This window comes from Prionailurus viverrinus, chromosome C2, assembly GCF_022837055.1.
Source record: "Prionailurus viverrinus isolate Anna chromosome C2, UM_Priviv_1.0, whole genome shotgun sequence".
Lineage (NCBI taxonomy): Eukaryota > Metazoa > Chordata > Mammalia > Carnivora > Felidae > Prionailurus > Prionailurus viverrinus.
This window is the reverse complement of record NC_062569.1, coordinates 50,007,470-50,114,747: the sequence shown is the minus strand read 5'-3', so window position 1 is coordinate 50,114,747 and position 107,278 is coordinate 50,007,470. Positions and strand designations below refer to the sequence as shown.

The following is a 107,278-nucleotide window of genomic DNA, read 5'->3' as shown; positions in this document are numbered from 1 at the left end:
AGATAAAGTAGGTTTTTCTGATTTGGGATTGGTAGACATTTTCTCAAAAATGAACAGTGAGCCTGTCACTTCAAGACAAACAACTGGCAATATGTGTTGCTAATAATAAAATTCAAGTTTCAAAGATGAAATTTGGACTTTTGAAAACTTGTGATCACTACCATGAACTTGACAGTTTCTTAATCCCAAAGACTTTTCTGATGAGATCAGTGGTGATATTAACAAATGTGACTTTCTTTTATGATATAATGAAATATGCCACTTTGGAAGATCTACATAAGGACAATCCAATAGTTTCCAAATGACCCATGTAGGAGCTTATAAAATTATGCATGGAGAAAAGCTCAATTAAAATTGCAAAACATATGAATTAACTGTTTAAACAGATTAGTAAAATTAATAATCTTGAGAATATTATCAAATTAACTCTTACGAAATCAGATTATTTTAATAACTTTAACAAAAAGTTATTTCTCCCTCTTAACTGCAAGAGAGAAAAACATTTGCTGCTTCTCTTTTTTTTAACTGAAAAAGTTATTTGATTAACAATAAAGGCTATTTTTTTGTTTTCTGTTTTTTTAGGATCTTAGCACTTATAAACTAAAACAAGGCCTGTATAAAACTATAATGACAAAAAGCAGATCAGTGGTTGCCTGGCCCTGGGGTTGGAGGATAGGGATCGATTGTGAAGGGTCAGGAGGAAACTTCTTAGATTAAGGATCTGTTCTATATCTAGATTGTGCTGATGGTTACATGATTTCATAAAATTACTAAAATTCATCAAAATAATACCTTAAACAATAAGAGGGGGGAACCTGGCCTATAGATTTCAGTTTTACTGGCAGAAATGGAGAAAGTGATAAACAGATTTCACTTAATAAAAACTAAATGAGCAGCAGGGAGCATTTTTCTTTCCTGGGCCCAGTGGTCCATCCTGGAAGTACTATACACATAATGGCTATAAGTTCAGATGCTGGAGATGCAGTCCTAAGCCTGAAACCTGGCATTGCCACACACCATCTGTGTGACCTTGGGCAGGTCACTTATTCTTAGCTTCACTTTCTTCATCTGTGAAATGAGGATCAACATAGCACCTATCGCATTATTTTAAGAAGGTAACATGCATAATGTGCCCAGCCCATACGAATGCTCAATAACATTAGTAATTACTTTATTGAACCATTTAGACACCTGATTGCTTCACACATATTCCCTTAGATACTGTTTTGGGTTGAAATATGTCCCTCTCAAAAAGATGTTGAAGTCCTAACTCTCAGAATGTGACCTAATTTGGAAAAAGAGTCTTTACAGAGGTAATCAAGTTAATAGGAGGTCATCCTAGAGGTAGGCATTATGACTGATATCTTTATAAAAAGGGTAAATTTAGACACAGATATGGACACAGACACAAGGAGAATGCCATGTGAACAGAAAGGCAGAGATCAGGATGATGTATCTACAAGTTAAGGAACACAAAGATGGCCAGCAAAACACCAGAAGCTGGGGGAGAGGCCTAGAACAGCTTCTTCCTCACAGCCTCAAAAGGAACCCACCCTGTCGACACCTTGATCTTAGACTTCAAGGCTCCATAACGGTGAGACCACAAATATCTCTCATTTAAGCCACTCAGTTTGTGGCACTTTGTTACAGGAGCCCTAACAAAGTAATAAAGATGCTAACTGTGTAAAGATCAACCTTTATCAACTCAGGTCACCAAATAACTGAAAGAAACTATTCAACATGAACAAAAATGAGTCACTGCAAGCAAAGAAGGAACAAAAGGAGAGGCACAGAGAGGAGGAAGAGGAAAGGAAAGGGTAAGGGTAAAGAAAACAGAAACAATGGTTGGGACTCCAAAGGTGAAAGAGAAATGCTGAGAAGAACGGTTTGCATTAACAAGAGGAAAAAGCACAGGGGCCTCTGGCTGGCTCAGCAGTAGAGCTTCTGACTCTTGATCTTGGGGTCCTGAGTTCAAGCCCCACACTGGGCATAGACCTCACTAAAAAACAAGCAAACAGGGACACCTGCGTGGCTCAGTCGGTTAAGCGCCCAACTTCAGCTCAGATCATGATCTCATGGTTTTTGAGTTGGAGCTCTGCGTCGGGCTCTGTGCTGACAACACAAAGCCTGCTTGGGATTCTCTTTCTCTCTCTCCCTCCCTCTAAATAAACAAACAAACAAACAAACAAACAAATTTATTGAAAAAAGTAGCAAATGAACAAAATTTTAAAAAGAGAAAAAAGCACAGAATCCTGCAAGCATGTCTCTCAATACTCAGATGCCCATCCACCATTTATCACTACATAATAATTTCAAATCTGCACAACACATAGCCTGCATAATAATGACTGTCATCTAAAGATTTCTTATAAGAAATATTTCTTATTTATTTTTGCTTTAAATTGCCCAGCACCTTGAATTCAAAGTCGGTTGAGCATCCGACTTTGGCTCTGGTTCATCATCTCATGGTTTGTTAGTTTGAGTCCCACATCAGGCTCTCTGCTGTCAGTGTGGAACCTGCTTTGGAACCTGTTGTCCCCCTCTCTGTGCCCCTCCCCCGGCTTGCATGCACAAACTCTCTCTCTCAAAAATAAATAAACATTTAAAAAATGAGTAGTCTGGGAGTGCCTGGGTGGCTCAGTCAGTTAAACATCCAACTTCGGCTCAGGTCATGATCTCGTGGTTCGTGGGTTTGACCCCCCATGTCGGGCTCTGTGCTGACAGCTCAGAGCCTGCAGCCTGCTTCGGATTCTGTGTCTCCCTCTCTCTCTGCCCCTCCCCTGCTTGCACTCTCTCTCTCAAAAAATAACCATTAAAAATTTTTTTAATTAAAAAAATAAATAAGTATGTGGAGTGTGAGAAACTTAACAGAAGACCATGGAGGAAGGGAAGGGGAAAAATAGTTTCAAACACAGAGGGAGGCAAACCATAAGGGATTTGTAAATACAGAAAACAAACTGGGGGTTGATGGGGGTGAGGAGGGGAAAATGGGTCATGGGCATTGAGGAGGGCACTTGTTGGCATGAGCCCTGAGTTATATGTAAGTGATGAATCATGGGAATCTACTCCTGAAGCCAAGAGCACACTGCATACACTGTATGTTAGCTAACTTGACAATAAATTATATTTTTAAAAAATGAGTAATTTGAGGGAACCAGAGTATCTACTTACATGATTTTCTTTAAAAATGTCCAGGGGAAAGGGTTTTTTAAGATAATCTGAGTTAATTCAACCACCAAATATTTAAATTCTGGTCAAGAACACAAAGAATAATCGAACCAGGACTCACGTATTAAATTCTTGACTTGTAGTACAGTGCTTTTTCCTGTATATCATTCACTCCCTGTAACTTTATAACAAAAATAGTTTCACAATTAAGTAAGGCCAATCTGGATGCTGAGTTTGCCCTTCTAAACAGAGTGTAGACTCCTTCCTTTTACAAGAACAGCTAGTTCTAAGTATACCTTAGCCTGTGGTATGGAAAGTAGGAAGCAAATGCTTGACAGATGTGTATACAGATGTTGGCAGCTATCTGTTCCTTTCTGTTGTAAGAACTCTGAAGGCCAAGTCCCTGTGTCTCAGGGTGCCAGTGCAATTACAGGATGCACACACCAGTGACAGGGCTCAAAAACACCTGTGCCATGCACTGTCCTCAGGGTTGAGTAAAGAAGTAGGTCAAGGTGGAACCAGACGAAGAAATATATACACACACACGCACGCGCATACACACACACACACACACACACACACACCCCATATATATTTGTACAACACAATCACAAACCCACCTAACACACGATGCGGATCAGTTTCATATTCCCTTCCAGATTTGGTCTATAAGCACCCACATTTTTATCAAAGCATGATGATAGGGAAAATATAATTTTGAAATGTGCTGTTCTCATTTAATGCTAAATTTTGTGATTTTCCCAATTACAGAATTATATAGCATCATGAAGAACAGCTTTGAATAACAAAGGGTGTCCTTTCAAAGCATCCACTCACTTTGGGTGGCTATCAATGGGATTCCACACCTAGTATGAAAAAACTGAGGCAGAAAGTAATAGGTCTACTGGGCTGGGCTAAGTAGGGCTGATTATTGGATGAATGATCTCCTCCACATTTCCACACCTCAGAGATCACTGTAGATCCTAAGATTCCATAATTATTTCCTTGAGCTCTACCCTATGGACCCTGGAACACCTCAGTGGGAATCTAAGTGCTCCCTAGAGGCAAAGATAATCTGAGAATCTTTTCTTCTGTCTCAGAAAACAGCATACACACACACACACACACACAACTAAACACACAAAAATAAAACAAAACAACAAAAACTTAAAGGGAAACCTAAAAGAGTATTTCTTAACAGCAACCAGGAAGAGACTGAATATACTCTCTAAAGGAGCTTGGACTAGGACCTCTGGCAGGGAACTCATTTAGGATCTGCTTCAGCCATGTGAAGGTCAAAATGGAATAGAGAACTGTGGGGTCTGCTGGACCCCAGTAGCCAGAGAAACATTGCTCCCTGGGAACTAAAGATAGGCCTGTGTTTTAGAAATAAACTTCTCAAGAGAAAGTCCTCTTAGAGGGGACTATGAGGTGTTTCGGAACTGATACCATGTCTCATAATCATCTTCCAGAACTGAGCTTGTTAAGGTCCTGTTAAATGTTTGCTGAATGAATGCAACTGACCCAGCTGGCTGAGGAAAGCACCACTAAGGGCAGGCCCCAAATTAGCTTCCCTGAAGAAGGAGCTGCTGCTCTCCAGCACCACCTGTGGAAACCCTTGGGAACTCTGACAGAAAGCCCTTGGTCCCCTGCCTGGAAGCTCTGACAGGAAGTCTTGCAACCCCTGCCTGGAAACTCTGGAAACCCCTCCAGTCAGCTCTTAGACTCTGCTCAGAAGCCAGGAGGAACAGAGCAGGGGCTACTGCTATAATTGGTAAGGAGCAGAGCAGTGGTCACTCGTGAGAGTCAGGCGAGGGGATATTTGATATTTTTGCACCATGTTCTTGTCTGTGCTCAGACATGATTACACAGTGGTCTTGTAATCATGACAAATTACTCACAGGAGGGACACTAAAGGCTTTGGGACCGAAGCAGGGCATGACTTGATATCTCTGGTGAGGTGCCTAGTCATATTTCCCACTGGGAAAAGGTAGAGATTGATTTCTTTTTAACCAATAGATAATGGTAGGGAGGAGGTAGGCAGCATATCCAACTAAGAAGCTTTAAGGAGTTTGGGCTGATAAAGGTGACTGGAACTAGATGTAGCATGGGGCCAACCCAGACCACAGAGTACCAGGAAGACTGTTTTAGGAGAAAGGAGATTCATGGAAAGTATTGAATTAATTGTGACATATTCTAATATGTTTGGCTTCATATTCTGAATGTCTACATACTAGCCACTTTGGTTCTGGCTCTTGTGAAAGATATCTACCTTTGTTTGACATCTGAAATTTCTAGGTGCCTCTACTCTGTGGAGGAAAGAAAAATCCTGAGGGCTGAGCTGGGTCTTGAGACACAAAGGGACATTGCACAGGGAAAAGTTAAAGAATTTCTCTCTCCCTAGAAGGGAAAGTATTGCCAGTCATAGGACAGAGCAAAGGGGATTGATGATCCAGAATCTTAGGGTATCTTTTTTTTTAATGTTTTATTTTAGAGTTCACATATCTTAAGGCAGAGCTTCTCAAGTGTCTGAGGCAGCTACATGGAATGGAAGGGCCATAGGATCATTGCAAATTCAGCCAAGTAGGCTGGGCTGAGAGGGAAGATAAAGTGTTGCTTTTTTATTTGCTCATGATAAAAACAAGGTAAAGGGGACAGGGGAGACACATGGCCATCAAAACCATAAGAAACAGTGGAAGCATGAAGCAGTCTAAGACTAACTATTGGAAACATGGCCACTTCCTAGTCTAAAGCTGGGACCAGAACATGAGGAACTGGTTGGCTGAATTTGAGGAGAATGGCACTTGTTTTACTCCAACAGGAGAGAGTCTATGGTGTCACTTCTAAAATCATGTAGACAAAGGAGGGACAGAGATGAGAACAGTAGAAAGCAATAAAATGAGATATGAGGGCACAAGGAAAGGGAGAAGCTGCCAGTCAATGGAGATTTAACCAGGGTCCTAGTGTTACCCCTTACTGAGTATCACCTATGAGGCTACTGGGAGGATGTCCAGACATACGGAATCCAAACTAAATCTGGGAACACCAGACTGACAAGTGTCAATACTGGTGGGAGTAGAAGGACAGAAGCAGAGGTGTTAGGGAGTCTTCTCCAGGATGTAGAGAACGAACATCTTAATTAGGAAGGAACTGGGTCCCAAAGTGGCTTCTTTATTAGTGTGCTTGAATCCTGAAAGCCAGGTGAGGCCCACATTAGTGAGCACTGAACTCCAGAAAATGTTGGCTCCCCTGCTAATGATAACTACAGAAGTGAAGGAGAGACTACAGAGGGATATAGAGTGAAATTGTGGTAGGACAAAGCACGTGTGACCAATCTTAGTTAACAGAGACAACCCTGGCAGCGTTCACACTAGGTCAGGAACTGGTGCTGGAAAACGTTAGCTCTTTCGTTGATGGTAATTAGTGCTTTACAGTCACCATATAGGAGCCTATAGTCAAACAGATAAAACTCAGCCAATTTTTTTATTCATAGAGACAATCCTGGTTGTATCTACATTGAAGGAGGAACAAGGTACTGGAAAATGTTGGTTCCTTTGTTGATGGTAATTAGTAGAGCTTCAGGGTGACTAATGAGATTGGAGTCAAATGGTAAGGCAAAACTTGGATGGCCAGTTATTCATAGGGACCAGCTAATCAGTGCCTGTGATTGGTGAGGCTCTGGGCCCCTGAAAACGTTAGTTCCTTTGTTGACAGTAATTGGGAGGGCTTTAGGATGAATAAACAGGAGCCCAAGAGAAACTGGTTTAGGATAATACCTAGAAGGCTAACTTGGAACCAGGACAAGATTGGGAAAGATCTACATACTTAAAACTATTGACTGGGTCAGTGGCCCTGCCCTGCAGGTGGTCAAATGAGAAGGCTTCCCATGAGGTCTTATTCGTTTAAAAAAAAAAAAAAATTTAAGACAATAGGGTGAGACAAACCAAAAGTCTGTCACACAAAAAAGAGGGAGCTTCAAACAAATAGAGTTGAAGTTGACATTGAGAATAAAAAGAAATGTAGATACAGGGAAAGAGAAGGGGAAAATGCATGCTAGAAGAAAGATCAATGGTACTGAAAAAGAAATGAGAAAGGGCAAGGAGGCAAGAGAAAAGCAGTGTCACACACGGAGGAGAGGCAAAGAAATCAAATTCTTCTTTCCTTCTCTCTCATTTACTCCTGCCTTTGTTTTCCTCTTTTCACAATTAAGGAATGCCTACTATATGTCAGGCTAAGTACTAGAGACAAAATAGTAAGAAGACTCCACCTCTGCTCTTTAGGTCATTGCTTGGGAGAACAATACTTGGGAGATTATAACAATAAAGTGCTAGTCAAGTGGACTCCAGCTTTTAAGAGAAATTAAGGACTGACACAGAATGAGGACAGATTGTATATCCAAGAATTTGGCTACCAGGGATCCCATCCTGATGAAGATGGAAAAGTGAGCCTGCTGTGGAGAACAGCCAAGGTTAAAAGGATAGGTAGGTAGCTGTGAAAAGCCACTTCCCAGGGCCCAGAGGCTCTGAGGGGCCACAGACTCGCCCCCCCCGGCCCCCCCCACCCCCCCTTCCGCCCCATCTCATATTCCAAGATCAATTTGCCAGTGGCTGCCATTCTTGGAGTAAAAGAGTTGGATGGCCCATGCTCAGACACCTCACCACCAACCTTCCATCATCACAGGAGCAACTCACATCATCCTGCATCTAGTGTCTTGACTACCTCTGGAAGATGCTGCCATCCAAATGCCTTTAGTCAAGGGGATCACTCAACACTGCAGGTGTGAGGGCAAAAAAAAGGAGATTCTATATCTGTATTTGTGTTTGGAGTTTGGATTGGACCAACTAGAGTATCACCAAGCAAAGTAGATTGAGTAGATTGTGAAAAATTCATATTTTTAAGCATTACCAGCTGATGCATGGTTACTCTTCAACGTATTGTTGAATAATGCTTTTCTTCCAAAGGATTTTGAGGTGGTTTGTTGTTGTTGGTACTACATTCCCATTTTCACTTAATAGGAAGGAAAGGTCCCCAAGAAAGAGAAATTTTAATGGGAACAAATGCAGCAACCCTGAGTATTAACATCACAATGGAAACTCTTCAGAAGCTGCTGGCTACTGGAGAAGTTTAGCCTATGTGCTAAGAATGGGAAAAGGATTTCAAGAGGAAGAAAACTTCTCTTCAGATATCTACAGTATTCTACCCACATACACAAAAGGTAAAAATCATTGTATCCCTAATGTGGACTTAAATAATAATAATACAGAAATAGAAACAATACATTAATTTATTCTCTTTAAAGATTCTAGCATACAGAATACAGAGTAAATGTTGAAACCCCAATTTCCCCCCTCACTGACCTATCCCAAAGGTAACTAATTTAGACAATTTACAGTTCTTTTTTATGAATTTACATAATTGTATTTTTTCAATATAAGCATCATTAAGCTATGTGTTTTTCATATAAGCACATTGAACTTTTTATTCTTTTAACAGCTACATGAATACTAGATTATGCATGAATCCTATTTTGTTTGACATTTTCTGGATGGACAATGAGTTTTTTTCCTATTGTATTATTAAGTACATTTCTACCAAGATAATCCTTATAGAAGGATCTATGTGCCATGAATTATTACATAAACTGAAGTATAATTAAAGTCAACTTAAATAGTTTTCCTTTATAAGAACTGCGAAATGTTCCAATAGAATTAAAACAAAAAAAAATTAAGACCAAAAAGCACAATTTTTATTAAATATATGTAATTTTAAAAATAAGTGTCATTTCTTTAGCATGCATAGGGGAAGGGAGAAACAGGGAAGAGTTGTGAAGGAGAAAGGAAGACAAAGGTAAAATCTTTACTCTTTCTGAAGCTCAACGGGCAAGGTATTAATAACACACTTAACACATTTTCTAAAACAAAGTTTCTCTGCTTTTCAAAGCTCAAAGATATGGATAAATTTGCCAAGTTTAAGAATTCCTACATAAAATATAAAAGAGAAAACTTTCCTCAGATCCTCTGTTTTCTTAGTTTTCAATGAAAACAAAAACAAAAACAAAAACAAAAACACACCACTGTGGACCAAAGAAAATGGCTTTACAGATTTGAGGAACCAGAAGTTGAATTTCGTAGAATAACACCCTTGTCCCACAAGCCCCTAAGTTCTAGAATATTTTTACAAAATACCTTGGAAAGTGCATTTTTGTCTGTATACATGGACCAGCTCATATTAAGCAAAGGTAGAGATCAGATGGGGAACAGTTTATCCTCTTCTCTGTTGCAGTTCTAGTCACCAAGCTTGGATTCTTTTAAGACTCTATTTACTGGGATATCTGGGGGCCTCAGCTGGTTAAGGGTCTGACTTCGGCTCACGTCATGACCTAATGGTTTGTGAGTTTGAGCCCCACGTTGAGCTCTGCAGCGATAGTGCAGAGCCTGCCTAGGATTCTCTCTCCCTCCCTCTCTGCCCCTCCCTCACTCTCTTAAAACAAATAAACTTTAAAAAAAACATATTAAGAATGTGTAGTACCCAGTGATCAAGACGCAACTGAAGATCTGACTTTAATTATTAGTCCGGAAAATAACTTGACACTAATCATCTTTCATTTCTCAGAGGCTGAAAGATCCAAAAACAGACAAGGTCACAGACAGGGCACGGTCTTTTAGTCTCCTTTTATGTATGTATTTATTTAACCAACTCATACAGAACTTTCTACAGTCCAGGCTCTAAGTTCTTTGCACTCTGCCTGTTCCTCATCTATAAACTAGGGGTAATAATAATAATACCTACTTCATGGAGTGGTCAGGAGGTTATATGAGGTTAAGTAACTTGCCTGCGGCCACGTATCTAACACCATGCTTCATCTCCTTTACAACTGGTTTAACATCTGCTTCCCTTCACTACTGGTGCATTCTCCCAATTTACTGCAAAGAATGACAGAGGTACGATTCATCTAAAAGATCTATTCGATACCTTTCACTCATCTGCAAGTTTTTTAGTACTTGTTTTTAATGGGTGCTCAGTTGAAATTTACAATATAGGAAAACATTGTTAAATATTCATTTAAATCTTGGTTTAAAATCTCATCATATGCGGAGAAAGAGGATCTCTTTTGCATTGTTGGTGGCAATGAAAGAGTGCAGCCACTCTGGAAAACAGTATGGAGGTTCATCAAAAAACTAAAAATAGAGCTACCCTACAACCCAGCAACTGCACTACTAGGCATTTATCCAAGGGATACAGGTGTGCTGTTTAAAAGGGACACATGCACCCCATGTTTATAGCAGCACTATCAACAATAGCCAAAGTATGGAAAGAGCCCAAATGTCCATCGATGGATGGATGAATGGATAAAGAAGATGTGGTATATATACACAATGGAGTATTACTCGGCAATCAAAAAGAATGAAATCTTGCCATTTGCAACTACATGGATGGAACTGGAAGGTATTATGCTAAGTGAAATTAGTCAGAGAAAGACAAAAATCATATGACTTCACTCATATGAGGACTTTAAGAGACAAAACAGATGAACCTAAGAGAAGAGAAAAAAATAATATAAAAACAGGGAGGGGGACAAAATAGAAGAGACTCATAAATATGGAGAACAAACTGAGGGTTACTGGAGGGGCTGTGGGAGGGGGGATGGGCTAAATGGGTAAGGGGCACTAAGGAATCTACTCCTGAAATCATTGTTGCACTATATGTCAACTAATTTGGATGTAAATTTTAAAAAATAAAAAATTAAATTAAAAAAAATAATAAATTAAAAAAAATAAAATCTCATATATAGAAAATATAAATGAATAAAACTAAAATTTTTTAATAGTTTTGAGAAATTATGAAATCTTCTCCTTTTAACTACTACCTGACAACAAAATTTGATCTTTGGAGTAGAAAAGGAATTTGTTCAGGCTTCGGTTGATCTGGTTGAACGGTAAGCCAGTTTGTGCTTTTCTAAATAAACTTCCCTAGTCTGGGCAATTACTAACCACATGTTAATTAGTGATAGTGATCCAACATTAACATGCAAGAAACAAAGTGACCAAAGGCAAAAAATTGCATTTCCAAGTATGCCATTAGTATATGCCATTGGTATAAGCCTCCCATATTCATTCCTCTTTATGTGCAACTTCCCGGAGACAGTGTTTTTACCTTCTATGAAATGGCCTGAGCAGCATCTCCCATGCGTGGGTGATTCAGGGCTCTCCCCTCTCTAATCCAGGCCCCCAGTTGTGTGGCTTCTAGCTGTGGATTTACATTTAAACAAGTTAATTAACATGGCGCTCATTTCACCTTATAGGATGCCCAGGTTCTGTAGGCATCCTTCGTTTCAAAGACCCAGTTCAACAAGGGCATCAGGCTAAACCACAGGCTGGAGGTTTCCTGTTAGGCAATTGCTTTTCTGTCATGTCCATCCCCCACCCCACCCCACCACAAGTTTTTCTTGGACTTTCAGAGAATTCTTATTCCCTTGCGAAGTATCAGAAAGTTTTGCTTCTATCATGACTTGTCCTTCCTCATATTTCCCTAGACTGTGAAAATTACTTTTAATCCATTAATCTCATTTAAAAGTCCTATTCCTCGTTTCTTTAGTTAATGGTTAAGCAAAATCATGGTCTAATTAAAGTACTATTAGGCCTTCGTCTAATAAGAGTATCTACTTTTCGGGAGAATTTTTTTCTTACACGCAAGAAGCATGTAAGCATGTGTTAGCATGTGTTAAGTAGCATGTGGGGAATTTTGAAAATTCAAACGAAAAGTAGGGAACCAAATCCCCTCTAATCTCACTATCCTGAGTTAACACACTAATAACATTTTAGTGAATATCCTTATACTTTTCCACATGCATATTTTTTGAATAGTTCCTTTAGTAATGTTTTATATACAAAAGTATTTTTTTAATTTCTTGCTGCAATTTTATGTAACGTCAATTTTAGTATTCACATGGATATGCTTTAATTCATTTAACCAGTGCTATTGTCCTCAGGTTACTAGTCCCTGAGGACTGGTACCTAGAAGAGAATGAACAACCAGAGACCCTGAGAACAGGAGCCATATGGTATGATGGGAGTCGTCGTCTGATGGGTAGGAAAAGACTGCATTTGTGGTTAAATGTGGAGCAGTAATTATGTTAGATAGAGGATTCTTTACCACTGTTTCCACTGACGGAACAAATGGTTCTATCCTACACGAAGAAACTATAATGTTTAAACATTAAACCTCTCTTGAGGGGTTTACCCATCTCTCAGTACATTTCTTTAAAAATGATCTTCAAAGTCACGTTCAGCATTAGACACAGAGACCAAAATAATTACAGAAACATGTATATATGTGGGCTAAGCTACACATACTTATTTCCTAGTTTTGTCCACTGAGAAAACCCAGAAACAGCGATACACACCCCAATAGCAACAAGCACACTCAGCACCCAGATCTTGGGTTTCTAATACCATTCTCCAATAAAAGAAACCAGGCTCCTTGAAGACATGGCTGATTCTAGGGCTGATTCTTGAGGGTGATGAAAATGTTCTAAAACAGACTGTGAAAATGACTGTACAACTTAGTGGATATACTTAAAACCATTAAATTGTACACTTCACATGGTTGGATTTTATGATATGTGAATTCTATCACAATAAAGCCAGTATTTTTTAAAATGGAGGCATGTTCAACAAAATACCTGACCAGCATGCCTCAAAGTCATCAAGGTAATCAAAAACAAAGTCTTACATACTGTCACACATAAGAGGCAGTGGAGGAAACATGAAACTAAATGTACAGTGGTATCTTGGATAGGATCTTAGAACAGAAAAAGGATATTAGGACAAACCAGTGAAATATGAATAAAAAATGTTCATAGCAATATACCAATGTTTGCTCCTTAGTTATGATAAATGTAGCACACAGTAATGCACTCAGGTTTGACTCCACAGTCTGGTGTTTTTAACCACTGAACACCCTGTCTCTCTTGTAGCCCTTACTAATGGGAGCTGAGCCTTGTTCCTGCCTGAGTGCTGCTTCAGTCTGCGACCACCTCCCTTTCTGAGGTTGGGATTCATAGACATGTGGGGATTGGGAATAACCCTGAACCATGTTAGGTATACTCATCCAAGCCCTCACAGTGGAAGCTTATCTATCTCATCCAAGCCTACCTCTGAGATCCCAGGAGACACCATGAAAAAAAAGTTGCACAGGTTTAAAACAGAATTATCACTTTCTTCATAGCTCTATCTAGAGATTAAAATATAAAGCAGAATCAATATATCTGAGAACCATGTTAATGACTCTCTTCTGTTCAAGTCATGAGATGATTCACCATGGAGTGGGCATTCAAATGTTGAATAAATAATTAAATGAATTAGCTTTCAAAGGCATTAAGTATCTTTTCTTCAAACATTTAAAAAGTTAAATTCTGCTTTCCCAAAGACCTCTGAAGACTGAAAAATCACCGTCTATAATCTGATACAAATTAGCTTGAAAGAGGAAAAGATCTTGCAGATGGTGTTTCTCTCTCTGCTAGAACTCCGGTCCTGCTTCCAAGAGGCATGGTGCATTTCTAGTTTCAAACTAAACTTGACAGGGATGCCCCAAACATTACTTTTGTGACCCAAGACATGGACAAGACTAATAGGAAGAGGCACTGGCTGTCAAGTGTGGAGGTTCAGGGGTTGAGGGAGGGGGAGGGGGCATGGTCTCCCTGACCATTAGTATCTGCAGGGCTGAAAGGCAGCCTGTAGCTATAAAGAAACCCCCCAAATCGGAGTTCTCCACCTTTAACCAGGTATGCAAACTTCCCACTGTTGGAGCCTGAGTTGCACTTCGGGATTAAATACAACCGTTTTCCCAGATCTTTACCAATTCTCATCTTCTACAGACTGGAATGAACCACAGATTAAGTCTCAAATAACCTTGAGGCCAACAGTATTTCCTCCCCCACTAAACGTCTTTACAGGCTCAAGTTATGAAGAAATAAAATTAGCTAGTTTGCGTTTCTATGCCTGTCCCTCTTCTTTCCTTCCCAATGATCAAGATGATAACAAGCAGTTCAGTAGCTATAAAGTCAGGTGGTAAGAAGACAGGAAGCAGAAAGCATAAATAATTGGGCTTGCATTAGCACGGATAGGTATCAATAAGCATTTTCAGCTTAAATTATAATTGTACCAAGTGATGCTACACAAGCTCCAACAGCCTGCACCCACCAATTTATATACCCTATTTTTATTCTTCCTAGAGACCAAAAAGCTCCAGAAGTGTAATAACTGATAATTGCTTACAACAAATTAAAACTGACTTCACATCATTTTTTCCCCTAGACATCTGGTTGCAAATGTATTTGAGACAGGATGATTTTTGGTGCTAAAGGATGAAAAGAGAAAGGAACCAATTAAAACAGGAACTCCTTTCCAGGCTGAATCAGAAACTTAGCTGGTAAGAGCTGTGCCTCAACTTGGGTGTTGGGGGCAGGGAGAGGGGAGATGGGATATTCTGGACATGATTAACCTTTACTGTGCAAAGAGGACCCTTAGTAAATCTTATTTCCTGAACTATTAGAACAGAATGGATGGATTGTATTGGCCCATAATTTCATTGCCTAAACTGCAAAACTGAACTAAGATTTTTTTTCCCCTTTGTTGTTCAAATTTTCAACACAGGTAGCATTTAACTTCAGTTGTAAATGGCATAGTCTGTGGACTCCTGCTCTCTGGTTCAGTTCTTTTGGTTCCTAATGCCAAGCTCCTATCCATCACATGAGTCATGAGTGTGACCTACCAGCCCAGTGCTCTGTACCCTTGGGCCACAAGAGACATTTGAGCCTCCCGGGGAGAACAGACTACTTCTGTCAAGCCTCTCCAGTGCAGAAAGGACCTAGGGATCAGATTGCAGACAATTCCTCAGTAACTCCCTGTCTGGAGAAGCACACCAGGCACCAACTCTGCAGATACTGTGTGAACCTGCCTGACCAGCTAGACAGTCACAGCCCTAGGAGGACAGGACATAAGAGCAATAAAGCCACACACTACTCGATTCCACCTCTTGACTTCGGTGGCAACACGCAGAGGGCCACTCATACTTTCCAGAAAGCTGTTAAGAGCTACTCAGAACTGGGTCTGCCATCTCTTTCCCACCCTCCCTCCCCGATTGCTGCCCCAGTACAGTATCCCTGCTTTCTGTCCATCCACCTTCTCCTGGTTGCTCACAACTGCACCTTGCACAGGGCCAACACAGCCTCTCAAAACCCAACTTTAATTTACCTTAAGTTCCCACATCCCTATGTAACTCGTTCTGTTAGAATCACCTAGCTTAACTTCCTGCGGCAGGAAATAATGATCAACTATCTAGGAGAAGCCCTCATGCCTGGCCGTGTCTCAGGTCACTGGCCAGTCTTTGAACAGGCTGCCCAGCTCTGTTCCTGTCAGTTGTAGCTTGGAATGTTTAAGGTCACACGAGACAAAACCAGTGTACTGAAGCAGCGGAGGCTGTGGGCGGAACAGGCAATGTGTACATATGACCATTTGCTGGAAAACTGTTATGTGTCAGCATTGCACCGGTGCTACATTTCAAATACCTTATTTCGTCTTTACAACAATCCTAGTAGGTAAGTAATATTTTCATCTCATTACAAGTGAGGAAAAAGGTTCAGAAAGATTAAGTAAACTGCCCAAGATTATACAGCTGATCACAAATGCTGGAGAAACAGCCTCAAGAAATCTCCCTATCCCATGTTACTTCTCTGCTGCTGACCTGCTTGTCACGTACCAGCCGCCTTTGACCTGCTTTACCCAGCCTTTTAAGTTTGGATGATGAGAGTCCAATTTCTCTTTCAAGCACAGATAATGGTACTTTATGAAAACTAAGCCAAACAGCAAGCAATTAAAAACAAATACAAAGCATAGAACATAACCTTGACCAAGCATTTGCTGAGCACCTGTTGCAGGCCAAGCATCATTATGGGCGTTGATGGGACACAAAAATCAAGACGCACTCTCTCCCCTCACAAAGTTTACAACTGAGTATGGGGAATAAGCAAACAACTGCAAAGTAAATGGAATAAATGCCATAGAACAGATGTATACCATGTGTTACAGGAATGTAGAGGAGAGAGCTAATGCTCTGACTTAAACCAAGGAAGGCTTCTCGGAGGTGACTGGAGCTGGGCCCTAAAGCGGGAGCTAGTTTCATGTCATTTGGTGGTCACACCAGCCTGGGTAGAGCATGGCCTGGACCCCCACAGAGAAGAAAGATGCCTCAAGTGTGGGGAATGGCTAGAAAATAGTTTTAGAAGATCAATCTGGAAAAATAATTATGTGGTAGGTAAAGTGGCCAGGATGCTATTCTGTGGACAGAGGAGGTTATTGATGTGTTCTGGGCAAGTAAGGTGACCAGAAGGTTCTGAGTCCATCACCTGTGTTTTGAAATGGAGGTACTAGCTTGGAGAGGGAAGAAACAAGGGATGGAGAATACTACTGTCACTGCAAAAACATAGTTCAGAGACAACTGAGGGCCTGGACTGTGGTGGAAGCTGGGAATGGAAAGGAGCCGACTGAAGGGCCATCTGGGAAGGAGGAAGCAAACTGGATATAGGTGTGGAGGGCTGGCTATGGTGAAGAGCCAGAGGAATGGAGCATGACAGGACCTCCTCCGGGTCTGGAGACTTGTTCTCTGGAGTCCAGCTGGGGCTCCAGTGCTGGGCACAGAGCAGGTGCTCAGTGGTTACTGCCCCGAATGAACTCAGGTCTGCTTGGAGGGTAAGAAGTGTCAAGTTACATACACCTTCTTCTTACTAAATAAAGCAAAATGTTTAGAGGAATTGTGATGATGGGTTAATAAATCTCTCTCTTCTATCATTGAACTACAAAATAAATGCAGCCCATGGCTGCCTCATGTTTGCCAGTCCACTCAGCAGCACCGATAAACCTTGGAAGATGAATCCCATTATTCTTTATTTTTGTTGGATAATGAACTAGTGTTCCCTGCTATAGCAAAAAGGTGAAAACACTGAAATCCTAAGACCCGTCTAACCTTCTTTTCTTCCAACTCTGCTTATATCTTCATCAAGAAGAGTACTTACAAGATGTCTAAACAAGAGATAAGAGGCTGGGTCGCCTGGGTGGCTCAGTCGGTTGAGCGACCGACTTCGGCTCAGGTCACGATCTCACGGTTTGTGAGTTTGAGCCCCACATCCGGCTCTGTGCTGACAGCTCAGAGCCTGGAGCCTGCTTCAGATTCTGTGTCTCCCTCTCTCTCTGCCCCCACCCCCCCACCCCCACTCTCTCTCTCTCTCCTTCAAAAATAAACATTTAAAAGAATCTTTTTTTTAAAAGAAGAGATAAGGGGAGGACAGTTTCTGAAAGAAACCTCAATTGCCAGTTGGCCAGTCTAACCATAAGCACCATGGGAACTGCTAAGGCCACCTGACATCAGGACTACCACCCCACTTCTTTAATTCTTTGGTTTTCTGCTTGCCACACAGCCAGGCCCTTAACCAGCCAATCTCACTTAATACAGAAGATCGAACAAATCCCTAATAATTGCATGGTATTCTCCAAGCACTCATATTTTAATTTACAATTCTAACAATTTGCCAAAGAACCAGACTGTCTGCCGAAAGTTAAAACAGTAATTTTTAGAAGCACAGCAACTGCACTTAGGGTTGTAACACAAAAAGCTGAAGCTACACATAGGTTAGAATATAAGCGGTTTCCTATTTGGTGATTTCAAGTTATGCAGGCTAGGTCACCTGGGTGAGCTCAGTTTCTTCGCTTAGGTGTCTGATGCTTGGAATTCTACTATTAGACATGTATTCCTTTGAAGTATGCCTTGTCCTCCTGCAGGTCTTTCAAAAGCATTCCATTTTTACATTTTATGAACCAGGCTCTAGAAGTTCAAAGATGAGGAAATCACTGGTCCTATAAATCAAGAAGTTTATAGTCTGAAGAAGTGTTACTCGTAAAACAGAAATAAATGAAATCAACAGTCATGGAATTCACCAGCAGTAGTGGGAGCTGAGGAGTGCTCCATTCTACAGACATGATGAACTAACAAGTTTTCATAGAGGAAACCCTCACAAATATTCAAAGCTGACTGAATGTGTGCACCGTGGGGCATGAGGACCCTGGGTCTGGCGCTCCAGGCCGCAAGAGCAGTAGGGGCCAAGGTGAGAAGTGGAGCAGCAAGGGAGGTGAGGGACCCGTAGGGGATCAGTCTGCCAGCAGAAGGCAGTTAGGCCAGATTGGTGAGCAAGAGTGAGGCTGTGTATAGCCTCAAACATACAGCAGGTCACTTGAACCATACAAACAGCATGGGAAAAGCCTATGTGACTGACTAGCTGACTACAGCTTATCAGAGACGTCACATACAGCAAAAGAAAAGGGCTGGTATGACTCTCAAAGGTAGCCGGGCCACCACAGACAGGAGCTTTTCGAGTGCTCCTGGCTTATCCAGCACATACTCCTAACTGGACACAATTCCAGCCTTTGGTTGAATCACAGTCCTCCACAATTTGGCACCAACTCTCCAGTTTTACCTTCCCAAACCACCCAAGCTGGTCAAAGTTGATTCGCTTGGGGCTCCTCCTGGCCTCCACTCACCTGGAATATGTTCTACCTCTCTGGAGCCTATCACCAAGACTCCGCTCCAATCCAGGGGGTGACCTAAAGCACTTGAACATCACATGAGCTTGAGGTGTTTCCCCTCACCTCTCCACATTTTATGGAAAGTGCTGCCTGAATATTTAATTCTGCAATTACTCACATGCTGACTTATCACTTCCATTTTGTTCCAAACTTCTTCACCCAACTATGAGATTGAGAGGACAAATGTCTCATTATTGCATACACCACTAGAATCAGAACAGAAAGAAAACCACACGAAATTTGTGTAGTTTTCAGTGCAAGATTGGAGGAGACAAGAGACAGTTCTGTTCCCTCTTAGTTAATATCAAGTGGCGTAAGTTTCATAAAGATGCATGCATACATAGCCCTTGCATAGTTGAAAACAGATGATCCCATCCCACCCCATCCTCAAAATCTGAGATCTGACATGGTATAATTTTATTTGAATTATCCCAGCTAAATGAGCACAATGGGATTATTAATCTCGTATCTTTTGTTACATCTGTACTGCCATCTGTTTTAAATACCTGACTATGCTTACACCAGCATTTTACAGAGAAGGCATATTCTCATAATGTATTCACTTTTCCTACATTTTGTCACTTGACCAACCAGGTAATATTATTCCTACATCACATCCGAGTTAACCACTGCCCAGGAGATTGCTGCCTTGCCAAAGGCAGCACAGCTACATGGAGTCAGAAATACATCAAGTTAATTAGATTTCAGGCTAATGTTTTATAAGCAGAATTAGGAAGAAATATTTCTAAAATAGATTCCCAAAATAACACCTAGCAAATGAACTAGGAATCTTACTCTAGGTCATTAATATTCTAAGATTTCATGACAGATACCTATTCCCAATTCTCAATGTTTTCTACAATGGTTCCCTTCTGAGATCCAGAGAAGTCACACAAAGGTGAAACTGTATATAAGAGAGCTATGCTTTCAGTAAGCTTTAAATTCAATTTATTCCCAAACTGTGATGAATGTTAATTCCCTCTTTGTGTCTTGATGAACTCTAAAAACATTCAAGGGATGGCCATCACTGTGTATTTAACAAAAAGATTTTTTTTTAGTGTGTTATGTGACTGTTTCCAGTTGTTTTACAAAGAGAAATCAATATAGTATTTAATGTGTAGAAAGCATATTTGGCATGTGTAAACCCAGTAAATATTCACTTTTATACAGTATAGAAGGTGTATAGTCTACATCCTAAAAAGCACAGGATAGTTTTAAGCCTCCGTAGTAACAACTGTAACTAACAAAGCAAAGCTCCAAAGTGAGAAGTACACATCCAACTTCGATGTAGGCAGACTCTATACATGTTTACTTTATGTAGCATGGTATACCTGTCTCTCCCCTAAAATGTGTTGAGATTTTTAAACATCTCTATCTTTGCAAAATATTCCAACTCTTAACATCAAAACCAAGAAAGACAACTCTTTCAATTATTAAGGATACAAGTATATTTTATATGTATCCTTTGATGTGCAGAAAGGAAAAAAAATCAAAATACTCAAGACACCACGGTTCTCAAACTATTCAGAGGTACTCCAAGACACTGCAGCAAACTCAGATACACGCAAGGTGAACTACTAGCTTGTGGTAGGTCCATTTCAACACAGCAGCATGCTGCACTCCTTTCAATGTCTTATCTTTGCAAAGCTAAGTATTCAGTGGCTGCTGTGATAAAAAAAATACTGTGCAAAACTCAGCATGGACTAGAAAACGGAGATAGCAGTGTTCATCTATACCAGAGTTTATCAAGTTGCACAGTCCCCAATAGAGCATACATTTAGTAATTAACTCGTTATTCAAAAATGAGATACATTGTTTCTTTCAATGGATGTGTAATATTTTTTCAAGTGGCTACTATGTTGTTAGGACAAATATTTTTCAAGTTGTTTCAACATTACTATCACTTAAAAAATGGAACTATTACTTATTTTGGTCTAGGGTTGCTATTAAAAAATCACTAACAGGGGCGCCTGGGTGGCGCAGTCGGTTAAACGTCCGACTTCAGCCAGGTCACGATCTCGCGGTCCGTGAGTTCGAGCCCCGCGTCGGGCCCTGGGCTGATGGCTCAGAGCCTGGAGCCTGTTTCCAATTCTGTGTCTCTCTCTCTCTGCCCCTCCCCCGTTCATGCTCTGTCTCTCTCTGTCCCAAAAATAAATAAATGTTGAAAAAAAAAAAATTAAAAAAAAAAAAAAAATCACTAACAGAACTGTGAAAGGAAAGCGTGAAAACCCCTACTAAATTCACATCAGTTGCTTTAAGAACCTGACCAGGAAAAGAAAAGAAAAAAAAAGTAAAAAAGATCTTCCAAAATGTTTCCTATTCAATGGCAAATTATTAAATTTCTCTTTAAGCAAAAATCTGAAAACAGGCTAGAATGGCAACATAAATACTGAAATATTCCAAGATACTGCATTTACTTAAAAACCTCTGGGAACTTTTATCAACTTTGGGGAAATTTCAACTATGTGCTCTATGGTTTATTCAGTAATTAAGGAAAGGCACTATTTTAATTTTTGAATCAGAGTAGTTAAGAGTATGTAGAGAGTGCTAGCTGCACTAGTTCACTTTTTGTAGGCTTGAAAATGTTTAAGGAGATTCCTGAACACAAAGGGGTCATGATATATATCATTCTTGGTGCTTTTTTTCCCCCAAAACAATAAGCACTATGAACAAGTCCAATTCATTACATCCTCACCACCCACACTATAAGAGAAGTTGCTTTTGAAAAGAGTCAGAAGATGGAATTTTCTTGCACCTAGCTGAATATTTTTTGTCTGTTGAAACTTCTTAATTTTTTAAGTGATCTCTGCACCTAACATGGGTCTCAAACTCACAACCCTGAGAGATCAAGAGTCACACTCTCTACCAACTGAGCCCGCCAGGTGCCCCAGAAGCTTTTTCTTCTTAAGAACAGGTCAATCACACCACAGCAATGTAGCTACCTGAAAGTAATTACTTAATTCAGTTTCTGAACATGGTTATTTCCCTTTATCATATTAGTGACTTAATACATTTACTTTCATGGGTTTGATCAATGCTCACAGTTCTCAACAAATAGGATCCAACTTTTGTATCAAATTAATAAAGGTAATAGATGTTTGAAATAATTGAGGACAGAGTTGATCAAATATAAATAAGTATGCATGAAGTCAAATAAGTTGTGTGTGTGTGTGTGTGTGTGTGTGTGTGTGTGTAGGACTTTAATTTTCAAAACACATACACACAGCTAACTATTCACTTAAAAAGCTATCTAATATTTTGTGTCTATCATGTCCACTGTTATACTCTGGGCAAAATCCTGACACCCTCCTACAGAGACAGATTCAACTTATTATCCAGAAACCCAACAGTATATGCAGTTTCTTACTTCCCATACCCTGATAACGTCTGTCCTCTTTGTTCCTCCTTCACCTTCTCATAAACACTGATGTTTAACGACAAATTATGAAAGTCATCACTGCCTCCCTTACGAAGTGTATTGAAAACAAAAGGCATTAAAGTCATTTCATATTAATTTAGCAAAGCTATTTTATGCCAACATCACCACAACATACAAGGTATTTCAATATACCATGAACAATTCACAACTATACTACTTACTCCAATTAACAAAATACTTTTTTATAAAAAAATCTGTTCAAAAGGTTACATTCACTTCTTCATTTAATACCATAAGGTTTTAACAACGCCACATTAGGTTCAAAGACAGAAAATTACTTACCTTAAATATTTGTATTCTCCAAAGGCAATACTCCACTTGGATTACGTAAGGTTCAGGCTTCCTGAACAACTCGAAAGATTTTGGAGCTACTGAACCTAGTATACCCAAGAAATAACGAAACTCTCCCCAAAGTCTCATAATTCTGCTAATCAAAGAGCCCTTAACAAGGTCAAAAGATGCCACGGGATCCACCAGTAAACAAAGACACTAATGGATACGTAACTTGAAATGGAGCTGTTCAAAAAGTCCTCCCTCAGGGAACTTAGGTTACAGGCAGGTAATCTCCAGCTCTCTAATGAATTATATCCAAATGACACAGCTCCAGAAGGATTTCAGTGGGTGCAATAATAGCTCAGTCTGTTTCATGATCTAGCTGGAGTCAGATTCAGAGAGGTGGCTATAACATAGGGGTGGATTGCTCCTCTTTGACAAAAAGCAAAAGAAGTTGTCGAGAGCCGCTAGTTCTGAAGTAATTTAGCTATGAGATGTTCAACAAGACGTTATCTGTCGCCTTCTCTTAGCATTTCTCTTATAGATTTGACTACGATTTTAAGCCATAACTAGACAGACCAGGTATATCTTTCAGCAATAGTTTTTTCCAGCTGAGATTTAAAACTATCAATAATGGGGCCCTACCAAGATTCTATTTTAATTGATTTGATTGTGGGGTCTAGACATTATACAGATTTAATTCCTAAGGTTGAGACTTAATTCCTCTCCAGGGTTGAGAACCACAGACAAAGGGTCAGAGCTGGGTGGAATACCTGGGCCTCTTTAATATGGCATTTTGCTGGCATTTTGGTACTCTTTGCAGGATTCCAAATCTCTTCACTTGTCATTAAATGGTCAGGGAATAAAAAAGCCAAGGATGCCACCATTATCGCTGTTATAACCCTACAGTGGTTAAAAAAAAAAAAGATACCCTGGTGGCTAAACTACCACAGTGAGAACAAAGAGGGTGCTTTCTAAGGGTAGAGACGTCCAGCTTATATTCAGTTCCCTATTACTTTCTGAATTGGGTCAATGACAGGAGTACCCATTAGCTGAGGTGTGTCCTTACCACATTCCAGTGAGAATTCAGGAAACAGTGGGAGAAAGGAGAAGGGTATGGAGTGGTGGAAAGGAATAAAATAGAATAAAAAAGAAACAGAGGTATAACACTGGGCATGACAGAATCTAACCATTCTATTACTGCAAATAAGGAGAGAATTTACACTTTGTAAATACATTTATCCTTGATGGTCAACTATCCGCTGAGAACCTCCTGTTAAGCCTTGCCTTGAAGGGCCTTCGAACATAACCTCTTCAATACAGAGAAGACAAAGCCTGGATTCTAGCTCCAGCTCTGCCAACAATTTGCTGTATATAACAGATAATGGGACACTTTTCATTAGTCTCAAAGCCAAAGCACATTCTTGGTCAATTGTTCCAAAAACACACAGTAAAGAGACTGCTATCAGGCACATATATTAATGGGTAGTTTCCAAGTGTTGTGGTCACAACAGAAGATTAAGTGGTCCAATTTCGCTGATCTATACTACAGCTACAAAAAACAAGGTAATTAATATTTGATTTCACAATGTATTGTGATGTTTACCTATGACTGGGCAAAGGTCGCATCTACTATTAAAAGAACTTAAAAGCCAGGCTGTTATTTCCTGTACAGCTGAGGAGTATAAATGGCACCATTAAGGTGAAACTGGGTACTTGAAAATTCTTTTGTGCCTGCCATTGTGGGGAATAAATGATGTTTCCACTGATCTGCCTACCCAGCCCTCATGAGTACAAATAAACAAAATAATTAAATAGGTATCCCAGGCACGTGGTAAGTGATGGGAATGCAGTCATAATCTACCAAGGATCATATTTAATTCTGAACTTCACTAGGTAACCATCCCTAAGCTGAGCTTGTTTCCCTAATGTAAAATGGACCATAAATCTTAACTTTTCCCAGCTGCTTGGATGACAAGACTGTGAAGATACAGACTAATACTGTACAGCACAAAGCAAAAAGCACTTTGCAAAGGAAAAGAGGATACAAAAAAACATCAGGGAAGATTTCTCAATTCCAGAAAAAAAAAATTTTTTTTTTTTTTTTTTTTTACTTTATGATGTCAGGATATGTTTTGGAGAGACCATTTTTTCCAGTATTAAGAATTATAAAAAGGGTTTCGCAGACAGTATCAGGAAAACATTAAGTTAAAAAGTTTTAACAATTGCTTTTAACATCAAAATCTCTCAGAGCTTTGAATATAATGTATACCATGACTTTCCAAGACAGGACAAGTGAACAGCACTTTCCCAATTTATATGACCACCTAACCCTTTTGACAAGGTTCATCTTGGTGGAGCAGTTTTCCACAGAAGATACATTAAAAAGAAAACACTTATTATATATTCTTCCTAGTTTCCTATTTGCTTGAATACAAAACTGTAAGACACTTCTGCTACAAGAGGAATTTTTTCACACAATGTAAATATTTGTAAGCCTTTTAGAGGTTGTCTATTCCAGGTCTAAGATAACATGAGTCCAAATCTGTTAAGGCCAGATCACTTACATTTCCTCTTTCCAAAAGGCAGTATGAATACCTCATCTTCAGGACAGAAAATAAACCCTTCAAGTTCTGTAGAAGTCAAATACCCCTTTGTTTTGGGGACGGGTCTCTGTTACAATAGACAGAAGTTCTTCCCTTGCAGGTCTGGCAATACAGTTTTCTTGTCCTCTGGACCAGCCAGAATAAAAAGTAGACTTCTACATCGCATAATTTTATGATTTACCTAACACTGAATCCCCAAGAAAATTTTGTACCTGATTGATACAAAGGATCTTGAAGAGGCAGCAACCTGAAATGGGTTTAGTATGCCAACAGAAACTAATCTAGTACATGTCAGTTAACCTCAATTTAAAAAAAAAACAACAAAAAACAAAAACTCACTAATGTTCTTAAATAGTAAGATCAGCTAAAATATGGAGAAATGGTTGTAGAATTTAAGTCTAGTACTATTTTTATACTGCATACATGGATGTTATAAAGGATCTGGTAGAAACCAGTGGCAATGGCAATGAGTCCTACACAAGTTCTTGAATCTTTTCTTATGAATGATAGAAAGATTATAAGGTTTGGCAATATCTTGCATGGACCAAGAACTGGTCACAAGTCTTCTGAGCAGTGGGTAATAATAAATCCACCTACAGATTACATCTAAGAGTTCATTTTACACTCTTTACTAGATGATATAAACTGTGGGCATGCGTGATGGTTTCTGTAGGCTCAGAGCTGGCCCTCTGACCAAATGAGATTAAAATGCTCAGACTTTATTGATGCTACACCAGAGATAGCCTCTTGTGGGAAAAAGAACAGAAACTTCCTCGGCAAGGCTATGGGAGCTGGCAACACTGGGGTGGCGGCGGGGGAGGGGCGGTGATAAAGCTCCTTATTAATGAACAGGTTGACGGTGAACACCAAGGCATCTATGTGGAACAGGATTTGAAAACATTTTAAATTGAGGCCATTCATAGCTTCCTTCTCCCATGGCCTCCCATGACTGTGATATGGCAGCTTACATTTGATAGCCCCAGTTTCTGCAAAAGTGACTGAAACAACCCACCTACACCTTTATCTGATTATGTTCATCCCTCATCCCCACCTTTGGAGGAGTAAGGTTACTTACAGGAAAATTCAGATTCTCTGGAAGATATACATACTAAGTCACACTGGTAAATAATGGGTGTTTTCTAACAGCTCTTAGAAACTGGAAAGGGGACAGAGGCCCATTACTAATCCCAAACTCAGCCACCTTCATACATCTTCATTGACAGAGACATTAATAGCAACAGTGAGTTTATACATAAAGAACAAGTGAGGCAAAGGCAAAAGCAGTGTCAATCTGTCTGAGTGTAGGCAATGGTGCTTTGATTATACCCGTACAAACTCTTCAGTCCCTTTTAGTTATCCCCAACTCAGCTCTTAAGCCGTAGATTTTTGCTGTAGAGAACTCAGATGTGATGCAGCCGCTCCAGTAACTCTTTTCACAGTACCGCATGTCAATACTGGGAATGGTTTCTAATCAATTTAAACTGAACACAATACTTTAATAGAACAAGAAGTTTATTACTCCCACTCGGTAGTTCCTGGGGGCTTTGATGTTAAGTCATACATAATTCGAGAAATACCAGGAATCTTCTTAATCTCAGTGACCATCTTTAACACCACCTGTTATAAAACAAAGATCATAAATAGAAGAACCAGGATCCAGTGCACGTCCAACAGACTTAGTAGGCTTGCATTTACAATTAAAATGTGATCTATCTGTATTATTGTCTTTCATGTGTATGGCATGGTCTCTGATTAGTGTTATGAGGTGAACCTAATTTCCCTCTATAGATTGAAGTGACTTAACTCAGTACTACTCAAAGTGCAGTCTGCAGTTGCCAGTCTGCAAGTTACGTTTGTTGCTCGTGCATAAGTGTTTAGAAACACTGACAGCAATGTGACATCCAAGCACGTGATTTTATATGTTAAAGCCAATGTGTCACAAATTCTGTGTGGCTGAAACATACAACTTGGAGGCCAGCAAGGTGGCACATAATGCACTGTAACAATAACCACTACCAAGTGTACATGAGGAGGAGGAGCCCTGGTCACTTGAAAGAACAGAGATTTGGCAAATTTGAGCCTAAGGGAAAACAGCCACACTCCCCAGCCTAGCTATCCAGCTATAAGCAGAGCCTTGCATTAGAGTATGGGAGCTGCGGGCCACCTAATAAAGTTTCACTTTGGTTTTCATTTGCTATTATGCAAATAGCTGCTTTGGAATACTCCAGTGGAGAGAGAGATAACAAGAGAGGAAGATGGTGATCAAAAACAGTAAGTAGAGCATTAAGCAATTCATGGGTGCCTAGCCATCATTGCATCAAATCTCATCCTATTTTCTAATAAACTCTTCTTCGTTCCCAGGGCTTTCACCCTTTCTTAGAAAACAATATTTAAAAATATTATTATTGGCAAGATTAGACAGAATTACAGATTAGAGGTGGATACTCTCCATATAGTAATCAGACATCTGGAGGGTATAATAAATTTAAGGTCTTTTCTACTACGGTACATTAAATTATTATGTGGAGATTGAAAAAAAAAAGCCTATCTTATAAACAGAAAACCAACCCGAGAAATACGAATTTTATCATAGCCTATTCCATTCACCAAATTACAAACTATAAGAGATATTAAAAACGTGTATGAGAAAAAAATATATAAATTACCTCTACAGGGATTTCATTGCCAGGCGTTGCAGGTATACCAGTCATAAAATCACTAGTAATAAAGGTTCGAATAACCACAGATCTCTGACATGAAGGCTGCTTCTGAAGCGGGTCTCGATCAAAATGTAATGGTGTCAAAATCACTGGCATCTGGCTAATTTTCCCAGCATACCCTAGAGAAAGGAAGTTAACACGCAGAACCAATCATGTACCATGGAAAAAGCCCTCTAACCTAGTTCCATTAAATCTTCCCAGACAATATCTAAAATCACATACATAAGCATAACAGTTAAGACCATCATCATGCAGCATTGTTTTCAGCATCGTTGTAAGTAAACTCAATCACAAATACAAACAATAGAATTTGATGACTGTATTAATGTTACAGTGATATGATTTTATTCTTGTTACCCAAGGTAGTTATAGTCTATTCTGCAAACAGTGAATTAGTAAACAGTAAACCACTGTCCCTAGAGGAAAAACAGAGTTAGGTTCCTGTAAGCCTCTGGTCACAACATTTTCATCAACCAATCAATACATAACCTGGTTTTACATGTGTTTCTGTTTAAAGACACCTCATTTAATATTTATTCTGGATTCATTAACACTGAATTCATAGCCAACAGCACTGTAATTCATACATGAACAAAGCTTATCTAACCCACGTATTTTCTCCATAAGGCACATGACAGCCATTCTGTGCTTAGAAACCCAGACAGCACCTCAGCACTATGCTTGGGGGACATTTCAAATAGTAAAAGCAGAAACAAAAAGCACAGAAATGCAAAACATATGGTACCAAGTAGACTGCAAAAAGGACACTTGTTTACAGTAATAGAGTGAAACAAAAAAATCACCTTATATAACCTAAACTGGGAACATGGGAGTCAGGCAACTCAAATTTTTTGCCCCTATGGACATGTCCACAAATAACCATAAAGGTGAATAATTTTGTATAGCAGGCAATATCACAGAACAATCCACAGAAATGAATAATAAAAATAAAAGCATCTCGAAATTCAAACTTGCATCCTCCTACTAGAAACTGTAATGCCACACTTCCAAATTCTAGTTACAGCATGTAGTGATAAAATGAGCAACTTACCAGACTCCCTGAGAATGTTATGCGCCTCAAAGTCAGCTTGGCGTAAAGTACTGAGCACCCCTGTTGTCAAGAAAGTGGGAGTAACATCTGTAGGAGGTTCTTTAACTGGTGGGCCAAATATATAGACAACTCTGGAAGGGAAGTAAAAATTATAGAGAAATTACACTTTAGTAGAAGCAAGGCAAATAGAGTATCATTCTTTCCCTTTATCCTGAGGCCCCTCTCCTACTTCCAATCACCACATGGGTAAGACAGGATGTAAGATTATAGAAGGGTCTATGTTCCATGTACCTTCCTGCAAGTGTATTCTTTGGAATAATAGTCTCTCAGAATGTACAAATATATATGGAATTATCACGATTCCCTTTTCATATAATGTACTGGATAAATGGGTATCCCCCAAACTTCATGTCCACCTGGAATCTGTAAGTGAAAATAGGGTCCCTGCAGAAGTAATCAAGTTAAGGGAAGGTTGTAAGGACCAGAGTAGGCATTAATCTATGAAGGCGTCCTTCTGAGAAGATGGAAATTTGCAAACAGACACACATAGAAAAAAGAGGGCCATGTGAAAATGGCAACAAAGATTGGAGTTATACTGCACAAGCCAAGGACTGCCAGTAAATACCAGAAACTAAGAGGCAAGGAAGGATCCTCTCCCAGAGCCTTATATCATAGGGAGCATAGCCCTGCTAACCCCGAGTTCAGACTTCCAGCCTCTAGAACTGTGAAAGAACAAACGTCTGTTTTAAGTCTCTGAGTGTGTGATAATTTGTTATAGTACCCCTAAGAAATCAATCCACAAAAGTCTGGGGAAACACTGAATTGAACAAATAAATAGGTTGCTTTATGACAAAACTTCAGAAACTGTACTATGCTAATATGCACTAGAAACCTCCAAGATAAGTTTGGGAAATGCACTATAGGCTTATCTGACTACTCAATTTTGTTTTCACTTTGGGAAACACTGATCCCAAAGAAAGATTCTCATTTCCCCATTCTAAAAGGTGTGACCTGGGAATGCAAGCTGGTGCAGCCACTCTGGAAAACAGTATGGAGGTTCATCAAAAAACTAAAAATACAACTATCCTACGACCCAGCAATTACACTACTAGGCATTTATCCAAGGGATACAGGTGTGCTGTTTCAAAGGGACACATGCACCCCCAAGTTTACAGCAGCACTCTCAACAATAGCCAAAGTATGGAAAGAGCCCAAATGTCCATCGAGGGATGAATGGATAAAGAAGTTGTGGTATATATACACAATGGAGTATTACTTGGCAATCAGAAAGAATGAAATCTTGCCATTTGCAACTACGTGGATGGAACAGGAGGGTATTCTGCTAAGTGAAATCAGAGAAAGACAAAAATCATATGACTTCACTCATATGAGGACTTGAAGAGACAAAACAGATGAACCTAAGGGAAGGGAAAAAAAAAGTAATATAAAAACAGGAAGGGGGACAAAACATAGGAGGCTCTTAAATATGGAGAACAGGGTTACTGGAGGAGGTGTGGAAGGGGTGATGGGCTAAATGGGTAAGGGGCATTAAGGAATCTACTCCTGAAATCACTGTTGCACTATACACTAATTTGGGTGTAAATTTACAAAATAAAATAAAAATTAAAAAAAAAAAAGTGTGACCAAAATAGAATCTGGCATCCTACTATTCCCTGCCAAAGGAATAAATCACTACTACTTTAAGTATATGTTTAAAGGAAAGATATACGCTTCCTATCTTAATAACGGTGTTAATAAAATTAGCTTATTATAAAAGAACAAGGCTTGAGGAAATTGGGATCAGGTAAGTACAACAACTTGAGGAGTCTTACCACTGGTTGGGAGGATCTGTTCCACAACCTTCACCCAGGAAACAAGGGGCAGTCAGGACACGGGTATGAACATATCCTAGCTCTCCCCACTCTTGACTCCAGCCAGCACACAACCGTCCCTCTTCTCTAGCCCTATCTATCTTTACCAAAGACAATAAATATCTCTTGGCAACTTCCATGATAAAGTTTAATGAATTTTTTTTTCTTAGTAAGTACTTGGAATAAAAACACATAGAAGAAAACTGCATCACATCAAAACTGCCACTACCACCAACTAATTGACTGCCTCCTCCTAAACCTATGATAGCAAGCAGGTTTTTATCCCATGCATAAAAAGCTACACTTCGACTCAGCAATACAGTCCCTAGAGTTCATAAATGATTCCCTGAGAGGAAAAAGAATGCCATGAACTTGCTCTGTCTTATTTTTTACAAACAAGAGTGTTCACAGAATGTACAGGAATAGCTAGTCTTTTACACCGTACAGAACAGTGAAACTGGAGCAGTCCCTCCCTATACAAAGATTCCATAATGTGAATTAGGAAAATATTTGGCAAAAATAGAAAAAAAAAAATGTCTTTAATTATTTAAATTCCAATTCCCAAAAAGGACCCTGGCAAAGACATCTAAAATTCACCAAGACTCTTTTAAGGGTTTGTGATTCATGTTTTAAAAGCTATTTTTTGGGGCGCCTGGGTGGCGCAGTCGGTTAAGCATCCGACTTCAGCCAGGTCACGATCTCGCGGTCTGTGAGTTCGAGCCCCGCATCAGGCTCTGGGCTGATGGCTCAGAGCCTGGAGCCTGTTTCCGATTCTGTGTCTCCCTCTCTCTCTGATCCTCCCCCGTTCATGCTCTGTCTCTGTCTCAAAAATAAATAAATGTTAAAAAAAAAAAAAAAAAAAAAAAAAAAAGCTATTTTTTGGGGCACCTGGGTGGGCTCAATCAGTTAAGTGTCCGACTCTTGATTTCAGCTCAGGTCACGATCTCACGGTTCCTGAGTTCGAGGCCGGCATCGGGCTCTGTGCTGACAGTGCACAGCCTCCTTGGGAGTCTCTCTCTCCTTCTGTCTCTTCCCCTACCCTCACCTCTCTCTCTCAAAATAAACTTTAAAAATTAATAAAATAAGATCTATTGTTTTGTTTGTTGTTTGTTAGACTTTATTTTTTGGGCTGTAGGGGAAATGTTTGGGAAAGGAGGGAGGAACACACAAGGGAAGAAGAAGACAGGCAGAGAAACCAGCATACAAAAGTCCAGAGATAAAGTTTAAAAAGGGTGAGTGTCCTTTAGCAAAAGAAAAACTGAGCGAGAGCTCAAACTGTTAAGAATGCTGTGAAATGAAAACCAAAAACAGTTGAGTCAAATTCAGGGAAAAGGAATTTTCTATATGACCTAAAAAGTTTATTTAGGCATTACGTATTCTCTAGAAGATGGATTATAAACCATTATTGTAACCAAGATAATTATCTCCATTCAAAATAAGCAATTACAAATTTACTGTTATTTATTAGTACTTCTTTTCAGTGTCATAAAGGTGCTTTCTGTATTTGCAGGCCTTAGATTCATCACGATAATAAGCCTTTTTAGTAAAACACTGGCTTCCCTGCAACTCCCTGTCTGAGAGCACAACCCAGCAGGCAGTTCTAGAACTATACACATCCTGCCAGGTGGACACCAATGGGTAGGTTCTTAATTACTGCAGCAAACTTGAGTAAACTGAAACCTCAAGAATTTTTTTTGGAAGGGATTATGCTGAGTGAGGTAAGTCAGAGAAGGACAGATATCATAGGTTTTCACTCATGTGGATCTTGAGAAACTTAACAGAAGACCATGGGGGAAGAGAAGGGGGAAAAAAAATAGTTTTTACAGAGAGGGAGGGAGGCAAACCATAAGAGACTCTTAAATACAGAGAACAAACTGAGGGTAGATGGGGGGTGGGAGAGAGAGAAAAAGGATGATGGGCACTGAGGAGGGTACTGGTTGGGATGAGCACTGGATATTGTATATATAAGCCAATTTGACAATGAAGTATATTAAAAAAAATATTTTTGGTTGTGAATTGCTTCATACTCATGCAGAAAACAAAAAAGTACCCAATGGTGAAACTGGAACATCTAATTAGCAATCTGGTACTAAACAAGTGATACTTCTTGAACTATAGATGGGACAATGCAATTGAGTATTACAAACAGATTATAAATCAGCTGCTGATACTCCCAACATAAGAAGTTAATGTGCAAATGAAAGGAAAACTAGACCTGAGAAAACCAAAATCAACATAAATTCTGCATGTATTTTAATGATATCTGGCATATGCCCATTTCTTCCCTTTGATTTCCCTTGGGATTGTTATTAAATTAACAAAGTCTCTATTGAAAATTCTATAACCAGGGCGCCTGGGTGGCACAGTCGGTTAAGCATCCGACTTCAGCCAGGTCACGATCTCGCGGTCCGTGAGTTCGAAACCCCGCGTCGGGCTCTGGGCTGATGGCTCAGAGCCTGGAGCCTGTTTCCGATTCTGTGTCTCCCTCTCTCTCTGCCCCTCCCCCGTTCATGCTCTCTCTCTGTCCCAAAAAAAATAAATAAACATTGAAAAAAAAAAAATTAAAAAAAAAAAAAAGAAAATTCTATAACCTGTATGTATTCCTTCTAGTAGAAGAAACCCGGGGAGAAATCCTGGAAGAAAACATATTATCATAAACCAAGAACTAATAAGATGATAATATGAAAGATACGTTTTCTTTTCAAGTTTATTTATTTTGAGAGAGAGCATTGAGTGCAAGTGGGGGGAGGGGGAGGGTAGAGAGAGAGAGAGAGAGAGAGACAGAGAGAGAGACAGACAGAGACAGAGAGAGAGAGAGAGAGAGAGAGAGAGAGAGAGAGAGAGAGAATATCCCAAACAAGCTCCACACTGTCAGCACAGAGCCCGGTGCAGGCCTCAAACCCATGAACCATGAGCTCACGACCTAAACTGAAATCAAGAATCAGACAATTGACTGAACCACCCAGGTGCCCCTGGAACACAAGTTTTAAAAGTGCCTTTAATATTTTATACTAAATAAAAAATCCTTCCTAGTTTTCCTTTAAACAACAATAGAAAGCTTTTTAATAAGCCAGTGACTACGCTGTGATGAAGGAAGAAAACACAAGCTATTATTAAGTATCTGTTCAATTGTTATCTATGTATATGTTGAGTCTTTTGGTCTCTCAACAGTGAGAAGATCTTAAAAAAAACACATCTTCCCATTTCACCTCACCCCCTGTCCCCTGCAGAACATACCTGTTAATGTTGTGACACATGCGAGGTATAAGTCTAGCCAGGAAAATAAGAGATTCCCAGTCAGGCTCATCTTTACTGGAGATTCCACACACGTAACTGTAGGAACGAGTGTCACCCTGAAAATAAAAATTTTCGATATCAATAATTTTTAATGGTTTTATAGAAATCAAAACACGGATTGGAAAATATTTCATTCATGATAACACCATCAACAATCATTTTCTTTTTTTAAACAAAAACATGCTTGAATAAATGCATATTTAAGTATTTCTCTAATGATATAAATAAATCCTAAATTAAAATCCCATATTTAATTCTACCTAAATGAGCTCAGACAAAAAGTATCTTGGTAATTTTAGGGGCGCCTGGGTGGCTCAGTCAGTTGAGCCTAATCTTAGGGTCAGGTTATGAACTCAAAGCTCATGAGTTCGAGCCCATGTCGGTCTCTGTGATGACAGCTCAGAGCCTGAAGCCTGCTTTGGATTCTGTGTCTCCTTCTCTCTCTCTCTCTCTCTCTCTGCCCCTCCCCCACTCATTCTCAGTCTCGCTCGCTCTCTCTCTCTCTCTCTCTAAAATAAACATTAAAAAAAATTTTTTTTAAAAAGAAAAGAAAGTATCTTGGTAATTTTAAAAATTCATTCAATGCATGGGAGCCTGGGTGGCTCAGTTGGTTGAGCATCTGACTCTTGATTTTGGCTCAGGTCACGATCTCAAGGTTCATGAGATAGAGTCCCATATCCTACTTCAGATTCTCTCTCCCTCTCTGCCCTGGTCTGCTTGCGCCCTCTCTCTCTCAAAATAAATATTTAAAAAAATAATTATTCAACACATGCCAGAAGCTCACTGGGATTTCATTCTAAATATCTGCCAAACTGTATACAGCCGGCATACTTAATTTGGCAGACAGGATCTACCAATGTTTTACCTCAACATAACAAAGGCCACATATGAAAAACCCACAGCTAACATCATCCTCAATGGTGAAAAACTAACAGCTTGTCCCATAAAAGCAGGAATAAGACACATATGTCCACTCTCGCCACTTTCATTCAACATAGTACTAGAAGTCCTAGCCATACCAATCAGAGAAGGGGGGAAAAAAAAGTTATCAATATTGGTAAAGAAGTTAAGCTGTCACTAGCTGACGACATGATGCCATACATAGAAAATCCTAAGGACTCCATCAAAAAACTACTAAAAGTAATAAATGAATTCAGTAAAGTTGCAGGATACAAAATTAATGCCCAGAAATCAGTAGCATTTCTATACACCATACATAAAGAGAAATTAAGAAAATAATACCACTTACAACTACACTAAAGAGAATTAAATTCCTAGGGATAAAGTTAAAGAGGTGAAAGACCTAGCTCTGAAAACTATGAAATACTGATGAAAGAAACTGAAGATGACACAAACAGAAAGACAGGATTCCATGCTCATGGACTATTATTAGAATGTCTCTACTACACAGAACAATCTACATATTCAATGTAATTCTTATCAAAGTACCAACAGCATTTTTCACATAACTAGAACAAGTAATACTAGAATTTGTATGGAACCACAAAAGACCCTGGGTAACTAAAACAATCTTGAGAAAGAAGAACAAGGTCTTACAATTCCAGACTGGAAGATATACTATAAAGCTACAGTAATCAAAACAGTATGATACTGGCACAAAAACAGACACATAGATCAGAGGAAAAGAATAGAGAGGCCAGAAATAAACCCACATTTATATGATGAATTACTCTATGACAAAGGAAGTAAGAAGGAAAAGACAGTCTTTTCAATAAATGGCACCAGGAAAACTGGACATCTACATGTAAAAGAATAAAACTGAACCACTAACACCATGTGCAAAAATGAATTCAAAAAGGATTAAAGACCTAAATGTGAGACCTGAAAACCCTAGAAGAGAACACAGGCAGTAAAATCTCTGGTATTGGCCACAGCAACATTTTTCTAGATATATCCCCTAAGGCAAGGAAAACAAAAAGCAAAAATAAGCTACTGGGACTACACTGAAATAAAAAGCTTTTGCAAATGAAGGAATCTGACAAACACAAAAGGCAACCCAGTGAATGGAAGAAAATATCTGAAAAATGATACATCCAATAAGGAGTGAACATCTAAAATATATAAAGAACTCCTACAACTCAAAACTAAAAACACCAAACAATCCAATTAAAACATGGGCAGAGGACCTCAACAGGTATTTTTTCAAATACCTACAGATGGCAATAGACACATGAAAAGATGCATCACTAATCAGGAGGGAAATGCACATCAAAAGCACAGTAAGATATCCCCTTATACCTGTCAGAATGGCTAGTATCAAAAAGAGTTAAGTGTTGGCAAAGATGTGGAGAAAAAGGAACCCTCATGCACTGTTGGTGGGAATGTAAATTGATAGAGTTATTGTGGAAAACAGATCCTCAAAAAATTAAAAATACAAATGCCATATGATGCAATAATTCTACTAATGGGTATTTACCCAACAAAAATGCAAACATCAATTTGAAAAAATACACACCTCTATGTTTACTGCAGCATTATTTACAATAAACAAGGAAAAACCTTAAGTGTCCATCAATAGACAAATGGATAAGGAAAATGTGGTGTCTACACATACGTGTATACACACACACACACATACACACAGAATATTACGCAGTCATAAAAAAAGTGAAATTTTGCCATTTGCAAAACTTGGATAGACCTAGAAGATATTTGAGGGGGTGGGGGAGGAGAATAGACCTAGAGGTTATTATGCTAATTCAGTCTGACTGAGAAAGACAAATACTGTATGATTTCCCTCCTATGTGGAATCTGAAAACCAAAGAGACGGCAGAATCAGACCCATGAATACAGGAACAAACTGATGATTGCCAGAGGGAAGGGTAGTGGGAGGATGGGCAAAATGGGTGAAGGGGGAGTGAGACACAAGATTCCCAGTTAGAAAATGAGCAAGTAACAGGAATAAAAGGCCCAACATAAGGAATATAGTCAATGACATTATAATAGGGATATATGGTGACTTGTGGTGAGCATTAGCATAGCATATGGAGAAGTTGAATCACTATGCTGTACACCTGAAAATAACGTAACATTGTGTGTAAACTATATTAAAAAAAAAACTATGAAAAAATCTGCCCGTTTATTAGGTGGATAAAGCATTTCTAAGTCAGATAAAAATAATTTCTTAAACATTTATTATCAATTTCTTCAAAAATGAACTAAGAAAATCAATTTAAAAATAACGAATAAAACAGGGGCGCCTGGGTGGCTCAGTTGGTTGAGTGTCCGACTTCAGCTGGGGTCATGATCTTGTGGCTCGAGAGTTCGACCCTCACGTCAGGCTCTGTGCTAACAGCTCGGAGCCTGGAGCCTGCTTCAGATTCTGTGTCTCCCTCTCTCTCTGCCTCTAACCAACTTGCATTGTCTCTGTCTCTCTCAAAAATAAATAAACATTAAAAAAAAATTTTTTAATAATTAAAAAATAATGAATAAAACATAATATTGATTCCCTTTTCCTTTGTCCTTTTTAATGCAAGTGATTTGCTTTTTATTTAAAATATTTTTTTAATTTTTATTTTAGAGAGAGGGAGAGAGCAAGCATGTGCGCAGGAGCAGGGGAGAAGAGTAGAGAGGGTTGTGGGGGAAAGGGAGGAGGGGGAGAGAGAAAGAATCTTAAGCAGGTTCCACACTCCACAGAGCCCAATGCAGGGCTCAATCTTATGGCCCTGGGATCATGACACGAGCCAAAATCAAGAGTTGGACACTCAACTAACTGACTGAGCCACTCGGTTGAGCATCTGGCTCTTGGTTTGAGCTCAGATAATGATCTCACGGTTCATGGGTTTGAGCCCCACATCAGGCTCCATGTTGTCAGTGCAGAGGAGCCTGCTTGGGATTCTCTCTCTTCCTCTGCCCCTCCCCTACTTGCTTGTTCACACTCTCTCTTTCAAAATAAATAAACTTAAAAAAAATTTTTTTTTTTTTTAAATTAAGGGGTGCCTGGCTGGCTCAGTCAGAAGAGTGTGCAACTTTTGATCTCAGAGTTGTGAGTTTGAGCCCCATGTTGGGTGTAGATATTACTAAAAAAAAAATAAAAAATAAAAACAAAAAATTTTAAACTAAAATAAACAATTTAAAAAGATTCATTAGCTAACTACCTACTAGCCAGTATACTGAGATATGAGAATTGACTACATGAACGCTAATTTGATAGTATCTACCAAAGTTCAAAATGTACATGCTCTTTAATACAAGACATGATATTATAGAAGCACAAATAACTGCTTAAAAATTATGATTAATATTTGCTGAAATACCTATAGTAATGAAAAAGTGAAACAGTTTAAATGTCCACTGTAAGGGAATGATTAAATTATGGTTATGACCATACGTGGAATACAAGGTAACAGTTAAGAATAATAATCTACTTGGGGCACCTGGATGGTTCAGTCAGTTGAGTGTCCAACTTTGGCTCAGGTCATGATCTCACAGTTCATGAGTTTGAGCCCCACATTGGACTCTCTACTGTCAGTGCAGAGACCGCTTTGGATCCTCTGTCCCCCCCAGCCCCCTCTTTGCACCTTCCCTGCTCCCACTCTCTCATAAATAAACATTTCTAAAATTTTTAGAAAAAATAATAATCTACTTGTAATGCCATGTAATAAGAAGCCCATGATGTCAAGTTAAAGGGAGAAAGGTGACAAACAATGTGCACCTATAATTCCCTTTTACTTTCTTTTTAAAGTAAAAGTAAAAGGGGAACTCTCTGAGGGGAGAAAAGATGAAAATATATATATATAAATAAATAAATACCAAAAGCAACAAAAGATTAGAAAGGAGGCACCACCACCAGAAACTCCAACTCTACCAGCATCATAATGGCAATAAATTCATATCTTTCAGTACTCTCTCTAAATGTCAATGGACTCAATGCTCCAATCAAAAGACATAGGGTAACAGAATGGATAAGAAAACAAGACCCATCTATATGCTGTTTACAAGAGACCCACTTTACACCTAAAGACACCTACAGATTGAAAACAAGGGGATGGAGAACCATCTATCATGCTAATGGTCAACAAAAGAAAGCCGGAGCAGCCATACTTATATCAGACAATCTAGACTTGAAAATAAAGATTGTATCAAGAGATGCAGAAGGGCATTATATCATAATCAAGGGGTCTATCCACCAAGAAGACCTAACAACTGTAAACACTAATGCGCCAAATGTGGGACACGCAAATGTACAAATCAATTAATCACAAACATAAAGAAACTCATCAATAGTAATACCCTAATACTAGGAGACTTCAACACCCCACTCACAGCAATGGACAGAACATCTAATCAAAATATCAACAAGGAAACAGTGGCTATGAATGACACACTGGACCAGATGGACTTAACAGATCTATTCAGAACATTTCAACCTAAAGCAGCAGAATATACATTCTTCTCCAGTGCACGTGGAACATTCTCCAGAATAGACCATATACTGAGACACAAATCAGCCCTAAGTAAGTACAAAAAGATCAGGATCATACCGTGCATATTTTCAGACCACAATGCTATGAAACTCAAAATCAACCACAAGAAAAAATTTGCAAAGGTAACAAATACTTGGAGACTGAAGAAAATAGAATGAATGGGCTAACCAAGCAGTTAAAGAAGAAATTAAAAAGTATATGGAAGTCAATGAAAATGATAGCACCACAACCCAAAACCTCTGGGATGCAGCAAAGGCTTCCTAAAGAAGGAAGAAAGATCTCAAATACACAATCTAACCTGACGCCTTAAGGAGCTGGAAAAAGAACAGCAAATAAAACCCCAAACCAGAAGAAGACAGGAAATAATAAAGATTAGAGCAGACATTAATGCTATCGAAACCAAAAAAACAGTAGAACAGATCAATAAAACCAGAAGCTGGTTCTCTGAAAGAATTAACAAAATTGATAAACAACTAGTCAGTTTGATCAAGAAGAAAAAAGAAAGGACCCAAAGAAGTAAAATCAAGAATGAAAGAGGAGAGATCACAACCAACACAACAGAAATAAAAATAATAAGAAATTATTATGAGCAATTATATGCCAATAAAATGGGTAATCTGGAAGAAATGGACAAATTCCTAGAAATATATACACTACCAAAACTGAAACAGGAAGAAATAGAAAATTTGAACAGACCCATAACCATAAGGAAATCGAATTAGTAAAAAAAAATCTGCCAAAAAACAAGAGTCCAGGGCCTGATGGCTTTCCAGGGGAATTCTACCCAACATTTAAGGAAGAGTTAACACCTATTCTCTTGAAGCTGTTCCAAAAAATAGAAATGGAAGGAAAACTTCCAAACTCTTTCTATGAAGCCAGCATTACCCTGATTCCAAAACCAGACAGAGACCCGAGTAAAAAGGAGAACTATAGACCAATTTCCCTGATGAACATGGATGCAAAAATTCTCAACAAGGTATTAGCCAACTGGATCCAACAAAACACTAAAAAAATTATTCACCACGACCGAGTGGAATTTATACCTGGGAGGCAGGGCTGGTCCAATATACACAAAACAATTAACGTGGTTCATCACATCACTAAAAGAAAGGACAAGAACCGTATGATCCTCTCAATAGATGCAGAGAAAGCATTTGACAAAATACAGCATCCTTTCTTGATAAAAACCCTCAAGAAAGTAGGGCTAGAAGGAGCATACCTTGAGATCATAAAAGCCATATATGAGCAACCCAACGCTAATATCATCCTCAATGGGGAAAAACTGAGAGCTTTCCCCCTAAGGTCAGGAACAAGACAGGGATGTCCACTCTCGCCACTGTTAGTAAACATAGGATTGGAAGTCTTAGCCTCTGCAATCAGACAACACAAAGAAATAAAAGGCATGCAAATTGGCCAGGAGGAGGTCAAACTTTCACTCTTCACAGATGACAGGAAGCTCTATATGGAAAACCCGAAAGATGCCAACAAAAAACTGCTAGAACTGATTCATGAATTCAGCAAAGTTGCTGGATACAAAATCAACGCACAGAAATCGGTTGCATTCCTATACACCAACAATGAAGTGACAGAAAGAGAAATCGTGGAATCCATCCCATTTACAATTGCACCAAAAACTATAAAATACCTAAGGATAAATCTAACCAAAGAGGTAAAAAATCTATACACTGAAAACTATAGAAAGCTTATGAAAGAAATTGAAGAAGACACAAAGAAATGGAGAAAGATTCCATGCTCCTGGATAGGAAGAACAAATATTGTTAAAATGTCGATACTACCCAAAGCAATCTACATATTCAATGCAATCCCTATCAAAGTAACACCAGCATTCTTCACAGAGCTAGAACAAATAATCCTGAAATTTGTATGGAACCAGAAAAGACCCCGAATAGCCAAAGCAATCTTGAAAAAGAAAACCAAAGCAGGAGGCATCACAATCCCGGACTTCAAGCTATACTACAAAGCTGTAATCATCAAGACAGTATGGTACTGGCACAAGAACAGACACTCAGATCAATGGAACAGAATAGAGAACCCAGAAATAGACCCACAAACGTATGGGCAACTAATCTTTGACAAAGCAGGAAAGAATATCCAATGGTATAAAGACAGTCTCTTCAGCAAGTGGTGCTAGGAAAACTGGACAGCGACATGCAGAAGAATGAACCTGGACCACTTTCTTACACCAGACACAAAAAGAAACTCAAAATGGATGAAAGACCTCAATGTAAGACAGGAAGCCATCAAAATCCTCAAGGAGAAAGCAGGCAAAAGCCTCTTTGATCTTGCCTACAGCAATTTCTTACTCAACACGTCTCTGGAGGCAAGGGAAACAAAAGCAAAAATGAACTACTGGGACCTCATCAAAATAAAAAGCTTCTGCACAACGAAGGAAACAATCAGAAAAACTGAAAGGCAACCAACCGACAGAATGGGAGAAGATAGTTGCAAACGACATATCAGATAAAGGGTTAGTATCCAAAATCTACAAAGAACTTATCAAACTCAACACTCAAAAAACAATCCAGTGAAGACATGGGCAAAAGACATGAATAGACACTTCTCCAAAGAAGACATCCAGATAGCCAACCAACACATGAAAAAACGCTCAACATCACTCATCATCAGGAAAATACAAATCAAAACCACAATGAGATACCACCTTACACCTGTCAGAATGGCTAACATTAACAAGTCAGGCAACAACAGATGTTGGCGAGGATGCGGAGGAGGAGGATCTCTTTTGCACTGCTGGTGGGAATGCAAGCTGGTGCAGCCACTCTGGAAAACAGTATGGAAGTTTCTCAAAAACCTAAAAAGAGAACTATCCTACGACCCAGCAATTGCACTACTAGGTATTTATCCAAGGGATACAGGTGTGCTGTTTCAGAGGGACACATGCACCCCCATGTTTATAGCAGCACTATGAACAACAGCCAAAGTATGGAAAGAGCCCAAATGTCCCTCGATGGATGAATGGAAAAAGAAGATGTGGTATATATATACACAATGCAGTGTTACTCGGCAATCAAAAAGAATGAAATCTTGCCATTTGCAACTACGTGGATGCAACTGGAGGGTATTATGCTAAGTGAAGTTAGAGAAAAGACAAAAATCATATGACTTCACTCATATGAGAACTGTAAGAGACAAAACAGATGAACATAAGGGAAGGGAAACAAAAATAATATAAAAACAGAGAGGTGGACAAAACAAAAGAGACTCATAAATATGGAGAACAAACTGAGGGTTGCTGGAGGGGTTGTGGGAGGGGGAATGAGCTACATGGGTAAGGGGCACTAAGGAATCTACTCCTGAAATCACTGCTTCACTATATACTAATTTGGGTGTAAATTTTAAAAAATAAAAAATAAAGTTAAATTATAAAAAATACATACATAAATACATAAATAAATGTTTCTGTAAGGATGCATACAAGGAGATGCAACTAGAGAACAGGAGGAGGGAAAATTACTAATGTACTGCATTTTGACCTTTTTTGTTTTTTTACAAGTATGGTTCATTTTGGTATTTAGAAAATAAACTTCATTGCTGTACTAACCACGAATTATGATTTTTATCTAGTTTTCCAAGGGTCTCACCTTCAAAAGCATAAAAGACTAAAATAAAGTAACATATCAAACAACAAAAGAAACCTTTATTTTGATGAAAAAAGTAGTGGAACTGGAATAAGCTTCATTTTTAAAAAAGAACTCATCTGGGGCGCCTGGGTGGCTCAGTCGGTTAAGCGGCCGACTTCGGCTCAGGTCATGATCTCGTGGTCCGTGAGTTCGAGACCCGCATCAGGCTCTGTGCTGACAGCTCAGAGCCTGGAGCCTGTTTCAGATTCTGTGTCTCCCTCTCTCTGACCCTCACCTGGTCATGCTCTGTCTCTCCCTGTCTCAAAAAATAAATAAAACGTTAAAAAAAAAAAAAAAAAGAATTCATCCAACAAATTGCCTCAAACATCTATTCATCTAACATCATCTATAATACTTATCTAAAAACAGGAGTAGGGAACTAATTCAATTCACCTTCCTGCCTAGCAGGAGTTAGTATACAGAGATGAAAATGCTCTGTAAGAGATCTACTTGGACTGGAAAAACTTTTACAAATCAAATAACTTGTCTGTTTTTCTGGTTTTTTTAATAGTAGGGCAATAGCTGCCTGAATTATCAAAACAAATTTCAAAATGAATCTGTAGGGGCACCTGGTTAAACGTCCGACTTCAGCTCAGATCATGATCTCGCAGTTTGTGAATTCAGGACCCACATCGGGCTCTGTGCTGACAGCTGACAGCTGGCCAGAGTCAGGCTCTGTGCCAACAGTGTGGATGGAGACTGCTTGGAATTCTTGCTCTCTCCCTCTCTCTCTGCCTCTCCCCTGGCTTGCTCGCTCTCACGTACGTACGTACGTACATACATACATACATACATCATTAAAAAAAAAGTGAAAACTGTATTATCCTTCTACGCTTTTACAATTAGAAAGACAGAACAATAAATATAAAAATGTTAGCTGTACATGATCAAAGCTAAGAGAGAACGTGTTAAAGAGGTGGAGAGCATTCGTTTAAGGAATACACAAGCTGAGAGCTAGACCTAAATAGTGTAAATGCTCATCTGGGAGCCTTCTTGCACTTAAAAGACTTCTAAAGCCAAAGTACATTTCCACACCAAGAGGGATACAAGACAACATGACTTCCTGGTACCTGCCCTTCAAGGCAGAAGCAAGCAAGCCAACTCTATAGCAAATCACTGTTTGAATTTTAACTTTTGGTTAGAGATGGCAGATGTTCCAAAATGCAAAATCTCAGCCTGAATTTTTAGTTCCTATAACCTCATTTACTCTACAAACATTTTATAAAATACCACCTTTTTACATTTCTAAATCTGATATATATACTTTCATATTTCATTTTCCTAAGTCATTCCTATTTCAGTATCAATGGAAAGAACAAACTGCAGAAAGTTCTGTCACAGATCAGTGAATCCACACAACTCACCTGCACACCTACAGTTTTAATTGGCAGCAGGAAGGCATTCAATGAATGCAAACTTGTAATTTGCATCAGCTTCTCCTGATCCTCTTCTGATGTACAAGCTTTGACTCTTTGTAATAGTGTATGTGGCTGAGAAAATCAAACAGATATTTCTTCAGGTTTCAAGAAATGAGGTACTCTTTTGGTATCTATTACTCTCTTATGTATCTACACTTACTGGTTTACAGCAATAGATCCTATTTGATATTTCTCTTTGACTTGTGTGTGCTACACAGTGTATCGGAATTTCACTCCTAAGGGCCAGGGCTGTAAAATCTTAAGCATCAGGGTAAGAAATACAGCTTATATATTTTGAAGATTTAATCTTCATCATCAGCGAGGGCCACACCTCACGTGACTCAAACCTTTTCCTTATATTAAAACTCTTTACCATAGTTACTTTTGTCTAAAATTAATGTATCTCCACCCACTTCCTTTTTTTGGTGTATTTGCCTGGTATATATGCTCCTTCATTTTTTTACTTTCACTCCTTCTATCTCTAAGTAAACAGACTATAATTAGGTTTTACTTCTCAATCTAGTTTGACAATCTATATCATAACTAGAGATATTAGTCCTTTTAATTAATTGTGAGTTAAAAACATGGTTGGATTTCATTCTACCATTTTATTTAGCAGTTTCTTTTTGTCCCAGTTTCTGGGTTTCTTTCTCCTTTCTTACATTTTTCTAAACTATTTCTCCCACCTCATTTAATCCCTTCTACTGGTCTTTTTTTTTCCCCCCCTTCTACTGGTTTTGAAGTTAACTCCCATATTTTTATTCTTTTAGCAGTTCCCCTTAAGTGTTAGCATGGATACTTAACAGAAGAGAATCAATCTCTCTGTCCTCCTAGCAAACAATACAAGCATCTTTGAATGCTTTAATTCCAATCCCTGTGGCTTATATGCTATTTTACATGTATACTGTTATAATGTTTTTAAACAAATAACAAAAATCAGAGATTATTTTTATTATACAGCCCGTGTTTATTTCGGGTTGAGCAGCACTGCCTTTAGTTCCTTAAGTAATGATTGTTAATAGTAAATTCTGTTTATCTCAAAATGTCTTTATTTTGCCCTAGTTCTTACAAGACCGCTCATCTGTTCACTATTCACAATTATTCTCTCTTGGCACTTTGAAATCTTCTTGCTGTTACCATTACTTTCAGCGTAAGTCTTTCCTTTGAAGGGCAATCAATCTTTTCTCTGCAGCTGCTTTGTCTTTGGCAGACTGCTGTTTTGCTAGATATGCCTACTTGGTATCAATTTTTCTTCCCATTATTCTAATTGAGATGTGTTACGTTTCCTGAATCTGAGGCATGGTGTCTTCCACCAGCGTAGAAGAATTCAAATACTTTTGTCTATTATCTCCTCTTGGACATATGTTAAAGTTGACCTTCTCATTCTATTTTAACCTCTTCTGTCCGTATTTTCTCTTTGATACTCTAATTTCTGGACAATCTCTTAGCATCTACCTTGGAGTTCATTACTTCTTTCTTTAGCTGTTTTAGTTGTTTAGTTTTAGTTGTTTTCATTCCTAGAACTTACTTTTTTTCAAAGCTGCCCAGTCATTTATCATATACCTTATTATTCTTTGCTTCCTTTAATTCTACATATTTTACACTATCTACGAACACCAGTATCTGAATAGTGTTTCAGAGTCTTGTTCTGACAGTTTTTTCCACTAGCTCTCATTCATGCTGCCTCACTTCTATACATATTTTGCAATTTTTTAAATTTTAAGTTCATATATATTGGAACTCTATATGCAGGAATCTTTTAAGGGCTGGTTGAAGACACTGCAAAGAGAATTTACACTGCTAAGCCTGACACCTGGATGCATGAGCAATCAAGCTTCACTTTAAACTGAAATTCTTGGCCTGCAGTTTTTCAGACCACACAGATTATGAATTCAGGCATCGAATCTACAGAAGGACTGGGAGACTTATCTTCACTTTCGAGTTAAAACGTTTTTCCTTATTTTCTTATACTAAATATACAATACTTTTAAACACCCTTTCATATCTAGCATTTTTAAGGATTCAAGCTATCTAATCTGTTGTATGGCTGAAAAGTCTGCATTTGAAAGTCTCTAGAGAATATTTTCTTTAGAGTCACTTAACATGTTAAATTACTGTGAATTTCCAAAAAATGAAACTACTACTGCAAGAATCCATCCAATTCCTTATACTGATTAGCTGTGTCTACTTAAAACACCTACAATATATAAACTCAATGCAAATTATTACCTTCTTAACACTTGCAGAAAAATCAGCTACTATTTTCAAAATATTGTTGGTTTCAGGAAAGTCCTTACAAATGTAAGGTTCTTCAGCACATATTACTCTGATTGCCAAGCCAGGACCTAAAGAGAATAGTAACAATGGTATTTAATATAAATTTTATATTTATATTAAAATGTAATACAAAAGTATCAGTTTCTAATATAAAAATCCTTCCAAAAATTAAAATCCATTGACCATTGTTTCCAACTTTACTGAATTATAATTGACATAACTATAGTAAGTTTTTTGAAGTGTTTAATTTCAAATGTGACTATTAATTTCCCATCCAACTCATCATTTTTTAGAACGCTTTAGTTCTCTTTACATCTCCTTTACATCAAGGATTTTTATCTATTTTTGATAGTCCATGTATTGCCACAGTATTCTCCAATGAAAACTGTTTAAATCACAAGATATGTGCCAATCTTTTTTAAACTTATTAAAAGAATTTTTAAACATACAAAAGTAAAGAGTACCGTATAATGAACCACCTTATTATTCACCACCCAGATTCAACTACTAATCTAATTTTAGGAAAAAGAGTATGCTGTTTTGGGGCGCCTGGGTGGCGCAGTCGGTTAAGTGTCCGACTTCAGCCAGGTCACGATCCCGCGGTCCGTGAGTTCGAGCCCCGCGTCGGGCTCTGGGCTGATGGCTCAGAGCCTGGAGCCTGTTTCCGATTCTGTGTCTCCCTCTCTCTCTGCCCCTCCCCCGTTCATGCTCTGTCTCTCTCTGTCCCAAAAATAAAATAAACGTTGAAAAAAAAATTAAAAAAAAAAAAAAAAAAAAAAAAAAAGAAGAGTATGCTGTTTAAAAAAAAAAAAAAGTACAACAGACTGTTTAACTCCAAAAATGTGAACTGGCATTTCTCTTTCATCAAATACTTACAAAGGATAAAAACATAAGGTATGCATAGATCTAAGAAAAATGGATTCTGCTTCTATATTGTAAGAACAGAAAAGGCATCCCTTGAGATGCCTGATTATAGACAAAACCTTAGCCATGTTCCATTAATTCCTGTTTCATTCTTCATCTGTAGAATCAACAGCTTATTTAAGGTAAGTAGTATGCCTAATTTTTTTTTTAAGCAGCACAATATTTTCTACTAAAGAAATCTAACATAATAAAAAAAAATCCAATATATAAAATGGATTTTTAAAAGTCAAGTGAATCTATATGGTGTCTGGGTGGCTCAGTTAGTTAAGCACCCAACTCTTCATGATCTCACAGTTCATGGGTTCGAATTCCGCATCAGGCTCTGTGCTATCAGCAAGGAGCCTGTTAGGGATTCTCTCTCTCCCTCTCTTTCTGCCACTTGCTTGTGTGTTTTCAAAAATAAACAAAATAAATTTTAAAAAGTCAAGTGAATCTAATGCAATGATGCCCAAGGACACAGGACCACTTGGCCTCCATTACATTCATACACAATCCTTTGCCAACACACAGGTTAGGAATTAAACATCCTGAATTCCTAGATTTGAACTTTACAGACACAAACAACACTAATTACCAAATGAGTTATAACTCTGTAACACTGTTTATGGAACCAATATGGTATTTAAGAGTACAAACTGTGAGGTGAAGCCATCGGGGCTAGAATCCCAGCTCCATACCTAATCTGTGTTAACTTTTGGCAAACTGGGCTCTGCCCCTAAAATTTCCTCATCTATAAAAGAGAATAATGGTAGTTTCTATTGTGAGGATCAAATGAGACAGTATGTGTAAATTATTTAGCAGAATGCCTGGCACATACTAGTATTTCAGAAATGTTAACCTTTACTGTGTTTTTTTAATTTAATTAGGCCATTCTTGCAAATCATCACCTAATAACTATTACAAAGAGCCAGAAACTGAGGTACAAGACTTACCCAAGCTCAAGAACTTATAACAAAAACAGTTTAAGAGTCTCAGTCCTAAATTTAAACCAATACCACCTCTAATTAGTTATTTTTCTATATGACAGCAGCACATGATTAAACAAAGTACTTTTTTTGTTGTTGTTCATGAATTAGTTACATACAGCACTATGCAAAGAAGTAATTCATCCACTCAGACAATTTAACCATAGGATTTAGGATTTCAGAGAACCACATTTTAACCTGGTCTTCCATGGGATACATCATGGTATAGCAGAAATAACATATAAATCCCAGCTCTTGTGTGGCAATGTTATTAAAATATCTCTATGCCTTGTTTTTCTCATCTGATGGCAACATCATAGGCCAGACTCACTGGGCTGGTATAATATATACACAAATACAATGGAAAATGATTATGTAAGAAAATGAAGTATATATAATAGATACTAAGAAGAATTTTATCCCCTACCCACCCTTTCCTTTCTCTAAAGTTACATATTCCGTGAGATAAAAAATTATTTCAAAATTGTCTGAACTGATTTTTCTTCAACATGAAGGTACAACGGCAAATCAAGCAATGCTTTTTTTTTTTTCCTTACCTGGAAATGGATGCCTGGAAACTAACTCTTCTGGAAGTCCAAGTTCTCTGCCTAAAATTCTTACTTCATCTTTATGAAAATCTTTCAGAGGTTCTATTACTTTTCCCTACAGAGGCAGAAAGCCAATTAATACAAATTAGTAACAAAATGACATGGAAAATAAAGAGTGACAAATTACTGGCCTCTCCTATTGTCTTCTACCTTAGATTAAAATACCATTCTTTAAAATTTCATATTTTAAAGTATATCTCCTCCCATATGTTTATAAGAAATTAGACACATATTTTACTGATCCTCATATTTCTCTTTGAAACACATTTTAAACATAAACCTTTCAAATATAAATAAATCAGAGCAGTCCTAACCACCATCTCTGATCTGGTTCTCATTAGAATACAAGACAATTAGAAAATACCATACTAGGGGCTTCTGGGTGGCTCAGTCGGTTAAGCATCCGACTTCGGCTCAGGTCACGATCCCATAGTTTTTGAGTTCGAGCCCCGCATCAGGCACTGTGCTGACAGCTCAGGGCCTGGGGCCTGCTTCATATTCTATGTCTCCCTCTCTTTCTGCCCCTCCCCTGCTCACGCTCTGTCTCTCTCTCAAAAATAAACAAACATTAAAAAAAAAATTGATGGGCGTCTGGGTGGCTCAGTTGGTTAGGCATCCGACTTCAGCTCAGGTCATGATCTCACGGTTTGTGAGATCGAACCCCACATCAAGCTCTGTGCTACTGACAGCCTGGAGCCTGGAACCTGCTTCAGATTCTGTGTCTCCCTCTCTCTCTCTGCCTCTCCCCTGCTCACACTGTCTTTATCTTTCAAGAATAAACATTAAAAAAACAATTTTAATTAAAAACAAAAATACCATACTAGTGTTTCAAAATTAAAGCTCTCCAAATGATACTATCAAGTAAGTGAAAAGACAACCTAATCATACTTGATAAAGGATCTACAATTAGAATAAAGAACACTTACAATTCAATAATAAAAAGACAAACCAATTAAAAATGTGCAAAAGATCTGGGGGCACCTGTTAAGCATCTGACTCTTGATTTAAGCTCAGGTCATGATCTCACGGTTTGTGAGATGGAGCCCTACTTGGGATTCTCTCTCTGCCCCTCCCTTACTCACGTTCATGTGTGCACTCTCTTTCTCTCTGTCTCAAAAATAAATAAACTTTTGGGGTGGCTGTGTGACTCAATTAGTTAAACAACTAATTAATTTCAACTCTTAGTTAAACAACTAATTAATTTCAACTCTTAATTTCAGCTCAGGTCATGATCTCACAGTTCATAAGTCAAGCCCCACACTGGGCTCTGTGCTGTCAGCTTGGGATTCTCTCTCTGCCCCTTCCCTGGTCACTCTCAGAATGAATAAATAAACTTTTAAAAAGTTTTAAAAATAAAAATAAATCAATAAACTTGTTTATAAATGTGCAGAAGATCTGGATATTTCTAAGAAGATACACAAATGGCTAATAAGCATGTAAAAGCATGATCAACATCATTAGTTATTAAGGAAATGCAAGTCAAAATCAAAGATACCACGTCACATCCACTAAGATGCATAAAATAAAGACAGATAATAGCCATCCTAATGAGTGTGAATTACCAAAAAAAAAAAAAAAAATGTGGGGGGAGTAATAATTGTTGGTAAAGTGTGGACAAACAGCAACACTTGTGCATTGCTGGTGGACTAGAATATGGTTGAATTGCCATGGAAATATTAAGAAGTTCCTTTTAAAAATTAAAAAAAGAACTATAATGGGGCACCTAGCTGGCTCACTTAGTAGAGCATGCAACTCAATCTTAGGGTTAGAAGTTTAAGCCCCATGTTGGGCATGGAGATTACTTAAAAATAACACCTTGAAAAAAAATAGAGCTACTACCATGATCCAGCCTTTCTTGTATATAGCCAAAAATACTGACATCAGGGTCTCTAAGCGGTATTTGCTAATTCATGTTCATAACAACACAATTCACAATAGACAAAAGTGGAAGCAACCCAAATGTCCACTGACAGATAAATGAACAAAATGTGTACACATACAAAAAAATATTATTTAGCCTTTAAAAAGGAAGGCAATCCTGTCACATGCTACAACATGGATGAACCCTGAGGACCTAAGCTAAAAGAAATAAGCCAGTCACAAAGACAAATACTATATGATTTCACTTATATGGAGTACCTAAAGTAGTAGAATGGTGATTACCAGGTGTTGGGAAGAAGAAAAGGAGGGTAGCTGTTGTTCAGTGGGTATATGAAGTTTCAGTTTTACAAGATGAAAACGTTATGGAGCTCTGTCTCATAACAATGCAAATATACTTAACATTACTGAACTGTACAATTAAAAATGATTCAGGGAGGGATGAGCGAGAGGGAGAAAGGCTTTATGTTAAAGTTCTCACAAGCTTTTACCTCTTCTCTCAACTTTCTGATAAGCTCTGTGTCATTGTGATGGGTTTTGATGAGTTCAGCTTTGCCACTTGCAACAAGGGAAGCACTTTCAATTAAATCAGGCCGTAAAGTGCCTTGGGCAAGGAAAACCTCCTCTGGTTTCAGGTTCATTTCTCCAATCACTTCATTGGCAATCTATAACCAAGAGGAGTAAAACAGCCTTTTAGGAGACAAATCTTTTAAAAAGATAGCAGTCTTTTTTATACCGTCAGCAAAATTTCTCAGAGTCCTTTTACAATCCTGACCAAGAGATAAAATCTGCACCAACTCCCAGAAGTAAATTAAGAACATATGCTTTAGAGATTCAAAACGGTATGGAAACATTCGAAGCTGAAAAGTAGCCATTGAAATATCCAAAGAACTGAAGTCTAACATCAATTGATAATATCTATTCTTAAATAGTTAAAACAATAGACTGGCAACATAAGTAAACATGGTTTTTGAAACATAAAATAGTTTCTACCAATCAGTATAATAGCAACATACACTAAAATTCTTAACCAAAAAAAGAATTAAAATTAGGTAGTAAACTTGGTTATTTGATATAACAAGGAAACAAATAGTAAAATTCACATCAAAAATAGCATACAATGTGGATATCAAAAAGGTACCTTAACAAAAGTATCTCCAATAATTTTTCTTTTCTCTTCAGGACTTGTAGTCATATTTAACGTTTTGCTAATTCTTTTTCGTGGAGTTCTATCTTCATCTGATATTGGTAGAGTTGTTGTTCCATTGTAGAAGGAATGAGCAGCATTTATCACTGAAGGAGAGGGAGAAGCACATTTTAAAATAGAACATTTTTAAAAACTATAAATAACAGGTCAAACCACGGAAAGAAAACCTAGATGGATCTTTTGATCACAACTTACCTTGCCTACATATTACAGAACTACCAACAAACCACGATTAACAGTGTCCAGACATAGGCACTCATTAAAGTTTGTTCTTTTGAGAATCCTGTGCCATTTAATAATCCAAGGGAATGACATTATAAATTATGGTGGCTGCTTTCCCTGTATTCAATGCCTCACCAGAGCAATAAGGAAAAGCTAAAGGAAGAAGCATAGCCCCAAGGGAATTGAAAGCAGTGGTTCATATAGAAGGGTCAAAGTCCTCAGAAGTGCACACTGAATTAACTAGTCTCTTGAAAAACTGATGTTTATCAACATATATGTAGCAATCTCTGGCTGTCCTTTTATTTTTATTTTATTTATTTTTATTTTTTCATTAATTTTTTTTAATGTTTATTTATTTTTGAGACAGAGAGAGACAGAGCATGAACAGGGGAGGGGCAGAGAGAGAGGGAGACACAGAATCTGAAACAGGCTCCAGGCTCTGAGCTGTCAACACAGAGCCCAACGCGGAGCTCGAACTCACGGACCGTGAGATCATGACCTGAGCTGAAGTCGGACGCTTAACCGACCAAGCCACCCAGGCGCCCCTGTCCTTTTACTTTTAAACAGCAAGATACTTAAAAATTGACTAAGATCTCTACTTGGTAGAAAGGCTGAACAACTGGTGAGTTTCACCGACATACAGCTGGTCATTTCACTGGGATACAGCCGTGAATCTGTAGCTCTTTCTCTTAAACTGGTCAATTACCCCAGAATAGACACCCTAAATCTCCTGCCTATCAGCATTCTGATAATGGAACACAGAAAGTGGCAAGGAGAGGGAGTAGCCATTCAGTACACAGATTTTTGCTTAATCTTACTGTTTCTACTGTAGAATCTTATTTCTACCCTCAACTATGCCTGGTATTGATATGCCCAAATCCAGAGTGTCTTTTATTTAGCCTCTGTAGAGAGTAAATCTAGTCTTACGATGTGGAGGGATAGAGCAGTTTATTCCTGTGTTAAGGAAAAGGATCTCCTTCTCAGGTATTCAACCAATCGGTTTTAGGATCACCCAGAGAACCACACCACACTGGGAAGTCAACCCTGAGCCTCCCCACAAGTCTCAACTTTGTTACCTTCCTCCCCTTAACACCCCTCCCACCAAAGTTTGAGAGTCCTCCATTCTACTATATCAGTTACCAGGGACAGATGCAAGTTTTTGTGAGGATAAAACTTTTACAACTTGGAGGCTCCCTTCAAGAAAAAGAATGAGGAGCACCTGGGTGGTTCAGTCAGTTCAATGTATGACTTCAGCTCAGGTCATGATCTCACAGTTCATGGGTTCGAGCCCCGCTTCAGGGTCTGTGCTGACAGCTCAGAGCCTGCTTCAGATTCTGTGTCTCCCTCTCTGTCTGCCCCTCCCCAGCTCATGCTCTATCTCTCTCTCAAAAACAAGTAAATGTTAAAAAAAAAAAATTTTAAGAAAAAGAATGAATAACCACAAGGTTTTTGTTTGTTTTTTTTTAAATCACAAGTTAATATTAGGATGGTTAACACAAACTACACATAGAAATGATTACAAATCACATATATGCCACTAAACCCAAACTAAATGTGTCCCCAACTCAGCTTTTTCTTAGCCTAATCCCAAAATGCCTGCAGTCACTTCAACACCACGAAACAAAGCTCAAGTTATGGTGGAAAGACAAAATGAATTAACTACAATTTATTAAAATATCTTACTTGCATCTTTCACAACAAGATAGAAATAAATACGTAAAGACACTTCTAGGGTCCATTCCAGGATTTTGGAAAAAGCTTGGCTAGTTAGGCATCCTGGTCAAGAGCCATTAGCTTATCAGAGAAAATCCACATTATCCATCTGCTTTCCACCTTCCAACATTTTGTTACACCATTAGACTGCTATCACCTCCCCTATTCCTTGTCCTGTGGCATTATATTTGTTTTATGCCTGTAATGTTATTTTAGTGAAGCTTCAAAAGAGAAAGAAATAGACTCATCTTCACTTCGTGTTTAACGACAAGTCTTCATTTTACAGTCAACCTTCTGGCATCAATTCCAACTAATTCAATAATATGCATGGTTTGTATCATTAAAGTATGGACTTGATTTCAATGTAACTACTGATTACACCCTGTTTTTAAAAAGTATTACAGATATGGGCGCCTGGGTGGCTCAGCTGTTAAGCCTCTGACTTCAGCTCAGGTCATGATCTCACAGTTCATGGATTTGAGCCCCACATTGGGCTCTGTGCTGACAGCGTGGAGCCTGGGGCTTGCTTCAGGCCCTCTCCCTCTCTCTGTCCTTCCTCTGCTCATGTTCGCTCACTCTCTCTTGAAAATAATCATTAAAAACAAAAAAAAGTATTAAAGATAGCTACAAACATAAATGCAATTAAAACCTAAGAAGTTTAGGGGTGTCTGGTGGCTCAGTTAAGCATCTGACTTCGGTTGAGGTCATGATGGCTCAGTTAAGCATCTAACTTCGGTTGAGGTCATGATCTCACGGTTCATGAGTTCCAGCCCCATGTCGGGCTCTGTGCTGACAGCTCTGTGCTTTGGCTCTCCCTCTTCTCACCTCAACCCGCCCCCGCCCCCCCCCCGGCTCATGCTTTGTCTCTCTCTCTCTCAAAAATAAATACACATTAAAAAAAAAAAACTAAAAATTTACTAGTGGACTTAAAAAAAAGTGACCAGGTTCCTCAAAAAGTTAAAAATAGAACTACCCAAAGACCCAGCAACTGCACTATTAGGTATTTATCCAAGGGATATAGGCATGCTGTTTTGAAGGGGCACGTGCACCCCAATGTTTACAGCAGCGCTATTGACAACAGCCAAAGTATGGAAAGCCCAAATGTCCATCAACAGATGAATGGATAAAGAAGATGTGATATATATAGATATACAATGGAGTATTACTCAGCAATGAAATCTTGCCATTTGCAACAATGTGGATGGAACTAGGGGGTATTATGCTAAGCCAAGTCAGAGAAAGACAAATATCATATGACTTCACCCATATGTGGAATTTAAGATACATAACAGATGAACATAAGGGAAGGGAAGCAAAAAGAATATAAAAACAGGGAGGGGGACAAAACATAAGAGATTCTTAAATACAGAGAACTGAGGGTTACTGGAGGGATAATGGGTGGGAGATGGGCTAAATGGGTAAGGGTCATTAAGAACAACACTTGTGGGATGAGCAATGGGTGTTACACATAGGGAATGAATCACTGGAATCTACTCCTGAAATCATTATTGTACTATATGCTAACTAACTTGGATATAAAATTAAAAAATTAAAAAAATTAAATTTAAAAAAAGTGACTATTAACAAATTAGGCACAGGAGTTAACATATCTCACCATAATAAAGGCCACATACAACAAGCCCAGTTACATCATACTAGATGGTGTAAAGTTAAGCTTTCCCTCTAAGACCAGAAACAAGACAAGGGTGCCCACCCTTATCAATCCTATTCAACATAAGTACTACAAGTCCTAGCTAGAAAAATCAGGCAAGAAAAAGAAATAAAAGATATCAGAATTGGAAAGGAAAAAAAATCAAACTGTCTGGATTTACAGGTAACATGACTTTATATTGAGAAAACCCTAAAGACTGAACCAAAAAACTTAGATCTGATCAATGAATTCAGTAAAGTTACAAGATACAGAACATACAAAAATCAGTAGTGTCTCTATATGTTAACAACAAATTTTCTTTTTTTTTTTTGTTTTTTTTAACGTTTATTTATTTTTGAGACAGAGAGAGACAGAGCATGAATGGGGGAGGGCCAGAGAGAGGGAGACACAGAATCCGAAACAGGCTCCAGGGTCTGAGCTGTCAGCACAGAGCCCGACGCGGGGCTCGAACTCACGGACCGCGAGATCATGACCTGAACCAAAGTCGGCTGCTTAACTGACTGAGCCACCCAGGCGCCCCAACAACAAATTTTCAAAAAAAAAAAAATAGAGAAATCAATCCCATTTACAACAGTATCAAAAACAGTAATACTTAACTAAGAAGGTGAAAGATCTCTACTATGAAAACTACAAGATGTTGATTTAAGAAATCAAAGACACAAATGGAAAATTAATGAATAAATGGATTAGAAAAATACTGTTAAAATGTCAATACTACCAAAAGCCATCTACAGATTTAATGCAACCCCTACCAAGAACCCAACGGGTTTTTTTAAACAGAAGTAGAAAAAACACCCCTAAAATATGTGTTAACTACAAAAGACCCCAAATAGCTAAAGAAATCCTAAGAAGAACAAAGCAGAAGTATCACACTTCCTGATTTCTAGCTATCCTATAAAACTGTATTCATCCAAACAGTATGGTATCAGCATAAAAAGACAAAAAAAAAAAAAAAAACAGAATCAAGAGCCCAGAAATAAACCCAAGCATACACAATCAACTAATATTTGATAAGAGAGCCAGGAATACTCAATAGAGAAAAGACAGTCTGTTCAATAAATGGTGATGGAATATATAAATGTAAAAGAATGAAACTGGACCCCTGCCTTTTACTACTCAGAAAAGTTAACTCAACATAGATTAAAAACCTAAATATATAAGACCTGAAACCATGAAAGAAAACACAGAAATAAAGTTCCTTGACACGGGTCTTGGTAATGAATTTTTGCACAGGACCCTTAAAGCACAAGAACAGATCAAAAATGAACAAGTGGGACTATATCCAACTGAAGAACTTCTGCACAACAAAAGAAACCCATCAATAAAGTAAAAAGACAACCCACAGGGGTGTCTGGAAGGCTCAGTCAAACTTCTGACTCTTGATTTCAGCTAAGGTCATGATCTCACAGTCTTGAAATGGAGCCCCGCAGCTTGTCTCCGTGCTGAGCAGATTCTCTGCTGCTTGGGATTCCCTCTCTCCCCCTCTCTCTCTCTGCCCCCCCCTCCTCCCACTCACTCTCTCTCTCTCTCTCTCAAAATAAACAAACATTAAAAAAAACAAAAAAGAAGGCAACTTACAGAATGAGAAAAAATGTTTGCAAACCATGTATCTGATAAGAGGGGTTAATATCCAAAATATGTAAAGAACTTCTACAACTCAATAGCAAAAACACAAATAACCCAATGAAAAAACAGAGGATCTGAACAGATATTTCTCCAAAGAAGATATACAAAAGGTCAACAGGTACCCAGAAAGAAGCTCAATATCACTAGCTATTAGATAAATGCTAATTAGAACTACAATGAGGTATTACCTCATTCCTGTCAGAATGGCCATTATCAAAAAGACGAGATTAACAAATGCAAGGATGTGGAGAAAAGGGATCCTTGTGCAATGTTGTTAGGATTGTAAATTGGTACAATCACTATAGAGGGGAGTTTGGAGGGGGGGCGTCTAGGTGGCTCAGTCAGTTGAGCATCCGACTTCAGTTCAGGTAATGATCTCACAGCTCATGAGTTCAAGCCCCAAGTCAGGATCTGTGCTGACAGCTCGGAGCCTGGAGCCTGCTTCAGATTCTGTGTCTCTCTCTCACTCTCTCTGCCCCTAACCCACTCGCATTCTGTCTCTGTCTCTCTCAAAAATAAACAAACATTTTTTAAAAAAAAATTTAAAGAAAAGAGTTTGGAGGATCCTCAAAAAATTAAAAATAAAACTACCATGCGATCCAGCAATTCTAATTCTGGGATATATCCAAAGGAAATGAAAGCACTCAAAAATATATCTGCATTCCCATGTTCATAGCAGCATAACTTCCAATAGCTAAGATATGGAGACAACCTAAGTAAGCATCCATCAATGGGTAAATAAAGATGTGGTACATATATACAATGGAAAATTATTCATCCATTAAAAAAACAAGAAAATCCTACCCATTTGTGACAGCATGCAAGGACCTTATATGTATTAAGAGAAATAAGTCACACAGAGAAAGACAAATACTGTATGATCTCACTTATATGTTGACTCCAAAAAAACCAAACTCATAGAAAAAGAGATCAGACTTACTATCAGAGGTGGAGGGTGGAAAGAAGGGGAATTGGGAAGAAGTTTAGGTTAAAAGATACAAACTTCCAATTATAAGATGAGTAAGCACTAAGGCTATATTGTACAACATGACAATTATAGCTAATACTGCTGAATAATACACAGAAAAGTTAAGAGTAAATCCTAAGGGTTCATGTCATAAAAATTTTTTCCTTTTTAATTTTACTGTCCCTATATGAGAAGATGGATGTAAACTGGAACTACTGTGATAATCCTTTCAAAATACATGTAAAATCGAATCATCATGCTATTGTCTTAAGCTTATACAGTGATGTGTTATCAATGATTTCTCAAAAAAACTAGGAAAAAAGATGACCATATGGGTGGCTGGGTGGCTCAGTCGGTTGAGCGACCGACTTCGGCTCAGGTCATGATCTCACGGTTTGTGAGTTCGAGCCCTGCATTGGGCTCTGTGCTGACAGCTCAGAGCCTGGAGCCTGCTTTGGATTCTGTGTCTCCCCCTCTCTCTGCCCCTCCCCCACTCATGCTCTGTCTCAGAAATAAACATTAAAAAAACAAAAAGATGACCATAGACTCTTCACTCCTCTGTATAAGCCTTTCAGTTTGTAAAATAATCTGTACATCCATACTTGTAGGAAAACTTGGGAAATTCTCATCCATAAATAATATTACAGATGGGAAAAGATAACCCAAAAAGAGAAATGAACAGAAGAGAACAAAATGGTAGCTGAAATTTTAGTTATCTGTATATAACATTAGGAATAATCAACAGTTTTAAAATTTATACTGGGACACCTCTTGAACTGGATACTCATAAATTTTTTTTAAGGCTTTATTTATTTCTGAGAGATAGAAACAAGCATGAGCAGGAGAGGCGCAGAAAGAGGGAGACACAGAACCAGAAGCAGGCTCCAGGCTCTGAGCTGTCAGCACAGAGCCTGACGAAATGCTAGAACCCACAAACCGCAAGATCATGACCTGAGCCGAAGTCAGATGCTTAACTAACTGAGCCACCCAGGCGCCCCGTGAACCAGACACTTATAATGTAAAAAACATAACTATAAGCTTATTGAGAAACCTGTACTTGGTTAAGGCAATGAGTTCATTCAAACCATAAGGCTAGATTTGATTTGTTAAATAAATCCTCATATATATATTTACTCTTCTGGGGTTCATCAATACCTTTGACCTGAATTCCAAGCTTTTTGAGGGCCTCTTCTACAGACTGGCTTTCTCGTTTTCTCATAAAGCCATTATCAATGTGCACGGCAATGACTTGATCTTGGTTCAAAGCACGATTCAGCAAAGCTGTACAAACTGTTGAGTCAACTCCACCACTGAGTAAAACCTAAAAGGTGAAATTAAAAGAAAAATCAAATTGAGTAAACAAACAAAACTATCAGCTTTAAAAACGCTGCTTTTAGCACAAGTATGTATGGTAATTGGAAAAGCACTCTGAACCATGCAACTCACAAAGCATCCCATCACCCAGTCAACATTTAAGGGCTATGGTGATGAAGCCAGTTTTGAGTTCTATTACTGAAATAAATTTGTAGACTTCCAGATGTAAATTCCTTACCAAAACTTTTGATGTGCCTACTCTCTCTTTGATCTCTCGAATGCACTCAAGTTCTCTGTTCTGCACAGTGAAGGTCCCACTGCACCCAGCTATATCATAGAGGAAATTCTTCAGTATTACTTTCCCATTTTCTGTAAGGCCAACTTCAGGGTGGAACTGTGCTCCGTATAATTTTTTAGATTCATTTGCTATACCTTTATAGAGAAAATAATCACAAATTAAAAATTTTTTCATGTTGAAGACTCAACTAAGTATCCATAGAAGAAATCCTCACAATTTCTTCCTCTATAAATGTGAAAACTGATATAAATCAGTGTATTTTTAGCTACAGGAAAAAAAAGACAACACATAAAACAAAAACTACATTGCCACAATTTTTCTTCAAAGGTCTTTATGTATGACAGTGAAATAAGTCCTACAGAGATTATTTCACAGTACTTTCAACTTCTCCACCCAGATTACTTTGTCTACATAATACAATGATAACTCAATTTTTAAAAATCTTTTAATGTTTATTTTTGAGAGAGAAAGAGAGACAGAGCATGAGTGGGGGAGAGGCAGAGAGAGACAGACAGAATCTGAAGCAGGCTCCAAGCTCTGAGCTGTTAGCACAGAGCCCAATGCAGGGCTCGAACTCGTGAACTGTGAGATCATGACGTCAGCCGAAGTCAGACACTTAACAAACTGAGCCACCCAGGCACCCCAATGATAACTCAATTTTGGCTCTCGGTCCCACGTAGCTTTCATATGCAATGTGCAGCTACCAACTTTACGTATTAGGCCTGTCAGAATATTCTAAGTACTCCTTTCTTAGATACTATTAACTGCAGATAGACCTTCATGGACTTGGCTAATGTGTTTCTGAAATTACTGATTACCTATTAAGCAACAGGTGTTAGGCTAAATGTTTTACATGTGCATGCATTACCCCTGTTTATGGCTCTGAGATATCAAGAAATGTACAGCTAGGTAAGTAGTTAAATCAGGTCTAGCAGGCTCCCAAACTCATACTCATTCTACTATACCAACGAACTTCACATTTTGTTTACTTGGGTTCTATTCTAGGACACCATTCTCTCTTGGTTCATTGCTGATTTCACTGTTCCTTCTTAATCTTTGTTGGTTCCTCCTCATCTTATCCATCTCTACAAATGAAAGTTGCCCAGTACTGAGCACTTAAATCTCTTCTCTATACATGGAGTGATCTATCACTCTCACGGCTCTAAATTCTACCCATATGATGGTATACTACCAAATTTATGCCTCAAGCCGAATTTTCTACTCTACAGTCTAGACCTACATATACAAATGTCTACTCATACCTTTATTTCTATCATTAATAAGGCGTCTTGAATTTAATACACAAATCCACATGACTGCATTCTTACCCATCAGGTAAACAAAAACTTCACCTTTCTGGATACTCAGGTCATAAAACTTGGGAGTTAAAGCCCAATTATACCCTTTTTTCCCCACTCCACATGTAATCCAACAGCAATTCCTTTGTCTCTCCTTTCAAAACCTATCAGAACCCAGTCTTACTTCCAGTATCCAGTCCAGCATGTAAGAACCTGAAGGACACTGCTGTGTCCTAACAATAAACAGAAAGTTAACCACCGCCCTTGGAAAGACTGCAGATGAACACAGAGAATCATAACTTACCAGAGCAGAAACCCATGAGTGCAAACATCCACAGGAACCACTGCTGAGGTAGGGAAACTTAAACTATAATCAGTGAATTGCTAGAGATTCAGTGTGAAAATCTGAGAGACAAAAATTCCAAGAGTACCCACTCATCACGGGCCCTGACACTTTTGTGAATCTTACCTCCAGGAGATTGACTAAGCTCTCAAAGTAAATGTCAGGGAGAGGGAAAAAGAAACCATTTTAAAATATACCAGGACATTCTGTTCTTCTTAACTAGGTCTATCTACTCTCAGGAGAAACTATTTAATCCACTTAAAGAGTTAGCTTTCTATCAGAGACCACTGACCTGCTAGAAGGGAAATCTCCAAATCCAGCCCACTCTAGTCATCACATTCCATCTAACAGTGAGAAAAAACTGAATACTTGTGAAGTCCACAGCCCAAGGACCCAGGCTTACTAAAAAACTGAGAGCTACTCTTCCTATCCCCACACCTTACCATCACATACTAAAAGCCTATTTACAACAATTCCTTTTAACTAGTACATCATGCATGACAACCAAAACAAACAAAAAATTACAAGGCATCCTAAAGGCAAAGAACACAGTTCAAAGAGATACCATAAGCATCAGAAACAGATACCCAGACTAAGATATCGCAGGGATGTTGGAATGATCAGATCAGGCTTTAAAACAATTAGGATTGGGACGCCTGGGTAGTTCAGTCAGTTAAGTGTCTGACTTCGGCTCAAGTTAAGAACTCATGGTTTGTGAGTTCTAGCCCAACATCGGGCTCTGTCTCCCTCTCTCTGCTCCTCCCTCCATCACTCTTTCTCTCAAAAATAAATAAACATTTAAAAAAAACTGTGATTAAGCAGCTAAGACTAATGGATAAAGCAGACAGCATGCAAAAACAAATGGGTAATGTAAGCAAAGGGATGGAAAGTCTAAGAAGGGATCAAAAAGAAAGCTAGGATAAAAAGCACTGTTAACAAAAATGAAGAATGCCTTTGATGGGTTTATTAGTTGACCGGACAGAGCTGAGGAAAGAAGCTCTCAGCTACAGGATATCTCAATAGAAATAACCAAAACTGAACAACAATGAGAAAAAACACTGAAAAAAACAGAATGAAAATAAAAGGCATGCAGGTTGAGAAAGAAGAAATAAAACTGTCTTTGTTCACAGATGACATGATCATCTATAAAGAAAATCCTAAAAAATTCACAGAAAAACACTAAGAAGTAATAAGCGATCATAGCAGGGTTGCAGGATCTAAGGTTGATACACAAAAGTTCACTGCCTTCCTACACATCAACAATGAACAAGTGGAACTTGAAATCGAAAACACAATTAGCACCCAAATAAATGAAATACTTTGGTATAAATCTAACAAAGTACATACAAGATCTATGCGAGAAACCAGTAACTGTTGACCAGTTGTACCTCTCCCACACTGTACCTTACACTCCCCTCTGCTAATTGCTACAATAGACTCCTAAGTGATCTCCCTACTCCTACATTTGACCCATTCCTCTTTGCTCTTCATTGTAGCCAAGGTAAGCCTAAAATTAGATTCAGTTTCTCCTTTGTTCAAAACTCTACCTCGCTATGAGTAAAGCCAAAAAGTTCATAGTGGTTTCAAAGGGTCTGTGTTCTGGTCCCCCAAACACCTCCCTCACCTCACCTCTACCACTCTCCCCCAGGCTTCTTCTGCTCCAACCACGTAGTCTCCTTGCTGTTCCTCAAACACGGTCCCATCCCAGGAGTTTTGTACTACTATCTCCTCTTCCCCCAACTATCTAGAAGGGTCACACTTCCTTCATGCCCAGTATCATTTTATAGGAATACCCTCCCTGAATATCCTGTAGAAAACAGGAACAACCCTAATCACACATATTCTGCAACACTCCTCTCTTCCCTGTATTTTTTCAATGCACTTAAACACCGTCTGACACTTGACATATTCTGTATTTGTGTATTGTCTGTCCCATACCTCCTCCCAACTAGAATGTTAAACAGAGACTTTTGTCCAGTTTGTTCATTACTCTATCCTTGGCACCTAGAACCGTGACTGGCACAAAGTAGGTATACAAGTATTTGTTGAACGAAAAAAAATACATAAGCCATCTAACACTGTTGACCTTTTATATTAAATAAAAACATTTCAAGACGAAAACCATGATCAATCATTTCTATGTTAATGTACTAGTCTAATTAACTAATTGCAGGCAGAATACTCAATTCAGTTTATCCATGACAAATCTTTTCTTCAACTTATTGGTTAAGCGTGGCATTTCAAACAATAACTTTATTGATAAACCCATTTTCTACTGACTTCTAGGATTGATAATTATTTACATAACAACTAACCAAGTAAGCATGTCAAAAATCACAAACTGCCAGAAAATCAATTCCTCTTCCTCAGAAAAGTCAAGAATAAAAATGGGTTTAAAGCACAGATTGGTAAAATTTCTACAAAGGGCTAAATAGTAAAAATTTTAGGCCCTTAGGGACACATGCATGCATGGGACACAATCCCTGCCTTTTATTGTAACTCTTTAATAACAATAAACATCATTTTTAGGTCCTGAACATACAGAAACAGACTACAGAACACAGTTTACCAATCCTGGCTCAGAGAAATGTCCTGAGTGCTTAGTCTGATGTTTTGCAAATGTCCATGTACACCTAAGGAAGGCATTTAAAAACCCAATTATGAATAAGGCACAACAGAAAAACAGACCATTCTCCAATTTTTCCTGAGCTCTAAAGGCAGTATCTTGCATCTGGAGAACTTTTATTAGAATGAACGTTTTTTATTAACACCCAAAAAACAAATAATCCAGTGAAGAAATGGGCAAAAGACATGAATAGGCACTTCTCCAAAGAAGACATCCAGATGGCTAACCGACACATGAAAAAATGCTCAACATCTCATCATCAGGGAAATACAAATCAAAACCACAATGAGATACCACCTCACACTGGTTAAAATTGGCTAACATTAACAACTCAGGCAACAACAGATGTTGGTAAGGATGCGGAGAGAGAAGATCTCTCGCGCTGCTGGTGGGAACGCAAACTGGTGTAGCCACTCTGGAAAAGAGCATGGAGGTTCCTCAAAAAATTAAAAATAGAACTACCCTATGACCCAGCAATTGCACTACTAGGTATTTATCCAAGGGATACAGGTGTGCTGTTTCAAAGGGGCACATGCACCCCAATGTTTATAGCAGCACTATCAACAATAGCCAAAGTACAGAAAGAGTCCAAATGTTCATCAACAGATGAATGGATAAAGAAGATGTGGTACACACACACACACACACACGGAGTATTACACGGCAATCAAAAAAATGAAATCTTGCTATTTGCAACTACGTGGATGGAACTGGAGGGTATTATGTTAAGCAAAATTAGAGAAAGACAAATATCATATGACTTCACTCATATGAGGAATTTAAGATACTAAACAGATGAACATAAGGGAAGGGAAGCAAAAATAATATAAAAACAGGGAGGGGGACAAAACAGAAGAGACTCTTAAATATAGAGAACAGAGGGTTACTGGAGGGGTTGTGGGAGGGGAGATGGGCTAAATGAATGGGTAAGCGGCATTAAGGAATCTACTCCTGAAATCATTGTTGCACTATATGTTAACTTGGATGTAAACAATAAGTAAATTCTATAAATTAATTAATTTTAAAAAATGAATGAATTAACGAACATTTTTTTAAGTATTTCAGAGCAAACCAGTAAGTAACTTCTAAATAATCTAATATTGAATTCCCTTCATAAATTAATGGTCAATTTTATAACATTTACAATAACTCTTAAAAAAAATCTTTTTGAGTACCTCATACAGAACATATTTTTAGACTTTTCAGATAAGGTTTTTTGAAATGAGATCTGCAAAGGTTTAAAAATTTTCACCTGCCACAATGTTCCCAGAACGTGCCACAACCTTGAATCCATCAGCTACTTTGTCTACACTATCTCCGTGGGTAAGCAAAACAATTTCTTCCTTCTGAAGGCCCCTAAACATACAAAAAATAAAACACAACATACAAATATCTTAGAGACATGATCAATGAGACCTTATGCTTTATTTTCCAGCTTTATTGAAATGTAATGGACATATGACATTGTGTAAGTTAAAGATATACAACCTGATGATCTGATATACACATGTATTATGAAATAATTACCACAATAAGGTTAGTTAACACATATCTTTTAGCATAGGTACCATTTTTTTCATCTATTTAAGATCTACTCTCTTAGCAACTTTCAAGTATACAATACTGTGTTAACTGTAGTCATCATCCCTGAACATTAGATCCCGAGAACTTACTCATCACTAAAGTTTGTTTTTTCTCTTTAGAAATACTAGCTCACCGTACATGTAAATCAAAAAATTTAGAAACATGTAACAGTGGAACTCTGCTGGAATTTAAATTTATTCTATGCATCATTAAAAAAAAAAAGTCAATGAGAGCATTAAATACCAAAAAAGGCAATCTGTTGGGGCGCCTGGGTGGTTCAGTGGGTTAAGTGTCTTACTTCAGCTCAGGTCATGATCTCACGGTTCAAGGGTTCGAGCCCCGCATCCAGCTCTGTGCTGACAGCTCAGAGCCTGGAACTTGCTTCGGATTCTGCATCTCCCTCTCTCTCTGCCCCTCACTTGCTTGTTTTCTATCTCTCGAAAAAATAAACGTAAAAAAAGTCAATCTGTAAAATTTAAAAACTGAAAAAATAAAGTTGGTGGTATAACCACACACATAAAAAATAATTTCAAGAAGCTACAAAATACTAATTTCAAAATTTTACCTATTAGGAAATATCTTAAGAACAAAAGGCATTTCAGAGAACTAAATATTCAGTAGTTTTCTACCAAAAAGTGATAGTACTAATACTGGTAGTGTTATTTTGCAGCTAGAGTACAAATACATACATATCACAGGGTAATATAAATATTAAATAATTAATATAATTAGGAATTGAGATTTTTAGCCTCACAGTAAGGAGATGCAAAATCAAAGGAGTTAGATAAAAACCCTATAAACATTCATTTTAATTGGAAATAAGAATGTACACTGATTTTGTTATTTCTAAAAGAATACATTTTGACTAACTTTGTTCACTGAAAAGGCCTAGAAACAAAGACAACCTGGTAGCAATGTGTATCTCTACTTCTCATGCCAAACAATGGCATGGATTAAAGGAAATGTCAGTAACATTTATCAAATGCAACGCATGGACTTTCTCTGACCCTGATTCAGACAAATCAACTATAAAAAGACATTTTTTATATTATGAGAAAATCTGAAAGAGGTCTGAATATTAAGAAGTTAAAAAAAATTAATTAAAAATAAAGCAAGAAGATAAAAGTATATTAAAGCCAAAACGATGTTTTGGGTTTACTAACTGCTGTCATCATTGTTGTTTAGGATTAATGAAGGGGAGTCCCAGAATTGTAGAATTAGAAGACAGAAAAACTTTAAATTTTAACCAGATCTTTAGATTTAAAAAATCCTCTTGCAGTATCATATACCACCATGACTCCTAAAATGGTTCTCAAGACTAGTCACTTGGGATACAGATGAATGTAAACAACAACCTCTCCATTATGAAATGGATAAGCACTGGATTTCAAATGTATTTTGGTAATGAATAGCTTCAGTTCATATAATTATTTTGAGCCATTTGGCTGTTTTGAAAAATGATAATCTTTGAACAGATACACTTATTTTTGCTCTTCCTCAAAATTAAAGAGGAGACCAGCCACGGCCTGTTTTGTGTATCAACTGGGGTTATGTCTCTATTTCAGATAAAAATAAATTGGATTTTAAAATTTCTGATCTGTCCAATTTGGAGAAAACTATTCATTAAGAATTAATTTAGGCACAAGTCAATGGAGCCTTTAAGAACCTTACACACAGTATGATCAAAAAGAATGAAATCCTGCCATTTGCAACAACATGGATGGAACTAGAGTGTATTATGCTAAGTGAAACAAGTCAGAGAAAAATAAATATTGTATGATTTCACTCATATGTGGAATTTAAGAAACAAAACATGACCATAGGGGAAGAGAAGTAAAAATAAAACCAGATAAAAACAGAGAGGGAGGCAAACCCAAGAGACTCTTAAATACAGAGAACAAATTGAGGGTCACTGGAGGGGAGGTGAGTAGTAGGGTGGGCTAAATGGATGATGGGAAGTAAGGAGGGTACTTGTGACAAGCAACGGGTGTTATATGTAAGTGATGAATCACTGGGTTCTATTCCTGAAACCATTACTACACTAAATGTTAACTAATTCAAATTCAAAAAAAAAAAAAAAAAAAAAAAGAACCTTATAACAAACCCATAACTAAAAATAATTAGCAGTTAAAAGAAATGATAACAAGGGGAACATGATCTCATGGCTTGTGAGTTTGAGTTTGAGCCTGGAGCCTGCTTTGGATTCTAAGTCTCCCTCTCTCTCTGCCCCTCCCCTACTCATGCTCTGACTCTCAAAAATAAATTAAAAAAAAAAAAAAAAAAAAAGTAACCACATCATGGATAGACTTGTCTAATCACTATATTGTACCTTGAAACTAATGTGACATCGTGTCAACTATACTCAAATTATAAATAAACAGACTTCTTGGATTCACCAAAAAAAAAGAAAAACAGGTTAACTCTGTATCAATCGATATCAGCCTGCACTTTACAGATTTACTGCAGTAAGGGGGAAATGTAGTTTTAAAGTAAAAAAGAAATTTAAGGGGCACCTGACTAGCTCAGTCAGTAGAGCATGTAACTCTTGATCTGAGAGTTAAGTTTGAGCTTCATGCTGAGTGTACAGATTACTTAAAATATATATAATAAAAAAAAAAAAAAAGAAAAGAAAAAGAAATAAAAATGAAACTTAAGTCAAAATGAATTAAGTGAGGGGGCCCTTGGCTGGCTCAGTCTTTGGAGCATGCAATTCTTGATTTTGGGGTCATGAGTTTGAAGCCCACATTGGGTGTAGAGATTACTTAAAAAAAAAAAAAAATCAAGAAAGTAAGTAACACTATTAATAATCCACCAAAATGAGCTTTACCCAAAACATGGAAAAACCCAAAAAAGGAAAGTTTATGGTTCTTTAGAAAACTGAATGAGGGGCGCCTGGGTGGCGCAGTCGGTTAGGCGTCCGACTTCAGCCAGGTCACAATCTCGCGGTCCGTGAGTTCGAGCCCCGCGTCGGGCTCTGGGCTGATGGCTCGGAGCCTGGAGCCTGTTTCCGATTCTGTGTCTCCCTCTCTCTCTGCCCCTCCCCCGTTCATGCTCTGTCTCTCTCTGTCCCAAAAAAAATAAATTAAAAAAAAAAAACAAAAAAAAAAAAAACGTTGAAAAAAAAGAAAACTGAATGAAAACAGCATTTTTTTTTTAAGTCAAGCAGAAGATAAATGATTCTAGGAAGCTATGAATAGCTCATTCACCTATCTTCAAATAGATTAGAGCTATAGCACCTTATCTATTATCACCTAGCAACAAAATCAATTAATACATTCACTATATTAAAAGATAGTACACTAGGTAAAGTTACGCTCAACACAGAGAAAGTGAAGAGGGAAACATAACACATATTTACTAATGAGTCCAACAATTTGGCTGTTTGCTAAGTACCCAGCAAAAAACATGAAGGAAGAGATATACAAACACACGTGGCAGATGCAAGATAGTTTAAAACATTATCAATTTGCCACACCTGGCACACGAATGTTTAAAATCGTACGCCAAAGAGTAAAAAAGAAAAGCCATAAATGTTAGCATCCCAGTCCACAACTCCAAACAGGAATCCAAGACTGCACAAGTGTTTTTAAATTAGGTCATAAGGGCTTTCACTATTCCTAATCAGCCTCCCCACCACCCTCTGCCATCCTGACACTCAAATGGAAAACAAATACAATTACACCGATGGCCACTAGGATGGCCTTAATTTCATTATTACAGATTCTCTAATTTTGAAGAGTAACAATCCCAACTTTAAATCAGGTACTCTACTAACCGTTCTTATTCATCTAAAAATATCTATAATACCTGAACAATGAGCATGTGTTGTCCACACTAATACTGAAGACTCCATCTTCTCTAACACTTTTTTTGTGCACAGTACCTCCAAATACCTTATTCATCATCTGTTCAAAAAAAGAATAAATTGACATTAATGTAAATCAAAAGAAAATTACCCATTTTATTATGCTAATTTAGTAATTTATATTTCTTATTTTCAGAATATCTGCTATGTTTGTGCCCCAAAAATCAAAGACTTGGATAAATATAGATAACTTGGTATCATATAAACTTACACAGTTATTAAGAAGAATAGTTATAAAACAAAACTAGATTAGATATCTGACCTGAGGTTAATTTCTATTAAATACTGGCAGATTTTCCATTTAGTGTACTTTAATTCATCTGTTAAAAATGGAGGTTTAATACTTACATCTGAGTTTAATTTAAAAGCATTTTAAAAGGTACTCTGAGCTTAGAAAAAGAGCAGATGATAGAAGAGCTGTGGTATTAAAACTAGACAGGTATAAATTTCTCCAAGCGATTTAATCTTTGGCCCCAAAGGAACAGTCTGAAAGCCTGCAGAAGGCTATGGTGTGGACACAGCGTAAGCAAGAATATCTGGTCTTTCAATTAAATACATTTGTACAAATCCCATACACCTACAGACTCTTATTTCAAATAGTCTCTTCATTCTGCCCCTCCTTGTGTCAATCAATCTTCTAATTTATCATTCACATTTGCCCAACCTCCTCCCTAACACCAAAAAAAATACACAAAAGATTTTTACAATCATTATTTCTGATTGAGGTAACCACTACAACTCATCTGGGTTTGTCTGTTCCACAACAGGTGTCATAAGATACCTGCCATACCCATGCAGGTTACAGGTTGACCCAGCTCCCAACAAAAAAGCAGGCAGAGGGCTAAATAAATGTCCATTCTTACAATGCACAGTGGAATATTCCTCAAAATCATCAGCAAATGCTGCCCTCTACATTCTCCTCTGAAGACATTCAAAATAAAACTTCCTGCAATAAAGGTTTGGGTTAAGCCCAAAAGAGAGAAAAAAACAAAACAAAACTTGTTAACCCATTTAGCCCAAATTTCCCTAACTAAAAACCCAGGTATTAAACACTTTCTGCAGTACGTTAACTACCACACAGTTTAGGAAACATTGCTACAGTCTAACCAGTCTATATTCTAGAGATCTACCAATGTCAGCTACTAAAATATAAATATGATTGTGTTAGACCATGATTAATTTCTTCAATGGCTCTCTACCATCTACAGCAGGGTTGGTAAACTTTTCCTGTAAAGAGTAGGTGTTTTGGTCTTTGCAGGCCCTACTGCCTCTGAAGCAACCATGCAATTCTTGCCATAGCATGAAAGCTACAGACAAGTATTGTCCACAGACAACACTTAAAGAAATGGATAGGGCTATGTTCCAATAAAACTTTATTTATGGACACTGAAATCTGAACTTCACTTAATTTTCACATCACAAAATGTAATTCTCTAAAAAAATTTTTATTTCAGGACACCTGGGTGGCTGAGTCGGTTAAGCATCCAACTCTTAGTTTTGGCTCAGGTCATGACCTCACAGTTCATGAGATACAGCTGCAAGTAGGGCTCTGTGCTGACAGTATGGAGACTGCTTGGGATTCTCTCTCCCACTCTCTCTCTGTCCCTCACACCCAAAATAAATAAACATTAAAAAAAAAAAAACCACACAGTTTACAAAAATTTATTCCAAGTATTTGAAACCATAAAAACTGGGGCACCAGGGTGGCTCAGTTGACTGAGCAACCAACTCTTAATTTCAGCTCAGGTCATGATCCCAGGGTCATGAGATTGGCCCCGGGGTTGGGGCTCTGTGCTGAGCATGGAGCCTGCTTAAGGCTCTCTTTCTCTCATTCTGCCCCTCTCTCTGGCTCGTGCTAAAATAAACACATAAATAAAAGTAAAAAATAAATAAAAACACAGAAACTATTCTTAGCTTGCAGGTCATACAAAAAGAGGCAATGGGCCAGATGTGGAGGCAGGCCACAGTTTGCTGACCCTCTGTCTATAGGATAAAGTCCAAGTCGCTTATATTACACAAAAAGCTTTCATTACATGGCCCCTGTCTAGTATCACCTCTCTTCCCCACCCCCACTTCTCTACTCCAGCCAAACAAGTGTAACTGCCAAAACAATGAGACCATGTGTTCTCCCCCACGTCTTCAGATTTCTTCACAGTCCCAGAGGCCTACCAAAGCATGTGGCCCAAAGCAGTCATTAAAATTTGCTGAATGGAAAATGCTGTCTTTCATATACTCAGTGAACCTTGTGCACCTCTACCTCCTTTAATTTGCCGTTCTTAATTAAAAGACAGCTGAATGATCAAGAAAACTAAAGCTGTTCAAACTCAACACAAATTAAAAGTTCACAAAACCTAAATGAAATGCTTTTACAAAGCCAAAGGCTTGCCCTAAAATTTGAAGTTATCTTACCTGTTGAGAAGGCTTTCATGTTTGTTTGGTTTTTTTCTTGGGCGGGGGGGGGGTACCGTTCCTGACTACACTACTTAAAGTTAAAATGCAAAGAGCTGACAATCAGTTAAGCTTGTGTTTGTGAGAAGGGGGGATAACTTTGCCTATAATAAAACAATTTGTTTTCTTGTTAAATTTTTGTTTTAGTATTCTCACTTAAGGAAATGGTTTTCAGTATGGATTCCTCATAACCCCAATGTCATAAATGCCTCAAAAGAAACTCATGCTGTACTCCAGATCTACTGCCCCAATCAGATCAGCTCTTATCTTGCCAGTTTTGCAACAAGGGTTAGGTTTGGGAGAGAGAAAGGGAAGGATACTCCCTTTTAATAGAAGTAATTTGACAAAACCTCATGGAGTGTGTAAAGAAACCAAACACTTGTAATAAAGATGTTTCTCAGGATGCAAAAAAAAAAGGAAAGAAAGAAAGAGAAAAAAAAAAGGATAAAAACAGAAACCAAGTGAAATTACAACAGTGAAGAGGCAAGCCACAATCTAGAAGGTATCTGCTATATGTATTTGGCTAATGTTTAGTATCCATCATATACAAACACAGTAAAAAAACACACTGTAATAGAAAAATGGGCAAAAATCATTAACATGCTTCTACACTAAAGCAGACACTACTGGCAAATAAACATACAAATCTTACAATAATAAGGAAAATGAACATTAAGCCTACAATGTGATCCCATTTAATGCCTCTTCAGATTGGCAAATAAAACAAGAAATCTGACAATGTTAAGGCTTGGCAGGAATATAGAGCACAAGGCATTTTCACATACTGCTGCAAGAATGTAAATTGGAGGGAAATATTACTAGTAAAGCTGAGATTCAGCATTTCAGTTCATGGCTGCCCTAGAGAAAAGTTAGAGTATGCAGAACGCCAAAAGACAAGTACAAAAATATTCATGGCAGTATTGTCTGTAATAGCAAAAAATTGGAAAAAGACCAGCAATACCAATAGTGAAATGTATAATTAATCTGTGCTATTCAAACAAAAAATTCAGTAGTGAACATGAGTAACTTACAATTAAATGTATTAACATGCAGAATTTCATTTATATAAAGATCAATGGGCAACCTAAATAACATTATTTAAGGATATAAGCTTATGTCTAAAGCTGTAAGGAAAAGAAAGAATGAATAATAAAATTCAGGAAAAGTGCTGCCTCTGGTAGGAAAAAAACATGAATGGAGAAAAGTATAAAGAGAGTTTCAAAAGTTGTACTAATATTCTATTTCTTATGCTGAGTGGAGAGTAATAGAGATAAATGGAGCAACGAGCAGGACTAACTTTTTTCTTCTTAAGCAAAGAATTACCAGAAAGCAATTAGAAAGTCTCTGACAAGAGAGTCTCAAGAATGGGAAAAGATAGTACATAAAATAGTGAAATTACTAAAATTTCAGAATGCTGTTGGGGGCAAAAGTACATCCCAGAGTGAGACCTTTGGTGCTAAACTTACCCAACTAATAGCCATTAAGAAATATCAGTCAGTCCTTTATAGACCGCTTATTAGCTAGATGTGCCATCTATACCAGTATTTTATGGAAAGACGATTTTTGTCTAAAGACCAAGATCAGCCTATTCCACTGTCCTACTATGTAAGTTCAGAGGACATAAAGGCAGATTGTCGTACACATTTAACCTGAGCAGGCCTGGCTCTGGCTACAATAAAGATCCCTAATGAATAACAGAAAAACTAGGCCTCACAGTTATATGAGGGACTGGCATGAGGGAGAAACAGTCACTAGCGCTTAAATTAAGGCAACATTTTCCACATGTATTTCACTGTAAGTGGGTCCTAAAAAAGGTATCTATGAGAGTCTTCCTTACAGAATGTTATAATACCTCTCAATATACTAAAAAACACTTAAGTCGTGCTGTATGATCAATACTGACTACTCTGGCATGGAAAATCCATGATGTAAATACATTACATCCTACAGCGAAGATATATTTAAAAAAAAAGAGTCATCCAAATATCAACTAAATCAAGATGCAGGCTCTTCTAAGAAAATGCATTTATTAGAATATTACATAAGAAAATCTAAAAATAAGTTATTAACCAAGTGAAATTCATAATCACCACTTGACATTTCAGAGAACATTAACGGGAAAAAGAGCCTTTTACTAGAAAATGTTTGTTGCACAGAGAAGAAAATATCTATTATAGCCTTTGGACTCTGTATGTCACATATTTGTAGTGATCAGTATTTCCTCTAAATCAAAGTGGAAAACTGTAACAACAATTAGCAAGAAATGAAATCTGGTAAAGCTGTTTAACAGACCGATGATTCCTAATATTCTGCTCTTGTATCAAGCATAGAGATAATGAAACATTCACTTTTTTTAATAATTTATTTTTTAATTTATATCCAAGTTAGAATATATTCACACTGATTTATATTTTTTTATTTTGTGAACATTGATTTATATTTTTTTTACTTTGCTGAATACTCCAGAGATAGCTAAAAGAGAATATACTGACTGGGTCTGCTCACTTTGTACCTTTTAAACAGCCTCCTTCGGTACAATATTCATATTAAAGCATAAAGGTTCCAATCAGATTGTTTAAAAAAAAAAATGACTCCCTCTGTTTTGCCCACTTACTAAAATTTCAAATTATCTTCAATCCAAAAACTTAAAACAACTCGGTCATTGGGAGAAAGAACACATTGTCTTAATTATTAAGCTACGCATACAAGTAATCAAAAATTAATAGGCAGTTCTCAATAATCAATTAGGGAGGAACAGAGTATCATGGGGAAGTAAAAAGCAGTATCTGAATTAACACCAATTCCATTTGGTTAATCAATGGATTAACTCTCACAGTTAGATTAATTCCACTTGTATTCTGACCCTGTCCTCCCTTCCGCTTAAGGTGGGCAAAAGGGAAGAGATGAAGACAATTCACAAGCAAGTGAATCTAGTCATCATATTTATTTGGCTATTCTTATCATAGCAGAGAATTCTGAGTTTAACAAAAAAGTATCTTGCTTCTGACACTGGAAAAGTCAAAATACTGTAACATATCAATTAATAATTATTACTCAAGGAATATTTTCCCAGTTAACTCAATTTTCAGATGACATGGTTAAGTAAGACACACTGTTAAAAATTATCTCAATTAGAAAATCAAGTTGCTTACAACCACTAGGGATAACTTTTAAAAAAAAAATTTTTTTTTACATTTATTTATTTTTGAGACAGCACAAGCAGGGGAGGGGCAGAGAGAGAGGGAGACACAGAATCCAAAGCAAGCTCCAGGCTCCGAGCTGTCAGCACAGAGCCTGATGCAGAGCTTGAACTCACAAACCATGATATCATGACCTGAGCCGAAGTTGGACACAACCGACTGAGCCACCCAGGTGCCCCAGGATAACTTTTCTTAATTTATTTCTATTCCCACCTCGTCAGTAAATAGACCGTATTGAACAAATCATTCTTTGCTAAGTGAGAATTTAGCAGGTTCTGGTTCATTATCTTCCATCATCTTATTTAGTAATCACATTCTACTAGTCTAATAAACCTATACTACCTAAAAATAAAGTAACCAAAGAAGTACCAAAGCAGCCAAAATAGATTTCTAAACACCTAACTCATAAAAGAATAGCTTATGTCTAGACCTCAATCCCTATTTATTCTTGTTTCTGATACAATTCCAAGGTGTATATTAATAACACAGTGGAGACACTTGGCAGACACCATCTTAACAAAATAATCAAAATTAACATTGTCTGTCATGGTACACACAGACATCGATCGGGTGCCTCCTAGTTAGATACTCTGAGAAGAGCACGGCATCACTTCTATGGTACTCCTGCCAAAGAAAATAAATAAATAATAACCTAAATCTAACAATGCAGAAACAGCAAATAAACCAAAATTGAAGCATCATCTACAAAGAACTGGAATATCCTTTTTTTTTTTTTTTAAATCTGTCAAGGTCATGAAAGAGAAGGAAAAGGCTGAGGAATGGTTCCAAAGTAAAGGTGTCTGATAATAAGAAACATGACAACTAAATATACATGGTCCTGGTTTGGATCCAGGACTTATAAGGGACATTAATGAGACAAACAGTGCAATGTAAATTCACTCTGTGGATTAGATGCACAAGTGAATCAATGTTAACTGACGGATTTTATTATTTGTACTGTAGTTACACAGAAGAGATCCCTAGCCCTTAGGAAATACAACAAGTAACAGGACATCATGTGTGCAACTTACTCTCAAAGGTTAAAAGTGTCAATAGTAAGGGAATTGAGTAAAAATACATAGAAGCTCTGTGTACTATTTCTGTAACACGTAAATCTGAATGTCTAAGTTTATTTTTTTAATGGATAGTGTCATGTTATATGCAGTAATATAGCTGTTTTTTTCTGAAAAGAGATTTCCACTCAGGTCAATTCTGCCATGCTATTGTAGCAATTTGTAAACCCTCGTAATATGCACAAATTAGCTCATACAACTAAATATCCTACATACTCTAAAGACAGAAAATACTAATACAGTAAGAGTCACAAACAGGATAAAATTAAGTCAATTCTTAAGGCAAATTCACCGATGTACCTGCATGCCATAGCAAATTCCAAGAACAGGCTTGCCAATCGTGAATATTGCTGGATCAAACCAGGGAGCATCTTCTGCATACACAGAATTAGGGCCTCCAGAGATGATAATAGCACTGTAGATTTAAGGAAGAGAGTCAGTGAAGAATCTCTAACAGCTGATTTTTTTCTTTTCTTTTTTTTTTTTTTTTTTGAGAGAGAGAGAGAGGGAGAAAGTGCATGAGCGGATGAGAGAGGCAGAGGTAGAAAGAGAATCTCAAGTAGGCTCCACGCTCAGTGCAGAGCCTGATGACAGGCTCGATCCCACAACCCTGGGATCATGACCTGAGCCAAAATCAAGTCAGACGCTCAACCAACTGAGCCACCCAGGCGCCCCCTGTTATACAAAGTCTATATTTTCTCTCCTTTGAAGCACTGAGGGAGACTCAATACAGATTCAGGGATTATATTATGTTTTCAGTATATTATAGCAAATCCAGCCTCCTACACAGCTTAATCATTTTTACTCTACTGCAATGTGTTAAAATCTATCATTTCAACATTCACTTGTTAATAAGTACGAACTTCAAATACATAAATACTAATATTTGTATCTGTGAAAATTTAGCATGAATTTGTTTTGTCTTCTTCATTCATGAAGGAAGTAAATGAAAATGCTAAAGGGAGAAAGAGAAAATACAGATCTTCTGGGACCCAAGGAGTAAAGCACATCACAGAAAGACCCTAGATGACTCAAAGCAAGATACATCAAAGGATGACAGAATATGAATAATAACCTATGTTGGCTGAAAACCTGTCCAACATTCCCAACAGTTTTACCTAAGACCCAAGAAAAGGAACATATGACTTTTGCCCACATGGCATTCTCTCAGGTCAATATGATAACTTCACTATATTACAATTTACAGAACATTCTATAGGTTAACTTGGGAGTCAAACTGTTATTATGAAAAAGGCTGCAAACTGAGGCCTATGCTTCTCACCTGGCCACTGACAGATCCAATTTGGCCTTCAGAATTCACTCCAAAAATTTAGAACATTTTAATATTGAAAATTTTACATAAAAATCTGTATTTCTGGGTTTTCTTTAGGAAGTGGGGGGGGGGGGGGGGGGGAATCTGGCAGCACCTGACCTTCACTCTCACATGGCTACAAATAACCAGAATCAGAGAGAGACCTGCACCTCCAGTACAGATTTAACTGTATAATAAGTTGCTAAAGGAGCACTTGGGTGACTCAGTCGGTTAAGCACCCGTCTTCGGCTAAGGTCATGAACTCCTGGTTCAGTCCGACTTCGGTTTGGTCATGAACTCACAGAGTCCTGCACTGGGCTCTATGCAGACAGCTCGGAGCCTGGAGTCTGCTTCAGATTCTGTGTCTCCCTTGTTCTCTGCCCCTCCCTACTTGTATTCTCTCTCTCTCTCTCTCTCTCTCAAAACTAAGCATTAAAAAAAAAAATTTTTTAATGCATAAGCTAGAATTCTATAAAATATACTTAGTAATCAAGACCTCTAAAACTGCAATATGTTATACTTAGTTTTATAAAACATAACCACCATGGGACTGCCCAGCATCCTTCAATAATCTGCTAAACAACTCAGGACTGTAAGATTTTTTTTTTTTTTAATTTTAATTTTTTTTCATGTTTATTTATTTTTGAAAGAAAGCGAGACAGTGTGTTAGTGGGGGAGGGGCAGAGAGACAGGGAGACACAGGATCTGAATCAGGCTCCAGGCTCTGAGCTGTCAGCACAGAGCCCAGCACAGGGCTCAAACTCATGAGCCAAAGTTGGCCACTTAACTGACGGAGCCACCCAGGTGCCCCAGGACTGTAAGATTCTTAATACTATTAAAAAGAAAAGGTAATGGACTTAGTCAAGGATGAAACTCAAGGAGTACTTAAGCCAATTATGAAAATTCTTATCTCAGTAACTCTCAAGAAGAGCTAATCACTCATTCTGAGTCTTCTATTTCTATTCTGCAATTATTTTGAAACTAACTTGCAATTACAAAACCCAATAAGCCATAAGGCATTCCAGATACCAATTTTATGTAACAAGCAGGTCAAACTTCGGAAAACAAGGTTAAGAGGTCTTTCCTGTCATAATACTAATATTTTACAAAAAGGGTGATCAAATAGATCTCTCAGAAGAAAGGATTATAGTAATCAAAGCCACAGTGCTATAGTTCCTATACTCCTATACAGAAAGAACCTCTAGACACAAGCAAGACCTAGCAATTGTTTATGATGGTGGGGAGAGGGCAGGAAAAACAGTTAGCATTCTATTGCCAAGTATTTGGCTACCCTATTCTTAAATATTCAGCCAAGGTTAGTTTGCTGGAGAGTGTTTGTTTGTTTGGGTGAGGGGAATGAAGGAGCTTAGATATGACAGAAGGAATTCAGAATTCTCGCACCATTTTTTGATTCCCTAAAACTGGTTCTCACTGGCGAACAGAGACAATTGCATTAGATAAACTCAAGGGTCTCTTCTTACTCTAAAAATTCTACAGTTTAAAAGACAGAACTGTTTTTAACTGTATTCTAAGACTAGTACACAGTTAAATTTAAACCTGTCTTTTCTGATGTCCAATTCACTCTATTTCAGAAACAACACTCACAGGATAAACACGTCTACGAAGTCTTTAAAAGTTGAACATTTCTCTAATGGAAAAAAATTATGTTTTTAAGAAAAATTAAACATCTTGTATTTGGAGGAAACATAGCATTAATGTTTAAGAGCCTATCAAGGTTACAAATGGCAGTTGCTTGCTTCTGGCAACACTCTTAGTAAGGAAAAAACATTAATTACGTGAGAAAAGGCATAGCATTAACCAGAAATTGTTAAAGGAAGAGACTATATAGAAGTTGGTTGTCATTTTGACTAGTTATGAGCATGTAAGCTGTTGAATTAGACCTTATATTAGACTTGAGAAATCTTCATATTTTAGAAACTTAGTCTCTGGGGATAGGAAGCAAAAGAGACTCACTGGACACAGAATTCTTCTCATTTAGGTATTCTAGCCACTGTATACATTCCTTTGATCAAATGCTCTGGGATGAATGAAAGAATGACCATATTAGCCAAATTCAAGTACGACCCCTAAATCCTATAAAATATAAAATATTCAAATGAAAGGTTCTTGTAATGGTGCAATTAAAATTAAGTCAATCTTTTTAATTGAAAAACAAACAAACAAACAAACAAAAAAACAAATTGGGGTGTCTAGGTGGCTTAGTCGGTAAAGCATCCAACTTTGTATCAGGTCATGATCTCATGGTATGTGAGTCTGAGCCCCATATCAGGCTCTCTGCTGTCAACACACAGCCAGCTTCAGATCCTCTGTCCCCTTCTGTCTGTCCCTCCCCTACCTATGCACTGTCTCTCTCTCTCTCTCTCTCAAAAATAAACATTAAAAATAAGTAAAAATAAACTACGAATATGGTTTTTCAAAAAATAAAATTTCCTTTTTTTTAAATCAGAACCATGGAAAATTTCTTGTAAAACCACTGCATGTCTTACAGTCATTTAAAAAATTCACTGTCCAAGCAAATTAATAAAAATCTCCTACAATCTAAGCTCAATCTCCTTAGAAAACATAAGTGAAAAGTCTACCGGAATCCTTGCTCTTTTATAGCAAATGCTGGTGTTTCCAAGGGGAAGATTTCCGACTGCACGAACAGTTCTCGTACTCTTCGGTCTATGACTTTCCCATACTGGGCACCAGCATCCAGAATGACAACAGCTCCTTCATAGTGGTGGCAGCCATCCTTAAGGTCTCCTCCAGCATTCTCCAGCTGCAAATATTAAGACAAATGTCTGCTTAATTATGAAAAGTAGAGCTATTTTAAAAAATAGTGGTCACTATGAGCTCCAAAAACACACAGAAACAAAAAACTTAGGACTCTGAGTTGCCAATTCAAAGCACTTCTTTCAAAGGGAAGATTTTTCAGGTCGCCTGAATGGCTCAGTCGGTTAAATGTCCAACTTTGGCTCAGGTCATCTCACGGTTCTTGAGTTCAATCAAGCTCCACATTGGGCTCTGCGCTGACAGCTCAGAGCCTGGAGCCTGCTTCAGATTCTGTCTCCTGCACTTTTGCCTCTCCCCCATGCTCTCTCTCTCTCACACACACACACACACACACACACACTCACTCACTCACTCTTTCTCTCTCTCACATAACATTAAAAAAATTTTTAATGGAAGATCTTTATACATATCCATACATGGGCATACATAAACACTTTAATAAAAGCTACCATTTATTGACTACCTGATACAATCACTTTATGCATAAAAGTATTAAGTGTATTATCTAATAGGGTAGGCCTACAACAGTTGTGCCAAAATACAGTCCTGGTTTATGCCTGTTACACTGGCATTATTATTAAGAATGCCCCCTTTGAATCTCAAAAGCATCCTAGCTTGAACAATAAATAATTATATGGTCATCCTATCTAACAGTCACAGCATTCCTATGAAGGATTTTCTGATGAGGAACTGAAAGTTTGCAGCCAGAGTTTAGCATGCTCAAACTCACTTCATCAGAGTATTTTTGTATTACCCAAGGAAATGCTATATATGTGCATCTAACCCTTAACATTAAAATATTTTTTTTAATTTTTTAATCTTACGTCAAGTATATGTTGATAATGCTTTTCTTGAAAGCAATTTGGCAAAATGTAAAATTTTTAACTATATATGCTGAAATAGTTACCAGGAACTGGCTTCAAATAACGCAGGAGTAGGTGGGTATGGATGAAACAAGACTGCCTATGCAATGAAATCACTGAAGTTAAGTACACAGTGTTCATTTTAGTCTATTCTCTATTCTGTTTTTGTATATTAACATAAGAAAAAACTTTAAAAAGTGTTTGTACTCTGGAAACCCACTTGTAGGAAGCATATATAATCCCATTTTAAAATATTTTACCATGTAAAAGAATGTATGTGCATGTATGAAAAAGGACGTATGGACATAATATAGACAGATTTATACAAAAAATATTAACAGAGGTTGTATCTGAGTAATGAGCTACAAGTGATTTAAAATTTTTCTTTCCTGTGGTGCCTGGGTGGCTGAGTCGGTTAAGGGTCCAACTTCTGATTTCAACTCAGCTCATGATCTCATGGTTCATGAGATCGAGCCCCGCAACACACCCTGCTCAAAGTGCAGAGCCTGCTTGGGGTTCTCTCTCTCTTCCTCTCTCTCTGCCCCTCCCCTGCATGCTCTCTTAAAAATAAACTTTAAAAATAATAAAATTTTTCTTTCCTTGTAACTCTTCAGTACGTTTTAAAGGCTTATAATAGGGGCGCCTGGGTGGCGCAGTCGGTTAAGCGTCCGACTTCAGCCAGGTCACGATTGCGCGGTCCGTGAGTTCGAGCCCCGCGTCAGGCTCTGGGCTGATGGCTCAGAGCCTGGAGCCTGTTTCCGATTCTGTGTCTCCCTCTCTCTCTGCCCCTCCCTCGTTCATGCTCTGTCTCTCTCTGTCCCAAAAATAAATAAACGTTGAAAAAAAAAATTTTAAAAAAATAAAGGCTTATAATAAACATTTCTGAGTTTTTCCCCCTCCACTTGTAAAATGTGCACATAAAAAAGCATAAGCCAGTCCTTCAGACACTTCTGTAATCCTTTCCATCCCTCTTCCCTCTCCATTTATGTGAAAAAATAAATGCAGACCTCACAACTTCACAAACACTTCTGATGCAGTAATGAAAAAAGCAACAATCACAGCCATCTACAAAGGATTTGCGAGAAGGACCAAACCACAGGCCAGAAAGGATTATTCAGATCTAAACAATGAATATTTTAATCATACGAATACTGAACAATGTAGAAAAATCAGATCACAGAAAGAAGTTTATAGAATATACCAGAGTGAAAGAAATGCTAAAACTTCTTCCTTTTAGATCTTTGCCCTTAAGACTATACACACACAGGTGCGTACACACTACTCTTTAAGGCATTTGTCTTAATGGGGCGCCTGGGTGGCTCAGTCGGTTGAGCGCTGGACTTCAGCTCAGGTCATGATCTCACCATTTGTGGGTTCAAGCCCCAAACGGGCTGACTGCGTCAGCACAGAGCCCGCTTCAGGTCCTGAGTCTGCCTCTCTCTGCCCCTCCCTACTCATGCTTGCACACGCTCACGCTCTCTTTCCCTCTCTCTCTCTCCTCCCTCTCTCAAATATAAACAAACATTTAAAAAAATTGTTTTTAATTATTTGTCTAAAATTCCTTAATCTCAATTGGGGCGCCTGAGTGGTTCAGTTGGCTCAGCATCCAACTTCGGCTGAGGTCATGATCTCACAGTTTGAGTTTGAGCCCCGCAGTGGAACACATGCTGTCAGCACAGAGTCCACTTCAGATCCTCTCTCCCCCTCTCTACCTAATTTTGTCAAGAATAGAAAGTGTTTTTGAATGACCTCTTGGTTATTGTGTAAATTTCTCAGATTTCGGTCCCTTTATCATGGTCATAATTTTTTACCAAATCCAAGTACTAACCTGTTTTTTTACACTGCAGGCAGAGTTCTTTGCATGATTCTGACACGCACAAATTTCAGTCACCACTGTTTGTGTTGTTAGTTCAGTTAACTAACACCAGTCTGAGCCACAACATGGCTCAAATTTCAGTTACCATATATTAACTGTAATTACACAAAGTACAAACTTCGTTACCAGCTCTTCAATCCACAAATTTTCACATAAATAACAAACATTATGACGAGTGACTGATATGTCCTTTCTTTCAAAGTTTATTGGCAACTGGTCACTGCAAAACAAAAAAGCTAGAGTACAGCTGTGTTACCTCCTTATTGCCCAGTGATAAATCCACATAACATTTTACTCCTATGGAAAATCCAAAGAGGGAACCAACCAATAAAGATGAAAGTGCAGCAGGGGCACCGGGGTGGCCCAGTCAGGTAAGGGTCCGATTTTTGGTTTCAGCTCAGATCATGACCTCACAGTTCATTGGTTCAAGCCCTGCAATCAGGCCCCACGCTGGCAGTGCAGAGCCTGCTTTCGATTCTCTCTTTCTTCTCTCCTTCTCTCTCTGCCCTTCCTCCCCCCTCAAAATAAATAAATAAACGTTTAAAAAAAAAAGAAAGTGCAGCAAAGAAATGAAAAGTGACACTAGAAGTGAAATATGAATACAGTATAAATGAAGCTGTGGAAGAAATTGCTGGCCATGACGCTGCTGACACTGCTGTGGTTTGTGTGCCTCTTGGCTAGATGTGCAGCCAGAAGAACTTGGTGAAGGTAAACTTACCACCATCAATGAGGAAAGTGATTATGCTGAAAAGGATGACAATGTACCAGAGAAAGTGACCCAAGGAAAATACTTCACATTAAAGAAACTCTTGGAGATACTTCATGACATTTCAAAGTGTAAAGGATAAAATGTCAAAAGCCACCAAGGCACAGAAAAGATGCAAAGAGAAGCAATATTTAAACTACTCTTAATCAGTATTTTACAAAGAAAACATAAGTCTCACTGTGTCTAATGCTTTAAGTTATTTTAAAGGGCAATTTCAGTATTTTATTTCTCTATACTTCTATAATTAACGTAAAATTAATGTTTTGACAAAAGATTTTAAAGGTCATAAAACCACTGTAATCTTCCCATTGATTAAAATTGCTTTGCATGATTTCAGTTTGCACAATCATTTTTTTTTTTTTTTTTTTTTTTTAGCGTTTATTTATTTTTGAGACAGAGAGAGACAAAGCATGAACGGGGGAGGGTCAGAGAGAGGGAGACACAGAATCTGAAACAGGCTCCAGGCTCTGAGCTGTCAGTACAGAGCCCGATGCGGGGCTCAAACTCACGGACCGCGAGATCATGACCTGGGCCGAAGTCGGCCGCTTAACCAACTGAACCACCCAGGCGCCCCTGCACAATCATTTTTATGGTCGTTTTACTATTATACAGTGAGGACTATCTGTACTTCTTTAAATCAACTAATTTAAAAGAAAAATGTACACTGTTTCCTCATCAACTTTTGAAAATGTTTAATCACATGACATCAGAGGTCACTGAGGAAATACTGAATCCTTGCCTCATCTCTACCTCGGCTATCAACGTGCCTACATCCAGCACAAATCTTCAACAACTCAGGGAAAAGCAAAAAGATCACCAGTAATGAAAGCAAAAGTTCCTTTCCCTCAAAACCTTGACTCTATTTACTGCTACTTCACACAAAGTTGAAAAGTTTGATAATTAAACTTCCAAACTTAACAGATTAGAAAAAGGACCCTAATGAGAAAAGAAGTTGTCAGTCACATCAAGTAGAGACAAATGAAATTCAACACTACACAACAGAGAACTTTATTATACCTATTTGTAAAATCTATTAAGTAAATACAAAAGCCTGAAAGGTTAACACCCCTCTCAACTCACCTGATGTCTATCATTTTATCTTATCATGATGACATTTTTTAAAACATCAATAATACTAAGGGAAAAAACAAATCATATCAGTACCCTAATTTAACAATAAGACAAAAGAATCTAGAGATTCTCATAAGGTAGAGATGGTATCATTTTTGTATCTTCCTGAATTCCCACGTATCACTGAACAACTAGATAGCAAAACGAAACAGTAAATGACAAGATATTCTCCTAAGAATCCCAAAATACAAGCTTGTGGGAACAAACTACAATAGTCATAAACTCTGGTGTTAAACATTTATGTGGGAAACAACCTAGCTTCAGTGAAGAACTTGAGAATAGGACAATTCCAAAAACAATCAACAGATATTAGTTAGAAAGCACAGGCCAATTCAAGAACAGCAGCTGCACTGGGAGGTGTGAGAACTCCATCCAATAGTGCATGGGTAGTAGGAGACCCAAGGTAAGGCTTAAACGGGTGGAAGGAATTTAATACCCATGAACCTTATAAACTAGCGGGCCAGGGCTCCCTTGTAGGACAAGGCTCACAAACGAGGAGCAACTGCTGGCAGCAGAATCAAAATTAAGCAGGACAAGGGCAAGGAGGAAGGAAAATAGAAGGGCCAAACTACAGTGGGGGGGGGGGGGGGGGGGCGGGGAGGATCAGAGCAAGGAATCCTGAGAAAACAATCTGCCATAATTTTAACAGAAGAGCCCTATAAAGTTACGAAAGTTTTTTTTTTTTTAATTTTTTTTTAACGTTTATTTATTTTTGAGACAGAGAGAGACAGAGCATGAACGGGGGAGGGGCAGAGAGAGAGGGAGACACAGAATCAGAAGCAGGCTCCAGGCTCTGAGCCATCAGCCCAGAAGCCCGACGCGGGGCTCGAACTCGCGGACAGTGAGATCGTGACCTGAGCTGAAGTCGGACGCTTAACCGACTGAGCCACCCAGGCGCCCCTAAAGTTACGAAAGTTTTATGAACCAAGATTCCATCTAAAAAACTCAGGAAAATTAAATTCATATAAAAGAGAAAAAGAAATTACACAAGTCAAATCCCATACAAAATTACTAAAAGTAAAAAAGAGAGTAAGGAATGAAACAACATCCCTACAAGAGCAAGCTGAAAAGAGAAACAGATCAAAACTGGAAAGTACCATTTTAATTTTTAAAAAATGTTTGTTAACTTTTGAGAGAGAAAGAAAGAAGAGAGTGGGGGAGGGGCAGAAAGAGAGAGACAGACAGACAGATGATCTGAGGCGGGCTCCGCCTGACAGCAGAAAGGCAGATGCCGGGCTCGAACTCACAAACCATGAGATCATGACCTGAGCCAAAGTTGGAAGCTTAACTGAGTTACCCAGGCACCCCTAAATGAACTAAAAAATATTAAGAAAATTATACAAGGCATAAAAGAACACGACTCAAAATTAGACTTTGAAACCAGAATGACCAATCTCAACACATACTTTTTTAATTTAAATTCCAGTTAACATACCATGTAACATTCGCTTCAGGTGTACAATATAGTGATTCAACACTTCCATACAATACACAGTGCTTATTATCATAAGTGCACTCCTTAATCCCTATCACCTATTTCACCCATCCCCCCGCCTACCTCCCCACTGGTAACCATCTGTTTGTTCTCTGTAGTTAAGAGTGTGTCTCTCGGTTTGCCTCTCTTTTTTTTCCTCTTTGGTCGTTTTATTCCTTAAATTCCATATATGAGTGAAAACATACAGTATTTGTCTTTCCTGATTATTTTGGTTAGCATAATACTCTCTAGCTCCGTCCACATCATTGCAAGTGGAAAAATATGGAACACCTCATATATTTTTATGTCATCCTTGCACAGGACCCATGCTAATCCGCTCTGTACCAACACATATGCTTAACAAAATTATAGGACTTTAAAGAAAAAAAACTTTCAATATTTTGAATAAAAAAGCACACAATTTATAATTCATCCAACTATACATTTGTTGTGTGTAGTTTTCTGTGCCCATGTTTTATTTTACAATAAAAAGATTTTTTTTAATAAAAGGGAACTAGCATTTACTTCACACCTAGTATTTCATGTGCTTTACATGTTTTCTTATTCATAATGGTATGTGTTTCTATTTTACAGATGGAAGAAGGAGACTCAGATACTATGTCAGTTGCGTAGGGAAAAAATGGCAAAAGCAGGATGTAAATGTAGGCCTTTTCAAACCCCAAAACAATCAGCACTACAGAAGGAAAGTGGGTAAATATGCATTGTATTTGGGGTGCCTGGGTGGCTCAGTTGGTTAAGCTTCCGACCTGGGCTTAGGTCATGATCTCGCAGTCTGTGAGTTTCAGCCCCGTGTCGGGCTCTGTGCTGACAGCTCAGAGCCTGGAGCCTGTTTCAGATTCTGTGTCTCCCTCTCTCTCTGTCTCAAAAATAAATAAACATTAAAAGAAAAAAATGTTTTTTTAAATATGCATCGTACTTTTGGAAGACTACCTTCATTTTATTTTTTATTATTTTGGTACTTAAAGGAAGTAAGCTTTATTACTTTAGAAAGATTGCTTTCATGAATGAAATAATGTTCCACTGGTATCTGAGAAAAGTAGTATTATACCACATAAATGATTTTGAAAACTGGATTTCATCAGTACTAAAGTTATTCAGGTAGTTGTCCTTCAAAAAAGACATTTTAGGGGGCACCTGGGTGGCTCAGTCAGTTAAGCATCCAACCTCAGCTGAGGTCATGACCTCACAGTTCTTGAGTTTGAGCCCCACATTGGGCTCTATGCTGACAGCTTGGAGCCTGGAGTCTGCTTCAGATTTTCTCTCTCTCTCTCTCTCTCTCTCTCTGACCCTCCCTGACTTGTGCACGCACTCTCACTCTCAAAAAAAAAAAAAAGAAAAAAAAAGACATTTTAGGAGCCTTCAGTTGCCAAAATAAAAGTTTTAGGGTTAAAGATATTTTGAACACCCCCCCCCCCCCACACACACACACATTTTAGTCATCTGGGATATTCAACTACCCAGAATAATCCTTTCATTACCAAAAGGCTACTGGAAGTTTGAACATATTTACTTTTTTAATCTCACTACACCTATACTCTGGAAAAAGTGTACATCTTCATAAAATTATCCAACACCTTAGGTACTTTAGAAACATCAACAGGGGCACTTGGGTGGCTCAGTCAGTTAAGTGTCCGACTTCGGCTCAGGTAATGATCTCACGGTTTGTGAGTTTGAGCCCCACGTCGGGCTCTGCACTGACAGCTCGGAGCCTGGAGCCTGCTTCGGATTCTGTGTCTCCTTCTCTCTCTGCCCCTCCCCCACTTGTGCTCTGTCTCTATCAAAAATAAATAAATGTAAAAAAAAAATTTTTTTTAAAGAAATGTCAACAGAATTAACTGAAGGTTTTTCATAAGAAACCATCACCTCACATACGACACTGAATAAAGTCTGATCCTACAACTAAAGGGTTAAATCAGAGACCCTCTATCTCTTGACCTTATCATATGCTTGTTCAACCCTCCTTTTTGTCTGTTTGGTTTTTTTTCCCCCCCAAAAAACTTTAAACCTACAGAAAGGATGAAAATATGGCACAAGGGTGCCTGGCCAGCTCAGTCAAAGGAGCATGCAACTCTTGATCTTGGGGTCATGAGTTCAAGCCCCATACTGGGAGTAAGATAAACTTAAGAAAAAAACAAACAAACCAAAACTATGGCACAGTGAAACAGCACTCTCCACCTAAATTCAACAATTAGTAACATTTGCCACATTTGCATTATTCCTATCTATATATACTTCTTTCCCTGAACTACTAGAAAACAATTATAGATATTTTTCTCCCCAAAAAACCTTTTCAGAATGTACTTCCTACAAACAGGGACATTCTCCTACCTAACTACAATATATTATCACACCCAAGAAATTTAACACTGATAGTATCTACACACAAATTTCCCCAAATGTCACCAAATAATGTCCTGTATGGCTTTTTGTTTTTAATTCCAGAACCCCATCTAAAGCCACACACTTTGAACTCACATTGTCATGTCACTGTCTCCTTTAATCTAGATTTATTCATCTTTTTATGATCTTTTATGACAGTGACATTTTTTAAAAGTTCAGACCAGCTTTTTGCGAACACGCCTCAAGCAGGATCTACTTGTTGCCTTATGATTAGATCCCAGATAAACATTTTTCTGGCAACAATCTCACACTGGTGATGTAATCATGCCTCTTCTTGACAGAACACGGTGGCAAGGACACAATGTCATTTTGTTTCATTACTGGTGACACTGACTTTGATCAGGTGATTAACAAGCCTGTGTGCTTAAAACGAAAAAAACTGTGATTTAAGTCCTCCTCCCCCTGTTTAATATCCTATAGTGACTTTCCCTTAGAATAAAGTTCAATTAAGTCCAAAATACCTTCCAAGCCCTACAAGGAAGGCCATGACCTACTCTTTAAGCCTAAACTGCTATTTAAACTCTCTATGGTCCCACAGAGTGCTATACCATGTCTTCTCTGGCCGAAAAATCCCAACATGGATAAATCAATCTCACACATGCCAAATGAAAGAAGCCAGACAGCTCAAAAATCACACAATATCTTAAGTTTTACATTAGCTCAATGACACAGCTGTCACTGCCATGGTCATAGTTATGTACAACTTGACATAAAATCCCTTAAGGGAAAGAGATTCCCTGGAGTCTCTTAGAAAATTTCCTTCAGAGCAGAAAGATGCCCCAAGGATTCAGCAAAAGAAATACAGCTGAGCTTGGCTGAAATTCATCTAGGATAGATAGTCTGGAGCTTTAGGTAATTCACCAAGTACATCATTTTTCTATGTTTTCTACAAACACTTGAGTAAGACCCCTGGAAAGTGCAGTGGCTTATTACTCCTCATAGTATCTTTGGACAAGCTCAACCCCTTAACATTTCAGTCAGCAAAACATTTAAAGACCATTTGAATAAGGACTGAGTCCTGGTCATTATCTGAAAAACTTCCATTGACATCTTCTGATAAGATCAAGGAAGTACTAGCATTAAAACTTGCAGAATGAGTTGTCAATGGCCTTGAAAAAAAACCCAGAAGTAACTGAGCACTCTCAAGAAATGGTGAATTATCAAAATTCTTGATGTCATGGAAGATGTGCGGAAAAACAATTCCTGGACAACTCAAGTCAAAAAGTAATTTCTTAGAAGAGTCAGACTGAACACGAAGAAAGTTTAGCAATACTAAAAGTAATTTATTTCATATACATATATTTTTATCTGTGTGTAAGTGCTATTATGATTCTCAAAAAAGCCTCTCTAAATAAATCTCTAATGACATATATAAAAAGTTCTAGGTGCCATTACTGAATACAAGTGATAGTTATGCAGTTCATTTTAAGTAACAAATGTATAAAATGCCCTCAGGAAATGGCTTTACACCTGAGAAAAATCTACAAGTCCTGAGACATCCCAATACAATAATATACAATACCGCATATACATTTAGTTGTACATGCAATGCTTACCCATCTTCAATTGCTTCATGTTGTTTAAGTTATGATTACTGACTTTGTTTTATTTATCTTAGAATTTCACATGTGTAGGCATTAAACATTGTGAACAAAAATTATGATCACTAGTTCACTGGAGTTCATTTTTCTCTATCTCCTTTAATCTATGTAACCTATAAGCTTCTATTGGAATTCCCTCAATAAATTACTACGTTTTTTAAGTTTTCAGTGTTCAACAGGTCTGGAAAATACAAGGCCCTAGTGACATAAACTTTTTGTGTTAGCATTTTACTACTCTTAGTTTGCTAATGATTTCATACATTGAGAAAATTCTTTTCCCTAATGAAATTTCAAGCACTTACTAGGTATATTCATCACTCCTACTTTATTTCTACATGTTAGATAGGACCAAGCCACCACCATCTCCATATTTTTATTTTTTTCTCCTTTACTGAATCAATTTGTACTTCTGACCCGAACTTCATCTTCTTTTGAATAACCAACCAACTATGTCTCTGGATCCTTCAAAATCATTGCAAATCCTCTTCTAACCTGTATTTATGGTGCCAACAACTCCTTTCAAGTTCAAGGGCACGACTGCTAAATATAATGAACACAGTCTGAATGAACGACCTAAAATCAATGAATTAAAAAATAAAAAGCAGGTCAGCTTGGACTCTAATACTACTTCCAGCATCCACTTAAACACTATCAGACTCCCATATATAAACCTTAACCACAGGAGTGGTTGAGGAAGTTCATCTTCTCAGATGAGCTAAATACAGATCTAATGGATTTAATTTATACATATGAACACTGAGTAAGAAAATAAAACCACAAGTCTATATGCTCTGTGTCATCTAACTTGCAGGGAAATAAAAATTTAGTCCAACATTATAATTTCTAATACCAGTGTTTAAACTCTTTGAAATTATTAATTATTTTCCTCTTGGATTTCAATTATCCTAAAAGAGGTCTTTTCAGAAACCTATGGCAAGGTTACCTGATGGATAAACTATACTTACATAACCAGTTCTAAATTAAATAAAACTTGCACTGTTGGGGAAATCAGAGTGTATTATTATTTACCTCATGATTTTTAAATCCTTTAAAGTTGTATTACAGTTTTTCCATTCAATGGCAAACATTAACCAACTAAGAAACAAACAAGGTTATCTCTAGGTAAATCTAAGCCACTGTGAATCAGCTCAAATCAACCTCATTCTAAAAGTTAGCAGTGTATACACATACACAGACAACATTCAGTAACAACTGTTCTCATACTATTAAAATATTGAAAGGAAAAGTTCTGAACTGTGTTTATCTCTGCTCACCCTCCTCATACATTGTTTTCTTTGTATTATCCCTTAGTTTTCTCTACTGATTCTGCATTCTTATTGTGACTCAGATCAATTATTCTAACAAAAAGTACCTCTTTTGAAAGTGATTTCAGGTGTGAGCATATGTGAGCACATAAACAAGCACCAAAGGTTCTTTGCAAAGACAAACAAAGAAATAGAAATAATAGTGACACCTGGGTGCCTTAGCTGGTTAAGAATCCAACTTTGGCCTAGGTCATGATCTCGCCGTTCTAGGCTCTGTGAGGATAGCTTGGGGCCTGGGGCCTGCTTCAAATTCTGTGTCTCACTTGCTCTCTGCCCCTCCCCCACTCATACTCTCTCAAAAATAAACATTAAAAAAATAAGAAATAATACAGATTTATCCCCAAACTTCACTGCCTCTTTTCTGATGACCTTAGGATAACACTTTTTATTTACAGATGAAAGATAATCAAAAAGCTATCTCTTCATACTGAGTTCCTGAAGAGATTCAATTTTGTCTCCCACATAATTATTACTCCTAAAATACCTTTGAGAATTTTAGCTTAGGGAGGCACCTGGATGGCTCAATCAATTAAGTGTCTGACTTTGTTTGGCTCAGGTCATGATCTCCCGGTTCGTTAGTTCAAGCCCAGTGTCAGGTTCTGTGCTGACAGCTCTAACTGGAGTCTGCTTCAGGTTCTGTGTCTCCCTCTCTCTCTCTCTCTCTCTCTCTGTCCCTCCCCTACTCATGCTCTGTCACTCTCTCGCTCTCAAAAATAAATAAACATTAAAAAAAAAAAAAGAATTTTAGCTTAGAAAGAATCAATACACTTTTTAAGGAAAAAAATGCGAAGTTTGAGGAGATGTCACAATTTCACAGGTGTTTAGCATATGGTCCATTTTTCAAGATGCTTCTACTCTACTTCATAAACACAATCTCCCTTCTATATGTAGCCCTTTCTACTCTAATATGTGCCTGAACTACACTTTATTGCAAATAATAAAACTTGAAAAAACTATTAATAAATTTGGTCAAAGTAATGGGAAGGAATCAAGCATGCATTCTGCTTTTCCAGTAGGAACTCTACCAAGTAACCATATAGTTCATGAGACAGAGTTCTTTATAGCAGAATTAGAATATCACCATTTTACAATCCTAAAGGATCTAAGCTATTGTGGTTCACCAAAGGACCAGTTCTGATCTGAAATTGTGACCAAAGGTACATTAACAAAAGGTACGTAAGTTCTACATAAACATTCATATACTTATATAACAAGTTGACAAAATAATTTTATTTCTGCTGAGTCTACAATAAAAATTGGGGGTCTTTATGTATTATGTCTTAGATTTTTAAATTTCATGTCTATAAATTTATTGCATTAGCATCAGTGGGCTGAAAATTTAAAAACTGGTTCTTTACAGCAGATCTATGACAAGCACTAAACTAGGCATTGGTTATTAAAATCATTAGGTGAAAGATTCATGAGAAACTTGATAATAAATGGTTATGTTGGCAATACCTGAATCAACTGATCAATCTTAACATACAAAATAGAGAATATGTATGTAACTCTGTGAGGCACTAAGTAAATATATATGAAGAAAGATTGACCATGTGCTTGTAACCGTTTAGCTAGGTAGGCACTTCATACTCTCTGCTCTACATATGCATGTTTTTAACATTCTATACGTAATCGACTGTATAATTGGCCCTAATTCTTCACTATTCCCCACATCCATGCCATTTCTCATGTGACTTTGCAGTTCATTCTGTTTTAGGTGGAATATGTTTCTTCACTCTTGACATCAGGCTCAGCCATGAGACTAGTTTTGGCTTATGTAATGAGAGCAGAAGTGAGAGTGCCATGCCATAAGACAGCTTGGCTTAGGCGGAAGGATGAAAGTAGTAGAGCTCAGCAGTGCTGAGCTGACCCATAAACTTGTCAGCAATAAATCAGTATGACACATCCTTCTGAAAATGTTTACTGCCACCTAAAGTGAAATTTCACAAAAAACTAACACCAAAGCATCCATGGCAGGTTCTAAATCAAAAAACCATGATCCTGCTTTCCCTGGAAATACATGCAAAAATACGTAAGAACACAGGGCAGAAGTATACAAAATGGCTATAATCATGCTTAGGTCTCTATGACCCTGTCTTTAAGATACAGATTACACTGAAGGTGACTGGGTGGCTCAGTCGATTAAGCATCTGAATCTTCGTTTCAGCTCAGGCCATGATCTCACAGCTTCGTGGGTTTGAGCCCTGCATCGGGCTCTGCACTGGCAGCAGGGAAACTGCTGGGTATGGTTTCTCTCTGCCCCTCTCCCCCACTCGCACTGTTTCTCAAAATAAATAAACTTAAAAAAAAAAATACACATTATACAGATTCTCTAGCTTTGTAAATTTAAAACATAAATGCATACTTAAATTTTTTTAAGGGGGTAACTAATGAAGGAAAGACATTAGGGAAGAGGAACCACTTAGAGGCACTATTAATTAACCTCTGGAGAGCTAGCCCTGGTGAATCCATGATTTGCCATACAAGGATAATACGCCTCACAGACAAACTGATAGAAATTTTCTTATCAAAAACCTGAAAATAGTTTTTATATGCAAATACTGCATCAATTCCAAAGGTTGCAATTAAGAAGAAGAGGGGCACCTCAGTGGCTCTGTCGACTAAGCATTGGACTCGGTTCTGGCTCATGTTATGATCTCACAGTTCCTGGGTTCAAGCCCTGTGTAGGGCTCTGCACTGTCAGCATGGGCTGGCTTGGGATTCTCTCTCTCCCACGCTCTCTCTCTCTCTCTCTCTCTCTCTCTCTCTCTCTGTCCCTCCCCGCCTCGTGCTATCTCTGTCTCTGTCAAAATAACTAACTAAACTTTAAATAAATAAATAATAGTTCATGCTTTGTCTCTGTCTCAAAAATAAACGTTAAAAAAAATTAAAAAAAAAAAGGGGGGGGGGCGCCTGGGTGGCTCAGTCGGTTAAGCGGCCGACTTCGGCTCAGGTCATGATCTCATGGTCCGTGAGTTCAAGCCCCACGTTGGGCTCTGTGCTGACAGCTCAGAGCCTGGAGCCTGTTTCAGATTCTGTGTCTCCCTCTCACTGACCCTCCCCCGTTCATGCTTTGTCTCTGTCTCAAAAATAAATAAACGTTAAAAAAAATTTTTTTTTAATAAATAAATAAATAAATAATAAAAACAAAAATAAAAACCCAGCCTTATTAAATCAAGTGCTTCCAATTCTATTTTCTTTTTAAAAAAAATTTTTTTAACGTTTATTTATTTTTGAGACAGAGAGAGACAGAGCATGAATGGGGGAGGGGCAGAGAGAGAGGGAGACACAGAATCGGAAGCAGGCTCCAGGCTCTGAGCCATCAGCCCAGAGCCCGGCGCGGGGCTCGAACTCACGGACCATGAGATTGTGACCTGAGCTGAAGTCAGAAACTTAACCGACTGAGCCACCCAGGCGCCCCATCCAATTCTATTTTCATCAGCTTTATTGTCAAATTATTTTTGAATTTAAAATTCAGGCTGTTATTATCAAATAAAGAAGTGATTCATTTCTACTGGTACAGGTTTATAAAGCCAATCCAAAAGTAGCCTCTTTGCCCACAAACCACATACTATTTCCATTAAAATACAGCTGAACAAGGTACTTTTGAAAATACTCTTAAAGATAAAATATTATGATGTAATTTTTTAAAGTTTATTTTACTATACCAAGGTTTATCTCTTCCAGGTATCAAGTAATTTATTATTATAACCTAAATATTTTTAAACTGTACAAAATAGAAAATACCAAAACCTATTAGGGGCTCTCCTCTGAGCCAAGAATTCCACTCCTAAATATTTATCCAAGAGTAATGAACATCTATGTCCACAAAAACTGGAAACAGAACACATGGCCATCAACATGTGAATGGATAAACAAATTATGGTATATCCACACAGTGGAATACTATGCAACAATAAAAATGAACAAACTACTGACACAACAACATGGATAAATCTGAAAAACATTATGAAAGAAGCCACAATCACTGTATGATTCCATTTATATATAGTCCAAAAGCAGACAAAACTAATGTCTGGTTATAAAAATGGGAACAGTGGTTGCTGCTAGAGGAGTGGAGGGATTAAGTGTCAAAGGGGCACACAGGAACTTGGAAATGATAGAAATGTTTTAGATCTTGATTGGAGAAGTGGTTACATGGGTGTGTTTGTGTGTGTATATGTATACGTGTGTGTGTGTCTGTGTGTGTGTGTGTGTGTGTATGTGTCAAAATTCAAATTGTACACTGAACAAAATGGGTGGCTCAGTCAGTTAAGCAAGCGCCCAACTCTTGATTTCAGCTCAGGTCTCACGTTTGGGGAGTCTCAGCCCCAAGCTGGGCTATGTGCTGACAGTACAGAGCCTGCTTGGGATTGTCATTCTTCCTCTCTCTGCCCCTCTCCTGCTTGTGCTCGCTCTCTCTCAAAATAAATTTTAAAAAATTCAAATTGTACACTTAAAGATCTGTGTATTTCAACTATGCACGTTTTGCCTCAATAAAAACAAGCCAAACAAAATACCTATTAGTGACCTTTTCAAACCATTTGTCTCCACAAACTGAAAAACAATGCTACAATAAGCAACTATTTACCTTCAGACTTCAGCGGGGGGCGGGGGGGGGGGGGGGGAGGGGGGGGGACCAGATGGTCAGGCTCTGCCATGGTGTCAAAAACAAGGCCAACATTCAGTCAAATCTAAGAATCACTCCATTACAAAACCAAAAATCTATCACATTAAATCCATTAAGTGGATTAAGCATCCAATTAATCATCCATTAAAAATGTATACTTTTATTCCTAATTCCCTTTAATTACTTTTTAAAAAGTTACCTGCTCAGTCTAATGCTGTAAATCTGGTACCTTATTTCACTCAGTCAGATGTTGGAGTTGGAAGGAACAGATTTCACAGTTCATGACAATAATGCAATAATACGAAAATGTTCCACCAAATTATAACTTAGTCTCACAACAAAACGGATCAAAGACCTAAATGTAAAAGCTAAAACTACAAAGGCTTTAGAAGAAAACATAGGCAATTACACAAGACTTAAGATCATTAGGAAATGCTTCTTCGGAGGCAAACTATAAAACAAACTCTTGACTATAGAGAACAAACTGAGGGTTGCTGGAGGCGAGGTGGGTAGGGCAATGGGCATTAAGAAGGGCATTTGTTGTGATGAGCATTGGGTGCTATATTTAAGTGACCAATTACTAAATTCTATTCCCCAAACTAGTAATACACCATATGTTAATTAATGAATTTAAATAAAAACTTGAAGGAAAAAAAAAAAAAAAAAAAAGGAAATGTTCCTTAGGTGAGATACCAAAAGCTAAAGTGACAAAAGGAAATAAATAAGTTGAACTTCATCAAAATTATAAGCTTTTATGTATCAGAGGACACCATTAAAAAAGTAAAAATCCAGAGGATGGCAGAAAATATCTGCAAAGCATATTTCTGATAAGAGACTTGTCACTAGAATAAAGAGCTCTTACAACTCAACAAAAAGACAAGTAACCTACTTTCAAAAACAGGCAAATGATCTGAACAGACATTTCTCCAAAGAAAATATACAAATGGACAATAAGCACATGGAAAGATGTTCAACATCGTCAGTCATTAGGGAAATGCAAATCTAAATCATAATGAAATACCACTTCACACCCACTATGATGGCTATAATCCAAAAGACAAATGTTGGTAAAAATGTGGGGAAATTAGAACCTCATGCACTACTGACAGAAAATAGAAAATACTGCAGCCACTTTGGAAAAGTCTGACAGTTCACCAAAAGGTTAGACACAGAATTACTATATGACCCAGCAATTCCACCCCAGTACACATCCAAAAGAAATGAAAACTTATGGCTACACAAACACTTGTACAGGAATATTCATAGAACCATTATGTATAATATCAAGAGTGTCCATCAACTGATGAATGTATAAAAGGTGGTATATCCATACAATGGAACATTATTTGGTAACAAAAAAGAATAAGGTACTTAACACATGCTATAAGACAGATGAACTTTGAAGGCATTACACTAAAAGAAACCAGTCACAAAAGACTACATATTTTAAGATTCTAGTCATATATAATGTTCAGAAAGGCAAATCTTATACAGACAAAAAAGATTAGTAGCTGTCTAGCATTGGGGAAAAAAGGCAGATGGCCAAAGGAGGGCTGATTGCTAAAAGCTACAGGATGTCTTTTGGGGGTGATGAGAATGTTCCAAAATTGACTGTGGTGACGACGGTCATACAAATCTGTGAATATACTAAAAACCACTGAATTGTGCCCTTTATATTGGCACAATTTTATGGTATATGAATTATATCTCAATAAAACTGTTTTAATAAAAGTGAAGAGTAGAATCTAGGTGTATGCCTAAATGGTGACTAAAATTTCTTCTAACTCTTTAGCTTGAAAATTTTTCATAAAATGTTAAAGGAAAAAAAAAAACGTTAAAGGAGGAAGGGGCACCTGGGTGGCTCAGTCGGTTAACCATCGAACTTTGGCTCAGGTCATGATCTCACAGTTTGTGAGTTCAAGCCCTGCATCCGGCTCTGTGCTAACACCTCAGAGCCTGGAGCCTGCTTCAGATTCTGTGTCTCCCTCTCTCTCTGCTCCTCCCCCGCTCATGCTCTCTCAAAAAAAAATAAACATTAAAAAAAATTTTTTTTAAGTTAAAGGAAAAATCACAGCATAAAAAGTTTCACTATTACCAATGAACACATCAAAACAATGATTTGTCTGTATTTTTATATTCATCTAAATTTTCCCAAATTAATTTGGGATTGTTCATCCAAAATGTGTCCAAAGCAGCATTTTAGAATTCTGGAGTCTTAAATTTATATTCATAATGAGACTCAGAGGAGAAGAATTACTAAGACTAGTTCTCCAAATTATAGACAAGGTGAGGGTGTCTTAAATTTACATAGATCTCTGTAAGTTTTAAGACAGAAAAAGGATTCTATTCTCCTGGTGACAAACAGGAATAACAGAACTTTGCAAGTCCAGGCAGCTTTAAAAGTTTGGGAAATATCTGTTATGGTAGATTAGAGCAGATTATTTTACCTTTTGGTCAGTTTCAACACTGCTGGTTCTCATCTTTTAGAAAACAAGCAATTTGACACTCAATTTTTAAGAATTTTCATAACTCAGAATTTTATTAACTCAAAAATAACTACTCTGATATATATATTAGGATTAAATTTTAGCCAAATTTTAAATACCTGTCACTGTGAAATCAAGATCCAGACTCAGGACAATATGTGCTCTATAACTGAAGTGACCATATGGCAGTTTGCCCAGAAGGATCCTAATTTACACCTGTTATTCCAACACCCCACCCAGCTTAACATATTCTTCAGTTTTACACATATGCTTATGAATAGCTGCATTTAAGTAACATCAGATGGGTTTATTATACTTTCACTTTATATTTCCACCTTCTGACATGGTTTTGTCTAGTTCTGCATAGAGTGCAGGTGCAATATACAGTTCTCACTTCTAACTTCAGGTTCAATCTGATAACCCATTTTTTTATCCATTTCTGATAAAATGAAGTACACTTGGACCCTCGGCAACTAGGGATAGCTAACTCTATCCAGTCTTGAGTGCTCAGTTGTGCCACACAGCCACTGCTCAGCTTGCAAGATGCTCCAAACCTGTAGGCCACCATCCACTAGGTCAATGGGAAATGTGAATAAGGTGTTTGTAAAGTATATGCAAAAAAGAGATGTCGTGTGTTCCTGCACATAATGTTCAGACAGTAATCTGAGCATTCTTGCTACAGGAGTTTTGCCATTTATTTACTATATTGCATGAATCCAAACTTTTTGTTTGGTAATATTTCACTTTACAGCAATTACAAATTTATTTTCAGCAACTTCTTTTATGTTCTTTTATGTCGTTATACGCCCCAGTTTAGACAAAGAGAATATATGGCCACACTATTATAACCAAACACCTTACTTCCTATCACATTATAAAGGCCTATATCAGGGAATGTACAGACATAACTATATAACCATGTCCTTAATCCTCAAACCATGAACCTGAAGCCATGGCAAGAGCCCACCAATAAGAAAACCAACTAATAGGGGCGCCTGGGTGGCTCAGTCAGTTGAGGGTCTGGCTTGGACTTGGGTCATGATCTCACAGTTCAGGAGTTCGAGCCCCATGTCAGACTCTATGCTGACAGCATAGAGCCTGGAACCTGCTTCGAGTTCTGTGTCTCCCTCTCTCTCTCTCTGCCCCTCCCCTGCTCAGGCTCTGTCTCTTTCTCTCTCAAAAATGAATAAACATTAAAAAAATTAAAAAAAGAAGAAAACCAACTATCACATTATTACTATAGTAAAGCTGTTTTTTTTGAACCACTGTGATTTTTTTTTTAATTTTTTTTTTTTTTAATGTTTACTTATTTTTGAGACAGAGAGAGACAGCATGAACAGGGGAGGGGCAGAGAGAGAGAGGGAGACACAGAATCTGAAACAGGCTCCAGGCTCTGAGCTGTCAGCCCAGAGCCTGACGCGGGGCTCCAACTCACGGACGGCGAGATCATGACCTGAGCCGAAGTCGGAGGCCTAACCGACTGAGCCACCCAGGCGCCTCTGAACCACTGTGATTCTTAAGCAAATACAGAAATGTCTCTATTCTACAAAATGCATGAAAAAAATAGCATTCTATTCTACACAACCCAGAATTATATATGCTATACAAATACTCAAATTCTATGAGACTACTTTTCCATTGATTCACAAAGTGCTTCAGAATTGTTTTATCCCTGAGGACTTCATTCATCTTGAGCATCTAACAGAGTTTAGGTTAGAAGGAAACATGAAGACAATTTAAGCATCATAACAGAGATACATTTTATTGTTCTGTATAGCAAATAATTATTCTTTACTTCAAACAGCATCCTTTGGAATATAATTCATTAAATAGCCTTTTAAAAAGTATCAAATACATTTGAACGAGTATAAGACAAGTCTACATCTTTAAAAAATTCTTAAAAGACAATCATCTACCTTACGTAACAAGTTGGCCTCGCTAAAGACAAGGCTATCTGAGGTTCCTGGAGGAATTTCAAAACCTTCCAAGTCTCAAAACCTTCCATGTCTAACGACAGGAAATAATAAAAACTATTCCTTTTGTAACAGCTCTTACATTCTAGATGAGCATCTTCACAAATATTTTAAAATCTCAGGCAAAAAAAATCATCTTTGACCTTTCAAAAAAATATATACTATATAGGATTATCATAAAAGGACAGTTGTCAATGCATCCCAGGTAAAAAATCTCATCATCTTTCAACTCAATTCAAAAACTTAAATTTAGAAATGCCAAATTTAAAAGTTTAACATTAGGGGCGCCTGGGTAGCTCAGTCGGTTACGCGGCCGACTTCAGCTCAGGTCATGATCTCACGGTTCGTGAGTTCGAGTCCCGCGTCGGGCTCTGTGCTGATAGCTCAGAACCTGGAGCTGCTTTGATTCTGTGTCTCCTTCTCTCTCTGCCCCTCTGCCTCTGGAGCTCTGTCTCTCTCTCTCTCTCTCAAAAATAAATAAACATTAAAAAAAATTTTTTTTAAATAAAAAAAAAGTTTAACATTAGATGTCATTAAAGATTCTGTATCACATGCAATCAACTTTAAAAACACATTAATTCAAGTATGATTACCCTAGTCAACATGTTAGGAAAGGTGATGGAGCAGGTCCCACCTCTACTGGAACCAAGAGTCTGAGGCTTAGATAAGGCAAAAAAAAAAAAAAAAAGGGAAACCTGACACGGAGTCCAAAGAACAATATTCTGATAATCTTGCCTCAGTAAAACAGAAAATAGTTACTATGTCTCATACTTGACCTATATACAATTCATATACAACATCAAGTAGCTGTAAAAAGTTTTTAAAGACATTATTAAATATGATCTTAACTTCTTAATTAAATAACATTATGTCAACTCCTTAACCAAGAAAACAATAACCTCTGCTTTAGGTGGTTAACCATTCAGCCCAAATGCTTTTACAGATTTTAGGTCTCTCCCTGATTTCTATCACATAAAAATGTCATTTTAGAAAATCCTGATACAGGGGCGCCTACAGCTGGCTCAGTCAGTAGAGCTTGCAACTCTTGATCTCCAGGTTTTTCTAGGGGTTTTGAGCTCCACAGTGAGTATAGAGATTACAGAAAGAAAAAAAGAAAGAAAGAAAGAGAGAAAGAAAGAAAAAGAGAGAAAGAAAGAAAGAAAGAAAGAAAGAAAGAAAGAAAATCCTGATACAAATTGAAATGTGCCAGGATAGAAATTGAAATCGCCTCTTTAATTTATGAACCAGGATTTACATACAATCGTCAGAAACACAATCTATGCGCAAAGTAAGCTTGCGGCCAAAGCTTGAGGCCAGTACTTGTATTTCACTCCAGAGAAGAGTAATTCAGGAGTAAACTATAGAAAAGAGATACCTACTCAGATTTCCAGACAGACCTCTTAGAAATATCTCATTTCACCTACTTTACTTGTACATCTCTTTACTTGTCAATACGATGTCAATGACATATCATGTTTTAATTGTAGGGGTTTTTTTTCTCCTTACTCATACATGAAATAATAATATATTTAATGAAGTATATTATTTCCCTGATGGCTCCTCCTGAAAATGTTTCCAATCCGGTTCACATCTATTAGTCCAAAATAAAAATACACATGAGTATGCTATAAAACATAAAGGACCTTGAAATTTAAAAAAAATCAGCAGTTCACTTGAAGCTCAAATACATCAAATTGATCAAGACTCTCTTTAAAATGCAAGTTAAACCAAAGTGTCAACTAGAAAAAAAGTTTATGTTCCATACTCCTGAGACAAATAAATTGGAAACTGAACCTTTAACTTCCTGCTGCCAGTTAATTTCGTGAAAATACTCTTATACCACTACATATTTTTCAAAGTCTGTAAATTAGGTTTCAGTTCTGTTGGTACAGTCATTTCTTCTATGAGCACAAAGCTAAGTTGTAAGTCTCAAAAGAGAGAAGAAAAATGCTTTGCAAATGTACAGAGTGTAAAGAGGTGTACAGTGAGGTTTACATTCGCTTTTGAGGTCTGAAACTACTTCAGGGTCTTCATTTACCTTCATAATCCTGAGACAAGAGCTTCACGGAGTCTAAGCATCAGTTTCCTTGGTTTAAAAGCGCATATCGCTACCTTACTATCTCTTCTCATTTGCTCAACAAATAGTTTTTGAATGTTTACGAGGAACTAAGCAATCATTAGCAAAAAAGGACCTACTAGCAAGTGACACTTAGGCACCACCTTGGAAACAGAATACCATGAGTAAGGCACTACTATCTGACTTAGAACACCAATTCCCACCTGACTTTTAAAATCCCACACACCCGAATGAAATTTAAAGTAATTTCTCAAAGCGAGGCTCTAAACAGCATACAGGAGGTACATCTTGCTCAAGTTAATCCCAATTCAAAACTGCAGTTTCCCGCTGACAAAAACGACTTTGTAAGGGTCTGAAAGAACGCCAAGCCAACGAAAATTTTAATACAGAAGTGAAAGCAAAGGTGCTCAATTTCAGAAGCGAGACGGACGAAGAGGTCTAAAGAAAAAAGTGAGTTGGAGGTGACGAGAAGCGCAGCGGCGGCCCAAACGTGCTCTCCCCACATCGAGTTAGCAACTTTTCCAGCACGCCGGGATTCCCCACTTCTCCAGCCCTCGGCGGTGGCGGCCGCGGCTCGCGTCCCGGAGAGGGATCCGCACCGCGGGGAGGGGGATCCACCGCCAACAAACGAGTAAAAGCAGCCAGCGACTGGGGGCGGGGTTAGACTCACGCTCCAGCCCTCGGAGGATGGGGGAGGGGGGGGAGGGCAGCGGAGTGAGGGGCCCTGGGCCCTGACCAGGGACTGACCTGGGGACCAGGACCGGAGGAGGGGGGAGGCGAGAGGAGCCGCAGTCACGCGGCCTCGCCGCCGCGGACCCCAAGGCCGGCGTTAGGGTACGGGGAGGGCCCCACCGAAGGCAGGCGGGAAATGGGGTGGCGGGAAGACGGGAGGCCGGCACGGCTCGAAAGCAGCACGCGAGGCCCCGACCCTGCCCTGCCTTCGGCGGGTCCCCGGAGATCCACAAAAGGCCCCCAGCCTCTCGAAGGGACGAGGGTGAGGGCTGAGGAAGCAAACACGCACAACCCGCTGGCCTCCCTACCTCCACCCTCCGGCCGCGCTCCCCAGGCTCTGAGCCCCACAGCGGCGCGGGGGAGGCGGGGGCCAGCGGCGCGGCCGCGGGAGGCTGACGCCCTCCCCGACGCCCAAAGACCGGCGGCCGCAGGAACCCCGACACGCAGACAAAATCAACAAAGCACCTGCCGCTCCCGAGGAGAAAACATGCCACAGGCCCCGACCAAGGACTCTCCGACGCGCAGCTGCCCGGGCCGCAGGGCTGCGCTGACGGGCTGGGGGGAGGGGGGGTCGAGCGGTGGTTCCCCGGCCCCGGAGCCTCGCCTGCGCCCGGAAGCGGTGAGGCAGGGACCCCCACGCGAAAGACTGACCTTGGAGTCTCCGTTGCACAGAGCCATCGGGGCTGGGGCCGCGGCAGCGGTGGCCACACTATGAGACGGGGCGGTAGAGGGCTGGCGGGGTCGACGCCGCGGGCAGGGGCTTGAGAAGGAGGCCTGGTCCAGAAGCCGGTGGGGGCCGAGAGGAGCTGGCCGACTGCGAGGCGCCGAATCGAGCAGCAGCCGCGGAACGCGGGCCCCAGCGCCGCGGGAGAGGAGACCAGCAGCGCGCACGCTGCCCCCGCCTCCTGCTTCCGCCCCGGCCGGCCACTGGGAGGAGCCAGAGCCCGTTTGGCTAGGCAGCCAAACCGCGGACACCCCGCAGCTGCCGCCACGGCCAAACAAGCCCGCCTCGGAAGGAGGGGCCTTCGGGGCCCGGCCCCGCCCCCAGGTCCGTTCGCGCCGCCGAGGCCCGCCCCCGGGAAAAGAAAACCGCCGCTTCTCCGGCCTGCCCGCCCAAGGGAAGAAGCGCCCGCGGCGTCTGGCCCCGCCTCCGCCGCCAAAGTCCGCCCCATTTAGGAACCTGCCCCGCCTCCGCCTCCCCTGGCCTGCCCTTGGGAGGAGGAGCCCGCAGCTAACAGCCCGGCTCCGCCCTTCCCGCCCCCGCACCGGGCAACGGGCCGCGGGAGGAGGGGCCCTTGGCGGGCAGCCCCACCTTCGCCCCCAAGGTCCACCTCCGAGAAAACCCAAAGCCTTGGAGAGCTTTTCGTAGGCCTGCCTGCCGGCATCCTTTAACCACTGTGAGAGGCTGGGGGCGCGGACTAAGAAGCCTCCCGAGGGCTGGGCCCCTGGGGGAGCTCTTAGCCGTTTTCGCGGCCGTATCTCAAGTTGAGGGACGTTGAAGAGGCCAAGGCTACTATGAAGAGTTTTGTGGTAACATCTCCAGAGACATCAAAGCGAGACTTGCTCACATAGGGTCCCAAAAGTTCTACAACGGGTGCAGATTTTCAAAAGGAAGAGGTTTGGGAGCGGCAATCTGGTGGGATGGTGGGCCAGGGAACTGGCCACGAAGTTCTGTTTGCACAGCCTCCAATGTTTTTATTTATTCTGGGGAGGGGGCTATAGTCCTTCCAGCTACTCCTTAGCACCCATCAAGAGGAGTTGTTTAAATTTGGTCACCTGGGAGCCTAAATCGGGGTTGGAGAATAAGTAACACTTGGAACAGCTTCCAGATTAACAAAGCCTTCTAACAAATATTCAATTATTACAATACAGCCATTTGCTGAGCTCATGCTATGTGTCAGGCTCTAGTCCAGGTGTCAAGAAGCCTGAATAAGACAACCCTGATTTACGAAACCTCCATTTTATTCTAACCAATTCCACGAAAGTACTGAGGTCGGATTTATGTTCTTATACATTTTTTACTAATAAAAAAAAAATGAGGCTCGGTGAGATAATGTTCTTCTCTGCCTCTCATTATAGGAGGTAAGGGGTACCTGATCTGGGAAAGGATAGACGGTTTATTAGTTTCAGGAACAAAAGGCCCCAAATCTTATCAGGCCTTGGAGTCAACGAAAGTATTTCACTTACCCTTTTTTGAGTTGAAAAATGGATACTTGAACTTTCTAAAGCCATGGATACTGGGCTCTCTTGGTAGGTCCGTATGAACCTACCGTGTAGTAAGAGAACGGTGTAGTAACCAATAGGAAAGACTCAGTTGCATCAATATTGACCCAGAATGGAATGGAATGTAATATGATGTGCCAGTATTAAGGATTGGCTAAAGCCCATCTATACTAGATAATGCCTATTTTAAATATGTTCTGATGGTCACCTGTGTTTATGGCTAAGCATATCAGCATGTACCACAATCCTTAAATCTTAAGGTCCTCTGCAACTTTTGACTTGACCCCTCCCTATTTCTTGAAACTGGATTTCTCTTACAGACACACCATTAGAGGTGTCTTTTCACCTGTAAGATTGTTCTTGGTCACTTTTTTTTTTTTTTAAGGCTAGCTCATCCTCTTTTGGTCACCTTTTCTTGCCCCTCTTCCTATATCTTCCTACAGGAGAAGGCTTCAGTGTTGCTTTTCTTCAATATTTCCATTCCTAACCCTCTTCTCATCTTAACTTTTCACCTTGTTTCTCTGGGGTTTTTAAAAATATAAATTCGTTTTAAAATATCTTTTAATAGGCTCTATAACAGCTCTCTCTTCTGAGCTCCAGATCCATATTACCCTGTAAATCCCTAGTTAGATGTTCAATGGCATTTTGGGCCCCAAAATCAACAATTCCAAAACAAAACTTCCCAAATGTCTGTGCCCAATCTCACTGGAACTATGATATTAGAGGGAAAACATTCAGTCTTTCACCCATAAGTTGTAGGTTTTTCATAGATAGCCTTCACCAAGTTGAGGAGGTTCCCCTCTGTTCCTGTTTTGCTGAGAGTTTTGATCAGGAATGGATGTTGTCAAATGCTTTTTCTGTGTCTGTTGAGATTATTATATGCCTTTTTTCAGTTTATGT

General features: G+C 38.4%; 1 protein-coding gene and 1 non-coding gene across 4 annotated transcripts; both read right to left on the bottom strand.

Moving 5' to 3' along the window:
• Positions 1-26,615: 26,615 nt before the first annotated feature.
• Positions 26,616-106,432, bottom strand: GMPS (guanine monophosphate synthase). Of its 3 annotated transcripts, none has more exons than XM_047875956.1 (16): positions 106,343-106,432; positions 80,605-80,786; positions 76,993-77,107; positions 69,914-70,011; positions 65,775-65,878; positions 60,196-60,389; positions 59,799-59,964; positions 52,378-52,529; positions 51,728-51,901; positions 49,308-49,413; positions 46,814-46,929; positions 44,531-44,656; positions 34,001-34,116; positions 28,893-29,023; positions 27,788-27,960; positions 26,616-26,738 (listed from the first exon to the last, which is right to left on the bottom strand). In XM_047875956.1, exons 1-16 carry the CDS (start codon positions 106,385-106,387, stop codon positions 26,637-26,639), a joined length of 2,100 nt encoding a protein of 699 aa, XP_047731912.1. In that variant the 5' UTR covers positions 106,388-106,432; the 3' UTR covers positions 26,616-26,636. The 3 variants fall into 3 exon arrangements, with proteins under 3 accessions (XP_047731912.1, XP_047731913.1, XP_047731914.1); XM_047875957.1 differs by lacking the exon at positions 106,343-106,432 and adding an exon at positions 104,807-104,980; XM_047875958.1 differs by lacking the exon at positions 106,343-106,432 and adding an exon at positions 104,621-104,769.
• LOC125175847 (U6 spliceosomal RNA) lies at positions 87,187-87,288 on the bottom strand. Its single transcript, XR_007156017.1, has one exon. It is a non-coding gene; the product is annotated as a U6 spliceosomal RNA (small nuclear RNA).
• Positions 106,433-107,278: the final 846 nt, after the last annotated feature.

Coding starts and splice junctions, on each gene's coding strand:
- GMPS (XM_047875956.1), bottom strand. CDS start 106,387: ATGGCTTTAGAAAGTTCAAGTATCCATTTTTCAACTCAAAAAAGG. Junction 65,879..69,913: donor AACACATGCTCATTGTTCAG/GTATTATAGATA, acceptor TTGTATGTTTAG/GGGCCTTCAGAAGGAAGAAA. Junction 60,390..65,774: donor TTCTGGGAACATTGTGGCAG/GTGAAAATTTTT, acceptor TTCTCTATAAAG/GTATAGCAAATGAATCTAAA.